The sequence below is a fragment of the Echiichthys vipera genome (genome assembly GCF_963691815.1).
Source record: "Echiichthys vipera genome assembly, chromosome: 17".
Lineage (NCBI taxonomy): Eukaryota > Metazoa > Chordata > Actinopteri > Perciformes > Trachinidae > Echiichthys > Echiichthys vipera.
In genome coordinates this window covers 21,820,008-21,964,186 of record NC_139842.1, presented here as the reverse complement: position 1 = coordinate 21,964,186, position 144,179 = coordinate 21,820,008, and the positions used below count along the sequence as shown (strand labels likewise).

General features: G+C 41.5%; 9 protein-coding genes across 9 annotated transcripts in view; 5 read left to right on the top strand and 4 right to left on the bottom strand.

The window, feature by feature from the left end:
* The window catches only part of prr12b (proline rich 12b), a 35,480-nt gene extending 21,092 nt beyond the window's left edge, over nt 1-14,388 (top strand). Inside the window, exons 7-17 of the mRNA XM_083931703.1 lie at nt 2,251-3,085; nt 4,909-5,513; nt 5,606-5,722; nt 6,546-6,679; nt 7,177-7,789; nt 7,931-8,249; nt 8,338-8,457; nt 10,475-10,572; nt 10,709-10,840; nt 13,352-13,447; nt 13,769-14,388. Coding sequence (XP_083787829.1) covers nt 2,251-3,085; nt 4,909-5,513; nt 5,606-5,722; nt 6,546-6,679; nt 7,177-7,789; nt 7,931-8,249; nt 8,338-8,457; nt 10,475-10,572; nt 10,709-10,840; nt 13,352-13,447; nt 13,769-13,903 — 3,204 coding nt within the window. The 3' untranslated portion in view covers nt 13,904-14,388. The remainder of the gene's footprint in view (nt 1-2,250; nt 3,086-4,908; nt 5,514-5,605; nt 5,723-6,545; nt 6,680-7,176; nt 7,790-7,930; nt 8,250-8,337; nt 8,458-10,474; nt 10,573-10,708; nt 10,841-13,351; nt 13,448-13,768) is intronic.
* Nucleotides 14,389-17,387: 2,999 nt separating this feature from the next.
* Nucleotides 17,388-28,294, top strand: LOC310959833 (chaperone Ric-8A; the record flags this gene model as incomplete). The annotated part of the gene is made up of 13 exons (XM_083931294.1): nt 17,388-17,477; nt 18,752-18,799; nt 20,080-20,097; nt 21,242-21,331; nt 22,661-23,223; nt 23,964-24,099; nt 24,996-25,184; nt 25,617-25,711; nt 25,932-26,088; nt 26,836-26,925; nt 27,225-27,369; nt 27,767-28,049; nt 28,141-28,294. 13 exons carry the CDS (start codon nt 17,388-17,390, stop codon nt 28,292-28,294), a joined length of 2,058 nt encoding a protein of 685 aa, XP_083787420.1.
* A 6,290-nt stretch (nt 28,295-34,584) lies between these two features.
* Nucleotides 34,585-39,162, top strand: mmp25a (matrix metallopeptidase 25a; the record flags this gene model as incomplete). The annotated part of the gene is made up of 5 exons (XM_083931288.1): nt 34,585-34,846; nt 36,218-36,331; nt 36,508-36,598; nt 38,252-38,424; nt 39,005-39,162. The coding sequence occupies 5 exons, from the start codon at nt 34,585-34,587 to the stop codon at nt 39,160-39,162; spliced, it is 798 nt and encodes a 265-aa protein (XP_083787414.1).
* A 2,484-nt stretch (nt 39,163-41,646) lies between these two features.
* tspan4b (tetraspanin 4b) lies at nt 41,647-51,216 on the top strand. Its single transcript, XM_083930628.1, has 8 exons — nt 41,647-41,942; nt 44,829-44,898; nt 44,983-45,174; nt 45,275-45,349; nt 46,884-46,979; nt 47,498-47,611; nt 48,624-48,707; nt 49,245-51,216. The coding sequence occupies exons 2-8, from the start codon at nt 44,830-44,832 to the stop codon at nt 49,311-49,313; spliced, it is 699 nt and encodes a 232-aa protein (XP_083786754.1). The 5' UTR covers nt 41,647-41,942; nt 44,829; the 3' UTR covers nt 49,314-51,216.
* Nucleotides 51,217-52,844: 1,628 nt separating this feature from the next.
* Nucleotides 52,845-62,971, bottom strand: bcl2l12 (BCL2 like 12). Its single transcript, XM_083930937.1, has 8 exons — nt 62,905-62,971; nt 59,450-59,630; nt 58,627-58,831; nt 57,276-57,507; nt 56,895-57,005; nt 56,541-56,617; nt 55,793-56,056; nt 52,845-54,228 (listed from the first exon to the last, which is right to left on the bottom strand). Exons 2-8 carry the CDS (start codon nt 59,626-59,628, stop codon nt 54,187-54,189), a joined length of 1,110 nt encoding a protein of 369 aa, XP_083787063.1. The 5' UTR covers nt 59,629-59,630; nt 62,905-62,971; the 3' UTR covers nt 52,845-54,186.
* A 14,562-nt stretch (nt 62,972-77,533) lies between these two features.
* nosip (nitric oxide synthase interacting protein) lies at nt 77,534-82,293 on the top strand. Its single transcript, XM_083930539.1, has 10 exons — nt 77,534-77,638; nt 77,831-77,925; nt 78,077-78,182; nt 78,299-78,380; nt 78,974-79,109; nt 79,332-79,450; nt 80,109-80,225; nt 81,551-81,621; nt 81,714-81,822; nt 82,005-82,293. The coding sequence occupies exons 2-10, from the start codon at nt 77,856-77,858 to the stop codon at nt 82,074-82,076; spliced, it is 882 nt and encodes a 293-aa protein (XP_083786665.1). The 5' UTR covers nt 77,534-77,638; nt 77,831-77,855; the 3' UTR covers nt 82,077-82,293.
* Nucleotides 82,294-85,660: 3,367 nt separating this feature from the next.
* On the bottom strand, nt 85,661-92,193 carry rcn3 (reticulocalbin 3, EF-hand calcium binding domain). Its single transcript, XM_083931807.1, has 8 exons — nt 92,127-92,193; nt 90,844-91,067; nt 90,414-90,607; nt 89,641-89,813; nt 89,135-89,195; nt 88,949-89,040; nt 88,493-88,600; nt 85,661-87,170 (listed from the first exon to the last, which is right to left on the bottom strand). The coding sequence occupies exons 2-8, from the start codon at nt 91,059-91,061 to the stop codon at nt 87,063-87,065; spliced, it is 954 nt and encodes a 317-aa protein (XP_083787933.1). The 5' UTR covers nt 91,062-91,067; nt 92,127-92,193; the 3' UTR covers nt 85,661-87,062.
* A 731-nt stretch (nt 92,194-92,924) lies between these two features.
* abat (4-aminobutyrate aminotransferase) lies at nt 92,925-127,093 on the bottom strand. The gene is made up of 17 exons (XM_083931858.1): nt 126,990-127,093; nt 124,220-124,287; nt 112,914-113,069; nt 111,477-111,574; nt 111,314-111,343; nt 109,179-109,296; nt 103,828-103,877; nt 102,051-102,131; nt 100,746-100,838; nt 100,248-100,310; nt 100,084-100,147; nt 99,703-99,851; nt 98,981-99,118; nt 98,489-98,656; nt 98,035-98,181; nt 97,563-97,674; nt 92,925-95,961 (listed from the first exon to the last, which is right to left on the bottom strand). The coding sequence occupies exons 3-17, from the start codon at nt 112,981-112,983 to the stop codon at nt 95,840-95,842; spliced, it is 1,503 nt and encodes a 500-aa protein (XP_083787984.1). The 5' UTR covers nt 112,984-113,069; nt 124,220-124,287; nt 126,990-127,093; the 3' UTR covers nt 92,925-95,839.
* Nucleotides 127,094-133,730: 6,637 nt separating this feature from the next.
* The window catches only part of mettl22 (methyltransferase 22, Kin17 lysine), a 17,651-nt gene continuing 7,202 nt past the window's right edge, over nt 133,731-144,179 (bottom strand). The window contains exons 7-12 of the mRNA XM_083931540.1: nt 143,495-143,566; nt 141,216-141,269; nt 140,551-140,631; nt 140,011-140,113; nt 137,118-137,286; nt 133,731-134,212 (exon numbers count right to left, since the gene is read on the bottom strand). Coding sequence (XP_083787666.1) covers nt 134,138-134,212; nt 137,118-137,286; nt 140,011-140,113; nt 140,551-140,631; nt 141,216-141,269; nt 143,495-143,566 — 554 coding nt within the window. The 3' untranslated portion in view covers nt 133,731-134,137. The remainder of the gene's footprint in view (nt 134,213-137,117; nt 137,287-140,010; nt 140,114-140,550; nt 140,632-141,215; nt 141,270-143,494; nt 143,567-144,179) is intronic.

Here is a 144,179-nt window from a genome sequence, read left to right as displayed (position 1 = left end):
ATATTCTGATGACTGAACAAAATAGCATTTCTTTTATGATGAATAATACGTTAGCTGAATCCAAATGCATTCCTCAGTTTTAGCAACATGGATAAAGCCGCCATTGACATTGTTTGCGATCTCTTTTCATGCATCTTCACTGTCTGCACTTGTCACTGTGGTCTGTCCTTATAATGTCACTGATTTACTGATGATGCATGTTCACATCACAAATATACCAGGTTGTTGTTCATTCCACGGGCTAATTGCAACTTTACATATGAGACATTCCACACAAATAAAGTAAACGTTTTTCAAATTCAAAATATTTTTGAATAAAAAAACATGTCCCTGAGTAAAATGTAAGTATTTTCTTAAAGGATGAAAAGGACAATGTAGCAGATGCAGCCTCAGTTTGAGCGTGCATTTGATTAATCATGTGATCTCTTGAGGTATAACAGAAAGTGTGTTAGTGAGTGTTAATATTTGAAAACATCACAAAATCTAGCAGAGCAGCCAGGAATATCACATTAGTTACATGCATTTATCAAAAAATCATACATATATAAAGAGAAAATACTTCAGACCCACATCTATCCAGGTGTAGGATCTGACAATGAGCAATAGACCTTCCTAACCCAACGCATGGATTTCAAAATACCACTGCATGAAATTGGATAGCAATACAACTACAACCAATCAGAGCAATGAACAAGGTGCTGATCTAACCGACTTTGGCGGTAAGTCGCAGTCGCAGTGCTGTCTTCATCCGGTTACGCCCGCCCATACGAGATAATACGATTTGATTGGTGATTCAGGATTTTCTGACATAGTTACTGACCTCCAACATTTTGTGCCCAGAGGCAGCTGCGTACTACGATGTTATCAGTGAATCAATTAGTCAACAGAAAACAGACAACTATTTAGGTAATTGCTTATCATAAATGAATCACTTATCGATTTATTGATCATTTCCTAGTCCCAGCTTTTCTTTTTTCATGTGTTTGTAAACAGAGGGTTCGATTAGACTTTCACTGTTTGACATTTTTAAGATTTTATATACTAATTCATTAGTCAAGAATTGAGAAATTAATCATATTAATTGATGGAGAAAATAGTCTCTAATCAATAATATTTGAAGCCTTAAAACGTCATGTCAGAATATTGTTTTTCTTTATTCTAATAGGGTGATTTTGTTTGACATTAGTTCTAGTACTCATTTCTAGAAGGTTCAGAAACTATGACTATATCACTGCATTGGCATTATTGTTTGTAGTTGCGAGCCACAAAAATCAATGTTTTTTTATTAGAACAATAAGTCAAATGACTGTGTATAGTAAATTATGAAAGGGGATCTCTCATAATGATGAAATCAGTGAGAACAAGAACTCGGGAGTTGAATCTCACTCAGTTGTCCCTCCCAAGTCTGTTAGGGCCAAAATACGCCGTCGCAACACGCCACTGTCCTATTTACAGCCTCGCCCTGGAAAAAAACACATTTTTTTCCCACTCACTTCCTGCTTGTACATACCAGCTCCTGTAGCACCTCCACAGTCAAGATAATGGCGAAGATAACAAAAACGGGGATTCACACAATTTGTGTCGTGCCTTTTCAAATATTGTGAATCACTGCAACCACGAGAGGTCCCTGAGCATACAGCATTAAATGTGCACTGGTCCTGTAGTATGCAAGATTAGCTGCAGACCAAAAGACGCACACACACACACAAACACACACACAAACACACACACACACACACACACACACACACACACACACACACACACACACACACACAGACCAAACGCATGATAACAATCAGCAGTTCCCCACAGATCTATCTTTCAGATCTTCGTTGTGGTTTTACAATCTGCAACTTCACTCCTTTGGTTCACTCTCACCGCTTCAGGCAAACCTCTCTCTCTCTCTTTACAACAGACAAGTATTTTCCCTAGGAGTTGGTGAAGACCAAACCAGAGATAAAGAAGAGGGGATATGGGACGTATTCATCATTCATTCATGCATTTATTCGGGATGTGCTAACTGCTTGCTCCGCTGCCACCTGGTGGTAAAAAATAAATAAATCAATGAATGCTGCTTTAAACTCTTGTTGGGTGAACATGAGACCAAACTACTAGTTTAAACTGTTTTATCAGTGTACAAAGGATAACAGCTAACTGAAAAACCATGCTGGTGCAGTGAACAAGGAGTGGCAACATCATAAAGGACTCATCAGTGATGAGATTCTGCTCTTTTGCCTTTTGCAGGCTGATGAGAAGGCTTTCGACTTCAAACCTGGCTTCATGGCCTCTTTTTTGGATTTCCTGAAGACAGGAAAAAAACAGCCAGGCCTTGAACTGGGACATGATGGAGGTGAGCAGGAATCCCTAAACCCCTGTTCCTCTCTGAAGGGAGGGATCAGGCCCTTATCCCCGCCGCCTCCTTCCCTATCGCCAACTCCTCAGCAGCAGACTCCAGGAACCTTCAGCGACGGAGGGCAGGGCGAGGGGGCAGACCTGGCTCTCAGCAGCTGTCCGAGTCCCTGCAAGCCGCTGGATGAGGAGCTCAAAAGGAACCTGGAGACGCTGCCCTCCTTCTCCTCCGATGAGGAGGACTCAGTGAGCAAAAACCAGGACCTGCAGAAGAGCATCTCATCTGCCATTTCTGCCCTCTATGACACCCCGCACTCGTTAGCTGCGGCAATGGCTTCTGCCATGGTCAAGGCCCCACCCAGCCTGTCCCCGCCTACCCCACAGGAGCCGTCACTCAGTCCTCCTCTCCCTACCATGCCTCCTCTCATCCCTAGTATCGAGAATGGAAAAGACGAGGCGCTCTTGTACACACAGGATCAGGAAGAGCAAAAACCGGTCTCTCCTCAGTCAGATAGAGAAAAAGCAGAGGAGAAGGAGGCTAAGGAAGGACAAGAAGAGGAAGGTGGGGAGACTGCAGACAATGAAGAAATGATAGGAGATCCACAGAATATGCAACAGGGAGACCTGGAAGAGCAGCAGCTGCAGGAGCAGCAGCAGGAGGAGGAGGAAGCAGAGGAGGAGGAAGAGGAAAGCATGTCTGAAATGCAGATTTTGGAAGTTCCTAAAGTTGAAGGTAATGTATGTGTTAATCTGTGTGTTTTTTACTGTCTGTCTGCCAGTTACCCTTCTTTAAATGACATCTGAAACCTCATGACATTTCAATATTCACTGATGAGGGCCTTGAGAGAGAGAGAGCTAAAATGTGGATCTTGATTTAATATTATTTACATGAAATCAGTGTCCATGGGTGGGAGGCAGGTGAAGGACCGTGTTGATGTTGTTACTGGTAGATTTGGACCATAGACTGTATGAATATGGATGTTGTCTTTGTGACGTTAACCAAAGGTTTCTGAAGAGCCGTCATGAAGCTCAACGGCTAATTCCCAATCAACACTCACAGACATTTTGAGCTCTTTCTAATCTGAATACTTTCCACAAGTCCACATGTCTGCAGACCTTGCCTGAGGGAATCACCCAGAATACATAGTGTTCCGAGGTTACTGGAGGAAGTAACAAATTAAAAAAGGGAAACAAATAGGACTGGTTCACAGCTGTTCAGCCTGACATATTCAATTTACATAGAAACATTGGTGTTTTCAAGGTATGTGGATGGCTCCTGCCGTCACCATCTTGGCAGTGCCCGACTCTGCCTGGCCGCTCCCAGCTAGGCCTGTCACAATGACAAATTTTGCTGGGCGATAAATTGTCCCAGAAATGATTGCAGTAAGCGATAATATTGCCGTTTTGACCATTTTCAACTGATATAATGAAAATGGCATAAGTACTCTCTTTCAAAGATCAATAAATGTTTATTTCTAAAGAATATTTAATACTATAACTCGAAGACATTTAAAATAACCAAAATAAATAAACAAAGCAACCAAAAGCAATATATCAAATGGACTCTCACTTTATTTTAATACATTGGCGCGTTTAATAGCTACTGTTTTACAACAAATTCGACGCAGCGGCTCGGTTAGGTGAAGTGGTTTACCGCGGCTATTCGGTTTGTTCCTCAAGTGCTCCCACACGGCAGTTGTGGGTGGTGTTCGTCTTTGAAACCGTTTCCATCTTAACGCCAGGGGTCCACCTCCACACACAGAGACCGTGTGGCTGACAAGTGACTGACACAGCACGAGACGAGGGTTAACTCCTCATTAGGCTGAGGAAGAGAGAGGGGTCAGTGGAAACAGATGCACCGGAGTGAAAACTCTTGTCCTCCAGTCTCTTTGATATACATATATATATACTGTATATCAGCATGGATGGAGCTGATGCAGGCTGAATGAAGCCATCTGTCACTCAAAGTAGCCACACCATTAACTAACCTAAGTTCAATTATAAGACCTGGTATTATTGTATTATATCATGTCCTTGTCATAAAAGGAGAATTTAGCTAAAGACTGTCTTTTTTACCAGGCTGTAAACATGTTTTTTTGTGCTGTAAAGATAGTTTAACATGAGGGTCTATGGGGACTGACTCACTTATGTGGCCACTTGAGGAACTGCAGGCTTGGCACTTCTGTGTTGACTTAATTTTTCAGCACTGGTGATTGCTGCTAGAGTTGGATGCCTGCACAGCAGGTGGGGGTCCTGCACTCAGTGGTGGTGGATGTGATATCATGAGCTTGTTACTGCCTCCCTGTAAAGCTCCTGGCTAACAGGTGAAAGAAAACAGCTGGTGCCTTTATGCCCCCCGCCACCTCCAAAGATTTCCAGTGCAGGGCTATTGGAATTGCAACTTCAAGGGAAAATATATATATATATATATATATATATATATATATATATATATATATATATATATATATATATAATTGAAAATGTGATCATTTCATCTCACCTTAAAAACTTGCCGCTAACTTTCTAATTTCTTGCCCCCACCCTGTCTTTCAGATTCTCCATCAGAGCAAGTGCTTGCTCCTGCACCTCCATCCCCATCACCGTCCATCTCCCCCTCGCCACCCACCTACTCTTCGCCCTCGCCCCTCCCTCCCCCCTGTCTCTCCGTACCCTCCCAACTGCCGATCCAGCAGGATGAGGAAGAGTTGAATCCAACTTATCCTCCCTCTGAACAGCAGCAGTCCTCTTACCAACCTGCTCCAAATGCAGGTACCTCCCCACCCCCCTCCACCTCCCCACCTGCCATTCCGTCTTCACCCCTCTCCAACCTTCCTCTGGCACAGTCCATCCCCCCTCCATCCACCACACCTCCCCCATCATCCTCTGATCAGGACCAAGAACCCGAAGCTGAGCAGCCTTCCCCCTCCTCACCCACCTCTTCCTCACCCTCTTCATCGTCCTCTCCTCCACCATCACCTCCAACCCCGGAAGAGGCTCCAGCATCCCAGCGTCTTACCTCCCTCCACCTGGCAAAGAAGCAGACTGACGCCGCCATAGCTGGGGAGAGTGAAGAGGAGGACAGTGAGAGCGGAGGCGAGGGAATCTTCCGTGAACGGGACGAGTTTGTTGTTCGAACTGAGGACATCGGGACTCTTAAGGTGAGTCCGCCCACAGCTCCCAGGAAGCATGTATGGTGAGAAAAGATACCGTTACAGTAATGGTTTAACACTGAGTTTGTTTGTCTCACCAGCTGGCCCTGCAGACAGGCCGGGAGCCCCCACCCATCTGGAGGGTGCAGAAAGCCTTGCTCCAGAAATTCAGCCCAGAGATTAAAGATGGTCAACGGCAGTTCTGTGCAACCAGTAATGTGAGTTTCCCATCAGATGTGCGTTTGAGTCAGGGCTCCCACAGGTTCAGTCAGTACTAAAATGCATAACAGAAAACATCTGGTGTACAGCTCTATCGACAGAGAGTGTGAGAAAAGCATTACATTTTCAATTTTGAACTTTAAAGCATGTAAACATGTTCTAGTAGAAAGCAAAAATACATGCATGAAACTGAAAATGAGCATGATATGGAGCCTTTAAGGGCACTATCTGTTTTGAGCAGGTGCTAAATTCATTTCCTCGATACAATGTTGTTCATTTTAGTTTTGGACATTATTCCTATGAGTGGGGCATAGTGCAGAACAAATAAATATCAATATAGAAATGCTTGTATCCGATGTTTTTCCTTGCTCTGAATCTGAAACACTGGGAAATGAGAAAAGCAGCGACAGTACAATACACTGCTGTAGACTTTTTTTTTACAGCAAGCTCTCAATTAGGACTGAGGACACATATACTTATTGTTGAAACAAACCACACTGATATTTTTCAACAAATAAATGGATTATATAATTGCATTACTCACTAGGCTGATTGGTCTCAGTACAGTGTGAGTACAACTTTCAGTAGAGAGGAAAACCCGTAATGGGAAAATGGCTTAGCGCGTCTTCAAAGGTCAAATCTAAACGTGATCCTTAACTTATAGACACTAATGTTTGATTTGCACCCTCTATAGACCATTTACAGCATCACAGTATAGTGAGAGTGTCCTGTTTTACTGATGCTCATTTTCATCCTTGTTCTTATATTGAACAATACTGTTTACTAAAGTGTAATTCATATTGTTAATGTCTCTTCCCTCAGTATCTGGGTTACTTCGGCGATGCCAAAATGCGCTACCAGCGCTTGTATGTGAAGTTCTTGGAGAACGTCAACAAGAAAGATTATGTCAGAGTGTGTTCTCGAAAGCCGTGGCATAGAGCCGGCCTCACTCTAAGGTAAGGATATGAGTTTGATTTCTTGTAACATGTTTCTGATTGTCACTCAGAAGAAGGGGCATTAAGGTGAACTCATAAGAAGTAAAAAGAAACAAGAATCGCAGCTAAAGCGACATTAAAACCACAGACCTGAACAAATTCAGTGAGACATTGTCAAAAAGATTTTGATTTTATTTCAAATTTCAACTAACTAGCTTCTTAGGCCTTAAAGGGATAGTACAGATATTTGGGGCTAGAAAGTGCTCACCAAACTGGGGACGCCCTGACTGCTGTCTACAGTAGTTTACACACTGAATGTGGATAAGAACGTCATACAATCACACAATTCCTAAAAAAACGTACATACTTGAACCTGTTGTGTTCAAGTCCCACTTTTAGGCCTCAAGGCAGCATGAGGTGATGGACCATTGTCCTTCTTCTACAATAGTTGATGTGAGGTTGGTGTGTCCTTTCCAGCTCCATTCACTGTCTTTCTTTTTTCACTCACCGGTTGACAGACGGCAGTCACTACCGAAACAGCTGCCCACCATTCACAATCAAACCCCACCTCGGGTGGAGCGAGACGACAAGGAGAGACAGAAAGAGAGAGAGCTGAAGGAGCAGAAGGAAAGAGAAAAAGAACAAAGAGAGAGAGAGCACAGGGAGAAAGTAGAAAGGGAACATAAGGAGAGAGAGAGGAGAGAGAAAGAGGAGAGAGAACAAAAAGAGCGAGAGAAGCAAGAGATGGAGCAGAAAGAGAGGGACAGGAAAGAAATACAGAACATAGAGAGGGAGAGAGAGGACAGAGAGCAAAAGGAGAGGGAGCGTCGGGATAAAGAAATGGAATGGGAGAAGGAGAGGGAGAGTGAAAGAAGGGAGAAGGAGCAGAAGGAGAGGGAGAAAAGAGAGAGAGAGCAAAAAGACAGGGAGAGAAGGGAATATGAGAGAGAGAGAAAAGAGAGAGAGCTCAAAGAGAGGGAAAGAAGGAATAGGGAGCAGAGGGAGAAGGAGAAACAGGATAGGGAGAGGAAAGAAAGGGAGAGACAGGAAAGGGAGAGGAAAGAGAGGGAGAGAAAAGAGAGGGAGAGACAGGAGAGGGAGTGGAAAGAGAGGGAGCAAAAAGAAAAGGAGGTACACGAGAGGGAGCAGAAAGAAAAGGGAAGAAAGGAGAGGGAACAACGGGAAAGGGAGACGCAGGAGGGAGAGCAAAAAGAGAGGGAGAGAATAGATAAAGAGAGAGAAAGAGAGTGGAGAGAGAAGGAGAAACAGGAGAGGGAGAAGAGAGACAGGGAACAGAAGGAGAGGGAGCAGAAAGAAAGGGAGGGAAGAGAGAGGGAAAAAGAGGAGAAACAAAGGGATCAGGAGAAAGGGAAAAGGGAGAGAGAGGAGCGAGAGAGGAGGGATGGCACAGTGGAGTTCGCAAGGTTGAAGGAGGAGAAGAGAGGAGGAGAGAAGAAGATGGAGCGTCGACCCAGAGCCAAGACATCAAAGGACAAGGCAGAGCCTCCGCCCAAGAAGAGGAAGAAGTGGCTGAAGGAGGTGCCGTCCTCCTCCTCTGAGTCCGACTCCTCCCAGCCCAGTGACGACGAAGGTCAGCTGTGTGCGTGTGCGTGTGCGTGCGTGCGTGTCTGTGTGTGTGTGTGTGTTCAGGCCCTCAGCGTGGCTTCTCTGTGTTTCAGGCCCTGTGCGTGGCGGAGTGAACAGCAGAGCCATGAGGGAGATCTTCAGGAGCTATGTGGAGATGCTGGTCAGCACAGCGCTCGACCCCGACATGATCCAAGCCCTGGAGGACACCGACGGTGAGCACCGGGGGTGGAGAACCACAACGAAAGGCTTCAGTGAAAGTGTGAATGAGCCGAGAAAAGGGCTGTCGTTTTAGTCATTGGTTATTCTACCTATTATTCCATTGATTAATCAAGAAATACTTTTGCTTTATTAGAGAGCCAAAGTTGATTTGCAAAAGAAAAATAAGAGAGGTCTCTCAAAATGAACAGGTAATACCTTTCTTTTTTTTTTTTTAAATCAACATTTGTATTGCTTCAATTAAAGCAAATAATTTTATCTGCCAAAAATCTAAACCCAATTATTGCATTTAAAAGGGCTGTAATTGAAATTCTGGCAAAACAAGTGGGCTGGGGTTGACTCTGACTCTTACTTTCACACACTAACACTAACTAGCACGCTCGACTGGACTGGCGATCAAAAGAAATTACTGAGACACTCAGATGACAGCACACACAGAGGGAGAGTCAGTCCGTTCTCTGTTCAGGACGCCATCACTCCACTATGTCTTATATCTGTGCTTTATATTGAAATAAAAAATATTTGCTGCTCCTTTTAATGTTCTTGATGTTGAGTGCAGCTTCTTTAAGTGCCATGTAACATTCTTCTACGCGTAGACTGGAAGCTTTCTGCATCATTGCGTGCTATTGTGTTAAGCTGGTTTTACAGCAGACACACTGTTCAGAGTGCTTTATAAAAGGCTTGTCTAGAGATAGAGTGGCCTTTTAACTGCTGTCAGTATAGATTGGATACAGGTTGGTTGGTTTTTAAGGATCATGAGTGTTTTTGCAAAGCTGACCATTTTCAGAATTGCTGTAAAATTTCAGGTTGTTGGAGGCATCGTCTCTACTTTACAGTAAGGTTGTCATATATAATAATAAATTCCATAGAATCAAAATGACCAAAGCTGTAAAAAACCTGGACGGTAGCATGACTCTAAAGACACAAGTGTCGGAGGAGCAACAGAACTGTTTCCCTGAAGTCATGGTGTGGCAACATTTAGTCTTCCCTGTCAGTTCTGTGAACAATCAACCAACAGCACCCGGTAAACTCATGGTGCATTCAGGTGCCCCTCAACTCAACGGTTAAACTGTTGCTATAAAATATCCATCTGCCATCTTGAAGTGACCTGTTCTGTACCAGCTCTTTGTGCAGGTTGTTAATAGGCTTTGTTTTTGTCAATTTTGCTATGACATGGAAAGAGGTAACTAAGAGTTTAAAAGTCAGGGTGCTCAGTTGTTAGAGCAGGCGCCCATATTCAGTGCCTATAGAAAGTCATGACAGCTTTTTGAAATAGTCACTTTTTTTGTTGTACAGCCTTAAAATGATGATGCATAAAAAAATGAATTATTTGTGTTAGCAGTGGAATCCTCACGGCACAGCTGATTTTATTCTGAAGTCAAATCAAAAACACCACAGTTGGTGTCAGGTGGAGGCCAATTAACTTGGTCTGTGATCTGGAAGGTTATTGGTTCAACCGGAGAATGTCTATAATGGTTATTCTAAAGGGACTCATCACTTTTACAACACTGCTGTTCTAGTTTTTTTTAAATAAGTTTTCGTAATTAAAAAAAAAAAGAAAATTCACTTTAATGTTGTGAGGCAAAAAGTGTAAATCACACTGGAAAAATATAGTTTTGAATGTATTATCATTTCAAGCTGTAGAACAAAAAAGTGACTCTTTCAAAAGTGTATCATGACTTTCTATAGGCTCTGTACAGAGGCCAAAAGTCCTCTCTGCAGCGGCCCTGGTTCGATTCCAACCGCCCTTTGCTTAATGTCGTCTCCTCTCTCCCCCTCATTTCCTATCAAACCTCCAGCTTTACTGTCTGTATGGCACAAAAAGGCCAGAAAAATAATCTCTAAAAACAGAGTTTAAAATCTAGTATCATGACAACCTTACAGTGATGATGTCTTTTCAGTTAATCATTCAAGACTCCCAAACTTTCCACAGCCACAGTGAAAATAACAGCGACAGTGATTCAAATGTAACATTTCATCGTAAATCAATGTTCTACTACTTTAACTCCTCAGATGAGCTGTACCTCCCACCCATGCGGAAGATTGACAGCCTGCTCAGTGAACAGAAGAAGAGGTTGTTCAGGAGAGTCAACATGAGTGTTCAGCACCAGGTAAACCCGGACGTCCTTCTAGTTTGGTTGACAGGCACTTCTCCAATCACAGTCTGTGAGAAGTGACCATCTTTGGATGAGAAAGAAGTTTCTTTGCACCAACGCCTTTGACCGGATTCTGCTTTCCCCTCTCCAGGAGGCTTTACATATATTCCCCAAAATGATGGCAGACCCGCTGGAATCTGGAGCCGTCAAAGTTCACCTCGGTGGGGAGGGTTACAACCGCAAAACCCTCAACCGGCTCAAGAGGAGTATTCCTAAACAACAGGTCAGAAGGAGCCCTTCGCACTGTGCTGCACACTGCTGTCTTTGAGGATTTAGATGGGGAAAATCAGTGTTTGATGAGGGGCAGGAAGCTCCGTCAACAAAGAATGTTGAGCTATTAATGTTTAAATTAAAAATACACCATGAATAAAAGTCAATTATCCAACACACATAACATTTTAATATGATATGAGTTGGTGTTCGTTATATTCAACGAACATGTTTTTGAATTCTAAAATTTTTGAAACTCTACTATAATAATTATAGAAGTCAGAGGAAGCCCCATATGTTAAAAACATCACTTGCATTTAAACCCTTCAAACAGGAGCTATTTGGTGTGTGCATCCATCTCTAAACTATAATACTAACCACTTCAAACTGCCATCCATTCATCACCATTCAGACACCACTACTGCCTGTGGGGCAGCTTGCCAACAGTGGGAGGTACAGAGGGTTGCCAGGTCATCAGGTCAGGTATATCCCAGTCATTCACTCTTCATCGGAATAGCCCACTTTCTGCAGAAAACACACAAACCTGGCAACTCAGCATCTACCTCACCAGTAACTGTGTGTGTGCGACTCTGGGTCTCTGCTGTAGATGTCTCAGTGAGACAAACCTAGAGGCCGACATGGCAAGAAAGTTACAGCAAGCCTCTGCTGTTTCACTACTCCACCCTCTATTCCTCCACTTCAGTGTGTACGCTGTAGGGGGATCTATTGTCAGAAATAGAATATAATATTATTAATCAGTGTTTCTTTAATGTACAAGAACCTGAAAATAAGAATTGTTGTGTTTTGTTTTCGTAAGCTTAGAATGAGCTGTTTACATCTACAGTGGGTCCTCTTCCCCGGAGTGCACCATGTTTCTACAGTGGCGCAGAACAGAACTAACAAACACTGGGAACCCATGGAGGGATTTTCTTCAAATTTGGCACAAATTTCCACACAAACCAATATGATTTTGGAGGTCAAAGTTCAAGGTCACAATGACCTCACGTGTGTCCCATCCTCGTGAGCGCCATATATCAGGAACACCTTGAGGGGAGTCTCTTCAAATGTGGCTCAAATGTCTCTCAAGGATGAACTGATCAAGGTCATTGAGGCCTCACAAAAAGCTTATTTGGCCATGGTGACATTTTATATCCAAAAGGTCAAAGGTCAACTTCAACTTCACTGTGGCATCAAAATGTTTCTGTCCATAATTCAGGAACAGAAGGGGAGACATTTGGTCAGATGCTGAATTGGTGACGCGACTCTTCAAACTGTGCTGCCGGGTTAAAGATCTGTAAAGCATTCACCAAAGCATACACTTAATACCTTTTTATTAAATTCCTTCAAAGTCTTCACTGCATGTATCATGTAAGTCAGGATGGACATGAATGTAAACTGCAAGTTGACTGTTTGGTGGAGTCATTGGTAAACCCGCATGGTGGTAATTCTAGTAACTTAACTTGATTGATTTGTTGAAAAGCAGTAAAACGTATCATATCCAAGACAAATTCCCCAGCACTGGAGTTTGGTCGGGCAATGTGAGACGACCTGTTACCTTTCAGAGCAAGGTTGTAGGTTTACATAAGGAAAGTAGGGACATGTCCCTGCTAATATTTTGGGAGGACATAATTTTCCCTTCCAATATTTGAGCAAACTTGAGTGCATAATCTTCCTGCCAGACATGGAGCAGGTGAGAGCTGCTGAGTGTGCTACAGTTATTTGGCCTTTGGTCTGGTGTGTTGCTTCTCTCCTCTGACTGGTAGCCCTCTGTTTACTCTGTAAATTAGAGAAATAGAGCAGCATGATGTCTGCATGCTTCCTCTGTCAGTGTAGCAGCTTCGGTTGATTATAATGGGCGCTCTCTCACGTCATGTCCAAGCCCCCACCACAGCGACTTCCTGGTTGGTCCAACAAGGAAGTGCCAAAAACTGCAGTTCTCAGAGTGTCCACTAGGAGTAGTTTGCACAATAGAGCAGTTTCTCATTGACCCCCATGTTAAACAGGCCGTTTTCACAGCATAACTAAACCTGTTTAAAACATTCTAGTCTGTATGTTTAGGTCATATCTCCATGACAACACTGAGGGGGTGAATTTTTTTATACCAGGCTAGTTTTTATTTTATTGGAGGTTCAAGTTTATGAATAATTAGGGGCGTGGCCTCTTGAGTGACAGCTAGCCTCTGGCCCTCACTTTTCCTCAGAGGTAAACGTCAGCCAGATGGACGTATCTCCTTCCCCCAACGTCACATACATGCCCTTTTTTGGTAAGAGAAAATGAGGAGGAGTCAAAGTCTGACAAGATGGCGACTCCCATGGGTGAGTACGGTTGAGAGAACATTCGTTCAATGTTCAATATTTGTTTTAATGCAACCTACACCTTTTGTGTTGGAGAACAGTTTTCTTCAGTGTTGCTGTAATTGTCACTCGCTGTTTTTTAAATAGTGGGGGGATAATTCAGGAGGCAAAAAGTCCTAGAAAATGTTGGAAAATCTTCACTCCTTTTTTTCTTTCTCAACCCTTTGCAGGATCTGAAGCTCTCAATTGAATCTTGCCGGATCTACAGTCTGTATCATTCCCTTCACCACTACAAGTATCACACCTTCCTCCATTGCAAGAAGGAGGTAAGGATGGCTGCATTCATGCTTAATGTATTCAAGTTTTTACTTTTACTTTTTACTCCATCGTTCGATATTATAAAATGCTAAAACTTGCATATTTAACATGATTGGACGCACTCTCAATCCTCAATCCTTGATCAGGTTGTGGGGTCAGTTAAGTCAGAGAAGGTTCAGGGTTTAGGCCTAAGGGGGCATTGGGCCGAATATTCCCCTTTTTTTATAAGCCAGTTGTTGCATCTTTCACGGTCCTTGTTTAGTTTTTAGAGTCGTATTATGGCCATTGTACTGTATATAACTGAAGCTGACTTGTTGTTTCCTGACCAGACGGACAGTATTGAGCAGGCAGCGGAGGACCCCGGCCAGGAGGAGGTGGTGCAGCAGTGCATGGCTAACCAGGGCTGGCTGGAGAGCCTCTTTAACTCCTTCACGGAACTGCTTAGCCTTAGTGCCAAGGCCTGAAAGAGGACCACAGCCCACGTCCACCTGCAGTATTAAGTAGATGGAGGCGTCCACATTTTGTGAAACAAAGGAATCACAATCCAGAAACTGTACGGATGCTGGTAGTGAGACGACTCCAGCAAGAGCAGCCACTGTTGGTTGGTTTGTTGGAGGTTTAACTTTTAAAGTGTTTGTTTTATTATTGAGTCCATTTTAAAGTACCTCTTTATTTCAAGAAAAGTATTGAAAGATGGAGGGTAGTGAACTCCGTGAATGTGAACGATTTTCCTCAAAAAAAGGGACCACAAGATAATTTGGTCAGCACTAAGAGATCTTTGTCAAAGACCTACAGTATATTGACAGACACACATGCTGTCTATACGTATGTATGAACAACTCTGGTTTGTATAATTTACACATGGACATTTCCAAAAATGACCATCCTAAGATGGGACTGTTTGCTGTTATTATTTTTGCGAAATGTTTTGAAGGGATATACATAAAATGGCCACCCTGCAATTCTTCGCTTCTATCACACCGACACAGGTAAAACTGGTGTTGAGTGGGACAGAAGTGAGGTTTAAAAGGACTATATGATAGTCTCTTGTTCTACCTGCCTCAGTTGGAAAGCAGTTGAGGGGAAATGTATTTAACTAAGCTGTGTTCTTTCTGTTTGTTCTTCAAAAGACAATGGGAGAGAGGATTTAATGCCTGTAAAGACGATGAATGAAAAAAAATAAAGCACGACTTTCTTGAAGGAAGTTTGAGGTGAAATGATCCAAAACCATAAATGTCAGTGTTTAATGTTAGTCATTTTTATCTGTTTGTTGTTGATTGATATTTGCTATTATTTGACCTCTCAGAGGATATTCTTGCAGAGCAAAATTGTTGTTTTGATGTGTAAATATTGTACAGCTCCTTCATTCTCTAGTTTCCAGTTGCTCTTCTGTACATGAAATTCCTGTATTTGACATAATGAAATAAAACAGTTCAAATGACAAAAGTGATGATAAATAAACCACCTTGTGCTCAAGTCATTTCACTAAAGCGTGAGCAATGCATGAGCAAGTGGACCTGAGAGTTCTGGGGAAATAGTGCAAAAGTTGATTCACGGGGTAGATATTTCCATCTAGGTCCACCCACCATGGTCAGGGGAGTTTGTTCTCTGCTCATGGTTCCCACCCTTTTTGGGCTGATGTACCCCCCACAGCCCTGTCACATGAACACTTCATCAATTCTTAATGTAGGTTCCAAATGTTTAACCCCTTATAGAGGTAGAGTTGTACTGTCAATATTTAGGTTAGTTTGGTCACTACTAAGCCCACATGGAGTGAAGCTGAATGTTTCAGTTTAGCTAACTAACCGTTTATCAATTTTTAGCTATTGAGCTGTGGTCAGCAACTATAAGCTAATTATCATTACTTTCTGCTAACTATTTCAACCGTTTATAAAGTTCAGCTATTTATTCTAACTGCGTTTCAATTAATATTACTTTTAGCTAACTATCTTAACTGTTTATCTGTTAATGTTACTTTTAGCTAACTATCTTAAGTGTTTATTTATTAATGTTACTTTTAGCTAACTATCTTAACTGTTTATTTATTAATGTTACTTTTAGCTAACTATCTTATCGGTTTATCTATTAATGTTACTTTTAGCTAACTATATAAACCGTACTTTGGCTACTTAAGCAGATTATTTTAAGTGTTTAGTCTACTTTTAGCCAACAGCCAATCCATGTATGCATTACTTTTAAGTACTTCAACCATTTATCTATCAATGAAACTATTTCGACCATTATCCTTTTACTTTAAGCTAACCTTTCAAACTGTTAATACAAGCTATTTTCTGTCATTCATCCATAGCTACCTGTTTAATCTTCAGTGCTAGCTTGGTAATAGGCTTTCACATACTCTTACATAACTGCAACATGTAGTGTTCTGGTGTCACTGCTGATAAAGGATATTCTTTTAATCAAATCGCAATTTCTATGTTTTCAAATGAGTTGAGCTGCTCCACATCTTTCCATGTAACGGAATTCCCCCCTGGGGTAAAGTACTGTTTTATTCCTGCAACTACTATGCTATTCTCTCGAAATCTAATTTAATGAAGTAAATACTTTTCTGTTGGCCTAATATTCAATTCAGAGCATTGAAGGCACATTTACTTGCCATTGTTGAATCCTTGATTTGCAATTCATATTATTGGCAAATTCGTCGGCAAAGTTTTTTTTCTGTGGACACTCTTCCAGCATAGCCAATAACAAAAATGGCTTTCAAGATAAGCAATGTTGTTGACTTCAAATTCCTACCCTGCCTTTGTTATGTAATTAAAAAATGGTGACATGAGACACATTTTGCCTCTTTCAAGGTGGCAAAAGTGAAAATGAGTCTTCCTCAACATCTGTTGTGTTCTGGTTTCAGAATAATGAAGATTGTTTTTTTGCCACTATCATGTTTTCCAAAACGATGTTCAGATTTTTTGGCATTCCATTAACAAATGGCTTGAAAAACTTCATATACAGCTACTGTAAATGTGGTGGTGTGGGGTGGGGGGGGGGGGGGGGGGGGGGGATCCCAGACCCCTCTAGGTTTGGTCTGAGCCCCAGATGTTTACAAAGTCTGGCTCCGCCCCTGCTCCATACCAGAGTAAATCCAGGGCTTAGAGGGTGAAGGAGGGAGGGAAGTGTGGAGCAAGATGATAGCTACGATAACACAGTCATTGTTTTATCAGAGCAGAGAAAAGCTGTCAGGGGCTGTGTGCGTCCACTTCAACACCGACAGGTGAGTGCAGGGAGTCATGCTCAATGCATAGTGCTGCTGCATCAGCATCACTACACTAAATGCCAACTGTGTTTTTGTTTTTTTCATCATGTGTATGTTGTAAAAATCAACTGAAATCTATTGGTGTCCATTAAGTTACAAAACAAAGAATTAATGATCACGTAACAGATGTTGACATATTCAAGAAACTTTAAATCTGTTGTGTTGGTCTTTATCCAAAGTGGTATGATGTCATTTAAATTCAGGGTATTTACAGTATTTGTGCTATGGAAGTCCATAGGGAACTTTAAGGAAATGACAATGTTAACTTCAAAACCAAAATATAATTCCAAAATAGCATTATCATTTTCCACATACTGTATGTAGTGTATGTGTTATTTGAGTCAAAATGAAAATGCTATTGTCTTTTATTTTAATAAAGTCCCAAAGGGGGTCTATGTGTTCCAGTACACAAAGGAAGCATTTAGTCTCTCACAGCCAAACTACTACTTGAATGAATGAACCATGCAAGCTTTTTTGTGTTAGATAATTCCTTAATTATGATCATTTGAAATGCATTTTTTTTCTTAATTAGAGCTGTTAATTGAAATTGTATAATATTGATCTTTCATATTACCAGATATGTGGAACTATGTGGACTAATAATTACCAGATTATTTGTTTTTTAAAAATGCTCCTCTTGGGTGACGACGGCACTGGACTGTGTTTTGTTTTTTGCAGGCATGGTGTCAGACGTAGAGAGGATCATCGAGAGCATCATCCAAGGAGACCAGGACTCTGTCCAGCTCCTACTGGACGGCTACAACACCCAGGTCATTGATAGTTGCTATGACTACTGCATCGGTCTATAACTAGAAATATTATTTTGTTACCATGGAAACAGCCAGCAGGAGTACAGTTAAGGTTATAATCAGTTGTAGGCCACGGTTAAACGGTCCTGTTTGCGTTGCTTTCAAAACCGCGTGTCCAAAATGAAGTGGGTTGGAATGACACAAAAGTGATGAGCACACGTTCATGTCTGCAGGATTTCCCTGCTCAAATGTGTCGAGGGATTTCTGTGGCATTGGTGCTTTTCTTCTCTCTCGCTCCCTTGTCTACTCTGTGTTGATACACTGCTGCTCCTCTCTATGGAGGACCACAAGAGTCACGGAAATATGAATAAAGCATCTGGTGAATTAATAACTAACTGTACAAGTTCATTTATTACTCTAATGTATTACTCTTTAATTAAATTAGGTAAATAACAAAGTAATCAATATTTTATATTTTAGTGGGCAGTAAATACTCAAATAAGAAAGGGATTTATAAAAACAACATAAAACACTCAATTAGTTTGTCATTTAAAAATACATTAAAAATTCATAAATACATAATGAAATGTATCATTTTATAAATATGTGAAGATTACTTCAGATACTTTCTGTGATTGGCTATCGCCTGGCCTCACCACGCCAGCTGTTACTATTTCTGTACCATCCGCCACCACCTCTCTCCCAATTCAAATATTCAAGTAAAGTGAGATTTACTGCATTCTTCTGGATGTAAAGGGAAATTTTATATATATATTAATGTCTGGTCTATGTTTATGGTTTATCCTGGACATATGATGCTGAATTGTGAAGAATTATTTCAGAATACATGGATCACCTTACCTTGCACAACTGCTGGATTCCAACGATATCTTGAGATCACACACTTATAAACCTCCTGTCAGGCGAGTCAGGTTATGGTACACTCCCTACTGAGACCCCTTGTGGTACTAGCCAGTCCACCCTTGTCTTGCTGCTGTTCTCCTCCTAGTCCCTCTGTGTTAAAGTTGTTCAATTCAAGAGACAAAAATCAAGAGGCACTAGTACGACCTTACTAGCTCCCTTAACTCTCTTTCCACTTCTTCACTGCCACTAACTGTAAGTAGGTTTTCAATAATGTCCACATTGTAAAAGTGACAAAAGGAAACATTGTCTTTGCATACTACATTTGCATGTTTTGTATGAGTGAGTGCTACTGTCCCATTACTGCTATAGCATGTGCCACCGTATTTGTCCTCCATCTTCCTAACCCTCTGTATTCACTTGTTTCTCCGTAGTACGCAGAGTGCTTCTTTTTCAACACTGAGGTGCAGGAGAGAAAAAAGGTCAGAACACAATAACATTCACTTTCAGGCAGTATGTCTTTAGTTCATGTCCTACTTTGTCTTCCTCTGTTCCTTTTGTTATCTTCCTTATCTGTTGTTAGCTTTTTCACCGCCTTTCGTTTCTTCCACTGACGCTGATGCTCTCAGGACGTTGTCTGTGTACAGCATGTTTTATGTAGCCTTTGCAAATGTTAGTATGCTCACCGGTTCCATTGCCACAGGATCGTAGTGAATGACTGAGGTGAAAAACAACACACAACAGGGTGTGGTATATCCAATCTATGCTATTTCCAATCTGGAAATGGTTAAAGCTGTTCTAAAAATATACTTTTTTTTTTTCATATTTGCTGAAACTGTCACATATCCTGTCAGTATATTGTTAAGCACTGTGGTTGACCTGCTACCACGTGATCATGAATACCTGTTGAATATTTCCTTTTGGACTACAGGGACCAAAATTATCATGGTTATCAGTATTAAGATGTTATGTTTGTTAAAAAGTACTGATATGCACACTGAACAGATTGGACCAAGTTTTATATTAAAAACTACAAATAATATTAGCATGATGTTGCATATTTTGTTTGCATGAATACTGAAATAATAACATTGGCTATCACAGCAATTTTCTTTCTGCATGTTCTGCAGAAGTTTCCTCTGCACTCTTATAAAAAAACAAAACACATTTCAGACTTAGACTCTCCTAGTTTTCTGAAGTGCGTTAATCAAACACAGTTTTAATCAAAATTTGTGCAAATACAAACTCTAGTGCAGGGGTGTCCAACCCTGCTCCTGGAGGGCCACTGTCCTGCATGGTTTAGGTTTCTCCATGCTCTAACACACCCGACACTAATGATTATCAAACCTGTGACGAGCTTCATCTGCTTGATAACAAACACATCATTAGAGTCAAGTGTGTATGAGGAGAGAGAAACCTAAAACATGCAGGGCAGCAACCCTCCAGGAGCAGGGTTGGGCAGACCTGCTCTAGAGGAACAAAAGATGCCCACCTATCACATCCAGATCTGTACAGCTATCATCAAAAACTGATGTTGCTTCAGATGTCACTTGAGAGGGAAAGACGTCTCATTTCTGCTTAGATGGTAAAAAGTTTGAATTGTGTGCATTATAGGGGATTGACCGTGACAGGTGAAGCTGTTACCTGGTCATCCTGGATAAGAATGGCCTCCATATTAAACTTCACCCTTCTCTAATGCTTGGATCTCAATACTGTTTTTTACGCATGCGTCTGTCTCTGCTCATGGACAAACGGACTGCAGCAACAGCAACTGGAAGAGGTAAATACATGGAGAGAGAGAGAGAGAGAGGAGCTGACTATGAGCTCAGTGTGTATTACAATAATCTGCTTAAAAAGCTTCGTCACTCCCCGTGTGCATGTGAGTGTGTTTCAGAAGTGATTGTGTAATCGTGTGTTATTAAGCTGCTTGGATGCTTCATGAATCAGCATGTTAACCCCGTTAACCTTCACCTTGCAGATAGCTCCCTGTGTTCTTGGACAGTATTCGGGAACCTTTCACAGGTCAATGAGAGCATAAATGAGTGGAAATGATAAGATATGGACTAGGTGTGTGTGAAGTCGTGATTGGATTGATAACAGAACTGATTATTGGTTATTGATGATGATTAAATATTCTGTATATTTTTCTTTTTTTTGTAATTCACTTTATTTTATTAGTTTTCAACAAGAAAAAACATACAGTGCATACAAACCGTACCAGGTGTCGAACAGAGCCCAAACAGAGCCTTTACAAAAACAAAAAACACACACAAACAAGCGTACAGAGGGTCCAACAGAGACAGTATAGCTACACCAATACAAATATATACGTACAAATGCAGACTGGTGACAGTAGTTAGCCAAAGGGTGCAACAAACCATTGTATTAAGGTGCTGCAGTATAGGGGCCCCATATTTTCGTATACAAGTTTTCCTTGTCTCGCAACCTATAACTAAGTGGTTCGTAGGAAGTCATCTTGGCTATCTCATCCAACCATTCCTTCACCTGTAAAACTTTTACGCAACACTATCCTTCATCCAGTAATAAGTGCTGTTCTGCACCATACCGTCTGGTGGACAGTTAGACCACTTCTCTTTGGTAACACACCCAGTAGACAACGCAGCGGTTGTTGTATTTTGTATATTTTTCAACAGCAGGACTTGTTCCTTTATCAGAGTATTTTTACACTGTGATATTACAACTTTTACTCAAATATAAAACATCTAGTATATGGTATATAGTCATACAAACACATTATAAGAGGTTAGACATTTGCAAAATCAATACTTTGCGTACTGTCCTGCTCGTTCAGATGTGATGAAGATGGAGCATCAGTGCTCAAGTGATAAAATGTGTCTGTGTGCGTGTGCTGCAGATAACGTGGGTTTCACTCACTGGTGCTAACTCCCCTCTTGGTTGATCAGTTCAGGGAGACAAAAGTGAGGGACTATGATCCTGACTGTGGTTCTGCCGATGACTCCGACGACGATGAACCTGATCTCCTCCTCCGACAGGTAGGTGTGTGTGTGTGTGTGTGTGTGTGTGTGTGTGTGTGTGTGTGTGTGTGCGCAAGCGTGTGTGTGTGTGCGCGCAGTAGATGAACAGATTTATAGCTATTAAAAAGGCATTTTGTACATGCAGGAGTGTACTTTCCTGTGTGTGTGTCCTTGGGGCCGTCAGCTAAGTCTTAAGTGAAGAAAGGAAGAGTCTAAGATTTTTTCACAGTTTGCTATTACAGAAGCAAATCCTAACTATCTTATCTTACTTCCTCCGGTCCCATCTCAGGTTAGGAAATGCTCAATAGGCTACTCAATACCTAGCCACTGCAGCTACTTTACTCATACTGTCGAGTCGTGCACGTGGCCGTGAAAAAACATTGGTGTTTCATATATTGTGAGAGCCTTGTTTAGGCAGCCCCAGCCTACTTTTGTTCCAGTATTTTGAGTACAGCTCCTTTAAGTTTGTATAGGAACATTGACTTAGATAGGAACTGTTCACCCGTGATGCTTTCCCCCCTTTGTAACAGGTCCTTATCCTAATTACCATGGTTACCAAACAGTTAAACAGTTAAACACCACCATCTAGTGTCAAGATCGTAGTCACAACAACAAAAAATAATTCCAGCAGTCGGGTTGCCAGGTCTGTTGCTGAGTTTGTGAAGAGATCAGCCTGCAACTGAAGTCTGTTTGAGCCTGTTTGAACAAATTGCAGCATAAAAACAAGTATAAGAGGAGTATGATTGACAGTTAGCATTAGCCGTTACAGCTAAGTAAAGATGAAAGTTAGCTTACCGATCAAGGAGAACCGTAGCCATTTGGGCGTCAATTTTAATGCCGTTTCTCTCCTTCTCTCAGTCCATGGAGTGAATGTTTGGCCTACATTGACTCTGGTTTTTGCCCGTCTCCGCTCACTCAGCTGCTGGGACAAATAACCAGCTGCAGGATTGGCAAACTCCATTTCAACCAGTGCCAACCTACAGTAGCTGCACCTAACAACAGACAACCCTGGCAACCAGCAACGCCCAACGCTATTGGCTGCTACCATGGAAACACAACGGGACAGAAATTCATTGTCAAATCTGTCAAATAACAAAAAAAATATTAATTCAGACTAAATTTTTTTATGGAAAAGCAATACTTTTATTCTTTCTTTTATTCAACCTTTAAGATAGGATCTGTAATATGGCCCCTATTGTCTACGTGGTTATTTGTTAAACCCGCTAATGCATGTATGTGCGTATTGTATATCGCTCAGTTTTTACATTTTGTTCCTTTTCTCTCCTCGACGATCTCCTCTCAACCTTCATCACTGTGACTCTTTACTCTTCACTAAATGTGTGTCAGCGTCTGGCCGCAGCCCTGCTGTGCTTCATTAGTAGTCGGCTACAGCGAGCAGTGTTACGGGTTTGCCTGCAAACGCTCCGTATCCTGTCCCGGGACCGGCGGGCCCTGGGGCCGATGGTCACTGATAGCGCCCTTTTGACCTTGGCTCACCTGGGAGGCATCAGTTTACTGCGGGCACGCCCAAAACAGGAGGAGGAAACAGCGGAGGACCAGTCAGCCACAACACACAACACACAGATCCACGGGAGAGGAGCGAGGAGCTGTGAGGAGGCTGCAGATAGTGATACTTCACCGCTACCTGTCAGCTCTACGGCCTCGTTTTCTCCTGCTGTGGAGGTAGACGGGGCTGCCGCCACACAGGGCTCAGTCCATCACTGCTATAAGTGGAGAGATGATGGAGGTAATGTGGTGCTCGCCCGTGGGAAGAAGGACGCCAGGGAAGAGAACACTGAGGAGGAAGAGAAGGAGGAGGATGGGGAGGTGTGTAGGAAGGAGGCCATGAAAGTCTTGTGTAACATCATCTACAACAGTCCCAGGGCACAGGAGAGGGCCAGCACACTGAGGTGACACTTCAAGTCATTATTAACACTGAAACACTGCTGAAGTTGTGTAATACAAAGCTAATGTGCAGCACCATGGTAGCAAGAGTTCTGATGGCTGGTTCCATTTCCAAAAGGACATCTCTTATAAAACCTCTTACAATCTCTTTTTTTTATTAGATCAGCGTAGAAAACCTCCAGATAGCTTCACCAGGGGAGCGTACCCATGTTCCCCGCTTTGTATGTGAGTGGGGAGCATTGGACCCTTATTTTGAAAAAAGGACAGATGTTCCCCTCTTGTCACACAAAGGGTCCTGTGTTCCCCAGTCTGTTATTCTTTCCACAAATAGTGCCGAATTCCCCGGCATATAGGCCTATGCAGACCCTAACCCTGACCCTGACCGTAACCCCTGATCCTATGAGAATGCCAAATCAAACCAGTGAAGGCAGAGGCTTATGTGACCGGGGAACATAGGGATGACCCCTTCACCAGCATCAGATTATATCAGCTGCAGTACATTATTGCACACTTTTTGGTAACAGTCATCAGCTAACTGGCTGTGTAATATATTTGGACCCACATATCTCATCAGTTTTTACTTATTTAGGATGAGCAGATGATTATTTACCCAATAAATCACCCAAGCATTTTGCCGTATTCCTTTAATTATGCATAAATAATTACAATATACAGTATTCTTTATAGCGCAAAAAGTGATGTAGATGTAGCCTCTCTTTGCTTTTCATCCCTGTTTCAATGGCAGGCTTCTGCACGGTCTGTGGGAGAGTCTGAAGCAGGCGATCTGGAGCAGGGAGCCATCCAGTGATCAGTTTTACAAGCTGAGGCTGCTCTTCCTACTGACAGCTCTGAGGCCTGAGCTCAGGCTGCAGCTACAGCAGGTACAGCACTTTCACATCTGTGGCCACAGTGGAGGGAATTGTATTCCGCATGGTGTTCTCGCGATAAAAGAATCCTAACTTTGTGATCCTGAACGACAAAACCTCTGATGGGATCTCTCAACATTTCCCAAACTTTGATCATTCAGTCTATCAATGGACAGTAAATGTGTCAGGTTCTGATGTGGTGGGCGTCTGATAGGTCTACATGGTAATCTCTTCACTCATATTTGACAACAAACCAAAGGAAGAGTTCCTTTCATGTCTCTGCTGATTTAATTTGTCTCATCAGAAGTTTATTCACAGGCGCTTAGGATCACCAGCAGACAACAGGTGCAGTGTTATTCCTGTTATAGTACTAAAGAGGCTCCAGTAATTACTATAGGGGTTAGTTTACAATATAGTAACCTTAACATAGATGTAATAACTCTCTGCTGATCATATATTATCATCCCATTACTATTAAAGGGATGTGCTCATAAGTCATTTAGCATGATCAAAGCATAAAAATGACTGAATCCTCAATAGATCTAAGTGGACAAAAACCAAAACGACCGATCAATCAACTTAAAGGGGGCAGCCTTACGCATTACACTCTTTATTTATTATTATTATTATAACCTTTATTTAACCAGGAGAACCAACCTTAAAGAATCCAATAATTATTAGAAGACCTGAAGGTTGGTTTACTAATTATTTCTTTCTCCAACATAAAACAAAACAGCCACAAAAACACAATCACTCAATGAAACAAAACATATTTATTTCTCCATGATACAATATGAATTTTCACAAGTAGATTTTCTCTATTTTCTAAATGAACTAATAACAAAGACAAATACATCGAACGTGGTCTTTTTCTCATTCTGGTGGATGGATGTGTTATTGTCCCCTCTCAGGAGCGCGGGGTGTCCGTGCTGACCAAAGCCCTGGAGCAGTGCCTGGCTGTGAGGTGGGGGGAGGGATATGAGGTGCTCAGTGACGGCACAACTCCTCCCATCTCCAAGGAGATGTCCCAGGACGTCATCGAGATCCTCAAGACTCTCTTCAACATCGCTCACAAGTTCCACAGGCAGGAGCCAGATGAGGTGACTCCTCGAAAACACACAAATCAACTAAGCAAACCCACAAAAGGCACACACACACACACACACACACACACACACACACACACACACACACACACACACACACACACACACACACACACACACACACACACACACACACACACACACACACACCGCCTCTGTTATTTGGTTTAGTGTGAAAAAGAAATACTGCACCCAACACATCCCATAATGTAACTTTAAGATGTAAAATGTGTCTTTTATTAGACCCTCTTTTTTTTGTAAATGCTTATCAAAAAGTATTTCAAATGCCACACCCACAGCTTTTCAAACAATCTTTCTCTAGCTACAGCCACACGAATACATTTTCATTTGAGAACAAGCTCTGTCCTCACAAATGTTGTAGCACATTTTTGAAAGCAGTGAGGTGTGTGTGTGTGTCGTCTTCAGGAGGAAGCTGCTCTGTATCGTCACCTGGCAGCCGTGCTGCGTCACTGCCTGCTGCTGTCATGTGATGGAGGAGACATGTCCGAGGAACTCCAAGGGTCAGACTGCTGTCTTACAACTTTAAACAGAACTACATTAATGTGACAAATTCTTATACGTCATCCACTGTAGTTATAAAAAGTGAATAAATGTAGTCCATGATTAAACGAGCTGACAAAATAGAAAAGGGAGTCAAAGTTGATACTTTATCTACACAAGGTAGAAACATAGATATTATTTTTTTATATTTGTTTTAAACGTTATGACTTCTTTTCATAGACACACAGTAAACATCCTGTCAGCACTGCCACTCAAATGTCTGGACGTCCTGCTGTCTGATCGCGTGGACCAGGCATCACACCAGTGTGAAGGCGTCAACATGGACTGTGTCCACACATTGCTGCTGTTCATGAGCAGACGCCTGAACAGGGCAAGTGTGTGTGTGGAATGACCGAATGAATGATTAAGCAGCAAAAAAAACAAAAGTATAATAATATAATACTAGAAATTCACTCACCAAAAAGACTTGAGCAGCTACTTCTTGTACGGTCTTTTAGTCCAATCTAACACACAGCAACACATGGTATTAGTCCAATATTTGGATTAATAATTCCCCAAAAGGCACCAACACGCTCAATTCAATTCGATTTACATAGACCCAACAATTCCCCCAGCATCCATAGAGTCAGTTTAGTATCTAGGCAACAACACCACAAACACGGCCAAGAGCTGAGGTGTTGTGTGAGGTAGCAGCCAGACAGCTAGCAGCTAATGTAAGTCAACTTAGACATCAGCCACCTGTCACTCAAAGCAGCAATTTACACCTTTATATAATTTAAACTGGTGGGTTATATAAAAATGTACCCTGCACAGTGGTCATGAATAATGAAACAAGCTATAGGGACCAAAAGCATTTTTTGTACCAGGCTGTAAACATCTCTGCTGTGAAGTTGGGCCTTTAGTCATGGGGGTCTGTGAGGATTTGCTCTGTTGTGGAGCCTCAAGTGGCCACTCAATGAACTGCAGTTTTAGGCACTTTCTTATTGGCTTCATGTCTCAGACCCAGAGGTTGCGGCTTGGTTGACACATGTACTGACCTGGTATCTTGCTATTCCAGGTCCAGTTCACTCATACTGACTCATGTGAAACTGCTTGGCTCTATTGTGCTGTTCTTCAGGCTCAGAGGCTGAAGGAGAAACTAACGCCTGTACTGAACCTGCTGACTGAGAGTTCTCGGGTTCACAGGGAGACACGTCACTACTTAAGGCAAAAGGTAGTATTTTGTCAAATGACATCTTGGAAAAGCGTTCCAAATGTTTTGAGCATCACTGTTGCATCCATAGCATCAGGAAATCATTTGCTTCAATTTGCAGATGTATGCTACAGTTCAAAGGGATGTAATACTACTACACTAAACGGTGATGCATTGACACTTTTAAGCACTTTGCTTAAAAACTGGGTAACTCCTTTTCCAAACCCTGGATTTCACTTCATGGAAATGAATGAAACCTTTCCTGTAGCAGTGGAGACAATATGAGTGACCTTTCATCTGACCCCAAACTTCTGTCCCAGATCTTACCTCCACTGAGGGACGTTGCCATCCGCCCTGAGCAGGACAACACTGTGAGAGGCCAGCTGGTCCGCCTGATGACCCACGTTGACACTGATGTGAAACACTGTGCTGCTGAGCTGCTGTTTGTGCTTTGCAAAGAGAACGGTATAGACACAGTTTGCCACAGACTTGTTCACTAATGGAAGTTTTTTTCTAGAATAGAAAAAAAGAATCATAAAATCATTTGTTTAGATGAGTTTGACAAATGAAAAGAGTTTAAAGGCATTATTAATTAATAATTTTTTTTATTTATTACAGTATTTATTAATACTGAGGGATAATTTGCAGATGTTATACCAGCTCTCATGGCAGTGTGAGTTTGCTTTTCTGCGGAGGAAAGCATTGCAACATTGTTCATGTGTACACACTGCACACTGCCATGACAGAGAGCTAGATCTGAATATCTCTTTAATTTGACCGCTGTAGTATCAAACTATTACCCCACTATTAGCCCCTTATTACCAGGCTGTGTGTAAAGTTTGCCTCTTGTGTCCCTCCACAGTCAGGCGCTTTGTTAAATACACGGGTTATGGCAACGCTGCGGGGCTGCTGGCAGCTCGGGGACTGCTGCATGGCAGAAGGAATTCAGGAGACAGACAGTATACTTCTCAGTACTCCAGTGACTCAGACTCAGACACAGAGGAGTACCGGGAGGCCAAAGCTAGGATTAACCTGGTGACAGGCCGGGTGGAGGCGGAGCAGCCTGACCCAATGGAGGGCCTGACGGAGGAAGAGAAGGAGGAGGAGGCCCGTCGCCTCGTCAGTATGATCAACAGACTATCACGGTGAGTGTGCAAATGATATTACCCACGGTACAGGACTTGGAGGACAGAGGAGAAACGTACTAAACACTCTCTCTTCCTGTCTCTAACACAGAGACCAGATCATTCAGCCAATGGGTGTGACAGCAGAGGGGAGACTGGCTCCTATGTGGGGCCAAATGAGGGGCAGCACACTGGAAGAGGAGGAGGAATCAGAGGAGGACTCAGATGTGATCCCAGAGGGGAGGAAAGACAAACAGATAGACTAGAAGTAGACGAGCAGGCAGAGCGTGATCAGCAGTCGTCTTCCACCACCTGATTGTAGTGCAGTGTTCCTGCTATATTCATACAGTAATAGAGAGACACAGATGCTATGATATAATCATCATTCACAAAGTTCACATTGTTTTAAATAGACATGTTACGACAGTATGACTCTAAGTGCTGCACTGTGTAACGTGTTCGACACCAACATATTACATGGTATTAATCATTTAAAATACTTGAATCTTTGAATGCTACTATTCACTGATTTTTTTTTTTTTTGAGGTATCTACAGCCTAGGATAAAAGACAGAAAAAATGTTAGTAATGAATGTGTTTGTGAATAATAATGTCAAAGAAAGAGGCAAACCTGCGAGTGGGGCAGTGGCTGAGCCAGTGAAGACCAAAGAGAAATGGAGGAAACAGAGGAGCAGCATTTGTGTTATTGTGTGTGTTATTGTGTATCTGAGCACATTTGCAGTCATTTGTAGTTGTAGAATTTGTATATGAACTGATTTGGATTCATGGAAGAATAGATGTTTAAAGATTTTGGATTTTTTCTCATGCATAAACAAATAAAAAAAGTTTTTCAAATTCAGCATTTCTCCAATCCCATTCAAAAACAGTTCAATCAATTGTTAAGCCATCTATGTACACTATAAATGTCCACAATAATCATGTACTGAACACAAGTTAAACAGCATATCGACCCTGATAATGATTCTTCAACAACATAAACAATATTTGCTGTAATTTTACAGATTCAATTCGATTTTATTTACAGTGCCAAATCATAACCAAAGTTATCTCAAGTCACTTTACATATGGGTAAAGTGGGTGAAGACCACACTCTGTGACAATATATGACTTACGCAGCTATTCCACCATGAGCAGCAACAAGTCGCCCTATCTTTAATAAAAGTAGTAATAATAATAATATACCTTTGTACAGTATTTAACCATCACTCTTGTGCACACAGTGGTGATGAAAACCTTCCCTTTAACAGGAACATCAAACAGACCCAGCTCTGTGGAGGACGGACATCTGTCTGCCCCGGTTGGGGAGAGAGAGAGAGACAGATGACAGACAGAGACATAGACAGGCAGACAGACAGCCACGGAGATGCAAGCAACAACAAAAGTAACAGTAACTCTATAGATAAAGAGTTAAACATGAAGGTTTAGTCAGATCGATGAAAGTCAATATTTCCTTCGGCAGCAGGAGTTTATATGCACATTTCAAAAACATCAAGGAACATTAAAGGCAATCCAAGAATAAATGTTATAGCGGTGTGTGAAACCTGGCTCACCTCTGAGGAGGATGTGGATTTCAAGTTGAATGGATATGAATTAAATTACATACACAGATAACAGAAGGGGGGGGTGGGGGGGGGGTCTCTGTGTGTAGATCAAAGCTCAGTTATTATAAGGTAGATGAGATAGTTGTTTTTTTTCTTCTTCAATGATTAGCTACGGGCAGTACTGTGAAGGCATTCAAACGTCTTTTTTAACCACTAATACGGCTCAAAATAACACCACTCTGCAGTAGCATGAGAAGAGTCCCTACACATAAAAGAAAGCACCACCAACGTAGTTAGTGAACCCAGAGTTTATTAAAAGAGTGTTTTTAAAGACTTACCTACTGGCCCCTGTACCAGCTCCTCTCATAGTAAAGTCCCGAGCTAATTCCAGCTGTTAGTGAATCTCTGGGATTTCTCTGTTAACAGTTCATACACAAAAAAAAAACAGTCTGGCTTATTTGATTTATACAAGTGCAGAAAAAGACCATGGGGTGATTTAACACCAGAATTACACTTTAAGAAGATGAAAAAAAGTTTTGCATGTGATTTTTTTGTTGTCAGGATCACTTTGTGTTTTATTGTAATACTCATTTTGGCCACAAGAGTGCACTGCCACCCCCTGCTCTAAATAGACACTTTCACTGTAATTGCATTGCTAGGCAACAGCTCCAGCTCCAGTGGCTTAGAAAAATGAGCCTGAATAAAAACTGGTCACCTGACTTTTTTTTTCCAGCTGTTTGTACCGTAAGTCATAAACACAGGAGGGAAAACAATCAAGTGCAAACATTCAGGAAATAGATCACCAGGAAAAAATCTGTATCCAACATTAAACATACAAGTACAGGGTGGAAGAAATGTTGGCCAAACCAAAATCAGAGAGTTTTGTTCATTTGAGGATATTTTACAGACACAAAGGGACTCATGAGTTTACTGGTACAATCAATCAATGTGCAAGAAACCAAGAATACAGTAGTTATATTTGTATTTGTTCACTGCACTGTGACAGATACAACAGTGTATACTACAATGTTTCACTGTAAGTGTGTTACTACATCATACCGGTTTGTGTGAAAACCTTTTTTTCCATATGCACATTTAAATTTGACTGAATAAAAAATGTGCTTCTCGTGAAACAGTTTTTCATAACAACAGTTTTTCATAACAAGCTGCCATTCATGCTGTTTAATATATTATTTCAGTTCAAGTATCTAATATTTGCATCCATAATAATAACGTCTTTTCTGTTTTTCCACAAATGTTATGTGAATATTCCCAATTTAGAAGTACATTATAATCCACAGCTGATTAATGAAGCATCTGTTAAGCACAACCACATCATGACTGTCACATGGGGGGGACGGGGAATTCACAGAGGATTGGACCCAAAATGCAGACACAGAACTCAAGAGTCAGTTTTAATAGATTTAATAAACTTACTTTAACAAAAAAGGTGCACAGACAACAAAGGCAAACACGAAGAGAACTGATGCAAACTTGACACGAGGCATGAACACAAGAGGCCAGTTACACAGGGAGACATCTGGGTAGATAGAGTGTGTGGAATAATGATCCGGCACCGAGTGAGGCTCAGGACCGGCTTAATATACAGAGTGGCAGGTGATCAATGCCAACGAGAACCACCTGCCAGGAAAAACTAACTGAACCAGGGAAACAGAACGGGAGCACATACAGAAAAACACCGACAGAGGGAGACGAACACAACGACTAAAAAGGAGAGTAGGACTGTCCTGATCCAATCATGACATTGACATGGTAAATAGTAAATGGACTTGTACTTCTATAGCGGCTTTCTAGTCTTCTGACTACTCAAGGTGCTTTCACAGTGTTTTGTCACATTCACCCATTCACACAGACATTATGTATGTAGTTGTCCACTGCCATCAGTGTGATGGCAGTGGACAACTACATACCATCTAATCTAACCATTCACACCACATTTACACACCGCAGCACAGGGAGCAACTCAGGGTTCAACCTTCAACCGCCAATCTCTCAAATGGAGGACGACCCACTCCTCCACTGAGACACAGTCACCTAGTATTGGTTATACTGGTAATATTACAGTGAATGAAAATATAATATTTCCATGTGTAAAGATTGCATTTCTCTGATTTCTTTAGGTCCTGTTACATTAATATAGTTTTTGCGTTTGCTTAATTATTAATTACAGGCCTATATTTCAGGTTATATCATTAACTAAGGTGTAGAAATGACACCAGCTTGGATGTCGGGGTAGATCAGCTGCTCAGTCAAGGAAAGTGCCGACAGATTTGCCTGATTGTCTCTCAGCAGCGAGGGGCTGGGCCCTGTTAAGAAGAAGGAAGGTAATTATTATTATCGTTCAACAACATTATATGTTGGTGTGCAAACTGGGGTCTGTTTCACAAAGCAGGTTTAGTGAAAACTCTGAGTCTGTTAACCCTGAAATGAGGGAAACTCTGAGTTTTCCGTTTCACAAAGGGAGGTAACTCAAACCAGAGACAGAGGGGTAACTCTAGCCTGTTTCACAAAGAGAGGTAACTTGACCTCTCGGTCAGTCACCATGGTAACATGCTCTCTGAAACTAACCTGGTCCGGACCAGGTTTTTCTCAGAAAACCTTGAGTTTCTCTCTGTCTCCGCCCTCTTTCAGCCACACACGGTGTTTCATTTCCTCATTCATTCAGTCAGCGGGCGAGTTTTGGCGAAGTATAGTTCTGCTATAGTTCCGTCTGTTTTTTCAGAAAATCATGGCAAAAATCAGTCATTAGAAGTTATATTAGGTGGCGACTATTTCACTACCATGGCGTGTCCTTTTGATAACATCCCGTGGATGAAGCTGCAGCATTAGTGCGCAGAGAATTAAATATTTGTCAGGAGATGATTATCAAACTATTGATTATAGATGTTCTTGCATTTCCAGGCAATTCTCTGTTTGAGCGGTACCGTTTCATGTCACAGCAGATATTGTGTGTTGCGCTGCGTTTTTTTTGCAAACGGGAGTTTTTGTATACAACGTATAAAAATAATTCAGTAGGCCTACATTAGAAGTTATATTAGGTGGTGAATATTTACACTACCATGGCATGTCCTTTTGATAACGACCCCGTGGATGAAGGTGACGCATTAGTGCGCAGAGAATTAAATATTCGTCGGGAGATGATCATCAGACCGCGCTTTGACGTCCTTAATATACTGCAGCCATAATTACAAAATGAATGAAATGGATCTTTTGAGCAAGTTGAATGTATTTGACTTAGCGTTTCTAAATATAATCCCAGCTTTTCTTGCAATTCATAGGTTCAAAAGTGTGTGCTTTTAATGTGGTTACCGTTATATTAACTACTCCTATACAGCCTTCTGATCCAGAATATCACCTATAATGCGAGGGGGCTGAATACGGCACAACACCGTTTCATGTCACAGTCCATCTCACCCCTCCTTACATTTCCAACATTAAAAACCAGTAATGCTCTTATATCACAGCAGATATTGTGTGTTGCGCTGCGTTTTTTGGAAATGGGAGTTTTTTATACAACATTTATATGTTGAATAAAAAACAGCCACTTACGGTAATATTTACTTTACGATGTAAAACATGCTCAAAATGAGGCGTCACCATGAAACAGTGCTGAGGTTTTACCTGTTTGAATACCTGTATGTTTTTATGTTTCATCTTAAGCTGCGCTTCTCCCCCGTGGGAATGCACCTAAATGAAATAAATTAATAGGCTCCCACTCAAGCAGTTCCCCCTGTGATATTACTGTGATTGCAACTGGACTACATTTAAACTTATGCACTGACCCGAGCAGCAATGTTCTCCCGCACCGTCTCCCTCTCTTTTGCCGCTGCAGCGGTGTAAACCTGCACAAACTCCCGTATGAGCGCATTCATATTTACAGTTGCAGTTGTAGCGTAGCCCTCCTCTTCCCCGTTGCCATGGTGACTCGTCGAATCAGGGCTCCATTGATGCTGTCTTTTTTTACTTGTGGTGCACGCGCTTAACTCCAGGTCAAACTACTCCGAGTTGATCAAACTAACTCAAATCTGCTGTTCTGGAACCGAAAACTCAGGGTTTCCTATCTCAGAGTAGATCAACTCAGAGTTCAGGGTTAGACTCAGAGTTTTTTGAACCTGCTTTGTGAAACGGACCCCTGGTATGGATATGTGTCAATAGATTGTTATGTCAGCAGTGAGTGAGAAATATGTATTAAAGGTATGTCCATTGTTCTGTCATCTGGATGTTTGCTTGGTTTCACTCACGTGTCCAGTGTTGTGAGGCTGAGAAGATAAAATGCTGTTCACTGGAGTAAGACCCCTTTGCTTCAGTTTCATTTTAGTTTTATTGAAATTCCCGGGCTTTATTGTCACCATTTGTTTCAGTAAACTTTTTGTTAATTAATGCCACTTCTTTTTTTTTTTGCACTACTCCTGTTTATCCACCTGGTTCTTCATCATCCCTATTGAACTTTTCTGGTTCCAAACCACCTCATCTGCCCTTTGTATGGGCAGCACTACAATCCACAGTATAGAATCTAGACATCAAGTGGTTGCACCTGAAGACTGAACTATTGCCTTAGTGGAGGTCTACGCTGTCCGTGCCACTTTCTAGTTTCTGATTCTTTTTATTTAGCTGAAGAAAGTTCTAGGACACCCAATGTTTGATTTCAGAAAGACAAGAGCATCAACACATCAACACTGATGACATCTCTCTCTCTCTCTCGCTCTCGCTCTCGCTCTCTCTGTCATCAGTCTACAAAAGTGTACATTGACAAATAAATGTTTCTTTTTCTGTATTGTCCACAGTCTTCTGACCATATAGCCTTTGTCCAGATTGAATTATGGAGTGACTCAGATTACCAAATCCAGACTGACATAATCAGTTTAGACACCACCTCCCTGAGCGTAAGAGCTGATTACACTTTGTGGATTGCGACCTCTGCAGCTGATATTTTCCACACTTTGCAAACACTTTTATAAATTGCCTATACGAAACATGGAGAGCCAGAAGGAAACCACAACTGAAAATAGCGAGCAGGAGTGTCAAACACAGAATGGTGAAAGCAACGGGGAGCATGAAGAGGGAGGGTGGGCAGATGAAGAGATGGTGATCGATGGAGGTGTGGAGGATTGGAATGGGTTTATTTCAGGGGGAGCAGTGTTGGGCAGAGCAGAGGAAGGGGAAGTGGTTGCTGAATGGAGACCTGGTGAACCAGTGACCCCACAGCATGTCTTATGGCTGAACAGATACACTGAGGGTGAGTCTGATTTTTACACGCTGCTAATGTAATTATCATAATCTGAAACAAGAGCAGAGAGGAAGAAAACAATGGTGTTTGTTTGTACATACTTAAAGAGACCATATGATGCTAATTTTCAAGTTCATACTTGTATTTTGGAATCATACTAGAACATGTTTGCATGCTCTAATTTTCGAAAAACATTATTTTTCTCATGCTGTCTGTCTGAACAAACCTGTATGAAATGCTTCGTTTAAAGTGCCTTTAGACCCCCTCCTGAAATGCCCAGTCTTCTCTGATTGGTCAGTCTTTCCTGGTATTCCACATGTGTGCTAAAAGTCTAACCACGCATTCACACCGGGAGCGATGGAAGCGGTCAAATCGCCAGAAATGCGAGTATTGTGTCGCTTGTTCACATTTTGATCACCGCTTCATTGCTTCAATTGCAGGTAGCAACTGAGGCAGCTAGCAACCGAGGCAGCTAGCTAACTGAAGCTAGCCCCCGGCTCAGCCTACCCTGCAGTTAGGCCGCTAAATTAATGTTATGCTAGTGCTAACCAGGGATCTGGATGCCTCTAAAGGAACATAAATGAGCTCTCAGAGGAAGTGTGTGGCTCTTAAAAGAGCCGTTGTGTTGTAGTGAGATCAGGCCGTCAGTGATTTAACCTCTGTAGCCGTACAGGGTGCTCCGGTAGATCAACTTCACTCTGCAGTTACAGCTTTCTTCTTCTTCTTCTTTTGGATTTCCGGCAGACGTCGCTGCCATCCACAGTTTATAGTTCTATCCATTATGGGAAGACCCAGGACTAGGTGGAGAGATTATATCTCCACACTGGCCTGGGAACGCCTCGGGATCCCCCAGTTAGAGCTGGTTAATGCGGCCCGGGAAAGGGAAGTTTGGGGTCCCCTGCTAAAGCTGCTACCCGACCCCGGATAAGAGGTTGAACATGAGATGAGATGAGATAATTAACTCTGGTTTCCCCCAAGGACTGCAACAATGGCGGCTTTGGCGATCCCCTGGATGTTTCACGGACAACTTCCATGTTGCTTCCCGCAACCTCAGCGCTAAATAGTTGTCGCATGACATGTTCAGATTTTTCAACTTCAAGCCTTACACGCAATGAGGCGATGGACGCGATCAATGGTTTGTCATAACATGACAGCTGGGTGTACATGCTTATTTTCACCCCTCTAATGATGGCATATGTAATGCTATTGAGTCTGAATACTAAGTCAATCTGTTAAAAATGACGGTATATTTGCACAAAAGCAGTAGGACGCTCCCGCCCATTTCACTCTGTCCAGTTTCTCCCTTTAATTCAACACCATGGGAAGCATAAAACACTGAGCAGGTGATTTTTCAGCTGTTGTTGGCTGGATGTGTGGCAGATTTCCTGTGTTCACCAGAGGACAACATCTACAACGTAAACTTCTCTCGCTTCAAGATCAGGGACCTGGGCAGTGGAGCGGTCATCCTCGATATAAAAAAACACGTTCCAACAGGTACTTTTTCACCTGTTCTTACATTTGTAGAGATACTGAATGATCTCAGGAGAGTGGCTCAGAGTCTGAAGCCTTGATCTTAATCCCCCTCTTTACACATCGAAACATATTGTGAGGTATGAACAAATGTGCTCCGAAAGACAGTGGTGCATCTTTCTTTTTGTCTTTTTCTCCAGAAATCCAAGACGTCATTGATCTTGATACAAGCAGATTCATCCAGTATCACTTCTCCCCTGTCTTCCTGACCCTCAGAGAGATAGGAGCTACGTAAGGCACAGAAAGTTTGTTCTGCTGGATTAACTGCTGCGTATCGAGGACAGGATTAATGCTAACCAAAAAAAGAATATAATGTTTGTTAGATTAATGCATCAAAAAGTAATTATTTTGCTATTCACATTACCTCAAAGATAGTTATGAAACTATCACGTCTTTACATCCCCAGATGTTGTTGTTAATGAAAAGTCACAAGAAGATATCACTCATTTGTTTTCAGTCAAACATACTTTAAGGAAACTGCGAGAAACAACTGCTTTCAAGTAGTGACGTCTAAATGAAGCTTCATTAACCCATAGTTGTATGTGTTGAGCCCACTAGATGGAGCTCTTGGTTTGAAGAAAAAGGTTCAAGAAATGGTTTTCAGTGTTTTCAACCCTTTGTTGAACAGAGAGCGCCACTAATGGACTCAGAAAATAAAGAAAATGCTTCATGAAGCTTCGTTTGGACATCTCTACTTTCAAGAACATCTGTTGGTCAAACGTATCATCTAGTGTAACTACCACATTGTGATCACAGACAGTAGAAAAAATAGACGTAACCTCTCCATCGGGGTCCGTTCTCTCAACTTGATCCAATCGTACTCGCCATTGGGAGTCACCATCTTGTCTTTTACTTTGACCTGCCTCATTTCCTCTTACCAAAAAAGGGCATGTATGTGACGTTAGGGGGAGGGACATACGTCCATCTGGCTGACGTTTACCTCCGAGGAGAAGTGAGGGCCAGAGGCTAGCTGTCACTCAAGAGGCCACGCCCCTAATTATTCATAAACTTTAACCTCCAATAAAATAAAAAGTAGACCGGTAAAAAGAAATCCTCCATGTTGTCATGGAGATATGACTAGACAAACAGAATGGTTTTTGTACCGGACCTTAAACAGGTTTAATGATGCTGTGAAAACAGCCTGTTTAACATGGGGGTCAATGAGAAACTGCTCTATTGCACTGGTTCTCAAACTGTTGTACCACTTGTGGTACTCCAAAGAATCTCCAAAATTAAAAAAGGACACATCAATTACTAAATAATTATAATACCATCAAAATATTACAACGTTTCCAAAGATAATACTCAAACTTTTAAGATTTGTGGAATGCAACTTAAAATAAGTTGAGCATTTCCTGTAATATTTCTGTTTCAATATGTGATGGAAGAGAGTAAGCAGAGATAAAAGGATTAGTTTGAAAACACTGAAAATGGGGACTATGAGGAAAAGAAGTGTAGATCAGGAGGAGACTATTCAGAGCGGTCCTTCTAAAACTGAAGTCATGGCTTAAGACAGTCAACTATAAATAATCTTCTGATTAGCAATAAGCCTGTCAGCTGAATAGTGTCGGCCTACATTACTGTATTTTAACATCGGTCTTAGAGGTGGTGCTTGAGAGAGCCTCATATACAAAGGTTGAGAACTACTGCTCTATTGTGCAAACTGCTCCTAGTGGACACTCACACTGCAGTTTTTTTTTGACACTTCCTTACTGGATCAACCAGGAAGTCGTAGGGGCTTTATTGTGATGTACAAAGTCCCTGCCCATTTTTAAATGGGTGTAGTTCAATATTGTTACCAAGATGATGGAGTAGTCATTTAACCAAAAAACACAGTGTTTCCCTAAACCTCATTAAACAATAACCAGTGTTGTCGTCTCTCAGGCTGGAGTTCACGGTGGGCAGCAAGGCACTGAACCGCTTCCGTCTGATCGAGAGACATTTTTTCAGAGACCTCCTGCTCAAAACCTTTGACTTTGAGATTGGCTTCTGCATCCCACACAGTAGAAACACCTGTGAGCACATCTACTGCTTACCTGACCTGGAACCAGAGACAGGTAGGATGAAACCACACACACACACACACACACACACACACACACACACACACACACACACACACACACACACACACACACACACACACACACACACACACACACACACACACACTCACACTCACACACATACACACACTATGAACTCCACAAGGATGCATGAGCACAACACACATGATGTTAGATAAAAAATATCTTCTTGTATCTACAGCAAAAAAAATGTTTTAAACCAAAACATGATCCACTTACAAAATATGATGCATTCTTGTAGATCAACAGTATATAAAGTATAGCTCTTAACCACTTGACCAGCAGGAAATGTATACATATTATTGGGGTATTAATAACCAATGTTATTAATATTTTTCTGTATCTGCCACTTCACATGGAAAAACACTGATAATAATCACAGACACACACATTAGAAGTGGAATGAATCATTTCCATAATGATGGCTTTATGATGTTTTCATGCTAGGAAGAGAACAAATGTGCGTTTTTGTTTATCTGCACTAGTGTGTAAATGTTACACCTTTTATATTACAACGTCTAACTCCTGAACTTGTTTCTCTTTTGCTCAGTTGAAGAAATGATTTCCAACCCATTTGAGACGCGCTCGGACAGTTTTTACTTTGTCAACAACAAGCTGATCATGCATCACAAAGCGGAGTACTCCTTCAGCCCACAAAGAGCAAGTCACACATCCAGGGAATATAGCTGTACTGAACAGGGTCAGTAATGATGATGATGATGATGATCTATAAATGATGCTTCAGGTACAACTATCATTTTATATGAGGTTTCCTTTGGTGAGAGCAAATCTTAACTGAAACCTGAAACTTTGAGCCATTGGTTCATGTTTGATGAAAATATCAACACACTGGCAGCTCACTGTTGAATATGCCAAGGGAGCATATTCAGGCTAGCCTACATAAAAGCAAATGAAAACATGTAAACACAATCTTGTTTCTCTATGTATGTACTGTACTGCCCTGTATGCAGATGTTTGACAATAAAGTCTCATCCTAAGGTACTGTTGCTACACAATGACAATAAACAGCCCAATCTCTGAAACTGAAGCTTATTATTAGTGCATATAGAGTGCTGCAGGGAGGACATCTTAGCCTCGCCCTGATTCCCTCAACAAAAAGCGAATGGGATTTTTCTAATTGGATTTTGGATTATTGCGGAAAATAAACTGTCGCCCATTTTGTTCAGCAAAATCATTTTCACAAATGCACTCCACTTTAATGATGGCACTCGCCAGAAGTGAAAAGCTAATGTTAGGTTATAAACGAACCACACCACGGGCGCATCACTATAACGTCACCACCAGCAGGATGACATTTCATGACAGCTGACAACCACTGTAGCTCATTTAGCCACTTGTTAGCAACAGCCTTTAATAAATGTAAAAGTGGGCTATGTAATGACGTATTTTATGTCATAGAACAAAACGTGAAAATCTCTTAAACTTGTGTTAACCATGGACCTTATTTCAGGTATCTAACCACAAAGTGACATCCAGATGAATCTTCATGAACAATTAGTTGTAGTTGTTATATTCTAGAGGGCAACTCAGTGTGCTTTCAACCCTTTGTTGAACAGATAGGGCCATCTAGTGGACTCAGAAAATAAAGAAAATACTTCATGAAGCTTCATTTGAACATCACTACCAAGAATCCATTCAAAAACACACAGCTCAAAATCAGCAAACCAGAATTTAAAAAAATGCTTACTCATTTCTGGCTTTTATAAGACTCATTCCTGCAGAACTCTATTTTACATTTACAGTGGCGCGGAAATCTACTGTAGTAATTACAGCAGGAGCAAGGGAGGAAGTCCGGTGACGTATTGTGGAGGCTGCATAGGGAGGAGATGGAGGGGATTGAGGGGATGGACAGGTCAAACAAACACAGAAAAGAAGTTATGTAACATATGTACTTATTTTAACTCAAACCATGATCTCTTCCTGTGATAGGTAGGGGTGCTAATTGACAAAACACTCCTGTGGATGGTAATAGATCTGAGGGCTTTATGGGTTTGAAGGGATTTTTAAACATGCTGTTTATTTTTGTCATAACATGGTTGAAGTTTTTTTTATAAGTCACTGTGCAGGTATAGAAGTTAAATGAAAATGATTTAGCATGCTTTCACATTATTATCGATTTAACACAGATAGCATAATTAGATGATGCTGCAGAGAAGCGCCAAGTTAAAACTAGGTGCAGTAAGATAAAAAGGGGTCTGCCCAAAGAAGGAGTAGGGAGTGTTCTTTCTACGGGAACTGGCTGTTCATTGCAGGAACCGCGTGACCAGGGAGCGGAGAATTCAACTTGTGAACGAATGAGAGCCTGTCTGGGAGTGATGGACATTCTAAAGCCTGAACCAGGGACTGCCTCAGCAACATTCTGAACCAATCACTACAACCCAATGAACTTTATTGCCGTATAAAGTCTTTGTGAAGGGAGAGCTTTCAGCGCTCTTTCTGGCTTACTGGTTTTAGCAACAGCTTGGCTGAGAGACCCCTTAGCCAAGCAGAAAATTCTTTGCTGTTTTTATAATAAACGTTTTAAACTTTAGTATAGTATAACTTAAGTATAGTCTGGTTTTCCTTGAGTAAAGAACACGACTGTGAGGTACAGTAAATGTGTGAGTATGTGCATGTTCAGCAACCTAAGAGAACATCACTGAGACAGAGGAAACCGGAGAGTGACCCACAATTTCTGGAAACAGGCTGTGGGCTGGAGGAGGAACAAGCAGCAGGAAAAAAATGCAAGGGGAGGAACACAGGGGAGGACGGGCAACAACACACACATCTGGAAACAATCGAGAGAGAGAGAGAGAGAGAGAGAGAGAGAGAGAGAGAGAGAGAGAGAGAGAGAAGAGGAGGAGAGAGAGAGGAGAGAGAGAGAGAGAGGAGAGAGAGAGAGGAGAGAGAGAGAGAGAGGAGAGAGAGAGAGGAGAGAGGAGAGAGGAGAGGATGAGGAGCAGAGAGAGAAGAGAGAGAGAGATGCGAGAGAGAGAGAGAGAGAGAGGAGAGAGAGAGTCGAGAGAGAGAGAGAGAGAGAGAGAGAGAGAGGAGAGGAGTGAGGAGAGAAGAGAGAGAGAGAGAGAGAGAGAGAGAGAGAGAGAGAGAGAGAGAGAGAGAGAGAGAGAGAGAGAGAGAGGAGAGAGAGAGAGACAGAGAGAGAGAGAGAGAGAGAGAGAGGCAGTTCTGTTAACGAAAGGAAACAAAAAGAAGGGAAAAACCTTCCAGTTTGAAAATAACGTCAATTCAATCTGAAGTCCTGAATTGTGGTAGAGGACAAGTTCATTGGGGAAAGTGGGCGGATACAATCTACCAGTGGAGAACAATACAGAGGAAGAGAAGAAAGGAGAGCTGGTTGTTGAGAAGCCTGGAGGGTTCAGAGATTAATGCAAAAGAGGTCTGAGAAGGAAAACTGCGTAAGATCCAAACCAGGAGGTACGAAGAGCAGTGTGAGCGTGACAAAGACCAGATTTGAAACTCATCGTCAGGTAAAATCTATTTGAATGCAGTTGTAAATACACAGATACTCTGAGTAAATCTGGACTCCAGAAACTAACCATGTTTGAAACTCAGCATGCTGGAATGAATACTATGTTATTATGTGATGTATTTAGCTTACATGCATTCAAATGGAACTATATTTTCACCGTGCACATCTGTAGATCTCATTAGATACACTAGGCTGTGAAACACACAATGATAAAACAATAATAATGCATTAAATATAGGTTTTAAGGAACAGAGAGAGAGATTATAGAAAATAGACTTTAAAAAAAATGTTTCCCTCACGCAACCGGGGTACATGCAACTTAACCTTTTGTGCCTAAAACGACCCAAGCATTTGTCATAGCGATGGCTGATGAAATACTGGTTTGTGTGTGTGTGTGTGTGTGTATGTGTGTGTGTGTGTGTGTGTGTGTGTGTGTGTGTGTGTGTGTGTGTGTGTGTGTGTGTGTGTGTGTGTGTGTGTGTGTGTGTGTGTGTGTGTGTGTGTGTGTGTGTGTGTGTGTGTGTGTGTGTGAGAGGGCTACTGGTGTTCAATTAATGACTGCTGATAATCTTGTCATGTCCTCACATTCACGTAAGAAACAAAAAACAAAGCTTTCCCCCCTTTAGATTGACTTTGATACAGTCAACACAACATGTGTGCAGTAACTCTGTGTCACCCTTGACCACAGCACCTACTCGTCACTATGTTTGAAGCATGGTTCGTATCGGATCTGTGAGTCACAGGTTTGCTGTGGTCATGGGAAATGCCTTGGGCAGTATAATTAGGTCTACTGAGGAGAGGAGGGAGCTTCCTTCCTGTCAGCAGTTTGACTTCCTGTGCGGGGTCACTAGTGAGTGTGAGGACTACTACTTCCAGTGTGAACATGCTCACAAACACATGAACACACACATATGCATTCATAAAGTTTATTGAACATAATGTTACTGTGGAGTTCTGTTTCACAACTAGGGGCCCTGCATCAAAACTATGAATTAGCCATTTACATGCGCTCCACCCTCGTCACATGGACACACAGTGACAGAATTAGTCGCTGTTATAATTGTACCTTTTGGCTGGGAAGTGACCACTTCCCAACGTAATTCCAGTGAAAGAACAGAACAGGAAGTACAACATGTGACTACCAGAACACAACACTCCACCTGCATTGACCCAGGTCGAGAAGGGGGTCGCACACAAAAGCTCCACTACCGGTGTCACTAAATACCGGGTAACTGGTATGCATTGCTCCCTGGTTTTGACCCACGTTGTATCTGAATCTAGCCTTGTGAGACCATCCTAATTACCCGAGCTCCATTGTATTTTACTCTCTGATCAGTCTGGTAATGTGCAGTGGAGAAAATTTGAAAACCGGTTGCCAAGCAACCACCTAATCATCCACGGATGAGATGAGTGCAGCTATGGAGCAAGCCACTCGCTAACGCTTTTTTCTCTGTGATCGTTCTGTTGAAATATGAACCCGGCACCTGAAATTGTGCCTTTTATCCGTAAATTCATGTTACACAAACGGAAAAAATCCTTTACCAACATGTTGTTTACTTTCTGAGCTTTGCCCTGGTGCTGTTAGCATGTCATACGCTTCTTTGATCTGATTGGTTGATTTGGCCCAATAGACAGATGGTTTAATCAGCGACCAGTAATTCCGCCTCTTCCCAAAAGATCTCCAAACGAGAGTTCCCATCGATCCATCTGGCGGAGTCAGGTTAATCCGAATCGTCATGACTAGGGATTAACCTGTGCTGACTGGCTTGGTTTGAAATGTGTTTGTGTCTGAACCACCAGGAGTTTGGACCAGTCAGCATCCTGTGAGGAGCTACTGGAAGTTGAGGGGGGGGGGGGGGGGGGGGCAATAGTGGTTCCTACAGAGGTTAGGGTGCAGCAATAGCATCAGTTAAATCAGAACTGGAGAGCTTTTCTTCGTTGTAAAAAGCCCAAAAAACTACACTGAAGGTCTTTCTCGATGGAAAAGGGTTTACAAACTAAAACAGGGGCAGTCGTGTCTCCAGAAGTCTGTTTTAAGGGCTCAGAAACGCCGGAGTAGTGTAGACGCCAGGTGTCAACATAGCAAAAGATGTACACTATATTATTTAGCCAGGTTTGTCCTGTTGAGATCTCTTTTACATGGAAGACTCAGGAACAATAAAATTAAATAATTAAACATAAAAATGTGGATGTTGCCTGAGTTATAAAAGAATAGCATGAAGTATGTGAACACACACACACACACACACACACACATATACTCATGCACACGTCGGAATAGTATTAATATACGTCTGCACTACTCATATCTACTTGACTTACTAACGTCACAGTATTTTCCAGTCCTGTGTTTAGCATTTCGCATTTTTAAAAATACAAAGACCTACAGCACAAATGTAAAATAAAGCTTCCATACTTAATTCTTCCACTCTTTCAGAAACTGTCTTTCCAAAAGTAGGCCACACACTAAAGGAAACATTCATATATAACAAGCAAACAAAATATTGTATAGACAAAATTGTGCAAAACAAATCTCTCGCAGAAATGTGCGACAGTGAAATGTCACAAAAGCTACAAGCTGCCTCTCACAACCCAGCCCACGATATATTTGGTAATTACAACCATCCTTGACAGAATCAAACATGCAGTCACAGTGTAAAGTCCTCACAAAAGTATAAAAATAATATGAACTAAAGTCCCAATATCCAACCATAAATTAGGAGAACGGGGCGCCCACTCCCTGGACACGCTCACAAAGAACAAGTAAAGCTGTAAAGAGACAAATATGTTCTTTTTGGGGCGTACAAATGAAATGAAAAGTGTTTTATCAGTTATTCACAGTATGAAGCATTTAAACATAGTTCTCTCGCTCTTTCTCCCTCAGGATGTCGGTGTCTCGGGGGTGTCTGTGCTGTGTCAAATACTTGATGTTTGTCTTTAACCTCATCTTTTGGGTTAGTATTTACTCCAGTGCTCAGAACCATGCGTTGTGATAAATGCTGCATTTTGACACTGGCCTGACATTATTTCCTGAAAAGCTAGGGGGATGCGGCCTGTTTGGCATTGGAGTCTGGTTGTCCTTCACGCAGGCAGAGTTCTCCTCTCTTCCCCTGTCCTTTCCATCCCTCTCAGCTGCCAATCTGCTGCTTGTCGCTGGCGGCATTACCATGGTGACGGGCTTCCTGGGCTGTCTTGGAGCCCTTAAAGAGCAGCGCTGCCTTTTGTTCATGGTGAGAGGTCCACATGACGGAGTAGTTGCTGATATTCCCTCCTTTTTTCTCTTGTATACGCTACAATGTCAGTCTCCCCCTGCTCTTTTCTGTTCTGCAGTTTTTTGTGATCCTTTTGCTCCTGGTCCTGACAGAGGTGACTCTAACGGTGGTAATACACATCTTCCATGACAAGGTGAGCTCATGTACACACAATGAGACTGCACTTCTTAAGCTTCCCACACGCTCCAACTCTTAACAGTCAGATAAAACAGATAATAAAAAGAATGAGAATAAAATAAGCAAAAGATGAAAAGAAAGTGTGGGAAAACTAGTCCGATACTCTAGACATCTAGAGGCAATGTTGAGTAGGTTTAAGCCAGTGAAAGACCGAGTTTCCGTGTTCTCTAACCACAAAACTAGTTAATCACTATTTCATCTGAAAACTCATTTATAGATTAATTGACAATAATATTATTTATTGTTATTTGCAGCCCTGATGCTTTTGTACAAAGCCATTTTGTTACATGTGGCTCGTTATGAAGCTTCAGGAAGCATTTTCTTCGTTTTCTGAGTGTGGACCTCTGTTCAACAAAGGGTTCGAAACCCACTTCATTACTGTTCCTTGAGCCTTTTCCCTTCAAACCAAGAGCTCCATCTAGTGGGCTCAACAAATACAACTAATGGTGCATGAAGCTTCTTTTGGACATCACTACATGTTGCTGTATGTACACAAAGATATAAAATGTAGAAAGGACATTCCCATTCAAATCAACTTAGCAGGATGTTCAGAGCAGCAGCCGTTTTTTATCAATGGGGTTAAAAAGTGTGATCTTACATAATATGATGTGAAATGGAGACACGTGAACATACCAGTTTAGACCCCAAAATGATTTGAATAAGATTAACTTTGTGGTTTGGTTAAAGTCCTGTTTATCTTTTGAGGGCCGATGCACCACCCCAACCCTATACAGATTTAGTGCTCTTATACTACGTCACCTGAGTTCCTTCTACGTGGATTACAAACACAAATTACAGTGCATTACTTTGGTAGTTATATGTACGAACAGTGGATGGGGACAGCCTGACTGCTACCACTGCAATGGACTTACTTCTGAATAAACTTCCATATAAACTGACTTGCGGAAAGTCACAGAGGTTTTTCATTTACAACCAAATAAGCAGTAGAACATTATGAGGCACAGTGGACCATCCACTAAATCAGTCAAACTGAACAAAGTAATGCTTCATCTGCACACTCTTGTCACAGCGTAGGGAAGAATCACCAGATGAGTGACAACTTCAGAGTTAGCAAGCTAGCTGGCCATCCACTGGTTCAACTTCAGAGTTAGCAAGCTAGCTGGCCGTCCACTGGTTGGCTGACTGGCGAGTCGGTTTGCCATTTCTGCTGTGCTGAACAGAGTCTACCCCTCTCACTCCAACTCACTCCTCGCCACTTTCAGAGAGCATCTCCCAAACTGTGTCTCCTCTCTTTCCTACGAGCTAAAACACACTTTACAGACTGATGCGTGTTGTCACCATGACAACTAACAACAACCACCATTTTATTGTGGCCATTTAGTCAAATGCGCTGTGTCCTTTCTATCCCATTCTATTTCTATGATGTGCACACTACCAGAGGCCTTAGCAAGGCCTCACAGTGGGTACATCTGATGGATGGATGATTATTTGAATGAATTACCAAGTGTTTCTTTTTCTCTTTTTGTTAGCTGGATTCCAAAGCACAAGGTGAACTAAAGGAAGGTATGAAGATTTATGAGTCAGAACCTGGACTGAAAAAATCTTGGGACAATGTCCAGAAAATGGTGAGCACTCAACAAACGATGCACAACTTCTTATGTAGCAGAATAAATGATGTCACTGTAGATGGAAGTTGTCATAGTCACTCAAACAAAATGTCAGACTCTCTCTCTCACACATGCAGCACACAACAGGAGGTCCGTATCAGATGCGTTCTCACTTGCTGGATATGCGAGAATTTCTTGACGTTCATTGACTTTGTCTGATGATGTCAGCGTTGACCATTACCAACAGACGTAATGTCGAGATCATTTTAGGGTTGCAGATCATGTGTGAAAGGAGTTTAAGATGTTTGTTAATCACATATCTAAGCTTTTGTAGAATCTACCTGCTGGACTGTGGCAGCACTCAGTGGTAGGGAAAGTATTGGGACAGTGAAAAGGGATGTCAGTGTGTACCCTCCTTTCCTGATCCCAGGTTCCAACAGTGACGAGTCAATAGTGTGGGCTAAGTGTGAGTTGTGTAGTTGAGTCGGTCTAACTCTAATCTCTGTATGTTACTGTGTTCCTGTCTCTTGTCTCAGTTCAAGTGCTGTGGAGTAACTAACAAAACAGACTGGTACGATGTGCTGAATGGAACGCTGCCCTCATCCTGCTGCTCTGTCGGGCTGGACCAGTGTGTTGACGGATGGAGCGAGGTTGGTTTCTGCTTTTGGGGGCTTGTGGCTAAGTTGTTTTTACAGTATACAGTATATTGCTGATATAATTATTTACAGTTATTTGAGGTTAAGATCAAACTGAAATATGGCACTAATGGCTGCTGGTCTGGGAAAGTTTGTTGTTCCTGCCCTGTACTGAGAGCAGCAGCCCTTTCTTTTGTACTTCTGAATGTTCAACTTTTTCTGTTTTGTCCCCAGCCACCGTGTTGCTGTTGGTTTTGCAGAGCTGCAGATTGATTTTTTTTTTAAAGTTACACACAATGATTGCTAACTCAAACACGGTACAAGTCTCTGCAAGTTGATTTGCATACAGCACTGACGTGTGTTTGGATCAAAAGCTGCCTGAAAGAGTAAAAAAAACCTCCACAGAACAGCATGCAGGAAAATGGCCAGCAGCTAATGTAAACCATGTGGCTTATAGTGAATGTGCTGAAATATGCAGAAGCACTAGGGCACCAGAGAGGGAAAACTTTGGAAAGTGTTATTGAAAAATGAAGGTACAGTTGTTAAAGCTGTTAAAATGGAATTAAAACATTCCTCACATTCTTCATGTGTGGAAGAATCAGATCCTCTAACCCATCTGGAACAAATTCAGATGTACTGTGAGAGAATTAGGCAGTTTCAAATATCTTTACGCAGCGTTTAGGAACTGTTTAAGTCAACTGGCAGCAGTGAGTTCTTTTTATTACTTCCCATTCATACACTGCATCACAGTTTAAAGGATGATGCAAGTTTTTTAGGACTTTTCATTTTGATAGTATTGCTCTCATCAACACATTGCTATTGAAACTCTATAAAATCACTACAATGAACATGCAAGAAACACGAGCAGTCAGACGATCAGACCGGTTGGAAACAAGCCACAGGTTCACCCAGAAGCTAAAAACTCCACTTTATCTTTACGTTTGTTATTCTTCTACTTCTTCTCCCCCTGAGCTTCCTCGCTCGTGCCTCTCCTCCCTTACACTCTCTCTTTGTGTGTCCTCTGCAGCCGTGCTATCAGAAGGCCAGGCAGTGGCTGCTGGACAACATCCCGTCAGTCCTGGTGTTTGGAGCGTGTATTGGTGTTGTGCAGGTAGCATCTCTCACATACCATCATCGTAAATGTGTCATACTGACGTTCAAATCTTTCTTTCTATCTATCTGTCTATGAAGACCACATCTATACACATACATACAGTGACTTATAATAAATAATCATTTCTATGTTCAAGTGTCTTATGAAGGACTCACAGTGTGTAATAATACTCCATACTTTTAATAAGATGCTCCTGAAGATGCATGCTTTATCATAAGGTTTCAGTGTCGGTGTGATGCATTTTCATGCACTTAAAATAATCTGAGCTGAATTAATATGTAACAAAATGTTAAGCAGAGAATTAGTAGTGTTAGCTTTGTTGTTAAAGTAGTTTAAGTGTGTCTGTCAGATGTCTCAGACGAAGCACTATGAGGGTTTCAAAAATTACATTACATTTAACTTGAGAAGTCAAGATTCAGCAAAAAGACAAAGTGGGAAATAAAAGGATCGACATTAAAGTAATTCCAGCTGTTGTTATCGTGACTTTTTATTCCCTTGCAGGTTATAATTTCATTTGACCTCTTGTCTTGTCAGATCCTGGCCCTGGTGTTCTCCATGCTGATGTACTGTCAAATTCTGTGCGCTGAGAAGCACTTGGACTGACTTATGACAGACTCCTCTGGGATCTCAACACCCCTGCCAAACCTGAAGTGAACTGTCAAAGCCTCCAGTCCAGACTGTGGTTTCAGCCCTGAAAAAAATGCCTTTCAAAGCCCTGAAGAGGCACTGGGTTACAAATGCCCCTTAAGATCCCCCAAAACTACTGTAACACTATCTAACTGCACCTCATCACAGTGTAACATTGCATTATGTTTAATTTTCATTTCGAGTTTCATTTTACCACTAGAAGCCATCAGCCTCCAGACAAAACAAATTACATGACATAATGCATTGCTCCTGGGGAGTAACCTGCGGGAAACACTGGGTCACATGTCACACACATATCTCTCCATATTTTTCTTATTTTTGAATCTTTATCGTGTATAGCAAATAATAATGCACATTTTGTTATCTCTGTGTCATGAAACAACAAGGGATGCTTTTGGAAAAGTGCAACTTCACTCACCATTCAAAATTTCATTATTTGGATTTCATTATCTATCCCAGATGTTAAGAGGAGAAGACTTTATAGCCTGCTGCTCTGTTTGTGTGTTAAAGTGTAATTCTGGTGTCAAATCATCCCATGGTCTTTTTTTGCACCTACATACATCAAATAAGGCATCAAGTTCTTTTTCGTGTATAACCTATTAACAGAGAAATCCAGAGAGTCGCAGCTGGACGTGGCTAACACTGATCAGCTCGGGCAGTACGGTGAAGGCATTCAAAGGTCTTTTTTAACTACTAATACTGCTGAAAATAATAGCAAACCTCTGCAGCAGCATGAGAAGAGTCCCTACACAGAAAACAAAGCACCAATGGGCTCCTTCCTTTTGTGTTGACTTTACTAATTGACTTGAATGGTCTTTACTATGAGAGGAGCTGGTACCTAAGCTAGTAGGTAAGTCTCTAAAACACTCTTTTCATAAACTCTGGGTTCATTAACTACGTTGTTGGTGCTTTGTTTTATGTGTAGAGACTCTTCTCATGCTACAGCAGAGGTTTGGTGTTATTTTGAGCAGTATTAGTGGTTAAAAAAGACGTTTTAATGCCTTCACCGTACTGCATCGAGCTAATCACTGTTAGCCACCTCCGACTGTTAGCAACTCTCCCGGATTTCTCTGTTAATAGTTTTTACACAAAAAGACTGTCTTGGGGGCTTATTTGATGTATGTAAGTGCTGAAAAAGACCATGGGAGGATTTTACCATGGAATTACACTTTAAGCCTAGCCCTATAATGGCAAAAGAAAAGAAAAACATACTTTTTTACATAGCACTTAGATCACTTTATTAATATTCTCAAGTCCTGAACTTATGTTATATGAGCACTTTGAACGTGCAGTCAAGTTCATCTTCACAGTGCTCTCATTTTTAATCATATTTTATCTAGTCATCACAGCCATATGTTTAAAATATCCCTATGGCAACTCTCTGTTGTTCTCTACTGTCCTTGCTTATCCAACTGTGTCCTCTTTAATTGGAGCATATACTGGAACATTTTGTGTTATAGCAAAAACAGTAAGAGCGTATGTAATTATTGAGACATAATGGTCACTACAGTGGACAGCATTGGTTTTGATGGTAAAGTTGCACATCAGTTAGTGGACCTTTGTGAGTCATGCAAGAAAACACTGCCACCCATTGGCCAGCTGTCACAAGTGCAACGCAAATCTCTCAAAACCAAGATGGCCGACAGAAGGCTGAGCAGCCCAAGAATTAATTGCCAATCCTTCTAAAGTAGGAGACTCCTGCAGGTAAACAAACATTGGTAACATCAAGTAACAAGGTAAAAGGTGTAATATAATTGAAAACATTTCCAAGTATTGAGTTTATATTGGGAGGAAATTATGATTTATCTATCATACTTTTGATGCAACTTTGTTGTTCTTGATACTTCTTCCTCTGGTTGGCTGTAAATCGATTGATGTATGTTATTAGTAGAATGTAACTTGCAGTTTTGTAATAAAAACAGTATTTTTAAAGATGTCTCTATAACATTTTTCCTTTCCTATTCAGATTTAATCTGATACTGATGTGTTATAAAAATGTATTTATATTATTATTATTTGTACAGCTGTATACTACTAACCAGGGCGGCACGATCCGGGCTGGGGCCCTTCTGTGTGGAGTTTGCATGTTCTCCCCGTGTCTGTGTGGGTTTTCTCCGGGTTCTCCGGTTTCCTCCCACAGTCCAAAGAGATGTTCGTGTTAGGTGCATTGATGACTCTAAAATTGCCCGTAGGTGTGAATGGTTGTCTGTCTCTGTTGGTCTCTATGTGCCCTGTGATAGACTGGCGTCCTGTCCAGGGTGTACCCCGCCTGGATCGGCTCCAGCCCCTCTGCGACCCTGATAGGGACAAGCGGTTTAAGATGGATGGATGAATGGATATTACTAACCCTGTATGGATGTGAAAGGATTGCTGTCACTGTGTATGGCCTGGCTCAGGTTATAAATATAGAGAATGAATGTCCTATAACTGTATTTTATTATCTAGTTGGAAAGTCAATCATAACAGGAAAATAACCTAAATAAACCACTTTAAAGTATATTTTAACTTGCGAACTTGCTAATCCTGATACTGGCAATCAAAACAGTATCAGCGGCATTTATGATAGTAGTATCAGTATCAGTACAACTTGATTAGTTCCAATATGTGTCTTTATATGCTGTGATAGAAAGGTCTAATGAGTAAATACTGTGGTACGGTGATGTGGTGGTTTGCCTCACAGCGACAGGGTTCCTGGTTCAAATCCCAGCTGCTGCCCTTCTGTGTGGAGTTCGCATTTTCTCCCCGTGTCCGCATGGATGTTCTCCGGTTCCCTCCCAAAGTCCAATGACATGCAGGTGTCTGTGAGTATGAATGGTTGTCTGTCTCTCTTTGTCTCTATGTGCCCTGTGATACACAGGCATCCTGTCCAAGTTGTACCCCACTGCCCGATGTCAGCTGGGATTGGGGACAAGCGGTTGAAGATGGATGGATGGATGGATAATATGGCATGACGCACAGTCTGTATTTTTTATTTTATTTTGTACCAGAGAAAATGTTTCCCATCCGTTCACATTCTTTGACTTTAATCATGTTCCAACATCAGTACTGTAAACAGTATAAAACAATAACACCTTAGATTCGGTTATTGTTCATCTGTGTACCAAAAGACCCGCCAATGAATCTGACTGAGACAGTAGTTTTGTTTTTCTTCATTGTATACAAAATTATCTACACACAATTCTGAAAACTTGGGCTGCATCCAAAATCACATACTGTGCAGTTCATACTCAGTAGGTATACTACTGTTTAACATGCTATTGTGTAAATAAACAGCAGTGTGTATTTTATCAGGTGCACTGAGCTGTAATTACTGGTGCACGTACCAACCAAGGCTCCACCAAAATTAGCAGATAATGCTTAAAATACTGCAAAGGCAAGCGAGTAGTCCAACAGGCACAAGTGACAAAACCACTCTTTTTCATTCTATATATGTTAATCGAAGCATTATTGACATTACAAGGCTTCCTTAGGTTTTGGACATAGGCCTATTAAAAAGTCTCACGTACTGTTTCAGCCTACTCAATGCCATGGTAGTATGGTATGGTGTTTTGGATGCAACCTTGAAGCACATGTATCAAAAACAAGCCTCCAGACTGCTAAACCTGAGCACAATTCCATGGTTTTCTATTTCACTTTTTGCAAACTTTAAGCACAAATCACATCACTAAGAACTTTGTTCGACTGGAAAGAAAACCTCATGGATTCAGATCCTGGAGGGGAAGCAGGGCCCCCCTTAATATTAAGAGCATGTACATTTGTCACCCTCCTGTGTGCAAGATGCGACTTCAAATGCCAAGCAATGCCAACATACTAAAGAAGAAGTGATGTTGAGGTCAAAGCAGCAAAAGGAGTCAATAAGGGAATGGATAAAGAATGGCAACTATAAGGAGAAGCTTAGCTATTTCAATGTAATGTGGTCTCATGAAGACGAAACATACAGTATATAAACAGTATTTTGATGGTAGTGTTTTAAATGCATCACACCGGTGTTTCATTGACTGGAAGAGATGTTTGAATCATAGCTGTATCTTTTTTGTGTGTGCAAAGAATCCGTTTTGAGAAAGAGATTGAACGTGGTGTTTCATTTTGCAAGAGATTTGTGAAGTTTGGACAAAAGGGTTAAACAGATATTACTGATTTAAATCCAGCTCTGTGTCATGGCAGCCCACACTGTCACCACACAGAGATGGTTTCCCTTTAAGCTCTTGAGTTCTGAGCTTTAGTTTCTGGAAACATGTTTAAATTATTGGGAAAAACAAATGGATGCTGTTGAACCTCTGTGAGAAGATGCTAGCTGGTCTAAAATGGCCTTTTAGGGACCGGTGTTGCAAACAAGCCTCCTCGATAAACAGTATGATCCTTGCATCGGATAGCTGGTTTCAGTTTGTACATGTTTACTGTATCTGTCTCTATCAAATAAAATAACAATAATAAACAAATACATAAATATGGGAAACTGTAACAAGTGGAAGAAAATGCATCTTTGACAGGCCTCAATCGTGATCCCTATGTAAACAGAACACACAACACCGTTACAACCTGCTATCACTCTCAAACGGACTGACCGGCCTTTTAAAAAAACAACAATAACAAATAGCTTCTTATTGTGACGCTGTAAAAACAGCAGCCCCTTAGTTCTCTCTGAAGTCTGGATCCCCGGTGAAAATAGATCAAAGAGGCTTCTGAGGTCTTGTCACAGTTCAGATGATACTCTGTGGGAAAACAGAGTCACGTCCAGCCGCCTCTCTTCCCTTTGACGCCATCATCCAGAGCTCAGTGTGGACCAGTGGTTAGCTGGAACAAGAAGCCCCCTGGGAGCTCTGAGAAGTCAGTCGTACTCTGCAGGCTCCTCCAAATGTACCACGTTCTCCTAAAGATGACATAACAAAGAAACACACAATGAGAAAAAAAGCAAGGGGAAAAAGGCCAATACAACCTCAAACTAAGGACACAGCTCCACTTTTACGTCATCGCCTACTTACAGGTCTTGAAACTGTACGGGGGTGTTTTGTATGATATTTCATGTTATTTTATTCTTATAATCCTGTGAATGTTGTCCAGGTCATCGTTATCCTCAAAGCAATTTCAGTCAAAAGCAACTGGACTTGGTTATTTGTCTAGATGTTAAACCTCTCATCCAAGAGGCTTCATCAGTTCATGTACGCATCTGACCAGGCTGGGACTGGTCCAACTAACTGGTGTGGAGATCCAGATATTTTACCTCTCACAAGGCCGATGATGTCACTGGGACCCTTTGTTCTCGACTTCGTTAGTGCTCTATTGAGTCTGAACGACAGTCGTTGGAGTCACAGGAGGCCGTTTGTGAAATGTTGTTGTTTGAGGTTAGATTGTTGAATCTCCTGGGAAGGGATGAAAGGGCCGCATTGTAAACTGGAGATAAGTGGTGTCTCAGACCTCCTCCTCTGTTTAGCGATGGTTTCTCTAATTTTACATAGATGGCTTCTTTCACTCCTCTTTCAAACCATCTGTCCTCTCTGTCCAGGATTTGGACATTGTTGTCATCAAAGGAGTGGGCTTTCTCCTTGAGATGTTAAGTGGACAGCGGAGTCCAGGCCTGGGGAGTTCCCCCTGTGTATTCTTATAATCATTTAATTTAAACTTTTAGATCTTTTATATGCTTTGTCACTAGAAGCAGGTCTCCTCTAATGTACAGTACAGCTGGAGTGAGGCCAGAAAGGGGCCGCATGGCTCCTCTGCATTAGTGGAGAAAGGGAACTAAAGCATATATGGTATCAGTCCAAACTTTTTTAACTGTGAGCAAAGACATTCCATCATTACGTGTGCACTCCCACTGTATACATCTGACTGTCTATAGCTGGGCCTGCATCATCTCATTTTGTCCATCTTGTTGAAGCCTAAAATAAAAACTGACCCAGTGACCTGAATGAGCAAAATTGAATTGCAATGATTCAAGATCAGTGAATCTCCCCTTTCATAAGAGGTCCCATATTTAAATCAAGCTGTTTTGCAGTATGCATTTACTTTTATCTAATGCCAAATTCATAGATGAATTTTGTTTCACATTGCTTCCGCCTTGACTCCACCTAGCTCCACTCAACCATCTGGGATGGATCAATAGGAAAGTGATTTCAGGTGGTCGAGCCAATCGGCTGTTCTGTTTGGCTTTTCCCTGCGTCGCTCTCATCAGCGCCACAGGTTGGTTTCCATGTGAGTGGTTGAAGTAGCACGTCAATAAAGACGATGGACAAGTGGTTTATCCAATCATATGCAAGGATTTTTGATAAGGCCCAGCCTCCTGAAATCACTTTGCTATGGAGCGATCCCAGATGGATGAATGAAGCGAGGTGGAACTAAATTCATCTGGAGAGAGTCAGGTTAATAAATATGTTATATTATAATAATAATACAAAAGAAATATGCACTTGAAAAATAGCTGAATTTTGCCCACTCACCCATCCTCCTTGGCTCTTGACCCAGGGGGCAAAGGTCTCCATGTAGCACTCTGCATAGCCCTGCATGCGTTGGGTTCCTGTGGCAGTCACTATCCGCCGGGATACCTCCATGGTGACAGCCATGCGTTGCAGCGTTGGACTAGCCGTCGGCGGCAGGGTCGGTAACTCAGAGACCAGACTGCTGCTGAAAGTGTCTAGAAGCTTGGCAAATGATGGATAGGACAGACGAGACAAGCTGGAGCGTAGGAAGGGGTCCGACTGGATCTGAAAAAAGATTTGTGTTTACTGTAGCATCCCCCTGAGACCCACAGGAAAAAAGGTTTTAATATTTAGATTTTTAGTAAAACGTAATTAAAGTAATAAGAATGTAAGGAACATATCACAACGATGTTTTCCCTCAAAAATCAGGACATTCTTTCCCACTAAAAGTACAGTACAGAACTTACACATTATATTATTATTCAATTTATTTCAATTTACATTTGAGAAATGTTATATTTAAGGTGAACCCTTTTAACTGGTTAAAAATAGGAGGTGTTAATGTGTGTGTGTCTGTGTCTGTACAAGAAAAATAATCCGTCTGACCCTTCAGTCATTTTCAATGCTGTGCTATGAATTATGGAATATGGCTGAAAATGAGATGAAGCAAGTCTCCCTGTCCCCAACAAAGGACTACAAAAAAAACTTGCTATGTGGACACAGGCCCTATTGCAGCTTTACACACCATCTGATGGTGATCCACACCTACCTTAGTGTTGATCGAATCTCCCTCCGAAGACAGCACCTGAACCAGCTGCCGCACCACTATCTCTTTCTCACACACTGCTAAAAGAAAAGAAGAAACTTCACAGTCAAGGAGAGTCAAATGAAAACTCTTAGTTTGTGTCCATACTTTAGTTTCAGACTAAAGCTAGAATTACGTAGGCGGGAAACGGGAAAATATGATGATAACATAACAAAGTCCACTCATTGGCGTTAGGTACTAGTGAAAGATGAAACCAGGCAGTACAGTCTGATAACAGATTTATGAGTTTATTCTCGACCCAGAGTGTGTGGGTGTGTGTGTGTGTGTGTGTGTGTGTGTGTGTGTGTGTGTGTTTACCTGGTGAAGGCTGGTCTTTTGGACTCAGCTTCTTTTTCCGTATACTGGTGGACTTGTGGGCGATCTGTTCCAGCCTCTCTGCTACTTCGTTATAAAACTCAGGAGAGTGAGCTACATCAGCAGGAACCACAACATCAAACCACATATTAGATTAAACACTCAACTTTTACCACATACTTTTAGTCATGTCAGTAAGCATGCTGTGTGTATGTCCGCACACACACTAAAACATAGGTCACCAGCAGGTGCAGTCAGTTACACTTTAGCTGTTTGTCAGTGAGCTTTAACGTACACCCTACACTGACAGACAGACTGGTTCCGAGGCACAGATTATTAAAGTGTGCAGATTCAAAGCAATAGCCCATAGACAGAGGAGCTTACTGGGAGAGGTGGCGGCCGAGGGAGGTGTTGGTTCTTTGTTGATTGACAATGTGTTAGGCCTCTGAGGAAAAACTCCGGGCCCCTCTTTGTCATCTTTTTCCTTCTCTTTCTCTAACTTTATCCTGAAGAACTTTGAGAGCTTTCTTTTAATCTTCTTTCGGCTCAGCTTCTTCTGCTGTTTCCTCTCGCTGTCATCTTCGTCTGATGTCGAGGAGGGGGACATGACATCGTCCTGTGGGAACAGGTCGTGGCTCAATACTGAGGGTGTGCAGGTGTGATGAGTGTTTCACCTGCAGTGATATGCTCTGACTACTGCGTTACCACAACATTCAGCAAACTAATCTTTTCCCAGTTATCTGGAAAGACTGTCAGACCCCAGACACAACACAACACTTTTTCTTTTTCAATGTTCATTTTAACAAAGGGGACCATTTCTTTGGAACAACCCTTTGCCATCACTGCAATCTGCATTATTATTATTATTATTATTATTATTATTATTATTATTATTATTATTATTATTATTCAAAAAACATCTGAAAAGGACTTTTATTAGGAAACATTTATAACACTCCAAAAAACAGTCTTGCCTTCTAACCTGTCCTGCACACTGTTTCATTTATAGTTATTGCAAATAACTAAACTGTTATCAAATCAGACATATAAAGTATACCATAAGTAGAAACCAAGGACACCTGGTCAGTTGAAAAACATATTGCTCTAGACCACAGACTGTATTAAAGAGATGAACGTAGCTTACACAGAAGTGCCTAAAAGTGTGAAGAAGAAGTGCCTAAAACCTGCGTTCTTTCTAACGTCCAGCAGGGGGCGACTTCACTGGCAGGATACCTGACTTGACAGGTCGCCGTGCTAGCAACAGGACAAGGGTTTGGTTAATGTGTATCCACAGCACTGTGTACACTAAAATAGCTGAGAACTTGTTTTTTTAGTGTTTGTTGGAGTTAAAGTCTCGGGACCTTGAACCTCTCACAGTATGATTTTACTTGATTTAAGTAAATTGGGACGTTTGGGTTGCTGGGAAAATGTAAATTTTTAACCAGCTCTGTGTCACTGCAGCATGGGCAGTAAATCCGCAGTTTCCCTCTTGAGCTTTTAGCTTAGCAAAGACATCTAAGGCACTTGACGCTCAGTCCCGCCCTCTCCACCAAACGTGATCACGTCAGGTTTCAAAAAACCAAGATGACGACGGCCAAAATGCCAAACTCCAGGCTTCAGAACAGTAGCTCACAAACCGATAGGGGATGTCAAGGTAGCTACGTCTTTTATACAGTCTACGGTCTGGACCTAAGTTATAATAATAGATAATATTAATAAAAGAACACTTCCTTACTTCCAGCTGCTCTCTTAGGTATGACGCTTTTGCCTTACTTTCCCTGTCCAGTGAGCCTTTAGGGTCTTTGGCAGGGCGGCGTACAGTGTTATGGATAGGCAGCTGCTTTATGAAGTCTTTGAATCCGGACTTCTTCTCATCTGCTGAATTCACATCTTCCCCCTGAGAGTCTGACCCTTCCTTTGCCTTCGGTGGTGGCTTGCAGCTAGGAGAGATCAAAGTATGGTGAACAGCAGGCCTGGTATAATGCAGGTATTCACGATTTAAAACAAATTCCACTCAGGGTGCGAAAAGATTATTCTTGATGCATCCTGATGAAGTTTTGATTTACGTTTCTTACTGTTAAAGCACAACCAAATTAACAAGCGTAAAAAATAATCCATCACAAAAAAAGAAAACATGAATTTACTTCGATGTTGTCTTAAAATATATGTCCATAGTGCACGAGTGTATTCAAAATGCCTAGCTCAACTAGAATTAAACTTTTATCCCAAAGTGTTATCAGCACTCCTTAAATGAATCAATTCCCTCTGAAGTATTTTGTTTTATTGATCACAAAATCTTGAAACAATGAGCTGTAGTCACGTGAAGTTATATTGCACCAGAAACAGGAGTATTACATCTAACGTACTAAACATCCTGCTCTCTGTGATCACCGATACTAGGTTTTGATGCAGCCAAATTCCCCATGGAGTGAGAAATGCACATTAGACCATGACACATTAATCCAATAAAAGGAGATGAGTGTGTTGATAAGACTAGTGACGCAGAAAGAACAAACACAAACCCAACCGCAGAAGCACAGAATGGGAGGTAATATTACCTGTACTTGTTGTGATCTCTGTAGCGCCCCCCGATGGTGCCGGGCCTATCTTTCGGGGCGGTGGAAACGGTGCGATGGAGGAAAGCTTTGAGGACTAGACCAGTCTCAGCCTTGATCTCCACCAGAGAGATGGAAGAGATGGAGGAGAAAGAGGAAGAGCGGCCTACAGACGCTGACATCACTAACACAAAGAGAAACAGAAGGGCAGTTTACAAAATGATAGTTTCTTATTGTTATTTAAGAGAGAACCATTCTCAAAACAGTCCTCAGCCCTTGACTTTGGACTCCGGCACCACCATGAGGTGCAAATTTTCCAGACTCCTCAGGATTTTTCAGTCAATATTAAACACGTGAATACCAATTGTTATATGCTTACTATGTAAAAGAAAAACAAAAAAGGTTTTAAAATCCAACTTTAAACACGTATGAATGGATGCTTTTGCCCCTGCATAAGGCCCATGATGACACTCTGCCGACAATAGGTGGCTTACTCAACAACACGTAATATAAATGAGAATTGCAGTCGCCAGGCGAACGGTAGCCATGGTCACCCAATACCATCCTACAGCCAGCTTGATGTCATTCGACATCATCTACAGGCTATGATGCAGTCGTGAGCTTGTTTTGATTTGTGTTTATTCATATATTTAATTTTAGAAAGTGAGATCAGTTTTCCAGACTCTTTTCCCCTTTTCCAAACTTATTCAGTTAGAGTCTGTATCAAGTCGAGTCGAGTTGAATTACACGAAAATAAACACAAATCACTGACTTGAAATGAAAACAATCAACTGCAAAACCACCGGGAGACAAGTATGAAAAACTGGATGATTTGACACTACTTGTATGGACCTTTATACAGAACGTATATGTCTTAACAATTAAACCATTAAGGAAACTAAGACGTAGTTAAGTAATAATCTTCATGAAGTATAGTCCAAGTTTAAGTGAAAGCAAAAAAGAACAAACACACACATCTGGATGATCCAGTCTGTTAACATTCCCTCTCTACGTAGACCTTGGTAGTGTCAGCAGGGGCGCCGTCAGATTCCTACGGCCGTGACTGACAGAGTCAAAACAATAACTTCAAACGATTCACCTGCATCCATACTGGAATATCAAAGATTCGTTTTTTCCTCCATTCTTTCTCCCCCTAAATAAATATATGTATAAATGTATTAATAGACTGGGTCTGTATTACAGGAAAGTCCATTTAGTGTTGATACACAACTGCAGTTAATTTGGGTCAGTATTCTGCAAGCTTAACCGCTGTTTGTGCAGTTTGAAGTTTTTAATTGTAGTCAAATGAAAGTAAGTGAAGATACACTCGGTGTCTGACTACAAGAGAGTTGCAAACCTCAAAGTTTCCAAAGGGTGGAGATCATTGTTGGAAGGCCTGTGGTGGCAGGAGATGCAGATGCAGCACGCCTGAGTGTGAGTGATGGCACACATACATAAAATCACCACCAACACACAAGTCGGAGAAGTGAAATATGAGATGGAAATCTTCTAATTAGGTGTTATAATGAAGAATGAATACTGGGAAGACAAATCAGCAGAAGTAGGGGAGCAGGGGTTGAACAGCTGCATAAGAGAGATTTCTGGAGCACCTCTCAGTGTTAAATAGGGGTAGAAATCACAGAGTAACTCACAATAATACTATCATGATATGCTCTCCACAATAACCATCTAACCGCAACCGAGTCCACGAGACTTCTTGGGAGGAAAGGCTGATAAAGCAGACTCTGTGGGAGTTCACTAACTCCAGAGGATGGCAGTGATGCAACAGTGAGGATGCCAGCTGCTGTTAAACCCCAGAGAAGAAGAGGGAGAAGGAGAGGAGCAAGGCTAATGGAAGGAGGCTGGGACACCCCAAAAAAATGTCTGAACTTTGGGGTTTGACACACGCGCAATGGAACTGGATGCCTCCCTAATTGATCATAAACTTTAATCTCCAATAAAATAAAAACACTAGCCTGCTACAAAAAATTCACCCCCTCAGTGTTGTCATGGAGATATGACGTAAACATATGAATAGTATGTTTTTTTTGTCCCAGGCCTTAACGAGGTTCAGGGCGCACTCACACTGTCCATCCCTACCGTGCCCCGGGCTTTAGGTTACTTGTCCCCCCCTTCCTCTCCCCCGAGGCCCAGGCCTGTTTGTACTCACACTTCCTGGGCCTCGGCCAGTGCTTCTTGCCTGCCTATACGTCATCACGTCGTAACGAGATGCGTCTCTTTGTTTACAAATCTTTCCATAGACCTCCGAGTTTTTGTGCGTCTTGTCGACTGTTTTTGAATATTTTCATCGACCAAATCTGCAGTAAACACTCCACCTCCGCACCACACCAACGTGAACTTCTCGCTGCCATTGTTGTTGTTGTTAAATGACCGCGCATGGTCCCTCCTTCTATTTTCTATATCCGAACAGGCGCACATAAATTACGTCAGAGCCGCCGTAGGCCTCATGCTCGTGCTCGTACACGTGCGCACGCTCGTGCTCCTACATGTGCAAACGTGCTTTACAAAATCCCACCTCTCCCAAAGGGGCCGTGGACGGCCCGCTGTCCGCAGCTAGGTGCGGAGCGGTTGCACTCACACTGGTCAAACGAACTAGGCTTTACCCGTAAAACCTGTTTTGGCCCGGCACAGAAGGACAGTGTGAGTGCGTCCTTAGTGCGTCCTTAATGATGCTGTGAAAACGGCCTGTTTAACATGGGGGGTCAATGAGAAACTGCTCTATTATGAAACCAGCTCCTAGTGGACACAGATAGGACATTTTGGGTCATTCCTTATTGGATCAACCAGGAAGTTCTTGTGGTGGGGGCTTGGAATGATGGCCGCCATTTTTCGGTACACAATCCATAATTGTATATGTCCATGGTTACAGCAAACACAAATAAAGTCAAGTACACCGGACAACAGTGACCTTACATTCCAGAACAAGCTCAACAACTCTTAAACATAATACTTTTAATTGTTCTATGATGTGCAATATCGATTGCAGACCAGATGTTACTGCGCATGCGTCATACCGCAAAGCGCAGACATTTTTCTTTTGGTGTCCCAGCCTCCTCCCCTTAGCCTTGGAGAGGCGGAGGACGACGCTAATGGGACCCGACTGGAACGTCGCTGTGCCGGACAGGACGGGAGGAAAACCCCGCTCTCTGCCTCCACAAGCACCAGGAAATACTAACATGACGGCGGTGTGTTCTTCAAAACACACCGCCGCTGTTACAGCACAACACATTTGCCACAAAACTGTAGCCAACACAAGACAAACTACCACAGAGTTTCACTTCATGTACACGGAGAGTATAGTGAGTCTCCAGACAGACGAAACGTTTCAACCTTCACGGAATGAGTTTATGTCGAGTTCACAAAAACATTTCACCAACTTTAATGAGATGTAAACGAAGGGAAGGCGAAGGTGAATCACAAGAGAACTGTCTTCGTACCTGTGTTTAAGGGCTCCGGCTCCGAGATTCAGCCAGATTTACGCAGTCTGTCTTCTGTCCTGTGTGTGTGTGTGTGTGTGTGTGTGTGTGTGTGTGTGTGCAGCTACACACCGGGTATCACCATCAGCAGGGGAGGAGCCACCGCAGCTCTGGGGTTACCATCAGCACACAGTACATGTTGAGTTTCAGTGGAGCCATGCAGGGAAATAACCTCAGCATCTTGTACCAGGAGAATGAACACAAGAAAATCACATTATATAGGCATACATCCCCTCTAATTCAATTCAATTTTATTTATAGTGTCGAATCATAACAAAAGTTATCTCAGGACACTTTACAGAGTAGGTAAAGACCACACTCTATGACTTATTTATGATTTACATAGACCCAACAATTCCCCCGTAGAGTACGGTGGCAACCGGTGGCAACCGGTGGCAAGAACCTTCACTATAACAGACAGGAACGTCAGACAGACCCAGCTCTGTGGAGGACGGACATCTGTCTGCACCGGAGAGAGGAAGAAAAGGAGAGAGGAAGAGAGAAAAGACAAAGATGGACAGAGAGACACAAACAGATTGATTTTACAGGAACCTTTATTTGGTTTACTCCTGACCTCAATATGAAAGTTATTGAAATGTGAGCCCAGTAACAACCGCCTAGAGTGTGTCCTAAAACATTCATATTGACAGTACACTCTGCTATGTGTTTGCCATTTTGTAAAACTGCCTAATATTGAGGATTACACTGTGGACAGTTTGAGACATTAACAATTTCTTTATCCAAAATATTAGATCCCCCCCTCTCTCTCTCTCACAAAATAGCCTGTTCTGTTCTGTTAATTCAATAAATAAATAGTCTATATGAAATAATCACAGGGTAAAGCCTGTTTCTGTATACCCCCGTGTGAATTAAATACTTGAGTATCTTCTAATTTTATGAAGAACTTGAGTGCAAATAACAGACATTTTGCAGTTCAGCCGCTGTTTTTTTCCCCCCACATCAGGATATCAGAATCAGAATCAGCTTTATTCGCAATGTTTGTGCAAACATACAAGGAATTTATTCTCTCCTCTGTGTACACAATACAGAACAATACAAAAAACACAGAAAATACAAAATAAAAATGAAGTATTTGCCAAAGAAGACAAGATGAAAGATAAAAATACAGTATATGTACATGTTTAGTGCAAATGGGCATGCAATGGCAGGGGGATTATGGGGAGATCAGGGAGACGGCCTGGGGGAAGAAACTGTTTTTGTGTCAGGTGGTCTTGGCATACAGAGCTCTGTCACGCCCACCAGAGGGAAGAAGTTCAAACTGTTTGTGTGCAGGGTGTGAGGGGTCTGCAGTGATCCTTCCTGCCCGTTTCTTCACTCTGGCCTGGTATAGGTCCTGAATGGAGGGCAGGTCGGCGCGAGGATTTTTTCTGCAGACCTGATTGTCCGTTGCAGTCTGTTCATGTCCTGTTTGGTGGCCGATTCAGGTGATTCAGCACCAGCCTCTCGAAGGACCTCATGACCACAGACGTCAGGGCTGCGGGCCTGTAGTCATTCAGCTTGTGATGATAGGTTTTTTGGGGACCGGGATGATGGTGGAGCGTTTGAAGCAGGAAGGGACTTCACACAGCTCCAGAGATCTGTTGAAGGTCTGAGTGAAGATGGGTGCCAGCTGGTCAGCGCACATTCTCAGGCAGGATGGGGACACTCCATCAGGTCCTGGAGCCTTCCTGGTCTTCTGCCTCTGGAAGAACCCTGGAACCTCCTCCACTTGGACCTTCAGAGCCGGGGGGAGATCTGAGTTGAGGGGGGAGGGAGTGGTGTCCGGTATGTCACAGAGGTTGAGTGTTGTGGATGGGTTGGGTGATGGGTGTGAAAACCGACAGCAGAAGCTGTTCAGCTCCTCTGCCCCAGTACCTTGTTACCCATGGGGTGGGGGGATGGGCTCACTCCTGTAGTTGGTGATGTCTCTCAGGCCTGTCCACACTGAAGCAGGGTCATTGGCTGTAAACCTGTTTTTCAGCTTCTCAGACTAGCACCTCTAAGCCACTCTGACCCCCCTCTTCAGTGCCCTGTCCCCACTCCTATAGACCTCCTCTTTGGCCTGGCGCAGCTTCCTGAGTTTGGAGGTGAACCAAGGTTTATTGTTGTTGTATGTGCAGAAGGTTTTGGTCTGCACACGAGTCCTCACAAAAACTGATGTAGGATGCCACAGTGACGGTCAGTTCGTCCAGGTCTGTGGCTGCAGCTTCAAATACACTCCAGTCGGTGCAGTCAAAGCAGGCCTGTAACTCCAGCTTTGACCTAGTTGTCCATCTCTTAACTCTCCTCACTACAGGCTTTGCAGATTTTTACTTCTGCCTGTAGGTTGGTACAAGATGGACCATGCAGGGGTCAGAGCGTCACAAAGCAGCATGGAAAACAGAGCGATAAGCGTCCTTTAAAACAGTGTAACAGTGGTCCAATGTGTTAGCATCCCTGGTGGGACACTTTATCTGTTTTCTGTATTTTGGGAGTTCTTGGCTGTGGTTTGCTCTGTTAAAATCCCCAGGAATGATGAGTAGGGAGTCTGGATGTTTTTGCTCCACGTCTGATACCTGGTCAGCAAAGTGTTGTAACGCCTCAGTTACACAGGCCCGAGGTGGAATGTTAACGCTGACCAGGATGAAGGATGAGAACTCCCACGGTGAATAAAATGGTTTGCAGTTTATGAAAAGACATATATATATATATATATATATAGATTATAAAGAAAAATATATATGACATTTCTATATAACTTTGACCATGGATGGATTACTGACAGAGCCAGGACCAGGGGCCCAATGTGTTAAGGCCTTTACCTGTAAAACGTAAAACGTAAGATCAAAATAACACATCAAGACCATCAAGAGACGCAAAAGGACCCCAAAGAAACAAAAAACGACTATAGGACATATAAATACAAAAAATAGGCAAAGCAACAACAAAGAGACACAAAAAAACACAAAGAAATTCAAAACTAATACTAAGAGTTGAAAAAAAAACACAAAATATGCTTAACAACTAAAAAGATGTCAAACAACATTAAAGGGGAAAAAGAAGGCAGAGCCTCCTATTTCAGCGAGGTGATGGGGCCTCTGCATGTCTGTGCCCGGGGGCCCAATCTCCCTTAGTCCGCCAATGGTTTTTGACAATATGTAACAATATGTATGTTCCTTCTTCTGCCACCTTCTTCCATCTGATCACGTGGGTTAATCAGAATCAGAAATACTTTAATAATAATTATAAACAATCAATACAATCAATGTTAATCACTGAACTGTGGGGTGATGTAAAGTTTGACTGTACAGATGTTAAATTATAGTCCCTCTGGTGTTTCATATAACATTCTCTGAGATGTTTGAGTTCATTTGCCTGTTACTGTCAACAGCGTAATGGTGTATCACAAAATCTCAATATCAATTCCATTCAAAGACGATAAATGATCATATTCAACTATAACCCAGCCCTAATGTAGGCTTTTTAATTATTTTTATTAATCATTATTATTGTGTCATGCATAAATAAAAAACAGGCTTTCAAGACATCATTATTTAGAAAAATTACAAATATTCTACTTAACAATAAACAGATTTTTCTTTCTGTAGTAACAAAGGTATAAAGTAAAAGCATACCCATCATTTATAGGGATAGTTTGGTGTTGATTCGATATGTATTACCATTATTAATATTTTGATTCTACAAGTACTGCAATTCGATATTACAGTTTATCATGCTTTTTTGATAACTTTCTAAACACCAGACTATGGGAAAAAAAGGATGTTTGTAGTCAGACTGAGTTATCCTGAAGTCACATATACATCAGTCATTGTTAGTAATTATGGAGCAATGGGTATCCGGAGCTCCTCAAGTGTTCAGAAATGTAGCTACTGTATATGGAGGCACAAGGTACACCTCTGGTTACAGTGTAGAATTACAAAATGGCTGGCGTAGTTTGTATGCTCCACTAGGTGTCCCTCAAGGCTCATCTGCCTATTCTGCCGGCCTGCCTAAAGTACACTGTCAAGTCAGAAATACGCAAGTACATCCAGGCTTAGTGCACTGTCTTTCTATGATGCTCTTCTCATTCACCCGGGACACAGTGTTCCCTTTCCTAGGGGCGGCAGTAGCTTAGTCCATAGGTGACTCGGCTGGTAACCGGAGGGTCGCCAGTTGGAGTCCCTGTGTGGACCATGCATGAGTCCACACCTATGTGCTGGAGAGGTGCCTGGGCACTTGCCTTGTTGAGCAAGGCACCAAACCCCCAACTGCTCAGGGCGCTGAGCCATTGGCTGCCCCCCTCGCTCTGACATCTCTCCATTCATTGCATGTATATGTGTGTATTTCAGGCCTGTGTGTGTGTAACCTGTATAATAATAATATAATAACAGAGTGAAAAAATTGAATTTCCCTTGTGGGATAAATAAACGGAATTCTTCTTCTTCTTCTTCTTCTTCTTCTTCTTCTTCTTCTTCTTCATTTTTTATGAGCTATTCAGTTTGTGCTCTCTTAAAATGGTCAGAGGAGAATGTGATTACTGACATTTTTTCCCTGGAAAGATCTTAGATATTTTTTTCTAAAGGTCAATATCGCTTTGATGTTAACCATTTGGATGTTTCTGAGGATGGTTGATTACAGTTGATTACAGTTTTCTGCATTTGCTTGAACACTTTGTTCAAGCTTTGACCTAAAGTTTGACAAAAATGACACATTTTGTATGGATCAACACTTTATTTGAGCACAGTTTGTTGATACTTTATTTGTGCTGAAGAAGGTAAGAAAGTATATAACAGCATAAACTGTTATTGCTATTTTCCATAAAAGAATAAAAAAACCTGTTGCACTCTGCACTTACACTTTTTGTTTCCATGTAAGACCTACAGGAAGCACCTGGGCTGGGCAAATTCACACATTCATTATGGCACAGCTTTTGTACTGCATCCTTTATTCAGCAAAGAACCAATAAAACAATTCACCCACATTAAAAAAGGCTGCCCACTTTGTTTGTTTTTTTCAGATTTCTTCACGTCATTCTTTTTGTCTGGAGTCTGAAACCACAACGCTCACATACTCGGTTTCAACCCAGAGCCTTGTTTCCATACCGTAAATAAAATAAACATTAGAGTAACCAAAGAAAACACAAGGGTAGAATTATCTACAAAACAAAATAAAGAGGGGAAATCCTCAGAACTTCACATTAATGCATTTGTTCTTGACCAATTGCTGACTGAAGAATTGTGCAAAAGAGTTTAACACATGGTGATTAAGATATTCATAATTATGAAAATGATTACCATCTGTGAACAGATGTTTCCTTTTTGTTTAGCACAATTAATCTAATAGAGTTTTGTGTCTTTCTGTGAGATCTCCATCAATGAAAAAGTGGTTTCACACATTTGCAAGTGAAGACTCCTGTAGTGCTGAGAAAGTGAAGATTACCACTCATCATTGATCATATTTACCACCATAATTATTATTATCATTGTTAAATTCTGTCACCTTGGCTGTACTTGTTTCTTACTATTCTGCTGTATTAACTGCCACGACATACAGTATAAGTCTATATGTATATTGACATTACTATAGATATTATTATAGTTACTGTTACTTTTGTGTGTACTTTTGGGCGCAGCTGTGGCTTAGTGGTAGAGTGGGTTGTCCTCCAATCGAGAGATAGCTCCCCCAGTCCACATGTCGAAGTGTCCTTGGGCAAGTCCTTGAATGTGACAAGTACGGTAGTGTGAACGCGCCTTGAGCAGTCAGAAGTCCACAAGTCCATTTTGTGGTTGCTTTCATCTCTGGGACTGTCTCTCTGTCTATCTTTGTGTGTGTCTTTGTCTCTCTTTGTCAGTCTTTTCTCTCTTTCTCTCTCCTTTTCTTTCTCCCTAACCGGTGCAGACAGATGTCCGTCCTCCACAGAGCTGGGTCTGTCTGACGTTCCTGTCTGTTATAGGGAAGGTTTTCAACGCCACCGTACTCTACGGGGGAATTGTTGGGTCTATGAAGGGATAGTTCAGATATTTTGAAGTGGGGTTGTTGTAAAGTTATCTATAATCAGTACATTATCCAGAGTAGACAGGAGCACAGGGACTGAAAGCAATGTAGTTCTGTGGATGGGGGCAGCAGCTAAATTTATTTCAGATAGCTTAAATTAGTTTAAATGTTTTCTATTTAGGCTATTTTCGCTACTTTACCCAGCCATCAGACAGCCCTGTTGGAGATTACGCTGGGGGAACTGAAGCCAATCTATATTCTCCTGAAAGCCCCCAGACTGCATTTACAAAAACATTAGTTTGATCTGCAGAACACTGGAGTTGATGGTCTACTGCAACTCAGTCCGTTTGCTCGCTTGTCTTATTGTGTGACTTTGGTGTTTTAAAGGGTTAGGAATTAACAAAACACTACAGGTTTGTCAATGGAGTCTGGTGGCTTTGAGGAGCGTAAAGAGATGCTATCTGACGACAAGGGAAAGCACCGAAAATATTCTCTATTTACACTTAAACTGATACTGATTTTTTTGGTGTCCACATCAGTACATTTCCCCTGTGGGTACTCCTGTCTTACTCTCTGGAGACGTGTGGGCTGTCATCTACTGTAGGTAACACACTGAATATGGATAAGTTCCTCATACAACCACACTTCAAAATATCTGAACTATCCCTTTGAACTCTCTGATGAATAACTAATTTCCCCCAACTGTAAATATGACTGATGTTTATTTCAGGTGAATGTCATTTTAATTTGCCAGTTTTCTGATAGCTACATGTGACTTTTTAAATGAAGTTTATTTAAGGTTTTAATGAAGTGACTGAAATATGGTTTGTAAGAGAGAATAATTAAGTTTTCGCTACAGACTACATATTCTATCCTAAAAATGATTTTATTTTAAATGTTAAATGAATTCATTTTTCACACCGTACAATCGTAAGAGAGAAGGAGAGAGACACAGACCGTTTTCTCTGAACACCACGCCATCCTTTGGTTTCAACTTTATTTGTATGGTAGGTTAATGTTTGTACAGAATACAAAAATTTCAAAAAGCATAAAAAGTAAATATGTCTCTAGATTTTATCATAAAAACCAGAAGAAAATAGATACGAAAACAGATTCCACGGGGCATAAATGAGCACGCAACACCAGCAGTCCTTAGCACAGCCCCCCCCAAACCTGTCCAGCGTCACTGTTGTATCAAGACACTGGTACAAGGATTGGGAGTGACCAGACCAAGAAAGGCAGGAAGGACTGGCAGAACACTATAAGTATGAGATTACACTGCAAAAAAACCTCCACTCTAGTCTTATTTTGTTTAAATTAGTTTAAAAAAAAAGAATGCATCACCATCTCAAATAAAGCAGAATAAGACCGATGCACACATGCACTGAAATCAAAACAAACGACACTTAAACATAAGATCAACGGAAAAACAAAACCTTGAAAGTCTCCTCCAGTATAAAGTGAGTTCAGTTCTCTTTGCAGAGTCGTGTGCATGCTTACCTCCTCCAGTATAAAGTGAGTTCAGTTCTCTTTGCTGAGTCGTGTGCATGCTTACCTCCTCCAGTATAAAGTTAGTTTAGTTCTCTTTGCTGAGTCGTGTGCATGCTTACCTCCTCCAGTATAAAGTTAGTTTAGTTCTCTTTGCTGAGTCGTGTGCATGCTTACCTCCTCCAGTATAAAGTGAGTTTAGTTCTCTTTGCAGAGTCGTGTGCATGCTTACCTCCTCCAGTATAAAGTGAGTTCAGTTCTCTTTGCAGAGTCGTGTGCATGCTTACCTCCTCCAGTATAAAGTGAGTTCAGTTCTCTTTGCAGAGTCGTGTGCATGCTTACCTCCTCCAGTATAAAGTGAGTTCAGTTCTCTTTGCAGAGTCGTGTGCATGCTTACCTCCTCCAGTATAAAGTGAGTTCAGTTCTCTTTGCAGAGTCGTGTGCATGCTTACCTCCTCCAGTATAAAGTGAGTTCAGTTCTCTTTGCTGAGTCGTGCCCATGCTTACCTCCTCCAGTATAAAGTGAGTTTAGTTCTCTTTGCAGAGTCGTGTGCATGCTTACCTCCTCCAGTATAAAGTGAGTTCAGTTCTCTTTGCAGAGTCGTGTGCATGCTTACCTCCTCCAGTATAAAGTGAGTTCAGTTCTCTTTGCAGAGTCGTGTGCATGCTTACCTCCTCCAGTATAAAGTGAGTTCAGTTCTCTTTGCAGAGTCGTGTGCATGCTTACCTCCTCCAGTATAAAGTGAGTTTAGTTCTCTTTGCAGAGTCGTGTGCATGCTTACCTCCTCCAGTATAAAGTGAGTTCAGTTCTCTTTGCAGAGTTGTGTGCATGCTTACCTCCTCCGGTATAAAGTGAGTTCAGTTCTCTTTGCTGAGTCGTGTGCATGCTTACCTCCTCCGGCGCAAAGCTGTTTCCTCCTCTGTGCTCTCCCCAGCTCTCACTCGTCTGACTGTATTTCTCTGCTGCCTTCTGCCCTCGGTGCCATCCCGAGCCCTTGTCTCCCTGTCCATATTCCGATCCCTCTATCTATCCTCCTGTGCCGCCCCCGTCCCCTCGTCACTCTCTCACCCCCCCCAAAAATCACTGTTCGTCTGGGGCCAATAGGGAGCCAGGCGGTAGGGTGAGGCACTTCCTCTGTGACAGGAAACTAACAACAAACACCCAGAAACCACGAGCAGGGGGGGGGGGGGGGGGGGGGGGTTAATGAGAAAGGGAGAGATAAAGAGATGCAGATGTTTGATGGCTCTTTATAGAGGTCAGGAGGAGGTCTGTACCAAATATCTACTGTGCTCTTTCATTTCTGAAATAAAACTTACTTTACTTCTTGTCAAATCTCTCTCTATCATTTAGTTTCCAGTCGGTATGCCCTGTATGTTTATGTGTTACTGAGGGTAACGAGGACAATCTTTGAGTTCGTTCAATAAGCTTTTCTCCTTCTGTACTCAGGCACCTGTTAACCTTATAGGTGAACGGCTCACTTAACCTACAGACACACAGGGTGACATGCACGCAAATCTTTACAGTCACAGTCACAAGTCTTCTCAGGTGTGTAGTTGAGATCAAAATGAAGGCTGAGTTCAAAGATGTGCAGTGTGTAGGAGCACAACCCAGTGCGTTTCTGCATAACCACAGTTCAGATGAACGTCAACGTTCCTGAACTGCTGCAACCCTCTTCTCATTCACCACTCGTCACGTACAGACACTCTACGACGCTCCACGGTCGGACACATGATTAAAGCTGTGAATTCAAACAAAAACTGTGAACCTTTCTTAGGTTTAGGCATAAAAAGGACTTGGATTTTTTAGGTAAAGATCGTAGTTTGGGTTAAAAAACGTACACCTGTTATGTAAATAAGTGTCTCCGGGGTCAAAGTTCAGCGTGTGTTTGACCTCCTCCTCCTTAAGCAGAGTCCGAGGCCTGTTTCTCTACGTCACCTGACTTCCGGAGCACTTGCTCTGAATCTGCCCAGTACGTTGTAAATTATACACGTAAAGGGTGACTAAAACATTAAATATTAGCATTTCTGTGGTTTGCAGAAACGTACAATGCCAACATCTTTGCTGGCGACCAGGCTGCAGAGCAAGGCTGCTCAAAGTAGGGGGGAAGAAACCACTTTGCGCCCCTGGCCCCATTTTGCCGTCATGGCTGGTGTGATCCCGTTGCAAGATGACCTCTAGTTTAAAAAAAACGGGAAAAAGTTTGGGCTGGGATTGTCTCCACGTGGCTCTCATCCCAATACGTGAAATAGCCGGACAGTCCATCACAAGAAAAAACAGAGAAACTTGGATTAGTCCCCTATGTATTTAACTAGAAATAATATTGATGTTCTGAATAATGAGTACAGTGCCTTTAATAATATTTGATCTAAAAGGGACCATACAGTTTAAAACATAGTTGTCATCATTCGATGCACTGTACGCTATAATCTGCATCGGTAGTCCCTTGGCAGGTAAAACAAGAAACAGCACAATAACAAAGTACAGAGTAAAAGTTCTACCAAAGGAACACACAAGACACACGATACAAAGCCAAACACAATAGCACATCACAAATGTATGCTTTCCAAATCACAGCAAGTCATGAAGACCAGTCTCATATAAAGGACTTTGAGGGTCTAACAGAATTAACTGAGCGAGGACAGACAAGGTCATGTAGTGGAGGGAGGGGCCAGACAAATTCATATTTCATGCAGGCACAAATTTAAAAATAAAGCCCAGTTACAGTATTTCCCCTACAGCAACAAAACTGAAATAGCTTTTTGTCCAGAGTTTGAAGAGTTTGTTTGTATAAGGCAGGGGTGTCAAACTCAGGCAGCCCAAGGTTCTCTGAGAGCTGGCCCGCGAATATAAAGCAAATGCACGTCTACTTTTCTGTCTACAATCATGAGCATCCATGCTACCAGTCTCTCCAGACAAACTTAATCCATCCCTCCCCAAAAACGACCAAAAGAAAGATGGAAAACGGGAGCTTTCAGCAGCGGTGGGAGGCAGATGATCTGTGTCTGAAGGTAAAGAGCTGTTGGTCTCGTCTGCAGAGCCACCGTGGCTGTGACCAAAGAATAAAACATAAAAAACACCACGACAAGAACAAGGACCTGCACTGAAAAGGTTCAGTTTTTTTTTTTTTTTTGTAGATATTGAGTTTGGCCCGCAACTTTGTCCCAGTTTTTAAATTTGTCCAGAGAGAGACAGTTTCTGATGCGTCTAAAACAGAGGTGGCAAACATACGGCCCGTGGGCCAGAACCGGCCCGCCAAGGGGTCCAATCCAGCCCAAGGGATGACCTTGCAAAATTTTAAAATTAGCAACTGAACTGCAATTTTTCAATAAAAGTGCTGGAGCAGCCGGTGTTCTTTTGCTGTCAGGTGGACTCCATGCCTAACCCTAACCATCACCCAGCGTAGGCTAACATCAGCCATGTGACGGTGTTCTTGGTGCAGACACCAATAATAACCATGCAAGATCTATGATCAGGCCTAAAATCAGGCCTGACCCTGCAGGAACCTGCTCTCCAAACCCATCTACAGCAAAACAAATTTTAATTTTAATTTTATCATATTAAATACAGATTTTAGAATATTTAGGAGGCTTCACAATGTTTTGTATAAAGACAGTGGTTGTTCAGAATGTACTTTTTTGCACAAAAAGAAAAATTCTAGGTTGTCTTAATTTGTGGTTGTGCTGTGATCTTACTGGTCGAGCCCACTTGAGATCCAATTGGGCTGTTGTGGCCCCTGAACTAACCATGAGCAAATTCAAACAGCGGTACAAACAGATGGTGTTTACAAGGTACAGGGAAGAAGAGGGGTGTGACAAACACTAGGGTTCCCACACTTTGCCATACTTGTCATTTATTTATCTTTACAAAAACGATTATTGTGTTGTTTGTTGGTTACTGTTTGTTTTGTTGAGCGTATTAAAAAAACAAACAAAAACAACAGGATACACAGGAAGTAAGAAAACCTATAGGACTAGGTACCAATTGGAGAAGGGGTAGGAATTAATGAGCTGATGCTTCTTCCTACTTCTTTTCAAACATACAAAGGGTTTTTAACGACTCGTAATTCAAGTGTAATTTATTTTTCACATGCTTGAAATAAAGCATTCCTTCATTCACCCCTGGTCTAAAATGTTCCAAGTCTTAATTTACCTTAAGTTCAAATTTGGATCCAGTATAACGACAAGATATTTCAAAATCAGTGTTAGGAATGTGTACGATGTTTTTATGGAAAAACCAAACATACTTTTAGTCTTGTGAATCTTTAGACTCAGACATGATTGATCTTTATATGAAGTCCTAATATGAGCATAACAGTAGTGGAAGGAAACGTATAAATTCACATCTTCTTTTGCTGATTTTCTGTTATCCCTCATACGTTCTTTACTCGTTGCTGCCAATGAATCAGATTTTTGTCTGCGTCGTGATGGGAAATGATGTCGAGCTGGAGGGCAGGGTGCTGATGGAGTGATAGTGACGGGCTCGTGTTCAAAGGGGGCAGATAAAGAGAATTGCTCCTGATAAGCGCTGGGCGGGCTGTCTGTGGGGGATAGTTGTTTATGAAGGAGGTCCAGTCCCACTTATTATCTGCTATAGCATCCTCTACTACTCTCACCACATCGTTAACCCCAGACTTAAGAGTCGCCATGGCAACCCAGCAACCTGAACGTGTCTGACCTTATATGGTCTGGTCTGGACCTGCTGGTATGAACTGACATGATATACCAGGGTTCATAGAACATGTGACTCTTCCCTGATTGTGCTTATCATGATTCATTTTTTCTGGGTTTTTATTTGTTCTTATTCACGTCATTGACAAAACACACCCTGGAAGAAAATCATGCCACAGAAATATATTCATCTTCACCAGCTGGATTAATCCAGGCAGTGCATAAGAAAGTCTGGCGGTTTCTCCTACAGTATTTTGAACCCATTCAGTCTTTACTTGTGTTAAAAATATATAAAGTATAGATACAATTGCCAATTCCATATGTTCTTATCTCCCTACAGCAGCAGAAATGCGTCACCCTGCTAGTGATTGTTGTTTATTTTAGGCAGGCAACATTTCATTCAGCGCATCTGTTAGTTGGAGCTTTATTTGTCATGGGTGTAGGGATCTGCTGACAGGAAATCCACAGTCACATAGGCAGGAAATGCTGCTGTTCAGACACAGAAATAAACAACCCTTGTAAGGGAAACACAGGCTGTGCCAACATCACTACTGGTTCAGGACCGTTTTCTCACCAGCAAACCTGAGAATCAGGGGTGCTCTCTGAACAGTAGTGATCCTTTACTGATGACTGAAGATGGGCCCTGCTTCACTATGCCTGAACCTGCTGCGGAGGCCGTTTCCAAACATACTAAATGTCATGCTCAACTTTGGAAAGTGCAGGCCAAATCAGACACGACAGCTTAGATTTTTCTTTTGATTTAATAAAAATGAAAAGCAGCTAAATGTTAAAAACATGCTATCTTAAATCTGAATCTTTTCCTCAGTGTAAGCACCACAGAGGCCTTTACAGAACCTACTGTGTGTTACCTTAAAGGAGCCATTTTATGAATGAGTAAAGTCATGACCCAATTTATGGATATGTACTATAAAATGATACTTAATAGGCTTCTTTTTAGACAAGTTCAGTGTTTAATTCTCCCTGATACTTGGTTATTGTTCTGTTTGCTTGTTTTAACGGCATACTTTTCTAAAGCAGGACGAGGCTGTTGGACAGAGAGGGACGACTCCGTAAATATAGCTTGTGTTGAGGTCTTCACCGTGCCCTGTTTATAGCTTAGATAAGAATCCAAACTTTAAAAAGAAATGCTGAGATATAAGCCAATTGTATATACAGTATGTTTTTGTAAAGTTGTCTTCCACCTCTTTGGCTACCCCTAGTGGGGTTGGGAACCAGTGTTGTAATGAAAATTTACATTCAAGTGGAGACTCAAGAGGCTGATGGTATAAATTGTATAATCATTTCATTTTCAAAGCTCAAATAAGTTATATGACTGTTGCCCCTGCAATTTACCATTAACTATTACTATTACTACTCAAAGGGAATGATAATGCTTTGAACTCTTTATTTAAACTGAACCGTAAAGCAATGGTTCACTTCTTTTATTGTAGCTCTAAAAAATCCTTCAAATTTGTTGCTGACAGTGACATGTTTCCTGATTACAGTGAGGTTAACACTTATTTTGAACATTACCGCAATACCAAGTATTTGTTGTGAACACTGCAGTGAGAGGTACAAAAAAATGAATGGATTATACTGTATCTTGTTATATCATTGTAAATGATTGTTATATTTCTAAGTCCCTGTCTGTTAAATAGAAGGTTTTCGTCACCACTGTTGCTGTTACTGTTGCTGTTTGCTCATGGAGGAATTGTTGGGTCTCTCACTTTTGTTATGATTTGGCAGTTTTTGGCACAGGGATGTGACTCAGTGGTAGAACGGGTCGTCCTCCATTCGAGAGATCGGTGGCTTGATCCCCGGCTCATGTTCCGCATGTCGAAGTGTCCTTGGGAAAGACACTGAACCCTGAATTGCTTCCTGTGCTGTGCATGTGTGTGTGAATGTGGTGTGAATGGTTAGATTAGATGGTCTGTAGATGTCCACTGCCATCAGTGTGAATCTCTGTGTGAATGGGTGAATGTGACAAGTAGTGTGAAAGCGCCTTGAGTAGTCAGAAGATTAGATATAATAATATATAATAATTATATATATATATATATATATGGCTCTGAAAGGCCCAGGCCTCTCAGATGGGCTGGGACAGGCCTGCTTACTGCCCCCAGAGAACAAACTAAACACTCACTCTTACTCTCAGCACCTTTAAATCAGACAACATATGAAGACATACAGTAGCTTTGGACACACTGGACTGAACAGTACACTATCCAACACAGGTAAGCAGAAACGGTAAAGCGTGTGAAACTATTCTGTCAGAAATATGAGGAAGACATTCAAATCCTCACAAAGTTAAAAGTCCAGTGTGATAGTCTACAAAACAACTAAAGAAGTGAGTGTATTGTAAATAAAAGGAAGTCTGGTCCACATTCAATGCCAGTTGGTGGCGGTAATGCGCCAAATCCTTGTTAGTCAGCCGCCAATAAACCCCAAAAAAGAAGAAGAAGAAGGAGGAAGCGAATGCAGCCGTAGAAGAAGACGAAGAAGAAGGGTGCTGTGTCGGTGTTTTGGTGTTGGATAAGCTCCCATTTCTCCCTGAAACAGCACTCTGGTAATGACCACTTCAAAGAGCTGCTCTTTAGCAAAAGTTTGTTTTTGTCTCTTTCTACCGTATCTATTTCTGAACACATTAGTGTGCGTGTGTTTTGTACGCCGTGTTTACAATTAGCAGCTAACGTTAGCATCTTAGCATCAGAGCTCCCAGCAACATTGACAACACGCTTTCTCTCTGAACCACTTGCAGTTGAGCAAACTGAAGCGGAGGTGCCATGACTCGCCACGGGAAGAACTGCACGGCCGGAGCTGTGTACACATACCACGAGAAAAAGAAAGATACAGGTGAGATAAGTGTCTTCAGACCGTGTCCCAATCAAGTGCAACTGCTCTTCGAGAGGGTAAAGTTATCCATTACAGATGTCCACGGTTTTAAGAACAGAGGGCAATAATCAGTAACGGTATACAATTCGTGTGTGCCTCTCCTCCTGCTCAGCGGCGTCTGGTTACGGGACACAGAGCATTCGACTGGGCAAAGATGCGATCAAGGACTTTGACTGCTGCTGCCTGTCCCTGCAGCCCTGTCAGAATCCTGTGATGACGTATGTGTCTTTCTCACACACACACACACACACACACACACTTGAACATACTGTATAACCCTAATGTGTGATCACATCTATAAACCGTTTTTGTTTGTTTCTGTTGCTGTCCTCAGTCCAGATGGATTCTTGTATGAAAAACAGGCCATTCTTGAATACATTTTGCACCAGAAGACAGAAACTGCCAAAAAAATGAAGGTAAGCCCTGCACTTCTGTCTCAGCCTACGTCCACACGACACCATCTAACAACTTGCATGCACAGTATTGTTCCGTGTTGTTTTGAAGAGACCTGTGTTCACACCAAACCTCAGAAACAGAAACATCTCTTCTTGCATGATCACAGACAAAATCAGAGGCAATTTAAAGTAGTCTTCTTAACTCTAACTGCCACACAGTCGACTGCGACTGGACAGCAACACACACAGATGGTTACGCTGCATAACTACACCTCCATTCTGTCTCCTGGTATTCGTGATCATCCTCACGCTTCCATATTTTCTTCAGTTTCTGCTGTAAAGTAACACAGTTCTGTTCTTGTAAAATGTCCGGTGTAATCTGTAACACCGGTGTTGTCACAAGTTTATGAACTGGTGGAAAAATGTCCACACCGTGGCATCCATAATGCTTATCTTGTTTATGTTTGAGCAAAATGTGTTTTGGTGGACCATAAGAAATGTTTTTTTGGTTTACGTTATTTCATACAGATTCATCTTCTTGAGTTTGTGCTTCTTCTCTCTGTAAAAATATAGAACAAATGCATTTCAGCTGTGTTTTTTTCCTCATTCTTTAGGCTTATGAGAAGCAGAAGCAAACGCAGAAGAGCAACAGCCAGCATGAGTCCAAGTCAGGGGAAAGAGAGACGGTGGAGAGGTTTAAAACCAGGGAGAACAGCATTGTGTCCAAACCCATCAACCCATTCACATCTGGTACGTGTCTGTCTTCTGTAGGCTGCGTGCCCTCATGTCCAGACTAAGCTGTTTGAAAAATTAGTCTGCCTGTAAAAAGATATATATATCAGAACTTAAGGACATTATGGCAAAAATATGTGAAACACCTGAACATCATACTCAACATGTGGTGGGGAGAAGGACACACTGTCCCTCTGCTTAGTTCAGGCATCAAACCTCTGCTTCCCCCTGTCCGGACAGACAGCAGCTCAGCAGAATCTTCCACCGCTGCTTCGGCTTCCACCTCCAGCCAGAGCCTGCCCAGTTTCTGGATCCCCTCTCTGACTCCAGAGTCCAAGCCCACCCTGCTCAAGAAACCAGTGAGTGTCTTCTACTGCTACGTCAGGTCAGGGCAGTGGTTTGACAAAGACTGTAGTCAGCGAATTACATCTATTTCATAGAAAATACAGTAACGGAGTGCCTTTATGTCTCTTTATGATTTCTGCAACATGCTGCTGAAGTTTGGCCTCTTTCAGACGTACACTCCTTTACGTTAATAGAATTACAATTTAACTTGTTGGTCTCATGTCTAAATAAGTACCCTGGTCACTTTTATGTCAAAGTTACGCTGGTAAAAGTACAAAGTCAGACCGGTAATACCCAACACTTCACATAAATACAGTGTTAATCGTGTGGATGGCCCTTAACACTGTGAAAAGAGTGACGTTCAGCAGATGTAATGCACCTTTCAGCCTCTAGTGGGGCTTTAAACGTGCGTGTGTGCGTGCGTGTGTATGTGAGTGCGTGCGTGTGTGTTTTTTCCCAGGTTCACCCGTCGGCTGTAAATGTCACGATATCCTCTGTGTGTGTATTTAGTGTATCTGTCCTAATGTTGACACTACTTTAAAGCCATGTTGACCCTAGATACACACTGATGAATCACAGGTTTCCGCTGCCACACTGAAGTCATGTTCTGTGAAATGCAGACGTCACTGTTTTAATCACTCCTCTTTTCTCTCCTTCCATAACGTCTGTCAGAGTAAGACAGTGCTGTGTCCCATGTCAGGACGACCCATCAAGATGAACGAGCTTATCACCGTGCGCTTCACCCCGCTGGACCCGAGCCTGGATCGTGTGGCCCTGCTCACCCGCCAGGTCGGTCCACGCCAGCACCTCATAGTCAAGCATCACACAAAGTGGTCACTGTCAACAGCTAAGATCTGAAGATCTGAACTCCTAAACACAAATCACTGTTAATGACTTGTTACAATAACCTGACCAAACATTACTACTAAGGTACATTTCACAACACTAACTATGAAGCCCATTTGATGATTCATGGAAAACTTCTATCAAGGGATTTACCCTGAAACCTGAAATGAATAGCAAAGGTGGTCAAAGTTCAGATTATTTGTACTCTTATCCAGTTTGATACTGACCTCTCAAAGCTCGTCCAATCACATTGCAGTTCAACGACAGAAAAGTTACAAGAGATGTCACAATTTCATCACATTATAGTAACATCTGATTCAACGTGTCTTTAGAGCAGCAGCAGCCACCAAAATCCAAACCACCAAAACAAACAGCGGAGCTCTGGATGAAGTGGTTTATCACAGGCTTTGGATACAGGCATCAATTTATTATGGATTAGTGCTATATTACCACCAATGATTATTCCAATTATCAATTATTATTAGGGATGTTAATAATAACCGTTAACTAAAAATGAGAATTTTGACTTAATATATAATAAATCAGTTAAACATTTAAAAATATATATTTCTTTTTTTAAATTAAAGGTTTATAGGATTATAGGTCTATATGTGCACTGGAAAGTAGCATTTTAAGCTCTTCTTATCTGCTCAGTTTGTGGCTCTCACAACCAGCTGCTGGACGGCGCTCACAGCGGGGAGCTACGTGACACATGCCGAAATATCGATGAGGACTGGCAGGTTAAATCGGTCGTCCCACATACGGAATAACCAGGCAGACACACAGTTGATAACCTTGCACGAGGATGTGGTGGAGATGGGGCTCGAGAGTATGTTCAAGCTGCAGACTTGTACCGGTTGCATGGATGCACAGCGGCTGCATGTGTCCACAGACATGCATGCAACACTGTGGCTGCACGACCGGGACAAGTCTGCATCCGTCCACAGAGACAGAATGTGAAAGTAGGTCCGAGTCTCCCTGACCGTGTAGTCAGTTGCCTGCATGTTAGTTAACGCGTCTCCGCTATCAGTGAGCAAAAGACAATCTAAAGTAGCGTCCCTATTCAGATTTACTAACGACCAATTTATTCTGCAACATGTCCGAAAATAGTGAAATGAACCATCAGTTTCCCAAAAAATCTCTTGTCTGACCAATACACACCCAACATGTTTAGAACACAGTGATCAACTCTCCCTGTCTGTGAGGTGAACAGATGTATTTCCTCTACTCTGTTGGTAGTGTTGTATAACCCTGTTGTGTCTCTCCAGGACAGGTACGTATGCGCAGTAACCAGAGACGTCCTAGGCAACAGCGTTCCCTGCGCTGTGCTGCGACCCTCGTGAGTGTCTACATGTCCGCCTCCACTCTGACACCCAGATGTTGAGTGTTCTCTGAGAGCACAACTGATTCACTCTCTCTGTCTCTGTTCAGCGGCACCGTGGTGACTCAGGAGTGTGTGGAGAGGTTGATCAAGAAGGACATGATCGATCCCATCAATGGAGAAAAGCTGAAAGACAAAGACATCATACCAGTGCAGAGGGTATGTCTGGACTTCTGTTCACAAGTTCATGCATTGTTGAATAACAAAAATCCTTCCTTGTACATTAGATGTAATAATTTCCAGGGATAAGGAGAGTGACATGGTTCTTAAAGGGACCTTTTTTATGCTTTTATATATATTTATATATATATTAATTGATGGTCCGTCATGTGTTCTGACAGGGTGGAACCGGCTTCGCTGCCTCTGGGGTTGACCTCAAAGCCAAAGAGGCTCGTCCAGTGATGCAAGTGTGACACAGAGGACTGAGGACTTCAGTATTGTCACAATGTTTATGCTTATTGTAGCTCATTAAGTGTAAAAGGGGGGTAGTTTTTTGTAACGGGCTTCTTCTCCCAGCGTGTCCACAACTTTCCTGTTTTGATGACCTTTGTTATCTGACATTGTTTTCTTGTTCTTTTACGTAACTGGCGTTTTTTTTCCATTGTGGTCTGTAACAGTGAAATAAAATTTCCTCCTGAATTACATTTTATCTAAAAATGGTTTATTTTGCCTTCATTAACTGTCTGTATAAGACAAAATTATTATGACCAGTCCGCAGAGCTGATCTTTGGCTTTCATGGACTTTTCTTCACTATTCAACCTCTGTCAGGTTGCAAATGGAGCCGCAACGATAACTTGATTTATTGATGGTCAATGGTGTGAAAAATAGTCAGTAACTTTTTAGATATTAAATTTTATAAGCGATTTTTCATGCAAAAAAAGGTAGAAAAGGCTTTTTTTTAACCTCTTAAATGTGAAGCTGTCCTGCTTTTCTGTTTTAAAGCATATTAAACTCAGGATTTTGGGACAAAACAAGATATTTAAAGACATTTTTCACTATTTTCTGACATTTTATAGACCAGGTGATTAATGGAGAAAAACAGCATTAGTTGCAGCCCCAGTTTCAATGTCAGTTCATTATAAGGCTCTACAGGAGAGTAGAATTCAATGGATTGATCTGTCAACCATGGATTTGTTTCTGTAAAGTCTGCAAATGCCCCATCCTGATGACGAGATAAAAGTTTCATTACTGTTTAAGTTTGAAGTTTAAGCTGCTTAGCTTTTGTGTGTGTCAGCCAATGACACACCAGTGATCCCTTCATGTTACATACAGGCACTGGCTCCCTTTAAACTGGCTATTAGTTTGAATCTTTGTTTGTCTTCTTGATATTTTGAAACGTTTCGAACGTTCTTTACATTTTACTGCATGTGAAAATGATATATTATTTTGACACAGGTAGAGTAGACATGTCTGCTTTTAAGGATCACTGTTTTCATGAAACCTTATCAAACAGATGGAAATCAACGGCTGGCTGTTTGTGTTGGATGTGGTTTCAGAGATGAAAGTATCCCAATGCAGCTTCAGACTGCACACTTTACTGCTCTGTAAGAGTGGATGTACCCGCGTTCATTTGTAAGCTACATATATTTGCAAAACACCATGAAAAACATTATTCCTTCTGTGCTGTAGTACACTTTTCAGAGTTCATCGTGCTCATCCACCCTCATGCCTCCGTAGTCTGTGATGGTGCTGGTTATGACGAAGTCCATCTTGTCAAGCAGCTCAGAAAGTGTGAGACGGCCGTCCTGACGAGCAGAGGACAGGGAAGCGTAGAAATATGCAAATAAATACATATGCTTTTATTCTACATGTCACTGTCCTTAACTTCACAAAACCTGTACAATAGGCCTTTCTCATGGAGGACATGACCTGTCACAGTAGGGAAATCACAGGTGTGAATAATGATGGCCAAACTCCATTTAGCTGCTTTGGGGCAGGGTCCTGGTGTTGGGCATGCTGGCTCACTTGAAAGAACAGAGCTATCCTTAATGTTATTAGTAACACCTGTGCTTTACTTCTAGACAAGTTAATGTCTGCAGTGAGAAAGGCCTATTGTGGGTTTGTGACTTTTAGCTGACATTTCTTTTACTTCAATCACAACCAAGGCTTGCCTTATTTGAACGTCTTCCACACTCTTGCCTTATAGAGCGGACGAGAGGTCATTGTTAAACGTCCGTTTCGTAACCGTTTTCTTTGGGGTTTTTTTCGTCAAAACAACACTGTTAATAACACAAATTTTTTTTTAAATGGTTGATGAATAAATTAGGTGAGTAACAAAGCATATGAGCCAGATTTTGTCAACACAATAGTGTCCCAGCTGTGCAAGATACAGTCCAAAGCTTACAGATATATAGCTTAGTTGAGATCTAAATAAAGGACACATTCAACAATGGGTGTGGTCTGTACAAGGGCGCAGGAAGTAACAAGTAACCAAATGTATTAAAAAACTAATAACCAAATGCCCTTTCACACTCATCAATTATTGGTGTATTTAAGACATTCAACTTTAAAAACAGTTTCCATGTCCTAACATACTATTTACATGCTTGCACTCTGCTGATTGGCAGTAATGCTCTATTGTGTCTCCAGGCTGTATTCAGCTCATCTTACTGCTGTCATGAACACACCTGGATCTTTCCTTCGTCCTCTTCAGACGCCTATTCACAATTTAACTCAAATGTTTTTTGTTATAATATGATCATCTTTACTGTGTAATTTGTCACAACCTAAGATAGATAGACTGATGACCCTTATTGTAATTAACGGTCACCGGTGCAGTGCCCGTTTAAGCGTGTCGATTGCTTGTCCCATGGAAATGCTGCTTGCAATGGTCTCGAGAACAGCTCATCCAATCGAATTTATGTTTAGCACTGTACCCCTTTGGGTAGTGATGTCCAAATGGAGCTTCATGAAACATTTTCTTTCCACTAGATGGAGCTCTATGTTCAACAAAAGGTTGAAAACAATGGCTTACCATTCCTTGAACCTTTACCTTTAAACCAAGAGCACCATCTAGTGGGCTCAACACATACAACTAATGGTTCATGAAGCTTCATTTGGACATCAATACCATTGGGTCCTCAGCAAAACACCAACCAAGTACAAAGTCCATTCGATGACTGGTTCTTGAGATATGCAGATGACAGTCATTCATGCGTACACACACAGACTGAGATCAGTTCCTTTATAGTTAGATGATGCTGCTACAGCGCCACCTGTGGGCCAAATGGCACCAAATGTGCCATGTCCACTCAGACATCATATCTACACATGCCCACCAAATGTGGCTCCAATAGCACAAAGTGATCACAACAAATGGCCTTCTTTGTAATACAAGCCATTGCATTTGAGCAAACTTTGAGGGCCAGCTATAGAAAAACTACAGGGAACATGAAAAAAGTAACTTCTTCCAGCTTGGGCCAGATATGGTCTGTAACAAATGTGTGGATGATTCCTCAAAATACGTAGGAGTAGTAGTTTAAAAAAATGATTTGCACACAATTCAAATTGGCAGAAAATCGTTTTACACGCAAATGGGCGTGGCTTATATGGAAAGATTTATCTGGAGCCAATGATTGAGGTTGTTTCTGAGACTTACAGTTAAAAATTACCAGCCAAAATGCAAGTTTTTAGTTATACTGCCACCATCTGGCCAAATTGCGCTAAATTAGCCAAAGCACTTTCTTGGATCCCCAGGAAGTGTGTAGATCAGATGAACGGTTCTCGAGATATGTGAAGGACAAAAGGAAAGACACAGAGATTCCTTGTCTCATAGTTAGACTACTATACTATACTAAAGCAGAGTGATAGTTGTATATTAAAAAAAGTCCTAGTAATAGTACTGTATATCTGCACTCATGGAAGGCCTCTTGTCCAGTCGATCGGAGCTAACTTTTGCACAGTAATGTAACTTAAGTATCAAGAGTAGTTAGTGCAAAAAAATAAATAAATGCATTTGTAGAAAAAACAAGACTTTAATAGTCAAACCCAGAAAAGTCAGTAACACAGCTCTTCAGTCACAAACTCACCTTTTCTTCCAAATGTGCATTTCATACACTTTTTGACAGCAAATGTTTGTAAATGTTCACAAGCCTGCTGGAAAATGTAAACACTTCTGTCTCAGGTGAAACCTGTGTATCCCATGGATCCTGGTCTTTATTATAGAATCCCCTGGTGGTGTTGAGACCACCTTCAAACTTCTTAGGCTCACAGATAGGTAAGTTTCAGATGGATGCCAGTGCATGTCAGACAGGAGTGTGTTATCTCTGAGGATATATCAGTTTTTTTTTTTTTTTAAATGGATGTGTAAATATAGCAAAAAGAGAAGTGTGTGTAGGATCATCAGTATTCACATACACAGTATGTGAGTGCATGCTGAATTGGAATAGTTTGTCTGTGTGCTTGTGCATGTGCTAACAAGGGTACTTTATACCCCTTTAACCCAGATTCAAAACCATGGAAATAGAATGAATAGAAAGGACATTTCCGTTAAAATCACCGTAGCAGGAGGGTCAGAGCAGCAGCCATTTTTATACGTATCGTGGCCATTGCAACGGGCTCATTTTTTATAAATTCTGTATAAACCGTCACTCACTGAGTTGAGGTTTTGCAGTTATGATCAAATTTGCAGTGTTAGCATTACTAATGTTACAAAGCAGTAAATGAGTCAAATTTAACAACTAAATGTTTCATTTGTAAACTCTAGTCACCGTGTAGGAAAGCATCATCAAATGAACGACCACGTTACAATCATTTTCTGAAACCAGCGTAGCGTAAAAGCATGGTGAAAGAGGTTAGCTAGTGGATGGTTGGCTCATTAGCTACCTTGCTATTTCCACCATGCTTTCATGCTACACTGGTTACAGAAAATTAGCCCAGCAACAGCGGTGGGTCTGATGTTGTGCTAGACCGGCAGCATTTTACCAGAATTGGACGGTGTGACCACATAAAGACACAAATCGATGTGGATTGCTGGCAGGCAATGCAAAATTTGCTTAATTTACCTATCTTTGTTGAAATATTTCAACTTAAAAGGGTTGAACTGCATGCAGCCAATTTCTTTAACCGCCCTGCACAGCCAGTTGCCCGTTGCACCGCCAGCTTGATACCCCATTATCCCAGAGCCCTCTCTGGACCATATGTCTGCTCTCCTCCCGTCCAGCTGTGACACACTTAACGGCCCCGGTGACGTGTCGTCACCATGACGAATAACACAACCGCTGCTTTCCTTTATATAAGTCAAATGTCCACTGAAAACAGTTCAGTGTCCTTTCTAGTTCATTCTATTTCCTTCCTTTACTCTACTGACTTTACTGAGTCCCAGCCCCACCCCAAAACCATGGTAACAGCATTCTCCATAGTAGTGAAATATAAACCCAAATGAGCGTCAGATGGCCCATCAAAGTTCATCGTGTCTCTTCGTTAAGTCTTCCCCGTAATTGGTGGCCTGGCTGCCCACAAACATGTTCCAGTTGGCCAGAATCTCCTTCTTGGTTATTTTCTGGTCCTGTTGTTTGATCCCCAGATTCCATCCAACATTGGTTTATTGGTTTATGATTGACAGGAAGAAAAGGAGGGGACACACAAGGTGATGACAGAGGAGGAATGAGAGAAAGTGAGACACAGACAGAAGCTTGTTAATAATTAACCCACAATTACCCGATTATTAACTTATAATCTTGACAGCACAGACAGGTGAGGTCTGGAGTCTCTGACCTCTCTACACCTTGTACCTGACCAACTTTGATTATTTATTACATCAATTATACTGCAGGGCAGCGCTATGTGTAATGCACAGTATATTATACTGTATGTGTACAGTATATTTAAGGTCTACTTATATCAGGAATTAATAGACGACAGAGAGAATCTGAGAAAATGTGTTTGCTCGTTTTAGTTTAGCTTTAGTCTTTTTATATTTATTTTAACAGAAGTTTGACTTTGTTTGTGTTAGGGCTAGGCATAACGCCTGATTAGTATTTAGCGACATATAAAGAGCAAACACATGGTTGGAGAATGGCCTTAATGTTTAATCTTCTACTGCTTTTGTGTCCCATTAGTAATTACAGACGGAATGTCACGCCCTCTCCTATTTCCAGAAATGAAATATTACAGCTAAATAACTGAAGCTGACATTAATTCATGGTCATTTTCATTCGTTTTTGAATCAGCCAATATTATTTCAGTTTAGTTTTAAGTTTAGTTTTAGTTTACTAAAATATTTTCCGCTGCTTATTTTCGTTTAAGTTCAAGTTTACTGTAATAACTCTGATCCGCTCATTGTTGGTCTTGCTCAGCATATGGGATTTGTTGAAAATGAGAAAATATTTCCTTGAAGTTCACATATTTAGAAGCTTCTAGGAAGCTGCTTTATTAATCTCTTTCCCTATGAAACCCATTTTGCAAACTCTTGAGCGTTGTCCATTACAAGAACAGTGCACAGTGTTGCAGTTCAGAGGGGCGACTGTTTTAACAAGTCCCCTGTTGCATTTAAAGACATCTTAATGTTTAACTTTTCAAACTTGGCTGCAAACTTTTTAATGACCTTTTAACACTTTTGTTTGCCATTTTATCTGGGCTTCCTTTCTCCCATGGCAGCGCTTAAATTTAATATTTTCAACTGGCAAACGTATTAGATGTTGGAGCATCTTTGAACGCACCATCAAGGAGAGTTTCACAATATCACCATAACATCCTTAATAAATAAAGCGGACTGAATGTACTGGCACTTTCATTCCTCTGATATGTAAAAAATTAACTTAAAACGTTTTGGTATTGTACGGAAGTGTGGTTCAGTTTCTGCGGGGGTTTAAGCAGCGGCAGGTCTACCTTGTCAGTGTCTGTCTCATGGATCAAGTGTTTTGCTTCGTTGTCAGCATGGTCGACCTCTCCTGGCAAAACCCAGTTGGCCACCTCCACACCGTCCATGAAGCCATCCTGTACAACACACAACTGCTTTAGAAGGAAAACGAGCAACTGAAGAGTGCCATTGTTCACAGTAAAGAACAGTGTGTGTGTGTGTGTGTGTGTGTGTGTGTGAGTGTGTGTGTATGTGTGTGTGTGTGTGTGTGTGCGTAGATGCTATGTGGATAGATTTTGAAATTTCATCATAAACTCTGAAAATCATATTGATTGAGTGATTGATCATTGATATGATATTCAGATCACTTATATCATGTATTCTATCAGTGTGTTTTCTGGCCAGAGTCACTTGCGCTAAAATCAGGTTGGTGGACATGATGATATCTATTGTCCCAGTGATATAAAAATGTCCTTTTCTCTCACCTTGTTGGCATCTCTGAACTCGGAGAAATGTTTCCTCTCTGTATGGACCCAGTCCGGCTCGCTCTCCCCGTTCTCTGCCGTGTACATGTCACCTGTGGAGCAGCAGCAGCACACACACACACACATTTAGGGCAGGGAGCTTCCAGGTAGGGAGAGGAGGGGGCAGCTGGTCTGAAAGTCACCTACCAATGTATTCATCCAAGTTGACCTTGCCATCGCCGTCCTTATCGATGTCTTCCACCGTTTCCTAAATGAGAAAAGGACTTAGTTGTCAATATACTACAAAATACTGATCGAGTCATTTTTTTCAAGGTTTGTGAACATTAAGAGCTCTGTGCAAGGGAGGAGGAAGAGGAGGTAACCTGATTGTACTATTTCACTGTATCATAGCTGTTAGACTCAAAGCATATAAAACTTAATATTGTGTGATAATTACTGTAATAAAATGGCCTGGTTTGATTTTAAGACAAAAGTAGAGACAAGTAATGGCTCCTTCCCAGGTGTCACAGTGTAGGAAACAAATACTGACGTGGGGATCCATGCAAACTGTGGCTGCAGACGTGCATTTATGCTTTTAAAAGATGAAATACATTTCCCCTGGAGCTGCCATCCGTGGAGCCACATGGCTTAGCATAGCATATACTTCCTCATCTTATCATCCCACTTCCTGGTGCTTAGAGAGGAGATTGTACCTGCACCACCACGTCTCTCATGTAGTCATACTCCTCGGGGTGAAGGAAGGCGGTGAACTCCTCGCGTGTGGCAATGCCATCACCGTCTCTGTCAGCTGTCTTGAAGCGTCGCTCGTCCCGTTTGAGCATGGTACTATAGGTGGCCTTGTCTTCGACATCATCAAACTCCTCACCTGAAAAAACAATTAGTCTATTCCTTAAACAGAATGCATCCGTGTAGAGGTCATCATTAAAGGGGCGGTTCAGAGTATTACAAAGTGTGTTTGTATGAGGTTCTTATCCCTAGTCAGTGTGCTACCTACAGTAGATGGAGGCCAGCACACCCCCAGTTAACAGAAACAGATCACTGACACAGAAGTTTATCATTGTACTGCTGTGGACGGGGCAGCAACTCAAATTATTTAAGCCACCTACTTTAATCTATATCAGTTTAAGTGTTTGCTATATTTAGAATATTTCCACAGCTTTACCTTGCCGTCGGAGAACCCTGTTCACGTTTACGCGGGGAAAACTGAAACTGTTACCTAAAAGCTTTAAAATGTGGCCTGATAGGAGATCCTTGTGGTTCTTCAGTCACTTTAGAGACCTTAATCTCCGAACTAAATACAATTTGTTTGTTGTGTTAGCCGATGTAGTGCTAAAATCTGTTTCGAGGTCACAAAGAAGAAGGTAGAAAAGAAAAGGAGGTGGTAAAAGAAGAAATAAGGAAGAAGGGGAAAAAAGGGAGGAGAAAGAGACAAGAATGCAGGTTTATGTCTCACACACATAATTACCCAGATAAAAGCCATAGGTGGTGTTTTTGTACTCCTCCCAGGATATCTTTTCGTCTTGATTTTTGTCGTACTCGTGCCAGTGTTTGTTCACATTCTCCTCGATGTACCTCCTCTGTCGGTGTTTGATCCAGTAGTGCAGCTCTGAATGGTTGATGTAGCCGTCCTTGTCAATGTCAATGCGTTCCACAATCTTCCTACGGGGAGAGATGGGATACGATCACGTTTAATGAAATCACCTGCTCCCTCCAGAACCCCAAATTCTGATCTACATACAAACCAATAGCAGTAATGTCTACAGTACTAAATAAACACAAAAGACGTTCTCTTGTGTAGCATAAAGGGACAGCTGCATTTTATTGTGTTGTTCTATGACAAGAAATGAACCTTAGGGCTGTTTAGAAAGAGCACGCTGAAGGGAAGTAAAACATACGCCAACTTGTCTTTGCTCTCCTCAGGGGTCAGCTGGTCGAAGGTCTTGGCCTCCTCCTTGCCCAGGAAGGCCTCATGGTCGTACTGGAAGCCTTGAGCGTCGTCGTGGGCGCGGTCGCTCAGATCGGCATGGTGGTGGACGCGCTTCTCCTGAGCGGGTACGGCAAAGGCAGCCGCAGCCAGGATACACAGGGATGCCAGTGACTTCAGCAGCATCATGATTGACTGGTGGGGGGTGGAGACAAAAATTCAGATGTGTGTGTGACAGACAGGGGGGGAAGGGCTGGACAGAATAGAACTTAGTTTGCCTTTTGCTCACAGAAACATACAAGCAGCGGAAAACATAGACTACAAACCAGTGCACGGGTATAGTGCACTCAGAATGGCAGCTCCCTCGTCCATGGGCAGTGCTGATGGAAATGCTTGGAATAAAAGACTACAGGCTACAGCACCACCCAAAGGACAGCGGCTCAAACTGAGGGAGTACAGGCCCAGATGTTTCTTCTGGCTTCCCTCCTCCTGACAGTATACAGATCACTCAGATCCATCTTGGGTTTACCAACTTTCTCCTGGAGAAACTGTTCACACTTGCTTATTCCTGAGCTGGCAGGTTACTGAGAGATCTGTTCTGAGGCTGCTGAGGCCAGTGCATTTGTTTAGACACGTTATTTTCATTTACACAGACAGCAGTCAGTCACAACTGTACAAAGATGTTACTTTCTACAACTCTTGCACCGATTCATATATCTATTTTGACAGTCAATTGATCATTACAGTAATTTTTCATGCAAAAAGGCTGTTTTCAGCCTCTCCAATATGGATATTTCCTGCGTCCCTCTGTATTATATCAGATTAAAGACCAGAACAGAAACAAGGACGCATCTGCGGATTTACAGGGAGAAAATCATTATTACTAATGCACCGAAAGTGACTCTTTAAACTCTTTTCACACAGAATCAAGTCACCATCCACCCAGAGATGACTGTATGAAGAGGTCTCCACACAGAGTTCAAAACCGAGTTCAAACCCGAGCTCAAACCCGTAAACATGTCCTCATTAAGGTTCAAATGTATAACAAGTCATAGAATGACAGGTAAATAAAACCACATTAATGTGAATAAGCATGTACTGTACATGTACACGCATCTCTCCATTAAACACACACTGACATGTTTTCCTCACTGGAAGTTCATAGGGCAGCGGAGCTACTAAAAGTGACAATAATAAGCTTTAAATGTGTTTCTTCTGACGGAACTTTGAAATGCAAGAACCAAACGGACTCACCAGCTTCTTGGCAGCGTCTCGCGGAACCTCCCTCAGCAGTTAGTGGATCAGTCCGCGTTGGCACTCTGTCCCTTTAAATAACGGCGTCGAGGGGGCGGGCCTTACTGTTCAGCTGACCAATGAACAGCGTCCTAAAGTGGATTCTAACCAATTAAAAGTAGGACACGGTAGTAAAACGTTTTCCTCTTCTCATTGGCTGTTTACCGCCACGTTGTCACGCAAAAGCGGACCTTTACATGATTCTTTTTTTAAAACTTCCTTTATTCGGTGAGGAGGAGGAGGATATCAGATACCAAGAGGGATACGAGTAGTTAGACAAAAGGGCTGCATACACTTTCAAATGAAAAAGTGTTTTTAGGGCATTGTAGATAATAAAGTTATGATGGTGTTCTGATTTGTCAGTTCCTCCAGTGTGTCTAAGTACAGATTTATTTCATTGTTGAACTGGGGGATATTGGGTTTCCTTTCAGACTGTTTGCTTTTATGGATATAAAACTTATATAACATGAGAAGATAAAACTAAAAACAAAAATAAAATAAAATATGAGGTAATATAAAAACACAGCTTGGGTCCAGACCATGTTCCCCATAATAAAGAATTACATCAGGTTTCATCACTTTTATGTAAATGATGTCAGTCCCAAAGAACAGATTGCACATTGTGTGTCTATGTTATGTCTAACCGTACAAAGCTCTTCATGGACCCACTGCTCAACCCCAAATGTCCAAAATGAGCTTCCATGCTCAAGAAATAAGAACTCTGCAAAGTTACTCAAAACATCATTTATTTATCACAGTCAATTGACAGAATGCTTTATAGACAACAACAGTTAGGGCCATCTAAGTAATTACATCAATAATAATCTATCTCAGATCACAAGGTGATGTCAAAAATGTTTAAAGAAGGTCATCATGGATACTCGGTGGAACACTGACTGACAACAAGGAGGCACTGTTGTCATCATCACCATCGTGTCTCTGAACCTTGACGCCCTACAGCCCGGTCCTATATTTACTTCAATTACAACTCACCCTGTGTAACAAGTTTACATTAGGCCTACTGGACATCATTTCTGCAACATGAATGTAAAACGATATACATATATTCATCTATATATATATGATTGTAGTAAGTTAATGATCAGAAAGAAATTAAAGTGGCAACACTTTTTTCTGAACTGCTACACATTTGTAAGGACACAGTCACACATGCGCCAAATTAACACTGGCGATCATCTTTCTCCTGTTAACTTCTGTGGGAGCAAAGGGGCCAATAAAATATTTGTTCCCAGTGGCAAAGCAGTGTGTGGTTGACCCCACTCCCATGGTCACTCGCCAGAAATCGCGCATGTGTGATCGTGTACTTGCATTAAGCTCCATGGAGCATTCACAGACACCGGCGAAGGTCTCAAGCTTTCTACAGAATCAGCAGCTTGAGCACATTTATGAGCTAAAAATGGTTAATTCCACAAGTAATTATAAAACGTGTGCTGTAAAGTTATTTAAGACTTTATGTTCTACACATTACCTACAGTATGTGGATGTGTTTTTGCACCTCCCTGTTCAATAGACCTGTGCTTAAAGTTCAGCAGCTTAGCTACAGTTTGGCACCAAGCTAGCCTTATTTGGGTCCGACTCATCCACTGTGCGCTGTGCTCTTCTCTTGTAACATCGTCTGAAAACACTTCCTATACAGCATAAATCTCACCTTTGCGTAGCTTGGTTTTCAAATGTGAGATGAGCTCATTATTGGAGGAAAACGGACGACAACTGCAGTTGTGCCAAGTACCAGTGAGCCCATCATGGCTTGGCTCACCACAATAAGAGAAAAACGTACATGGACAAGCGTCACAGGGGTGAGGTTTATGCTCTACTACCTCTGCTGAGGTGGCCATGTTTTCAGCTTTGTTTGTCTGTTTGTCAGCAGGATTGCAGAAAAACTACTGGCGCGGTTTTCATGAAACTTGGTGGAAGGATCACACATGTGCCAAGGAAGATCCCAGTCAATTATGTAGCGGATCCGAATCACGAGGCAGATACAAATAATTTTTATCTTTCCTTAACATTGCGAGAAAGGCCATTTGTGCTGCATTCACGTGGTGGCGGAATAATAGGAAAAATAAGTTCCTGACTGGGAAAATTCCCACTGCATTAGCACTGGTAGAGGTCTGCGCTCTCCACGTGCCCTGCTAGCTGGAAATGTTTTCAATATGTAGAGTGAAGTTCTCAGTGGATGAGACGGTTTCAAACATGGGCTAGTAACGAGCCTGATTGGCTACCTGTTATTAACAACTACTGACTATGGCTGTGGGGATTCTCCTCCAGGTCATGTTATACCACATCTGTGTGAACGCCACCTTCAGAGGTGAAGTCCCCAATCAGTGTAAATCAAAGAAGCCTTTTGAAGTGCTGTCACCTTTGACTTAGCTCTTTTACATATACTATTGTCTCCAAACCAAGCTTGTAATAGTCCCCAAATACCAATTAATGTTTGGGTTATCACTTTAAATACAATTTGTAGCTATATTGAAAAGCATACTCTTACTGTTTGTGCTTTTTTATTATGTGTATGTGTGTGTGTTTTGTCCTTAGGGGCCACTGTAGTCTGTATGACAAACAGCATTCACCATCTCAGCAACGGCTTAATGCAAACTAAAAAAAGATCAGTATCACTACGCCTAATTAACCCACCCGAACTGTCTGTTGAGTGTTAAATATGAAAAACCATGTGAGACGTGAAATTTGTTTTCAGAAATAAACGTGGCAGCATATGACGCAAGAGTAAAGTGTTTCGGATTTTAGTTCAATTAAGGTTAACGATGGCTGCTCTCATTTGAGACAGTATATAAAAAAAGAAAAGAAAGAATATTAGCACATTTAAGTGACATGCAGGCACTAAACAATCTATGACATTTTTATGGTCCATTTAAGATTCACATTTCAAGCTGAAAAGTCATTCCTATTAAGAGCAACACAGAGTCATAACAAGGACGTTTCTAATGGATGGCATCAAATGACATGCAGGCTGGCATCTTAGCTTCTTAGTGTGTTCCTACACAGTCATCACTGACAGAAATGTCTTCTTAAATCAAACATAAGGGCCAGCTATAGGGTCGGGCGGCGGGGTAATGCCAGCATATGAGCACTAAAACACGCTGTACGTACGTTTTTCTGAGCCATTAAATGAGGTTAATTAGGAGTTGGGATCTTTGACATTTTATTTACATGTTTCTATTGCTGTGCAACCTGTTAAAGGAACAGACCCACATGTTGAGTCTGGCTCCAGACCTCTGAACCTCAGGCGTTAAGCTCAGTGTGAAACAGAAGCTTCTAGATTTGCTGACTTGATGTACAATCTGGCATCCAGAGTCAAGTCAGTCTACGTATAAGAACATGAATCCAGATGAGAAGGATGCATTTACAGAAACATGAACAATCTGTGAAAATCTCTGTTACTGCAACAGCACCCGCTAGTACCTGTTCTCTGTGGTGTTCTGGGTACGTCTTTATGGCAGCGCAAGTAAGAGGATATCATCATTATTATACTGGCTAAGGAGATGACAAATGGCCAATTGGATCCTGAAACAGATTATATGGGAAATCTGGGTGAGCTATTGTGTGGATTGTGCTTATCATGACATGGACTGTCCTCCCTCCGTTCTGGATTAACTCGGGCTCATGCAGTGTCAGTCGGGTTCCTTCAGGGTCGCGATTTATTTGTGCTGGGCCAACACGTCATTGAAGATGTTGAGGAAGAGGTGAACGTGGTACTCCTTGAAAACCAGTGATGGACGGAAACGGATCGATCGCTCCCCACACCCTCCCAAGAGGACACCTGTCGATGACAAACACTGTTACAACATATCCACACAGTCCACTCAAGTATCTGTTACCCACCGGCATGTCAACATGGGTGGTTTAATAGTCTGGTTGTGTCGGGTGGTTAGACCACAAATTTGTGTAACTGTATTTTTTAATATTTTGGTGGTTTCATGGTATATCACTGTATTTATTATAGGTTTATAGTGGTTTATTCTACTGTCAGAGTTATATTTAGTTTATAGAATAAAGAACCATCATTTTGTAAACATAATTATTAGTGTTACAGCAACTGTTTCAGCTATACACAGGTGTATGAAAAATTCCCATCATACGGTTCATTTATTATACTTCCAAGCACTATTGAGGGGAAGTTGTTTCTCTTCCGGTGGACACAATGACACCTTATTTTGGGAAAAGATATGCACAGTAGTGAACAAGGCAGAGACTAATCATTTTTTGATCCCCTTGGAACTGTGCCATGAATTATATGCTGTCCGTCAATTTAAAATCTAATTTTGTAAGTCAAAAAAGGCACACAACGTCGCAGGTTTGTTCATACTACGTAGTATTAATTAGTTTTGCGTGAAACCCCTCATTGAACTACATCAAGTCTCACACAATATACGTCACCTAGCTTAGCTAGCTAGCTAACTAACTAGCTATGCTCCACAACACATGAGAACAGTGCGAAACTAGATGTGCATCACTGTAAATATACGTTATACATACATACTTTATTCACATTACATTAGGGATGACAGGGGAACAAGTGTGTTCAGCCGGGCTAATATAGTGAGAGCCGTTTTCTGAACTGAAAACTGCAATTGCAGCGTTCAGCGTTCTCCCGTTCTCCCGTTCTCAGGAGTTTGGATTCCCAAGTTTGAAATGCCAAGGTTGAACTCTTCATGTTACATTTATTCACGTTTATTCCTGTTTATGCACGTTTATTCATGTTTATCATGTTTTGTCATTCTAATGAAAGAGCCACAAGAAATAGTAATTACCAGTTAGATGAGTCGACTACCCATGAAATACTTTAGCTAACATATTGTAGCTAACGTATATCAGGCCAATTCAATCAAGTAAGTCAAAAAAGCACACTACATCGTAGGTTTGTTGTACAACCTAGTATTAATTAGTTTAGCATGAAACCCCTCAGTGAACTACATCACGTCTCACAAAATACACGTCACCTAGTTTGCTAGCTAGCTAACTAACTAGCTAACTTAGCTTTGCTCCACAACACATGTGAACAGTGTGAAATAAGATGTGCTTCACTGCAAATATACATATATTCACGTTTATTCACGTTAATTCATGTTTTGTTATTCTAATGAATTCTAATAAAAGAGCCACAAAAAATAGTAGATCGTAGTTAGATGAGTGGACTACCCACGACATACTGTAGCTAACATATTGTAGCTAACGTGTATCAGGCCAATCCAATCAAGGGATTGCGCCATGCTGTTATCTGTGGTTCAATCAATCATACTAGAAATAACTGGATGAGCGTGTTGAATGTTGTTGTAACGCTATATTGTTACCAAAGGAGGGAGAAGAGTACTAAATAATAATAAAGAAGAAACAAACAGTGAATGGTGGAGCGCTCCATACCTTTGTCCCTGGCCTTGAGCAGGATGCTGTTGCGTGTTGCATCATCACAGATATCAATGGCACAGAAGGTCCCCTGTCCTCGAGCTCGGCTCAATATGCCGGGGTACTGAGCCTGGGGACCAGACGCATGTAGGTCATGTTCACACACATTTAGGTCAGATTCACTCCAAGCATGATCTAAATACACTACAGTAAGTGTGTTTACGACTGAGAACATACAAAATCAATATTGTCATACATCTACTCTCATCAGTGATTTGAAATAAAATAAAGCTTTACAAACACGCACATGCACATGCGCACACGCACACACACACACACACACACACACACACACACACACACACACACACACACACACACACACACACACACACACACACACACACACACACACACACACACACACACACACACACACACACACACACACACACACACACACACACACACACACACACACACACACTACCTGTAGCTCATAGAGGCCGTTAAGCAAGGCTTTTCCAGAGCGGGACACCTCCTCCAGAAGGTTTTCTCTGCGAATCACGTTGAGAACCTCAGCCAGCAAAATGTTCTTTGACGGGTCACCCATCCATGTGTTAAAGATACGGTACGCCTGAAAAAGACAACGAACACACGCAAACACACTTGTAAACAAAATATAACACTAATCCAATAAACATCTTTGAATATCTAAAAGTGACAGCTGGAGGACATTGACACAACACTCAATAATGAGGTCAACTGAACATGTGTAATATCAGGGTAAGCCAATCAGAGGTGAAGTAGGCCGGATCATGACTTCACCCGTCCCTCCAGACCATCCATTCTAGCATTAACATTTTGTACATATACATGTGTATACACTTCATTAATCAGTGGTCTGAATTTCCTTGTCGAACAAATCCTAAAAAATGGCAAACCTTATCAGCCTGAAATTCGTCCCTGTGATAGTAACCACCAGTCAGGAGCTTCTTGCTGAAGGAGACAATGTCCGCAGGGTCGTCCATGCCCCAGTGCTCATGAGCCCACAGCTTTCCTGTGCTCCCTCCTCCAGTCTGGACTTCATCAACGTGGAAAGCACAGCCATGCTAGGGAGATAAAAGGTTAACAGAGTGAGCTAAGGGAAAGAGACTAAGGAAGACAGATCATGAGTACAGGACGCCTGAGTAGGGAAGTCTTCGTCAGCACCAGACTGTCAATTATCAGGTCCACAACGATGTACGACCTCCACCAGAACATTTAGGAATCCCAGCAGCTGGACCAGTGTTGACACACAGATTTAAACATTTGTATGTTCTGGGCAATTGGTACTTGGCAGGTGATTGAATGAACCATCCAAGTTGATGACCTTAGAATAAGCCCAGAAAGCGAAGCTCTTTTAAAGGATCTGTTGCCATGGTAATCACTGTTACCTTGCGTGCAATGTTGCGGAGGCTTCTGAAGAAGTCCGGGGAGGCATGGTTATCTCCGCCTTCAGCCTGGATTGGTTCAATCACAATTCCAGCCACAGGTCTTCCCTTCTGCCTCCATTTCACGATCAGATCCTCCACCTGGACATTCACAGGAGAACACACACACACATCTTGTTTTATTAGAGGTGTCATTCTTTATCGCTTCATATTTTTGTTTGTAAAATTCTTACATAATAATATATCGAGATGAACTTTATTCCTGATGAGCATTTTTGTTTTTGAACTGTTAAATGAACTGAACCTGCTGGATGCTTTGGGTTTAAGTCTAAACAGTCTAAACATTTTTTTGGAGTATTTTGTGTATCCCATGGATTGAGATACAAAGTCTATTCTTTTTTTGACGTTATGATAAATGTCTGCCGTATTAAGGTTGTACAAATGATTTGACATATTTAAGGCATACATCTTTTGTGTTGGCTGTCTGTGTGTGACTAGATGACTTTATGTCAGGAAATCTCCTGGCTGGGACGCCAGAAAACTAAAACTAAATAATAGTTACACTAAAACATTGTCACAACTGTGCGCACACACACACACACACACACACACACACACACACACACACACAAACACACACACACACACACACACACACACACACACACACACACACACACACACACACACACACACACACACACACACACACACACACACCGTACCTCCTCCAGACAGCGAGCCTCTTCCTGTGCGTTCTCTCTGGTAAATTCCTCCAGCGGGTACTGCAGTATAGGAAACGGAGCGATGGGCCAATCAAACGATGGCACATCCAGCTTGTGGATTGCTTTAGAGTGTGTCGTTGCCAAGCAACCTTAACAAAGCAGAAGCAATGCCTTAACCACAAATCTATGATGTTGCAACAATGACTCAGCCTTTTTTTTTGCATGGTTGCAGCATTTCAGGTGTGCTTCAGATATATTCATAGCAGCAGAGAGGTGAGTATGACAGGACTCTGTTGTTGGACTTATGGCCATATTATACACAGTACTGCCATTTTCATCTATGCCTCAATGCTGTGTAAGTGTGAATAACTACATACATACCCATTGTTCTTCCATGGAAACCCCCCATGAAAGATAAAATACTGAGGTCTGGACAACCTGGGGTCTGAGGCAGACAAACAGAGAGAGGAAGATGCATATATTTAGTTCAATATAGCTGGAAATGTCAAAACGCCATGTGTTATAGTGACATTTCTATCACCCACCTGGTTTATCATGCAGCTGCTGAGGTCTTCACCAGATGGTATGTTATGGCCTCGCTCCTTGTTCTGTAGCAAAAGCAAACAATGTTGGGACCTCACGCAGAGATGAAGCTTCGATTCCATTTTGTTGTTGGGATTATATTTAAGTTCTTATTTCAACAAATCATCATCTTGAGAACTGATCAACAAAAACATTTACAAAATAAAATGGTGCAAAAAATAGAAGGTTAATGGATGGATGTGCAGTAGAATCCCTGCAATAATTACAGGTAATCCTCCGCTTGAAATTCATCCAAACGGTTCATTTTACGCAATCTTCCTGTCTACAGTTTAACAGTTGTTCTGCACTGTTATTGTTATGCATTGAATGTAATGATGTATCCATAACATGTGTCGCTTAGTCAGGGGTCATCAGTTTACTCACTGACAGAAAAGGGATCCCCCGAAGAACCAGTAGTTTACCATGTTTACCAGGTAACATACGTATGTGTGCTCACTCACCCTGTACCAGATAAACATCGCTTTGTAAGCGTTCTCATTGGAGCAAGAGCCGCAGGCCATCGTCTGGACACGAGTCATTCCACTGGGAGCCACCTGACGGGAGGGAAGAGAAGTTGTTTTGGCTATCCTAATAAATAAAAGATGCAAACAATATATACAATTGCATTGCGATCATAATAAACGGAATAATAGCACCATAATCCTGAATGATCAGTGGTTTGTATTCTGACTGCTGAATAGAGATGCACCGATTTATCAGCCGGACATCAGTACTGACTAGAGATGTCCAAACGAAGCTTCATGAAGCATTTTCTTTATTTTCTGAGTCCACTAGAGGGAGCTCTCTGTTCAACAAAGGGTTGAAAACACTAAAAAAAACATTCCTTGAGTCTTTCCCTTGTTGTGGGAATTTGGGATATTTGTAATTCATAATCATGGTTTTGTCAGGTCAGACACAGTTCAGTGTCTCCTCTGTCTCACCTTCTTAATGGATAACACAAATAACTAACTCATGATGATATATTGGCATATTTGTGCATCTGTACCCTGTGTTAGAGACCTTGTGATGAGAGAGGTTCAGAATGTTCAGGATTGTAATGTCTAAGGCATGTTTTTGTTTGGTCTAAAGACGTCACCCAACCAAGGCTATTCGGGTCCTGTCCCTCTCCCTATAAGACTGTGCAAGATTGTCGTCATTTCTACTAGACTCTAACTTGTGAGGATGCAGGGGTTAACATATTTTTGTCTGCAGAGGAAAATGCTTTGGCAAAATAAACCACGGAGAAAAAGCTGATCCTATTTGTTGATCTTTACTAAAGAATCTATTTCCACAACACCCTTTAAACCAGGAGCTCCATCTAGTGGGCTCAACACATACAACTAATGGTTCATGAAGCTTCATTTGGACATCAATAGTACTGACCTTGTTACCGATGTTTATCTTTTGTGCATCAATCATTGCAATGGCTGTAAGTTGTGTTAAAACAAAGAAGCAGTTATTTTTCAAAATATATATATTTTTCATGTAAAAGAGGTTGTACTAAAGGCTGTTTCTGCTACTTGTATGATTGGATTTGATTTGATTCATAGGTAGTGTAATAAAGGGCTAAATGACTTTTATGACTTAACACCAGTCATTTTTAAATAATGAAGATATCTTAGTTTCCCTGTTGCAAAAGAGGGGAATCATCATCATCATCATCATCATCATCATCAACAACAACAACACTTAAACATCAGCCCAACTGTTATTTGAAACATCAGTGCATCCCTACTGGTAAATGTGTATGTGTGTGTGTTACTCACTGAGAGAAGACTTTCAGTGAGTTTGTCTGGAAAGTTCTCAGGCGGCAGGATTCCCAGGGCAGGTCGGTTCACAAGAGTGCTCTGAAAGAATGACAGCAAACAGACATTTATTCATACAATTTGGTTGAAAAGAAACGTAAACTTTTGTAAAACTAATTCAGCAAACTCTATTCAATTGAGTCTCATCCACCTTTAACACTGCTTTGCTACTACGACAGGAGCGGATGCTGTAGCATGCAAGTCAAACACCAAACCTGGGGGCCTGTTAGCTCTTTAAGAAGAAATACTGTGATTTGAGGCTTCAGCTTTCTACAAGTTAATGAATAAAACACGTGTCAATATCAGGAAAGCGTTTCAGAGATGGATAAAATGTTGCTTATAGTTTAGCCTCCTGCTAACGGCTGCGGCGTGTGCTTACAACTGCGTCCAAGACTTTGACAAAGGTTAGCAGAAGGCTAACTATTAGAGAGATGGAGATAAAATAAGCAGGCTTCTACCTAGCTTTGTTAGGTAGAAGGCTAATAGTTTAGCCTTCAACCTAACAAAGCTGCTAGCTCTTGCCACCTCCAAGAGCTAACCACAGCCGTGAGCCTTTGACTACGGTTAGCAGAAGGCTAAACTATTAGCATCATTTTCTTTCCATCTCTGAAACACTTTGAAACACTACTATTGGTACACATGTTTTATAGCATTTATTTTCAGTCTGTTAAGTCTGTCTTCCTTTTTTTGGTTGATTTGCAGCGTTGGCAGTTGAATCAGGCTTTCACCATCTGAAGGGACGTGCATCTGCATCTGCATTTGTAAAACAGCCAATAGGAACTCTCTCTCTCTGAAAGGACCTGCGATCGACCAAAGTCTCTTGTTATTGGCCAGATTTTCTAAAGCCTGAAAACAGAGCCAAGACAACGCTTGGATAGTGGTGAAGTCCCGCCTTTGTATTTCCGGTTCATGGGACCTGAATATGAATTTCTCATGCATGTTATCCTATGGCCAATGAGAATTATTTTCAAGATCATTTTTCATACAAAAAACTACAATTTATGGTGAAGAAGTGTGATAATATTAGATTATTGTGAGGCCGCTTTGTGAAATACAACCTTTCACAGCTCTACGTCACCACCACTTGGTACTCAGGTACAGACATGGTGATAGCTCTGCTCCACTTCACCGCTTTTTTCCAAGGGGAGGATAATAGCATGAAAGGGGTGGAAACCATTACAGGTCGGCCACGTGGAGAGTTTTACTGACGCTGTGAGAAAGGGTGATGACGTGACGTCAAACACGCGACATGACATGTAGTCTTTCTCATTCTGTTTTCTCTGCAGCCTTAAACTGAACAATAAATGTCAACTCTTGACATGAAAAAGCATAATTTATATCCACAAACAACACATTTCCAATTTGGGGCATATAACCACTGGGAAAAATTAATAAATAAAAATGATCTGCATTGAGACCGGTTCATTTTTTTATGATCTCAAAGGTCTAGCGGCAGGGACGGGACTTGGCCACCTTATTATGGAAATTTTGCCCAACAAAACAGAAGTGAGTACCACAGCTTTAACAGTGGAAACCAAAATCATTTCAATAACAAACAAATATGAGGATGGAATGTCACAACTGTGGTTGTCTTAATATAACAGAATCCACTGCTTTCTGGGAAAATGGTCTAATTTCCTTTCCTGGACAAGTGAACTCTACTCTAATTCAATACCACACAATACTATTCCATAGTGTATTTGATGACACAATGATCTTAGATGTTAAGAGGACCTACCAGATTGTTGGGATTGGACATCAGCTTGAGGAGCGCGGGGTGGTTGTAGCCTGAGGGAGGACAGAATGAGAGCGTGGATGGATGGAAGAAAAACTGTGGATCGATGGATCATGTGTAGCAGTCGACGGGCTGTGGTTTCACACTGTGAGCCACATCATATGCACCATTTCCTATTACATAACCTATTCGAACTAACAAGGTTTTTATAATCTCAACATATTATATATTTATTATAACGGCAAAATTAGGTTTTAAATATCATGCTCTATGTGACACGGTCAGGTCCAAAAATAATATCTATATATAAATAAACAAAACAGAGCAGTCAACCATCCTCTTCCAGACACATTATTATAGATAATATTCAATAACAATAACAATAGCATAACATTTTTTAGCACAAATACAAGAAATTAATAATTCACAATAAAACAGTACATGAAGGTAAATACAATCAAATATGCTACATTTAAAAAAGATGAAATAAATAAAGTCAATAATTTTTAGGTAAAGACATTTCAGGAGGCAATGTGTTTTAAGATTTTTTGTAAAGAGTTCTTTAGGCACAACCATATCCACAGATACGATGGGGTAAATCCATTCAATGAAAACAATAAAAGAATCTGCAAATGTCTTCTGTGAGTAACCAATGCAAAGATTTAAAAACTGGAGTAATGTGGATTCTCTATCTGGTCTACGTCAGAACAGACTATGAGATTATTTTTTCCTCTTTCCCAAAGTAATGATGCAGACAAAGTACTTGGAGAATCCTTCATCTCTTGAAAGGTCGCCCTCTCTCCTCTTTAAAAGGGTCCAAACCTGTGCCTTTGAGGAGAGATGTGTTTAAACACCATCTGGTAATGGCTTTATAGAGATTTCTTCTATTCCAGATAAGGGAGACAGGAGAGAACAATAATCACTGATAATAACGGGTGGATTTGTGAATCTGACGTATGGCATTATAAAACCAATGTGTGGTGAACCACTGAGAAAAACGCTTACCTTTAGCAGTTGGATGTTCTAGGACCAGAATCCCTAATGAACTATTCTGATGTGTCACTGGATCACTGTGTATGAATACTGCCTGAGTTGGTGGTTTGATCTATTTATGGATCCATGACTGTGTTAAAATCACAGGAAAGTGAGAGAAGAGAGATGAAAGTGTGTGGGCCGTAGATATTTCAGATTGTTACAGTTATACTGAATGTCATGAAACCTCCTTAGTGATCTCTACTGGTATTAAAAGTAAATGAAACATTTATACTGATAAACCCCTCTTTGTTCAGTTTTGTGAGCTGAGAGGACTTGACTGAATTGTGGGGATTTAAATCTTTGATGGTTTTATTTTGAAAGATGAGCTCCTTGTAGTAAGCATATATCTGCATGTCAATATTTGCAGGTTTTATTTCGATTTACTTTCGCCTGAGCACCGATTCCACACAGACACATACATGTAGATATCTACTGTATTTGAGCTACGACAGGTTCAGTTACAGATGTAAGATGATTCTCTTCTACTTAATGATGCTGCTATAGGCCTGGTGTGCAGGGGGATAATCCTGCTCCTGATACTCTGAGCTTCTCTCCTCTCTGTCTGTATCATTCATGTCTCATCAATGCATGCTACTAAATCCATGTTGGCCGCCATAATTATTATCATTGCCATGTTCTGTCATTTTAGCTGTGCCTGTTTCTTGCTGTTCTGCTGTATTAACTGCCATAACATGTAAGTCATATTCACATTGCTTTAGCTAGCACTATAGTCACTGTTACTTTTGTGGTTGCTTGCATCTCTGGAAGTGTGTCTTTGTGTCTGTCTTTGTCTCTCTCTGTCCATCTGTCCATCTTTTCTCTCTTTCTCTCTCCTTTTCTTCCTCTCTCTGGTGCAGACAGATGTCCGTCCTCCACAGAGCTGGGTCTGTCTGACCTTCCTGTCTGTAATAGGGAAGGTTTTCAACGCCACCGTACTCTACGGGGGAATTGTTGGGTCTGTGTAAATCATAAATAAGTCATAGAGTGTGGTCTTTACCTAGTCTGTAAAGTGTCCTGAGATAACTTTTGTTATGAATTGAATTGATGTTAGTATGAGGCACAAAATGTTAATGTCTGCCTTTTGTTTTCTGTGTGTATGACAATAAAGCTTTGAATCTTGAATCTTACCTAAGCTGATGGGGCTGCCTTACATAAACCGTAGTATTGTTCCATTTTCCACCAGCAGAGTGCAGCGAGGTACATTGAAGAGCTCCACTTGTTTGATTTACCCACATACTGACAGTGTCAAACCTGAATTCCCTCATTTAAATTTCTCACCTGGGGTTGAATGAAGTGGTTGGTATTTAGAGTGTATGCAAATAAATATTAAAATGACATAACAGAGTTGACAAACAGTATCTTCCTACTTTTCCAGACTTGTTATGCAATTCCAAAACCTTTCCATCCACAGACATCCAGCTCAACTCCACACAAAGAAATGTCATAATAAATGTATCATTCCTTAACGACTAGAAAACCCAGCCGAGTGAAAAACAGAAATACTGTTTATGAATCTCTTCATGAAACAGCCTATCATCCACATGTGACATGTGACATGTCAAGCAAACAGTGTCTGACATGTGTGAACCTTTGTAAGGACGACTTCTGTTCCTACAGCTCGTCTCTGTCATTAGTTTACTGAGCTGCAGATGGAAAATCAGGAAACAAGTTTCTTATTTGAACGCTTGAGGGTAAGTCTCCAGTACTTCCATCACAATGACATCCTTTCTTTCTGAATTTCTCCACTTTCATGTCAATTTATTCATGTAACATTGATGATATTATCAGTGCATCTGTAGAAACGTTACGGCTCTGAGATAACATCCTCGTCCCAGCGGTTTAATTGGGCTTTCAGGGATTTATGAAACCTCACACTAATAGCTAGAAGGGGTTGTGACAAGAATGATTAAGAGGACTTTCAGATTGACTAAAATGTATTCAGTTGATGGAGGTCAGTTTTGTGTGGGGAGCTAAAGGAAGGCTGGGGTTAAGAAATCGTCTTGTTATACTATTTTATTTTGATGTCATATTTTTAGACATCCTAGTCACAGTGGAGAGTGGAGTAGAAACTGTGAGCATAAACAAGAAATCATTAAAAAAAGAAAACATGAAATGAAATACTGGTTTAGTATGGTCTAAAATAAAACTGTATTTTTATGCATCCTGAGGGAGTGAACAATTGTTACAGACTTCTCTTGTCAGGCCCTTTCAACTGCTGAATTAATTAAGTGTGTGAGAGCTTGGCTACAACAAAAACCCTTCTGTCAGTGAGGCCCTGAGGCCTGGAGCTGAAACCAAACATAATGTTAATCAGGCTAGAATAATGCAGCCCAACTGGAGTAGTGGTTAGTCTGGGGACTGCTGTTCATTGACAGAGAGTAAAAGAGCTTGACATTTATCTTTGAATTATTTGAACATGAATATAGGGTCTTCTTCTGGCTGTATAGGTAAAGGATGCTGGAGGAGTTCTCTCCTAAGTTCACTTAAAGCCATTCTTACCGTTCTTGCATGTCTCACAGCGACTACCTCCCAAGTCCCACCCTCCTCCCCCTGCCTGACCCCTGACGCTCCCCTGACACGTGCGCTGAGAGAAATGCTGCATTCATGTGCAGTGGAAAGTCCGAAGTTTCGGACCTCCAACCAGGCAAAGTGCACTGGAATGATTGTCAAAGTGGAACCTCCTACAAGTGAATTCGGGGTAGGTCGATCTCCCCAGAATTCACTAGTAGGAGATTCCACATTGACAGGTAGATGAGATATCGTGTTCACAGGAACGGGATGGACGGACAGGGATAAGCTGCACAAATCAAGCGCAGTTCAGTGTGACGCCAGTTCTGAAGGTCCTTTCCTGGTGTGGAGTACTTCAACCTGTATCAGACTGATGAGGGTCACTACATGTCCGTATAAGGTTATTCTTCACAGAGATATAGATATGTACGCAGTCTATTGGATAATGAAACCTAAACAATAAACTAGTCTTAATCTAAAGCACGTTCTATGTCACCCGAGTCTCCTCCACTTCACTATGAAGGGAGCCAGTCTTTGAGGAGGAGGGAATCCTAGAACCCTTTTTTTCTATGACCTTTGTCTCCTAGGAGAACCCTATTTTTCTATGGGCTTTGACTCCTAGGAGAACCCTATTTTTCTATGGGCTTTGACTCCTAGGAGAACCCTATTTTTCTATGGGCTTTGACTCCTAGGAGAACCCTATTTTTCTATGGGCTTTGACTCCTAGGAGAACCCTATTTTTCTATGACCTTTGTCTCCTAGGAGATGAGGACAGCATCGTGAAGCCATTGCATAGCCTGAAGAAGGAAGATTCCCTCACATGTGATCTCCATCTGGATATCTGAAGTGAAGAGCATGTTCTAATGCAGGTGTAAATGCATGCAGCATGTATGCATTTACACCTGCACCAGCACCAGCACCTCCACACCAGGAGGTTTGTGATATGATCGGAAATGTACGTTTGGCAGTTTGGCGTCAATTTTAAGAAAAACGCTTTAAAATAAAAACACGACCCCTCCCTGAAGGCTGTGTGTCGACTCCAGTGCTTTTCACTCTGATGAGCCGTGACTGCTCTGCTAAACACGGCTCAGATCACATCATCGTCACATCATCACATTGTCAAGCCCAACTAAGATAACCATGCATCAATCTAAATTGATATGTAGATTTACGACACATTATCACCGATGCAAAGTGAGAATATCAATACATACTGTCATCTTTAAGACGCGCTTTAAGAATAGCTTGTTTTTTCATTTAAATGTCTGGAAGAGCTCAGTAATAACGTTGTCATGTGTGTCAGTGATCATATTATAATTGCCTTATGTGAGTCGATATAAACGTAGCTGATTGTGTTAAATGTGCAGATGATATTGTGTCATATTAACTGCAGGCCCAGAATTTAATCAAAATAAAATCGTCCCGCAACAGACTTTGTGATATGAGCAAAAATCTTTTTGTTATCCAAACACTAGATATGCTATATTTCGGTCTTTTTATGAACCAAGCCTGATGCAGTTAATGTAAGATGAAGCACTGAGTTTGTGGATATTCACCTGTTGTCACACAGGCTAAATAGTAAACCCCAGCATTGAACGTGCTGAAGAGTGGACGTGAGAGTGAGCTAAGATCTCTCTGAGGAGATCCACTCCTCTTTTTATTCCCTCATTCACAGACTTCATTGCTCAAAGACTAAACTACAAAGGATATTTTGTTCAGTCTGTGATAGATGAAGACTAGTGATTGTGGATTGTATCCATATTGCTCTCTCCTACAATCCAATTGGCTGTGTTTGGATCTTTGCCACTAACCGATTGGGATGGAGGAGATCTGGGTGTAGATATCTAGCATGCGGTTGCCGTCTACATCCACCAGGTAGTTCCCCCTGCTCTCCTCGTAGTTACAGAAGAAGTTGATGGCACCAACGTTCTGGGGAGAGACAGGTTCTGTATTAAGAACATCATGATGGAAATCACAAAATGATTCAATCCAGACACACAGGCACCATACGGAGGGTATAAAAAGTCCAACATTTTGGTGAATGTTATCTATTTTATTAGGTAAAATTATCACATGATATATTACCATTTAATCTCTGTGTTTCAGGTCTTCATCATTGTTCGTTCTATAACTCAATTTCATATCTAACTATGTTTATATTACGCCCTATTTATCATTATACTGACACTATTATGTCTTAGATTCTCATTTTCCTTTAATTAGTGTGGTTTTCTTTTTTATACATATTTCATGAGCAGTCTTGGAGGCGGCCCAAAATCATACCCTTTTCATGCCAACCACAGCTTCTTGTTTTTGTTGTGCACATGACAATAAATAACCTGAACTTGCTTTAAATTTGAGAAGCAGAAAAAAAATCACATCACGAATATCACAAAACAAAATTTAGATGATTATATACTGTATTATAGATCATTATATTTATATATTAGGCTATAATAAGATTTATTTATATATGTTTTTTTGATTTTTCTGTAACACTGTAACACAACTTTTTCTGTAAGTTTATTTAACAGTGCGTTGTTTTCACACGGCCCAACACCTGCCCTTATATAGTGTTTCAAATTTAACAGATTCATATATACACTGGAGATCAAATTAGAGAACAAATTATTAATACTTGATGTAATCAGAAATATTGTTATTTTTTATTGTTCATAATTTGATAGAATATCCACTCTGGGTATACCACTGCTGTACAAACATGTTTTTATTAAATAACCAAGGCAAAAAAAACAACGTGAAATCTAAACCCCAAAGAGAATCTCTGGAAAATCCTTGGTGACACAGTAATATCTAATAAACCCACTCCAGTTAGTGAAGTGTGGAAGAGACTGAGTCAGAATGGACCAAGATCGAACCAGAGCAGTGTGAGAAACTAGTGATGTAGTGTGGGCGCAGATGTGCTGAAGCCATTCAAAGCTGTGGCCTCTACACTTCCTGTTCATTTTTAATAATACAGCCTTAAGAAAACATTGTTTCATTATTCTCTTCAGACGCAATGGTTACTGTTCTCTAATGTTGATCACTGTTTTAAAAAAAAATAAAGGTTTAACCAAGTGCCTTGGTTATTTAAAAAAAAAAAAAGGTGGTACAGTGGTAGAGTGGTACAGCCATTGTTATATCAAATTATGGACGATAAAAAAATAACACCATTTTGGAACAAATAAAGAATTAATACTTTACTTTTTTTTGTCTTATTTTGATGTCTTATGGTGATATACAGGTGCATATATATATATATATATATATATATATATATATATATATATATATATATATATATATATATGTTTTAATTTTAATTCTAATGTAAGCTTTGCATTTAAGTCCATTTAAATGTAATTTTACTTCCTCATCCCTGTAGTTTTCTATTCATCTGTAGCATAAGGTAATATCCCGGGGTATATGGGGGCGGGGCATTCAGGGTAGGCCGTTTGCTGAATGAATGTGCAAATTTACTTTTTGCATGTGCAAAACCATTGGTGCAACACGATACTGCAAACATCTCTGCAAGACAGAACTACACCTTCAGATGTCTACAATGAGCACTGCGTACACTGTAAGAGTGGGCAGGACCACTGTATGTTCCATTAATGCTCCAGGGTTTATTTAACTAGTTCACTGAGTTATCATAGTAGGAGATCCCAGCCGCACGCATGCACGCACACACACACACACACACACAAACACACACACACACGCACAGTTATAACAGTCTTTATTATGCTTAATACAATCCCATCTGTGGAAAGCGAAAATTGATTCTGACTTCTTTCTGATTCAGTACACAATAGTAATGATGTCACAAATTGCACTGGAGCAGCATTTTCAAAGTCTTGGTGTTTAACTAGGCACACCTTCATCTACACCTCACAGAGAACACACACACACAACCACACACCCCCACACACACAGCTCAGCTCACCTGGATTTCTCCCAGTTGTTTCGTCAGCTCCTACAGAAAAAAAAAGAAAGTTATACTCAGAATACCCGAAGAGATATATACAGTAGATACTGGTGTGTGTGTGTTGGTGTGTGTGTGTGTGTGTGTGTGTGTGTGTGTGTGTGTGTGTGTGTGTGTGTGTTACTTGTGATCGTGGTCCAGGAACTGAAGTTTTCATGGAGGGTCCATCGTAGTCAAACTCCACCTGGGTCTGTGGTGCCGCCTTACTGACATATCTACATGCTGGTGGAGAAAACATAGAAAACAATATGTTTGCACCTGTGAACAACATATTCTCATTTCCGCTAGAGTATCTGTAGTATTCCAGTTGAAACCTGGATACTTTGACATGTTAACACGTAATTTTCAGCTTCCAGCCCAGGCAGTGTCAGCTAAACTGCTAGCATGGGGAGGGGATGTAACGCACATTCTGCGCTATCGACAACAGCTTCCTGTTTTTACAGGAAACAGGTAAATATGCAGAATCAAATAGCCCTCTGCGGGCCTCCCAGTGGACACGTCTGGACACCAGGGCCGAACACGACCTCTTAGACTGATGGAGGCCATGTTATGTTTTTTTTATTTTTTATTTGACGGCACAGAGGTCCGGAGCTATTCCCAAGGGATCAGGGGCTATAGCCCCGAATGCCCAGGTCTAATGACTCTGCCCTCTTGTCCAGATACTTTCCCTTTTGGCTCCAAAACACCAAGATGGCAACTGCCAACTGCCAATCTTGAGGCTTCAAAACGGTGCTCCACACACCAATGAGTGACAGTGGCTACATCCACTAATTTTTACAGTCTATGTTTCTAACCGATAAATGTGCATTGGCATTAAGCTAACCGTATATGTTTCTGGTTGTTGCATGTACAGTATGCTCCTCACATGTTTTCCTGCATTGACCTAAGGGGACGATAAAGATTTATTGAACTGGATTGAGGTGAATTGAACGGAGTTGAATCGAATAATTATGGTCTACAGATATGGTAACAGTGTTAACGAAATGCTTAGAAAAGTAATTCTGACCCACACATGTTGGCTTATAGATGATTGACAGGGGAGAGGACCTTTGAGACATCACTCAGTCGCCGGCCTCTGAGAAGCATGCACATGCAACGATAACCACATCCTGCTTAAGGTCAGTCAAACATTTACTGTGATAACATAATGCTGCTCTCACTTCTCTAAACGCAGTTTCATAGTGTGTGTGTGAGAACATCAGAAGTGTTATGACTTGATATTTGGTGGTAATATTCCGTTGAAAATCTATAAACAATAACAAATACTCAGGTTCACTTAAAGATAAAGTTTGAACTGAGCTGCTGGTGATATGCCCTCTCAGACTCCACCGCAAAACCAATTCAGGAAGTTAAAAGAGGAAACAAAGGCGGTCTTAACAGCCTCACTCTAAGTAAACAATTTTAGTAAAAGTTGACTAAAGGCAATAAATTACTTTGGAAAACAAAGTTGGCAAAGGAATTAGATGCACACTGTCCCTCTACCACATCAAGGTGAAGACATTTGTAACAAAGTTGCATGTCATTACAACAGATTGATTTAAAGTAAAATTGTTGGATTTACCTGGGGCACCCAGCCAGAAGTTTTTCTGCAGGGAGAGAGCAAACTGACGGCTGATCAAGGAGGACGCCATGACAGAAACTGGCCGGCTCAACACACGGGATGAAGTGCAACAGAGAGGCAGCAGTTGCCCTCAGGGGTCTAACTTTACCGAGTCACCTATAGAAAGAGAGAAAGAGAGAGGAGGGAGGATTATTGATGTTTATAGGGTGACCAGACGTCCCGTAAAACTTGCTGCAATCCCAAATTACAAGCAGTCGTCATTGTGAAACATTATTTTGGTGTTGCCCCCAGACAGACACTGATATGTCCAGGGTGATCAGACAAGGTTAACATCATTGTACAGTAGCACATGTGTGCTTTCCCCCCCTTTTTCTTTCCATGTGTAGATGAAGATAGTAGAAGTTGCAGTCGCAAGGACAGGGAAAGTGTAGCTGCAGGCAGTCTTGGAGAAGGAGTGATCTGCACGTCGCACAGACAGATGTGACAGACATTTTATGTACAATTGATGTCGTTGTGTTTCTTTTCTCAGAACAGGTGACCTTATGTGCACAAATAAAAACAATACATTGTAGAGTTTGAGTTTTGGCTTCATGTGTTTTGCTGTTACTGTTGAGGCTGAATGTAATATACTGGAGACCCTCCCCATGAGAAATTTGTGACCAAATCAAGTCAAAACTAAGCTCCGCCCACCAGCTGACAAACCATCTCATTTTACAGCTGAACAACACACTGAAATGTGCTTCTGAAAACATTTTATGCAAGCATTATGAAATACAGCTACAGAATCTTGACCAGCGCTGCCTAGTTTCACAGATTGATCAGAGTTCATGAGCGGTCGTTGATGCTGCATCAGAGAATCCTCGGCTCCGATTGGTTGGCGGTCGGGCACAGTGGATCTAGCAGATGCCATTAGGAGCAGACAGAGAGGTAGAGATACATTTTCACAGATTATCTGTATCATTGTGCTGTCAGAATATAGTGGCAGTTTCTGCAAATATGAAAAAAACATATTTTCACATTAAGTTACCAACTTTATGCGATTAGATTATTTAATTTATCATCAACTGTTTAGATAATCGGTTTGAGACATTTTTTTAAGGAATCAAAAAGCCAAAATTCTCTGATTTTAGCTTCTTAAATGTGAATATTTTCTGGTTTCTTTCCTCCTCTATGACAGTAAACTGAATATTTTTGAGTTGTGGACAAAAGAAGACATTTGGGGATGTTATCGTGGGCTTTGGGAAAACACTGCATGACAAGAAATCTATTAATCAACAAAATACTGAAAGATTATTTGACATTACAATAAGGCAAAGGCTATTTTCACCGCGGTGTAAGTAGACACTGTTCAAATAATAGTTAGTTAAGGCCATAGTGTTACTTAAAAGACTTAAATGTCTTTATCAGCTCAGTCTTTTCTTTTCATCACTGTGACAACTGAAAAATCACAAAACAAGGACTGGAAATGTATAATGTTTCAAACTAGGACGGTCTTCTGACTTTCAACTGGTCTTATATTTCATTTTCAGGCTCTCCAACTGGCTCAACTGAAGTCCTGCATAACAGCCAGTCAGCACTGACTACTCATTTATGATCATTTTATAAATAGGGACTACGGCGATATCATTTCTCGATAAGAGAAATGGGAGAGAAAAATGGGGCAGAGTGAGTCAAAGCATGTCTGCTCTCCCTCCTCTCTCATCTTCCAAGTTCTTATGTAACACTGGCAGCAGAAACAGGATCGTTCCAGCTATCTGCTTTCACATAGCGGAGGAAACCCTGACCCTTCGTACACACACAGACGCACGCGCGCACACAAACACACGCGCACAAACATGCACACACGCACATGCAGGCATGCACACAAACACACTCACACCAAACACATGCATGCACGCACATAGGCATAGAGCTTGTTTCCTGGCAACACCTCATGAACTGGATGAAACTGGTTTGCAGAGTGAGAGTTACACAAGACTGCATCTTCATATGCCCGGGAGGGGTGGAGTGTGTATAAAGTGATTGAGGACGGCAACAGCAATAATGCCTAATGGACTACTCGAGCTGGGGGTCTTCTGATTTCTGATGCTGCGTTGAAGGTTTAAGCGGTCTACACCATGAAGAACTGGAATTTAGTCATCGATTATCAAAGTGCCATTTAAATTCATCATTCGAGTTCTGGACGGGGAGGTTTGCCTGGGTATTGAGACTTAGGACTAACTAGTTCATCATCAACACAAAAGTATTTATACACTGTAGCTGTTCCAAAGGTGAAAAGCCTGCCATCTTAGAGAGAGGCGAGGCATCACAATCATTTTGACGCGGGGATAATGGGGCTCTTTTTCAGACGGTCTCTGCAGGAAGGTTCTAATAGTTTTCACTTAGTTGTTCACATCCTACGTGAACGACAGAAATCCAGTATTGCGTAAAGAGTGAACAAAAGAGAGATAGACAAAAGGTGACATGATACAACCAAAATCAATTTGGGAGATCTGAAAGTTTTAGTGATTTTAGTATGCAAATGAGGCCGTTTGGAGCGTTTTGATTTTACAATACCACTAAAAGACAACATCTTGTTTTGATAAACAAATACTTTTTACTGAATTCAGTTTTTTTTAACCACAGGGCAGGCTGCATTCACCCAGTGAAAATACTGTTGAAACAATCAAGCCCCTTCTCTGAAGATTTATTTTCCTAAAGCGTATTGTTTTTAATAACTCACTGTGCAATTAATAATATACTCTTACACACCTGGATACTTTTCTTCTTCTTTTCTTTGTGCAATAACTTTAACCGCCACTTAAGAGCAATAATTGAATCTTGCTGCTCATTTCTGTCATATACAGTCAAACGTATTTGATCTAATAAATTTCCTCTACATTTAACTCATCTGATTTTACTTTGTGTGAATTTAATTTCACCTGTATTCTTACATCTACCTCATATATATTTGACTAAGAGTTTATTGTTTACTGTTTATTGTTTTTTATATACTTTCTGTATTTATTTAGCTAAGAGTTTATTGGTTTTCCTATACTGTATTTTTTATACCTCTCTTGTGTTTTTGTAAGCTGCTGGAAATTCAATTTCCTTGCGGGAGTTCATCCCAAAGGATCAATAAAGAGAAGTCTAAGTCTAAGTCTATTTTGTTTGTTGTTGCCATGTTTTGTAGTGAAATGTGCGGTGTTTATAATAAATGGGGCAAAGTGTCGCACATTTCAGAGGCATTTCAAATACAAGCTGGTTATTGAAAAATATCATTAACGAGCTGGTGTATGCAGAGAGTTGAATAGGTGAGTTGGTGGCGTTTATATCATGCGACGACAAAGAGCAGAGCAAAAGGAGGATGATTTACACAAAGACAGCAACAAAGATCACAAAAGAAAAGTCTCAGTGGAGAACTTCTGTCAGTAAGGAGCGACACCAAAATCATCAGACAAATCCAAAGAACAGCAAGAGACTGTTGTCTATGACCATATTAAAAATGGGATCTGTCGGCGCACTTTATCCAAGTCATGTCCTCCCCCTTCCCTCTCCACAGTGTTGGGAGCCATCTTCCCCAGACAGCAGGTCTGTAGATGGACCTCCAGTTAGCTGCTGCAGTAAATTGAATTCAGCCTGCGTAGACCCCTGTGCCAGGGATCACTGGCTGGTGGCCAGTGGCAGCCAGGTCTAAGTTTGCTGATCCTGCAGTGAGTCGGGGAGGTTCGGGATCAGAAAGCTTTCTGTTAACCCTAACCCATTCCTGCTTCTGATGAAAAAAGTCTGAGAGGAAACACTGAGAATTAGAACAAAAATCAAAACAAAAACCTTAGGCGTCACACACACACACACACACACACACACACACACACACACACACACACACACACACACACACACACACACACACACACACACACACACACACACACACACACACACACACACACACACACACACACACACACACACACACACACACACACACACACACACACACACACACACACACACACACACACACACAGGCAGGCAGGCTGCCAGTGATCGAGCAGCCTCTCTCCCTGATCTGTCAGCTGGCAGGCTTGGCACCTCCCCTCTCTTCTATAAGTGTAAAAAATCTATTCATTCCTCTCACAAGGAGCCTGCCGAACTAAGGGGAACTGTGAGGCTCCACAGGATGTGATGACAGACTACCATTCTGCCTTTCTGCTTTCTTATTCTCTTGCTATTCTCTTTCCCACTGCCCCTCTCTCTCCGTCTGAGCCGTTGGTTATCTAAGATGAGGGCTTTTACTCCAGTCCACCTTCAGCTGCAGTCAGCTCTCCCCATCTCAAATATCTGTCGGTGCAGAGGCATTTGCGCCGCTCACCGTTTTATGGCGGACTGCAACCATTGCTTTTGAGGTTGTTATGCCACAATCTTCTTTATTGGAGAAGTTGTTATGTCTATGAGTCGCATTCTAGCAGTTTGTCAAATTAAAAGTCCTAGTGCAGTGAGATAACCCCACTTAACACTGTTTGCTGTCAACACTGTTGCGGTTGTTAGCAGTGTTATCCCCATTATTGCAGCCAGCACCGGTAGCCAGCACCGTTTTCGGCTCAGCCACCTCCATGTTTGATTGTGATGTCAGCGATGACACGTGTCCTATCAATAAAAATATTAGTTTCTCATTTAAATGTAAGTTTAAGTGATTGCAGTGTGGTTTGGTGCTGTTCAAGTGTATTTAGATTTTGATCTGAATAACAAACTGCCAGGCGTGTCTGCAGGGACGCTTGGATGTGATCCAATTGCAAGTCTACATTGCGATGCTCTCCGGCCACCATGTCTCTGAAGACATTTCATGTTTTCTGCTGTGACATTAGGCTTTGGGACAAACTCACAGCAGTACGGGGTGTGTGGGGGTGCAGCAGTCATTACAATTTCTGTACAAACCAGTTGACTGTAAATTAATGTCTGGTTCCATTTATAGTGTTGAGTGCTGTTCCTTCAACAACACATACCAGACAAGCAAGTTAGGGTAAACAAGTTACCAAAATATGTGAGCCGCATGTGAGTCATGATCCCAGAGCTGGGCGGGTTGATATGCTCACTGCAGAAGATGCAAAGCGCCCAACAAATTATGCAAGCTCCAATGGAATCTAAAATGTTGATTAGCTGGGCATACTGGGCAAAATAGACACACCTCTGCCAGTAAGAAATAACCATCAGGTATTCAGCCAAGCCATAGTACAAATAGTATTTTAGATTTTAAAATGTATAAAACACGACTGTTTAGCTTTAATATTTTGAAAAATAAAGCTGCAGCCATATCCAACAGGCATACAGCTGCAAGTCTGGAAGATCGAGTTGACTTAGTCAAATTTTGAATGTTTACAATCTCATGCCCCTTCCCCTCTACCACCGAGCTCCTCCGCTCCCTCCCATCGAGGGCTCGTCAGTGCGCGCGCACCAGATTCCTGTGAACGTGTCCGTCTCTTCTCTCATCGATAAACGGCATGGACTACAGGCTACACGGAGGTAGGCTGGCATACTTTCTTTTTCGTAAAATATTATATTCAATATTGTTGGTTTATACCTCATTCTGTTCTGTGTAGGTCTACCTCTTGGACAGGTGGAGCAAACTGTTCTAAAGGAGGGAGTGTTGAGGTGGAGCACTGCGGTGTCAGCTGTGACTACATCTGTTAAACAGTTTACATGGCTCAAGCTCTTTGAATTACCTTGTTGTTGAAATGTGCTATACAAATAAACTTGCCTTGCCTCTGCCTGAAATTTGCAGGTGCACACTGGGAAAGCCACGTAAACTGCTGTCATGTTTTCTGAATTCTCTTTCAGTTTTGCACTTCAGGGCCTCTTTAGCTAAATACTACAAAACTACAAAAGGAGGAGCTGACAGTTACTAATGACACGTCTAAGAGCTGATGGCAAGACTACCCATTCATCTACACATTCACTGTTTTATTTCCTGCCTGTAACAAGGCTCAGGTTTCTCATGTGACAGTCACAATATATGATGTCACAGATTATCACTTGAATTTCCAGTCATTTCTATTCTGCAGTGAGAAGTGAGTTCAGAACCGTGTTAAAATGCAGCTGACGTCTCCAACCTGTCACCATGGCAACAGTGCAGGCACAAAGGCAAAGAAAGAGGTTTGTGTGTGCCCTTGATTAAAAAAGAAAAAAAAATGTCCCACATGAGTAGTCCTCCCGATTGATTAAACCATTAGCTGTACAGTATCGAATATGACTAATATATACATAATATGAAAACAGGATGAAACAAGTTTGTGGCAAACACAGTGACTGAGATTCATAATAAAGCTCGCTCCCCTACTGACCACCCTGCATGACGGAAGAGGCTGCCCTGAGTTTGGCCTCATGATCCCTGCATGGCCGTGTACTACAAAGCCAGTTCACACAGGACCTCTTTTGTTTTTTTGGCTTCAGTAACTCTTATAACTGCAGTCACGCTAAGAGGTCACAAGACAGTGATTATCAACTCCATACAACCAGAGTTTACCAATACAGATAAATAATAGACGATAATAATAATAGTCAACCAAAAAATCATTAGCAGACCAAAATTTCAGAAAGAAAATCCTTGGACGGAGGCAAAAGGCAACACAGTTAAAGCTGCTAAATGCAGGAAAGAAAGTCAATGAAGTAGCATATAATAATGGAAAGTAGCAGCATACACTGCTATAAATGGAACAGCATATGTGACAAACCATGCGATTATACAACTGATGCCGTTCTATTTAGTGCACAATAAATAAGAAAACTATTCATTACCTATCTATTTCTCTGTTTTTTAGGATGATATGCATGTCTGTATATGAAAGCTCAATGTGGCACAAAGCCACAGTCCACTGCACAGTGTGCACTGCTACTGTACCTAATCTGTCTGATGACCATTTAGCCTCTGTGAGCAATGGCTAATACGGCATTTAGGGCTTTCTGGTGTAGCCAGCGGATATCCAGGCCAAGACGTCCTCCTAAGAGTGGCACTTATTGTTTACGGTTCAGTTACTAACTTCACACACAAAGAGTGTTTCCACGCGCATGGACTGTTTACATGCAACATGATTGGTAAACATTTCTCAGACTACAAACAGTATCCAGATCACTTCTGTTACTCAAATCGTGTCCCGTTGCAGATTCTACTACGGCTGTCCTGAATACAAACTTCAAGCTTCGGAGCTTCGGTACCAATCAGTGCGAATATTCAGGTATTTGTTGGTGTCGTGGGGGGTGGTGAGGTGGGTGCAGGGGGGGGGGGGGGGGGGGGGGGGCTGTAGGGGAGTTCAGTGAGCAGCAAGAATTGGGAAGGAGCGAGACAGCCAGCAAACTATATTTATCTTCATTAAATCGCCTAAATAGGACACCAGGCTGCTTTGGTATAACCGTACAGACATCTGCATCAGATTGCTCAGTTATAGTGTGAATCGACCGAACATTTCTCTGTTCCCAGCTGAGATAGACGGAACGGCGCTAAAGTGTTTAAGCAGATTTCATAAATTAGCAGCTACCAGACTTCCTCTGCTCAGAACAACAGGGAATATCAGCCTGCGTGCACGTTTCTTTTAAGTTCATGCAAAACACAGTAAAGACTCTCACACCGAAATGGAAACACTGTGCCCTGACGACACCTCACTGACCACAAATCCTGCTCCGTAGTACAGCCCTTGAATTTAGCCCTGTAGGTAATGCTTGTTCACAGACACAGGCACAGAAAACACACCTGTGTAAGGAAAAGCGGCTCACTCCGGTACCGTGTGTTAATGTCTATGGCGGCTTTAATTAGCAATGCAAGAATGACTGATAATGCCGCTCCATGAAGAGTCTCAGTGTGGGAACTGCAGCTGTCAGTTATTAAAGACTGACATCATCCTGAATAAATATGATTGTGTTCACTGATTCAGTCCTGTTCTGACACATGCAGGTGCTTACGTATAAGCAGGGGTTAAATTGGGATTGGTTTGTGGGGGGCACTGCCGTTTAAGGGTAGCTATATATACATACTGTATATATATATATATATGTGTGTGTGTGTGTGTGCGTGTGTGTGTGTGTGTATGTGTGTGTGTTCCCTGAAAGGAAAAGTGCTCTGTAAATAAAATGTTGCTTGCTTGCTCACTGCTTCAAACTGGTCTGGGACAGTCAAATCATCTGCCCTGTCCTCTAGCGACCTGAAATTGCATCGGCAAAAAGACTGTTGTGTAACCTCAGCTGCAGTATGTGTGTGTGTGTGTGTGTGTGCATGCGTGTGTGTGTGTGTGTGTGTGTGTGCGTGTTATCGAACACTGGGGCTGGTAGACTCCCGCCTACTTAGTCTGCAGCTGTTTGATTGACATAACAATCCTTCTGACAGAGACAGAGAGGTTAATGTTTTGGAGAACAAAGTGTTCTGAGAGACGGCTTCACATTGCCTCATTAACACTATGGGAAGTGAAAAGGGACAACATTAAACATGAAACGGTCAGGGTTTCTCAAGCTTGTGGTCGACCCCATGTCAGGTTGCCTGGTTTGTTGGAGCTTTCTGAAAAGCTTTCTGATATTTGGAATTCTATTGTATTAAAAATGAAAAAAAAAAGCCAATATAATCAGTTTGGAGCTACTCGCATGCCCTTTCTTTATTTTATTAAACGGTCTTTGATTCTCTCCTTGCTAGGTTGGTGAGCTTCTTTGGAACCCAAGGTGGAGCCAGAAATGGTTTCTGAAATAATCCAGGGCTGCTGCAATCATCAGGTCATGTCTCTAACCTGACAGCTGCAGTTTAAGCCTTTTGTTGCTAGAAATACCTGTTGGGCCACTCGTCAATTAGAGTGCAGCTGAATGTTCCAAAGGCTTGGCAGCAATAATTAATTACTTAATAATATTCAATGACAAGCTGGAGGTGGAAGAAGGGCTTACAAGTTCATTTTAGGAGAACAAATGGGGTGGTAACTTTATTAGACTACAGCAGTGCGTCTACATTGCTCCACCGTTGTATGAGATGTTAATCCAAACACATCCAACATGCTAACGTAAATTTGAAATCATCACCCGATGTGTCTATCACCTTGACCGACATTCAAGAGTCAGCTTCAATCCCATCTCTTCAGGATCACACAACAACTAAAATCCAACCTCCGTTTTTCTATTAATGTGATGTTCTTGTGTTCTAGTGTTGTTTAACGTGCTTCCTGTTTGATTGTCTATTTTATTTTTTTATGTGTAAAGCGTCTTTGAGTACTGAGAAAAGCAGTATATAAAATTGTTATAATAATTATCATTATTATTATTATTATTGATGAGGAAAAAACAACCAGGGGCCTACCCCTTTATCCCTGCTGCTCTCATGAAGTCTTTAAAAAGCTGTCGGACTTGCAGGTTATGCACACCACCTCCCTCTGCATAGTTACCGTTGCTAACGTAGGACTGGACTGTGGCCGTAGAGGGGCTTAGCAAAGGGTAAATTTGGGTGAAAAGTTAGCTCCATTAAGACAGACAGGATGCTGCAGCACTGTATACAATATTCAGAGCCTTGATAAAGCAGCAAACAACTGTTTTCCATGGAAAGATACAGTGGAGTGATGGCGTCCTGAGCAGAGAATGACATCACTCTCCCTCTGTGTGTGTTGGAACCTCAGTTTCTCTGTTGTCTGTTGTGATAAACACTCACCGGCCACTTTATTAGGTGCACCTGTCCAACTGCTCCTTAACACACATTTCTAATCAGCCAATCACATGGCAGCAACCACATGCATTTAGGCATGTAGACATGGTGAAGAGGATGTGCTGCAGTTCAAAGCAGCATCAGAACGGGGAAGAAAGGTGATTGAAGTGACTTTGAACGTGGCGTGGTTGTTGGTGCCAGACGGGCTGCTCTGAGGATTTCACAAACTGCCGATCTATGGGATTTTCACACACAACCATCTCTAGGGTTTGCAGAGAATGGTCCCAACAAGAGGAAAGATCCAGTGAGCGGCAGTTCTGTGGGTGCAAACGCCTTGTTTTAGCCAGAGGTCAGAGGAGAATGGCCAGACTGGTTTTATCTGATAGAAAGGCAACAGTAACTCAAATATCCACTGGTTCCAACAGAAGAATGCAGGAGAGCATCTGTGAACACACAACACCACTGACTTTCTACAGAGAGGGAGCAGCAGCAGAAGACCACACTGACACTTACACTTACACACTAGGTAAGCACCTAATAAAGTGGCCGGTGAGTGTACAGCCGTGTGCACGTAGCCCTGAAACACCCTGGGGTGGGAGCCTTGTGGAGGCGATCCCAAAATGCCTTTAAAGCTACTTTAGTTTGGTCACAATAACCTGGAGCTCAACACACCGAACTGTGAAGATGAGAGCAGACTTCAGGAGGAGAAACATATACTGAGGGGGACACACTGCTCTCAGCGGGTCGACCCTGTCACCGGGTCAAATGAAGCTAAAGTTAGCTCACTCTGGACACGGTGATGGTAATGTAACCCAGCTAAACAGCAACATTTAAAGTTACAGCGGCGGACAAAAAGGGCTGGCCTCTTTGAGCATCACAAACACACGGTCAGATGTGCCTGGGATTGTTCAAGGCTGAATGCATAAAGCGACGTATTACATTACCCATACATTATTTATCCAAGCACTCTTTGCACTCCCACTCCCCCGTGTACTATATACAGGAGCAGTTTAACCTGTGCATGGACAATTGAACGATTCACTTGAATCAGTGCTCACGTGATTGGCTGAAACGGGAGGAGCCATCCGATTGGCTGCAGACAATTCCATGTGAAAACGATGCACTTTGTAAACACGCCTTCAACAGTTTGTTTGTAAATAAATATAACATCCAAATGTGTTTCTGATGGAAATTTCAGATACGTGTAAATACATACATTTGTGAACCTTATTTTACTATATGTGGATTTGATTTATATTTATATACAGAATTCACTTTTTTTGTGTGTAGTGAAAAATATGTATGCGGAGAGTCATTTATACACGTATATAAATAATTAGTATTGAGACTCATCTGACTCCATAGAAAGAGGATGGATTTTGGTAGTTCAAGTATTTTAAATTGTGGTTGTATGAGGCACTTATCCATCATCAGTGTATTACCTACTCTATATGTGGGAACTGAATGCTCTCCTCAAAGCCACCAGACTGCATGACAAAAACTGTCCCTTAAAGTCAGTTAGTTTGTGTTATTGTGTGACTTTGGGGTTTTAAAGGTTAAGGAGCTAACAAAATGTAATGAAGGAATATTTAAGGTATATACAATTGTGGTGAATGTGTAAAAGAACCTTGACTTGTAGGTGAAATTGCATTTTTCTATTCCTTACTTGCTGATGTGTGTTTCCCAACGTGTGTCCAGGGACCTCCAGAAGTCCTTAACAGAGCTGCACGGGCCCTAGAACACAATGAACAACAGCTGTCATTTACTGATAAACAGACATTTACTGTGGTTATTACTCAACTTCTGATAAATATTGAGTTACAACTACGCTGAAGCTTTAACCACCTCAAACGTCTTTTATGAAGGAGAAGGTCACTGAGGAGTCATTTTACTGTTCTGAAAAGGCAACGGCAACACAATCCCTCTATCTACTCTTGCAACACTGATAAGAGAGACCTGTCCTTTACACTCATATTAACACTTTCAGGCTTTAAAGAGGGGTGTGCAAATAAATGCGTACTGGGGCTGGGGGGTTCTGAAAAAAAGAAAGTGTCCCCCCCAATAAAAATAATCCTAAATTATTCAAAATTGAACAAATGTATTTTCAGACTTCACATTCTTTACATTTTAGAATCACATCTAAAAAAAGAAATTGATTGAAATACATTGAGTCCACATCCATCTCTGCTCTCCTGCACTACAACACAAATGAACAGCAGTTTCTTACACAGACGCTTATGATAAGCAGGCTTTAAAAAAAAGGGGGGCTTCATACTTTCATATTTATCCATATCAGTTAATCATGCATAAAGTAGTCCCATACACTGGGAGACAAGGGAGAAGGTGAGAAGAACTGGGGGTGAGTAGACTTTACATGCCCAAAAAGAAATATGATTAACTAATATAACAGTGAAGTAAGAAGTGATACGCTGTTGGCTGTTTACAAATGAACAGGAAAGGTACAAATGATTCCATGTGCAGTACTTTTTGAATGATACGGTGCCTCTACCAAGTCCGGATTTATGGTGGCATGGTATGAGTTGCCTACGGGCAAAAAAAAACCCAACAAACTTTTGTGTGTCCCCCCCGATCCTGTCATTGGAGCTGCACCCCAAAATTGTGGCATTTCAATCTTGTAGATACTAGCAAGCAACAAGCAAGAATCCCCTCATAACGGGTGTCTATACTGAGGATTGAACCACAGATCTCTTTAGAATACATGAACATCCTATCTGAGAAAAGTAATTCATGTTTCACCGAGCAGGGAGAGTGCATTTTAAAGGGTTCACACAACTGGATTCTGGAGAAAAAACACCTACTATCACACAACATCATGCCCTATGTGACCTAAGACATGAACCTAACTGACTTAAATCCTTTCATGAAGCTGAAAAAACTGTAAGAACACAAAGAACAGCATGTGAGACTGTGGGGTTTTATTATATAACCATTTCTGACCTTTACAACCATCATCCAAATGTGTTCCTGCTGGGTTAGAGTTAACACACATCACTGTCTGACGCTCATCTTGGAAGACCAGATCAATGACCCCTTGGGCAGAAAGTCTAGCTGCTCAGGGTTCTTTATACCCAGTGTCAAGGAACCCTATGACCTCTGCTCCTCATGCTCACCACATACGATCATGCCTGTGCAGTTTTCTCTCTTTCACTGTTCTCGTCCCCCTGAACTCTGAGTCCCTACTGTCACTACTAAACACCATTTTCCTTCATTTGATCCACACTAGCGGCTCTAAAATAAACTTAAATACATAAAAAGGGTCCCGAGTCAGATTCAGGATCAGTTGGAATGGCCAAGTGTGCTTATGCGTACAAGGAATTTGGGTCAACAGCTTCTACAAATATATCACTCAAAACAGAAAAAAGAGGGAGATTCAATACAAATAATAGATGTATTAGTGGAGGTAAGAGTGCGAAGGGCTGCAAGTAGAAAGTTTGTCTATTTAATGTCAGAAAACTGAAACAGCTGTTTCCCAAAGCCCCACATGAAGTCCTCAAGTGTCATGTTTTGTCCGCAACTGAAAGATTGTCAGTTTACTGTCACAGAGGAGGAAAGAAACCAGAACATATTCACATTGGAGAAGCTGAAATCAGAGAATTTGGAATCAAATCGAAGAATCGATTATAAAGACAGTTGACAATGTATTTAATAGTTGATCGTTAAAGGATTAACTGTCGCAGCTCTGCTCTTTGCACAACAAGGTGTGTTGCAGCATGTGTGTGTGTTATTGTGGCTGAATACGTGACAACCAGACAACAGATGGAGTGGTGTGTTTACATGTGTAGTGAAGTGCACATGACGGATAAGTGGGTCCAGACGAGAGAAGGTCGTCTCTGTACTGCCCGGGCTACAGCTCCGTCTCTGGGTCCGTGGTAGTGTTCACTCCGGTCTCTGGACTGGGACTCGACAGGAGCCATTCCCAAAGTGAAGTCAGTGTACAAACATGTGTAGCACTTCTAACACATTCTGTTATATCTGGATGCATTTTGTGTCACTTGAGGAAATGCTACTTAGTGTGTGTTTTAGTGCCGTTTAATGAGAGAAGGGCTCGGACCGGACCGGACAGCATGTAAGGGTTAAAGGGACGTTATTTGTTCAAGTGTTTCTCGCTCTGGTCTTCTGAAAAATCTGGTTCCGACCAGATCTGCCGGGCTCTCACACCCTCCAGGTTATGGACCGTTGTGTGGTTACGGGCTGTCGCTAACAGCAGGCTGCTTCTCCTGTGAGGGGAGGACCGACGCTTTGGCAGCTGCCTCCCCGACATGGACGCTGAGCGCTGCGCATCCCGGTGCTGAGACGAGACGGCACCACCGACACACCACGGACGCGCCACCGACACACCACGGACACGCAAACCCTCGCGAGCGTCGATGCGACCGTGCGTGTCGGTGGTAAAGTGTTTGAGTGAGGACACTTACCGAGGATCCAGAGACGGCTGCAGGAGCTGCTCCCCGCACCAAAAGACGACTGATGGACGGCTGCACAGTCTGTGTGTCTGCGGGCTCTGTCGGCTGCAGCGGGGCCTGCTCTCTACAGGGGGAGGGGCTATTCTGGGGAGAGGGGAGAGAGAGAGAGAGAGAGAGAGAGAGAGAGAGAGAGAGAGAGAGAGAGAGAGAGAGAGAGAGAGAGAGAGAGAGAGAGAGAGAGAGAGAGAGAGGGGGGGAGAGAGAGAGAGAGATAGTAACGGCAATAACTCCCGTGGCATCTGTGTCAGCAGCTGTAAAGTCTTTTATAGTAGTCTGAACACTAGAATCTTAGATTTCCTTGAGTTAAAGTCAGATTGGCTTCCTCCGACCATTTATGTACACTTCACACTTTAATCAGCACACATGTACAACAAACCAAAAAACGGTCAAATATTCACTTGCTTTATTGGTTTTAAGAAAGCTTTCGACTCTATCCGGCATGAAGGGCTCTATTACAGACTATTAAACTGTGGTATAGGGGGCACAATGTATGATCTGCTCATATCAGTGTATTTGGAAAACGTGTGCTGTTAAACTGGGAGACAAACAAACGGATTTCTTACCCAAGAGAAGAGGCAGGGTTGTAATTTAAGACTTTATTTAATGTGTATATAGATGAACTTGCTGTTGAGTTAGATCAGTGTGCTGCTCCTGGCCTCTGCCTCCTAACAGAGAGGTGCAGCCTTTGTTGTACGCTGACGACCTTCTTCTACATTCTCCTACAACACAGTCTCACTCCTACTGAACAAGGACTACAGCAACGACTGGACTGGTATGAAGTACTGTCAGAACGGGGCCCTGGCAGTAAACATGAAGAAAACCAATGTCATCATTTTCCCAAAACGCCCCAGGTGTCACAAATGTACCATAAATAATCAGGTCATTGAACGCAGCATGAGTTATACCTACCTTGGTGTAACCCTAACAGCGCCTGGGAGCTTCAACATGGCAGTGAATGCACTAAAAGAACAAGCTTGAAGAGCTCTGTATGCAATCAAGAAAAAGTTATCTCATTTCCAAACTCAAATAAAAATTAAAATATTCAGTAGAGTCATCCAGCTCATTGTTCTGTATAGTAATGAAGCATGGGGTCCACTCAGTCATCAGAGCTTTACCCGTTGGGACAAACATCCAACAGAATCTTTCACGCAGAATTATGCAGATATATTTCACACGTACACAGAAACACCCCAGCAAATGCACGTGGAGCAGAATTAGACAGATACACACTGATAATTTAGATTCAGAAGAGAACACTCAGCTTTTTAACCACCTGGAAGCCAGCCCCAGAGAAACCCTAATGTGAAACCAAACATGTGGTCACTGTCGGACAGGTGAGGTTGAGACGGAGATGCACTTTCTCATACAATTTAATATTGTTTTTTCTAAAACTTTCATGCCAATAAAGGACGTTTTAAATTTGAAATTGAAATTGAATTTGAATTTGAATTTGAATTTGAATTTGAGAGAGAGAGAGAGAGAGAGAGAGAGAGAGAGAGAGAGAGAGAGAGAGAGAGAGAGAGAGAGAGAGAGAGAGAGAGAGAGAGAGAGAGAGAGAGAGAGAGAGAGAGAGAGAGCATCGATTCAGCAGCTAAGGGAAACTTATTCTCATTCTCATGCTCTATTATGCCTCTTCTGTTGTTGCAGAAATGTTTGGGTTGATACATTTCTTACACAGTTTTGGTGCTTAATGTAACCTTTTTTTGGGTTATTTATTTTTAGGGGTCCTAAATCCCTCCAGAGTACCACATTAAGGGCGCACTCACACTGTCCATCCGTACCGTGCCCCTAAGACACCCAGACTTTGAGGAACCCCACAGAATAATCCGTGCTGTGATTTGATATTACAAACTTTTGGCATTTGGAGATTTCTGTAAGAAATGCATTTTTCCATGACTGGATGGCAAGAACTGCTGTTGTCGACTGCCCTATCGTCAGTGTGCGTGTCCACTGTCTGAATGCTTCAGTTTGGGGTTGTAAAGTTTCATGAGGCTGGGATTATTCTAGAGGTCACAACAGATCATTTTATACAGTGAGCTCAAGTTGTTGTTTTTTTAAAATGTTCTCAGTACAATGAAATGGTTACTATGGAGACTAACGCCAACACACATGAATACAGTTGGGCTCATTGAATCCACAAGAGTCTCAGCTTTACAGTCAGTTATGCAACTCAAGACTGTTTATGCAGTATGCAGAAATATTCCAAGAGTCAAAAGTACATAATCCATCTATCCATTATCTTAGACCGCTTGTCACGGGGACAGGAGCCGATCCCAGGTGACATCAGGCGTGGTGAGGGGTACACCCAGTTTATCCCAGGGCACATACAGACAAAGACAGACGACTATTCACACTCACACCTACACCTGCATGTCTTTGGACTGTGGGAGGAAGCCGGAGAACCCGGAGAAAACCCACGCAGACACAGGGAGAACATGCAAACTCCACACAGAAGGGCCCCAGCCTCTTGCTGTAAGGCGACAGTGCTAACCACCACACCACCGTGTTGCCAGATTGTGAATAATGTAGTAAAAGCTCATAGTAATAATCGGAACATGTAAGACAATGCAATGTGCAAAACATTGTTGAATAATGTAATAAATTCAGAGCATAGTGTAATCATTTAAATAAATCATCCATTGCTGTCTGAGATATAGCAGGATAGTTCCTCTGCATCCTGATCTACTCTCAAGTTTTGATTCCCAAAATGCTTCTGAACTGATAAAGTGTCACATTTCAGCCTGACTTTGAACTTGAAGCGCTGGAACTGGCACTGCTCGCTACAATGCCCCGTGCTGTGTGGAAACTTGTCCATTCTTTCATGATCGGACAAAGTACAATTACAACTTTCCCCGACCTTTGCCAAGAAGAAAGAATGAGGAGGTGCATGTCGAGCACCTGGGTCATGTTTGACTGTAGATGGCTGTTTCCTAACTGTTGTCTAAAAACACAAGTTCATGACCTGCTAACCGACACAGTGGCATATAAAACTCATAAAACTCTAAACTGTGAGTCATTAACTCTTACACACAACCCTTTGCATGATAAAAGTGTGCATTGAATGTCAAAATGTGGATCTTTACACTTCATGATGTGAAATGCTGAACGCTGATAGGAGCCATCTGGTGGCCAGCGTCAAAGACACAGTTTTGTAGATTGTTATCTAATATGGATTGCTGCTTGGATCAGCTGACTGGAATAATTATGTAGGAAACAATCATACCACACGCTAAGAATCACACAGAATATTAAGGTTCTCATGTGTTGTTGTTTGCTTCAGCTGTTTGGAACTGATTGATACAAATCCTCTAGACTAGCGGAGTCAAACTCAAATCCACAGTGGGCCAGAGGGGTGGATTTTGGGGAGGGGTGGATTAAGTTTGTCTGCAGAGACTGGCAGCATGGATGCTCATGTTTGTTAACAGAAAAGTAGACGTGTATGTTCTTTATACTCGCAGACCAGCTCTCATAAAACCTTGATATGATCTTGCGGGCCAAATATAATTACACCGCGGGCCAGATTTGGCCCACGGGCCTGAGTTTGACCCCCCTGCTCTAGACCCCACAGAGCTGCAGTAAGGTTAATGTGGCGATGATGCTGCAGTCTGCTGGGGTTATGTTCTATCCAGGCTTTGTCTCTTCGGCAGCACTCCGTCATGCTCACACCATACAAGAACAACAACAACAGAGGAGTGTACCAGCCCAGCTTTGGTACTGAAGTACTCTTTAATTAAGTGTGAGTCATAACCTCATTGGCATTATTCCCCAAACTTTCCACAGCAAGCCGCAACCTTTTTAATTAAGTTACAATAATAAGTGCTACTGCAAAGAGCAAGCCTTGTTTGGGTGCACGCTGTGATTTGGTGTGAAAAAATGTTTCACATTTGGAGATGTTTGCTTTGGCGATTGGATGGAAACGCCCATTTTGTGAGTGCACCTAGGGAATCCACCCATCCTCTGAATGCTCCAAGTGTTTAGTTTGTGGTTGTGAAGTTTCATGATGCTGTGATTATCCTACAGGTCACAACAGATACTTTTACACAGTGAGCTCACATTTTAAAAAATGCTCTCACTACAATGAAAAGGTTTCTATGCATTTAACCTTTTTATTGTAGTGAGAGCATAGTGCACCAGAATGCAGAGATATGCAAATATTTGCAATCCATTTCGAAATAGGCAAAAATAACTGTATGGATTATTAGTAACTGGATCATCATAATGAGTGGGCATCAGTGGTCTGTAAAGGGGAAACTCGAGGGTGCTCAGGACCTGCTTTTATTCAGATATCTTGAGGTCGGAGGTCGAGGGACCCCCAAGCTTTTCCCTCCACAAAATGAACCCTAACCTGGGAGCGTTATTTATCCCCTCATGACATCATTGGTACCAATGTATTTTTCAAATTCAGAAAATAAAGAAAATGCTTCATAAAGTTTCATTTGGACATCACTACTAAATACATACTTTTTGGGAAAGTTTAGAGTGTGAAAAAAAACACCCAAACCCATATTTTTGTTCCACCCTTTCAAAGTCCCTGTGGTGACTCTCTTGGATTTTTAAAAAAGAGTTATGAGTACCCATAGCTTGCTGTTTGCTGGGACTCTTATGAAAAACAAAATTGGCTTCTGAGTTCAGTGGCTAATTGCACATTTTACAATCTAGAGTACATCACTTGTATGTATGAAATAGTTTTTTGTACATGGTCCCTAACAAATAAATGTAATAAACTAAACTCATAAAAAATTTGACAGCTCAAATGCAAATGAGGTCCTCATGTTGCAGCACTTAGAGCACCTTTGGGGTGTAAAGTCATTATGTGTCACGCTGCAAACATAACACAGCTCAATTGAGCATGAAAGTGTTGAGCTCCCAGCCAGGGCCTCACACGCGCAATAGGATATGCAAGTCCGAATGACGGAGCAGCCTCGTAAAACCCTGAGCTAACCCTCAGTACGAATGACCTGTCGTGACCTAAAATGGTGCCTCATGCTTCGTCACCACGCTGAAGGCACCGTGGTGACGAGGCTGAACCATGATGTGTTTGTGTACTGTGTGAAGCACCAGCATCACAGATCTGAATCAACTGCTATATGATGCAGGGGGCTTTTACTAGATCACTTAGTTAGTCATATACGGGAAGCTAACTTCACATGTCACCGCTCATCATTTCCCATGTATCTCTTGGCTGTGATGTCCTGGAACAAGTGTCTCCTTCCTAAAACTGCTATGAAAACACTCAATTAATACTATTTTAACTTACACTGAGATCAAGTTTCAACCAACTTCTGTCCTGATCATCCTGACCAAATATTCATTCTTTTTTTTTTAGAATTTTAACCCTTTAAATGACAGTTTGATCACATATTGTTACTGTTTTTCTGAAAAAGAAGAATTATTTTGTGTATACCAGATGCTAACTTCTTTAAAAAGATTCTGCATTTGTAACCAAACCTGTAGGCAACGTGACAAGATTTTGGGAGTGGAAGCGTAGCCTGAGTAGTACTGACAATCCTGTTTGAGCGTGCATTGGTTGCATGCAGGTAAACAGTCCATGGTGAGAAAAGGGGCACAACACATGTCATGGCTCAAGTCTCTAACAACGAATTAAGCTTATCATTAGCTTTATGTTATTATTTATATACATATTTATATTTGGACCATCAACAATGAGGAAGTGTTGGATCAGTTATCCTCTGGCTACACCTGAAAGATGAAAATATTAGCCTTTGCCCCCAGAGGCTAAAATGGCGGCAGACTCAAAGCTGATGGGCTCAAGATTGACTCAATGCTAGGGGGAACTTTTATTTTTCCACAGTCTGGGAAATTTCAATCATTAGAAAGAACATTGATTTTGATGTATGGCATCAAACACTGCAGTGCTCCACAATACAGCAGCAATACCAACTATGGTGGAAACCAGCAAAGGATCATGTAATTGCCCCATCGGTCTGCAGAAAAATAATAAAAAGTATCGTTTTGAAGCCAGGGCTCTATACGGAAAACCTGATCTAACAGAACGCATGAGTTTATGCTGTCATGTCCTGTTATATTTGGATACACACTTTATTACAGACTTATTATAGGAGCTGAGGTTGAACTTTCAAAAGTCTAAGGTCTTGCCAAAATGTTTGCATATACATTCAAAGTTTATTATTAATTTTTCTTTTTTTGTTGTTGCCACCACGATCTTGAGACACTGGGTGGCGGTGTTCTGCTCATTCCCCATGTTCAACCATTAACACAGGCAAAATTATTTATTTTTTTTAAAGAAAAGAATTGAAAAAAATTGAAACAATAAAAAAAAAAGAATCCACAAATGTCCCTAGTGATGCACAAGGGTTATGAAGTAAAACAGATATCACTCTGTTTCATATATCAAACAGTTTCAGTTCTTTGAAACTACAAGCTGTGATACTAATGGGCTTTTGTTAGTTTTCTTCAATTCTTTGATAAATTCAATTACTAAACTTATTGCAAACAAGGTTGCGTTGAACGCACACACCTGCGTCTAAATTCCCGAACATCTGTTTTAATGTTCACTGTGATGAAGTTTCTTTTAAAGCGTGTTCGATGTCCCTTTTAATAATAACTTGTACTTCTTATGCAGCATTCTGTGCTGCCACAAAATTCAAACAATAGATGTGAAGGCTTTAAACAGCTGCCAGAATAAACAATTTCAGACACACTGACGTATTGTAAAACTTTATTTGACCTAGTTTCTGATCAGACATACTGTACAACCATCGAGGGGCCCGTGCAGCTGTATACGACTTCCCATTCAAAGATTAAGAACGTCAGCTACAGTCGGTCATGTACAGTGAGACTGCATGAATCAAGTGCAAACATGAGTTCAATTAATTATAATAAAGCAAAATAAAAGGTATTCTTCATTCATCAAACAAATCAGTGACCTGTGTTCTAAACTGCCTGATGACCTGTATATGTCAGCCTGCCTTTTCCTTCTAATAAACTATCTTCACTCAATCTTTCATTTACTAAAATATATCATTTTACTCACAGTATGTAGGAACAGGCGAGATTTTCACATTTTCAAACTGTTAACTAAAGCTTTGTACTGTCTGTTCCTCGGGTCAGAGTCCAGGTCAAGATGAAACCCGCTCAGGATCAGACCGGGCTCGGTCGCATGGAAGTGGAGATGCGGTCACCTTCCACAGCTCCTGAAAGAAAGAAATTGAAAAATGTGTGCATAGTGCATATTAATAACAATGCTACTGAACCCCTCTGCATGTATCCTCTTCACCGGATCCATCCGTACTGTAGGATTGCGCAGTTCATAAAACCTAACTTTGTACAGTCAGAATAGTGTTGGACCCATAATACTGCACAACTGTTAAAGTAAACGTACAGTGGCAGCACAAAGTAACGTCCCAACTAGAACCGGGAAGTTCCAGTGTTACGTTGCCTTGAGTCGTATACAGTCAGTATATAGTATATAGTATATATATAAAGTTACACTTTATTCTTGTTGTTAGGTTAAAATGTTTTTGTATAGTTGCACTGTCGTTATTTGCTGCTCTGTGTGCCCTGAATTGCCCCCCGGGGACAAATAAAGTTGTTTTTTTTAATTGATATAATGCTCAGTACCTCCACATTTATCAGACTTTAGGGGTTTTGGGAGTATTAGGTGTCATAAAACTTCCAGACCACAATAATGCAGGGCGAGCTAACAGGTAGTGATTGGTTTTATTTGTTGACCCCATTAGATGGGGCTCTTGGTTTCAAGAAAAAGACTCAAACAATGTAAATGCGGTGTGTTTTCAAGCCTTTGTTGAACGGAGAGCTCCATCTAGTGCAGCGGTGTCAAACTCCAATTCACAGTGGGCCACATTTAAAAACTGGGACAGAGTTGCGGGCCAAACTCAATATCTACAAAAAGAAAGAAAATAAGACTGCAAATTTGCATGTTTTCCTTCTCTCCAGATGGTGTCATAGTGCCTTCTTACGTTTTATTCTTTCTTTACCTTCATAAACAGATAATCTGCCTCCCACCGGTGTGTAAAGCTCCTGTTTTCCATCTTTCTTTTGGTCCTTTTTGGGGAGGGATGGATTAAGTTTGTCTGCAGAGACTGGTAGCATGGATGCTCATGTTTGTCAACAGAAAAGTAGACGTGTATTTTATCTCAATCCAATGTCCAATTATTAAGACCCACAGTTCCAATGACCAAAACAAAACAAGTCTTTCTTATCAAACCAGAAATAGTCTGGTCTCCACTGAAAGGAGAGGGTCATATTCACAAAACATCTGAAGGCTAAGAGTAGCTCCTAACTTGCTGATTTAGGAGTAACTCTTATAAACATGGGGCATTTCACTGCTAATTTTAGGACTCCTAACTTTATAAGATAAGCGTAATTCACAATGCATTTTAGCACTAAAAGCAGCTCCTGAACCTATAAAAACATAGCACTCCTTCGTCACTCCGAGTAAATGAGGAAGGAGCTAACACGGCTGCTGCAGTCAACATTTTGGAGAGATTAAATGTTAGTGAGCCTTTAAAAAGGTATCACCTTAATGGAGATGGCGTTATGAACGTGGTAGAGTTGGTCAGGGACTGCATCACATCTCCAACCAATAAAAACCACCAGTATCACCGCAGATTAAATTGTTATAAATCTCAGCTATTTGGCCACCGGAAAAAAATGCAGCTGTGCGGCTCAGACGATCTTGGCATCTGTCAGCTGTCGGTCAGGAGGATTCTGCCCCAAACGATAAATGTCCTATCCTGACCACATATAGTGCAGCAGTTCATTCTCTTCCCCACTGAAATGTTTCTATCATGAATTCACTCTAGGGACTCACTAATAAATCACTCAGCCAATCTTAGTCTTATTTTAGGAGTCCCCCCCACTCCTCAGTAAAAGTTGGCCTCAGAGGCTTTCTGCATACGGCCCCAGGGCTCACATTCCCCAAACACCTTTAGGCTAAAAGTAGCTCCTTACTTGTTGATTTAGGAGTAACTCTTAAAACATGAGTGTGTCAGTCCTAATTTGAGGACTCCCAAGGTGTTTAAGTGCTTAAAGCAGTGAAGAGGACTCTTGAGCCACTAAGAGCCAATCACAACCAATCCTAAAACGGCTGCTGTCGACAATCTGCCTCGTAATTGCATCAACATTTTAGAAACCTTTAATGACAGTGGGAAAAATTCTTTCCAGGCATATATTTTTTCCCTGCTTCAATTTGTCTTTTGCAGTTATCCTGATTCTGAATTGTCCTTTAATAATGCCCTTCCTTTCATGCAGTTCTGCTAATTTAACGGTTAACGAGCTGTCAGACATGTCAGCGGCTGAACATTAGCTGCACATGCACTTGACTCGGTAGCCTACGGTATAGTACCCTTTCTTTAATTTTAATCACTAACATTTGGCCTATATTTGATTGAATTTGTTATATGGAGATGGCGACATACCTCCTACAGTGTTTCTATCAATAACGCGACAAAAAAGATAATGCAATTAATCGCAATTTATTTTTGCAGTGCAGAACGTTGCTCATTGCACGAGTTCCCGCCTTGCCCTTAATAATGACGCACAGGACGCAACACGAGAGAAATTAAACCGATGAGAAGCTGCGTTCAGTGGGCCAACATTTAAGTTCTAAAAAACAACCAAGTGGAAACATGGACAAGAGCACGGCTATGTAAAAATTCACCTCCCAACCGGAACTCTTCATACCGTACTGAGCACTATAATATTTTTTATAAACCAAAACAAATGTGTTTGAGACCTAAAAGTTGTTGTTTTAACTATTTTTTGTGTCTATTCATTGATTAAGTCATATACAAAAATCCATTTCTATTGAAAATCTTGCTTCTTGTGTCAAATATTGATATGCGATTAATCGCGATGAATTAATTACAAAGCCTCTAATTAATTCGATTAATTATTTTTAATCGTGTCCCACCACTAAATTTAACACAATGTCTACACAGCCTTCAGAGTGAACAAAGCACTTCAGCAGAACAGCAGCTTTAAACCTACATCTGTGTCTTCACAGAGTGTGGTTAAGGTGTGTTCAATTATAAGCAGTACCGTCCCCATTATGGTGCAAGTGAGTGTTTCCCTTACCAGCTGCTCTACGCGTTCATACAGAAGATACTGTGCAAAGTCAGAAGGGACCTGTTCCACTCTGAAGCTGCAACGTCCGTCCACCAGGTCCTGGAGCTGTAACAGACAGTGGCTGAAGTGGTTGTAGGCATCACAGGAAACGTCCATGTGTCGCAGAGTGAAGTTCATCCTTAGGCACAACAGGAACCAGGATTAATGCTTCAGCATGTTACTTGTTTGTGTGTCGGGGCCCATGTTTCTATATTTTTGACCTAAGATTATTTCACAAAGCAACAGGGTCAACCTCGCCTTTCTCTCAGCTTAAGACTTCTCCCAATTCCTTAGTAAAAGTCTCAGCAGCTTTTTGAAGAGGTTTTAAGAGTGTTTTGGGAATATGGGCCATGAGGAATAGAGTGCAACAAACCCAAATATGTCAAAAACAAAAAAAAAGCCACCCGTTTCCAAATTCCAACAGAGCTGTGGCATCGAATCTTGCACTAAATAGTTATAACAGCTCAGATTATCGAGAGAGAGAGAGAGAGAGAGAGAGAGAGAGAGAGAGAGAGAGAGAGAGAGAGAGAGAGAGTGTGAGACAGACAGACAGACAGACAGACAGACCGACAGAAAGCATGCAGTCATGGTTGTGCGAGCAGCAGTCTGATTGGAGAGAGGAAGCTCCGTTCAGTGAGGACAAAGCAGTGAATCAGAGAACAAAACTGTTTTTATGATTGTTCCATGGTGTTTATGGTGTTTTAAGCACAAACACACACATGCCTCCACAGAGTCCTGCTAGAAGGTGCTGCACTGTCGGACAATGATTCAATGCAGTTTTTCATTGTCTCTGTTTGTGTGCTTCAGTATCTGTCGCCGAGGGGGAGGGGCGACACAAAGTGGCGGTTGGGAATCAGAGAGCTGCTCACCTTGCATGGTGCGTAGGCCGACTACACCCAGAAACATCTCTGTCCCTCTTTGAACAACAAGTAAATGGAGAATCCAGACAGAGGGCACAGACACCAGCACACTGTAGGTGCTACCGGCATCCAAAGATGATTGTTCATTTTCTGGATTAACTCGAACTGTCAGTTTGATTAAAAGTAGGCCTGAAGCCTGCTGGAACAAAGACCCCAAAAGTTTGGCCTCCATGCCTTCTCCCCAACAACAGGTCACACCCAGGTGTGAATTTTCCAAGGCACCCAAACTGTTCATTGGCTGAATTGACCCCCAGGTGATGACATCATCCGGGCCTATATAAAGTGAAGCACACAACTTGCACGCTCTCTTTCTACTGAATCTTTCTACTGGATCTTCCTCCTGCTCTTCTCCAACTCTACGCGATCCCGATCCAGGAGACCAGCTTCCCGCTGTCCCCTCGGCCCTGGACCTGGCCTATGGCGTGGGATCACCACGAAGGTTAACCAACCGGTTATCCTCAACTGACAGCACAGAGCGATCTGTTTCCTCTTTTGCCTAAGAGCCACAATCAGACAAGAACTACCACGGAGCTTCCTTTCTTCACCCAGCCACTGGCATCAAGCAACGCAACATCTCCCATCTCATGGACTGGTAACTAATCACCAACTGGGCATTACTACATGTTATAGGACTTTATGAACGGCTAGATACCATTGTTACTTTGTCATAAGAACTGAGAGATCAGGCTTCTTCTCTTTGTGTAACAAAGAGAATGTTCACACCTTCTCTGCAGGGGTCCGAGCCCCACCTCTTCTTTGTCTCACACACACACACACACACACACACACGTTTGCTGTTAGCTTTAGTTAGTTTATTGTGTTTTGTTTCTTGCATTTATTAATCTGTTAATAAATGTTTGTGTTTACCATATGTCTGATTATTTAATATTACACAAAGATGAATGAGCCAGCTTCTACTAAGAAAAGAACTTTGAAATCCTTCAACTAATTACACTATTATATTTATCGGTGTTTAACCCTTAATTAGTAGTTTAATATATTTAATGAGACTTTAATATTAGTTATCACTCCGTCTATGACGGTGGTGCCCCGAGGAACTCTGGTTTAACTAGAGTCATTTTTATTATTATCTTTGATAATTATTGGTGATAACTAATATTTCCTTGATTAACGATAAGTTTATTGAGAATACTCAATCTCGTAATCTGAACATGAGTCAAGGCACTATATTTCATTGGTTCTCAGTGTGACGTTTTTAATAAATTGAAGTTATTAATTTTTAGTAATTTTTCTTTATTAATTTTCCTTATCAAATATTTCATTTGATAGTCACACTATTGATCCAATTAAACCCAAAGTACCTACAACACACTTCTAGTGGGTCTTCAGAAGTGAAGAGTTGTATTAGTTCATACATTGTTTTGTTTTTGTTTTTTAAATAAAATGTACATATTTTCACATTAGGTGTAATTTTTTGGTGAAACATCTTAAACCAGACAGCACATTGGATCCAATCAATCACCACAGTTGCAAGTTAAGGAGTTGAATAATGGACAGAAACATTATGATGTCACCTTGACCTTTGACCTTTTGGACGTAAAATGTCATCGCTTCATAATTTTATCCTATTAGATATTTCTGTGAAATGTTGTCATAATCATTGCAGGAATTCTTGAGTTATGACAAAAAAAAAAATAGTGACCTTGACCTTTGACCTCCAAAGTCAGATCAGTTCATCCTTGAGTCCAAGTGGACCCCTGTTAATTTTCTTTCCAGTTACACAGATACCGCGATGTAGCATAGATGACTGATTTGCACTCGCACAGCCTCGTCTCACTGTATTGTGACACCATCGTCGTGGGTAACATCGTATTGGAACAGTATCATATTGTGAGCTACTCTGTGACTCCTTACCATACAGATAATCAGTACTGATGTTTCCGAAACAAGCTTAAAGATATGTGGACGGCATTTCTCTGTACCTTTTCTCTATGGCGATGAAGATCATGCAGGTGTGAGTAAAGGTACTGCAGAGTCGGTACACTGTTCGGAAAAATCCCTCAGTCAGATCATCATCATAGGCAACTGGTGACACAAAAACAAATCTACGTGTTTATTCGGCTTAGTTTTTGGGCGTATTATATGGTTCTGTGACTCATAGCGAAGGTCTAAAGTTAGTGCATTACTGTTAACAGGAAATTATTCTATTTTTCCACGTGTCAGAGAGATAGTCTAGTTAACAACAATGCTCCAAAGCTGAATTGATGTTGGCCTGTGTTTGTTGAAAAGCTGTTTTGCTGCCCTCTCTGGTTGAGAGTTTTAAGTCGGTTTGACAACTCCTGACATTTGTTTCCTCACATTAATAATCTTGGTAACACTTCATAATACAGTTCACAATCGTGTCATTTCCAAACAGTCCTACTTTTTGCACCCTTCAATCCCAAGGTTCTGTTTCAGCTCGATACCTTTTGGGATGAAGACTTGCGCTGCATATTTTCATTTTGATCAGCTCGATAACCTACCATCAGCAGCTATGATGAACTTGGTGTTGTTGTATAGATCTGCTACGTCCTCCTCTGCCCAACTAAATCCCACATCAGCATCTGCAAAGATTAGACAAAGGGAGAGAGAGAGAGAGAGAGAGAGAGAGAGAGAGAGAGAGAGAGAGAGAGAGAGAGAGAGAGAGAAAGGGACATTTTTCATGGTCCGATTGTGATTGTTCTTTTTTTTAAAAAGAGGTGTAAATGTCAGAAGGCTCCTTGTGCCAATGTGCCAGATACATACTTACACAACAGTGCGTATCTTCTGCAGTTACAGTATGTACATGTACAGTCACAGTATAGACTCAGTATTAAAGAGGGTAATATGGATTATAATTTTAAGGATAAAAAACATGAATATTAAAAAGGAAAATAAATAGTAATAGTCTCCCTTCAGAAATATCTCAATTTGGTTCCAAGATATTATTAAGTTTTATAATTATTATTATTATAAACATGTTTGTATGATAGTTTTTAAGATGTGATAGTTTTTATGTGGCCAACACACTCGAATCCAGAGTGTGGCTGCAAATTCATTAAAAACTGAAACGCTCATTTGGACTGCACTTCATTAGTTAATGTGTGTGTGTGTGTGTGTGTGTGTGTGTGTGTGTGTGTGTGTGTGTGTGTGTGTGTGTGTGTGTTACCTGTGCAAAGGTCATGCTGGAGCCAGTTCAACTGTCTCACTCTCACATCACCACCTGATGGTCACAAAAGACGGGAGTCACAATGTAACACCTATAAACAATTCGCTTTTAATGGGAAGATTAAAAAATACATAAATAAAACACATAAATAGGCAGTTAATTATTGGCCATTTATATGCACACGTCACTGCTGTGAGGACCCCACGTCCATCATGGTAGCAACACCATGGTGAAGCCTTTTGTAAACTCCTTACTCCAGATGAGATGACTTTTACGTAAATGTTCCTCATGGCTTTATTCAAACATGACAGATGTTTTCTTTTTTTACTGAAAGCACCACATGCACGAGCAATATTTGGTACCTGGGGCCTCATTTATCAATCTTGCGTGAAAACGGGTGCAGATCTGAATGTAGAATTGGTCGTAGGAAAGGACCCACGTGTGATTGATGAAACATTCGTATGTGACCAATCTCAGCGTACGAATGAGCGGGCCTTGATAAACGCGGCGGCATAATTCTAACGTCATTAACATGTTACGCCCTTAAATATTCCTGCTTCGAAGGCCTCGCCCACTGAGGTCAAACATGCAGAGGAGAAACGCTGGGTAGAAAAGAGACTTCTCCGACACAGAGATCGGCATCCTGACATCCGATATGGAGCAAAATAAAGATGGGCTTTTTGTCAGTCTTAAGAGTGGAATAAAAGGGGCCCATAAAAACGCTGTATGGAAAAGAATAATGGCAGTGCTACACTGTGACCCGAGTGCGCCTGTGCGGACAGGTGTAACCCAATTAAAAGCAAACACGTTGAACCTATGAATTGCAAGAAAAGCTGGGATTATATTTAAGAAACGCTGAGTCAAAACATTCAACTTGCTCAAAAGATCCATTTCATTCATTTTATAATTTTGGCTGCAGTATATTTCCACAGAACATACAAAAAGGTTTTGTTTTGTGTTCGCTATTATCCAAGTTTGTGACTTTAAACGCTTTAAAAATAGTTTAAAGACTGTAAGTAACCAATGTTCTGACCGTTGTGGGTTACCTGTATATAAGCTACTCCTATAGGTGGAAACAACAGCCTTCTGATCCAGAATATCACCTATAATGCCAGGGGGTGCATTTCACGGCAGGGGTGCTGAATACGGCGCTCTTGCTCTGTAGCAGGGTTTGCCAGCGGGGTTATTAGGTATTCCGTAAGAGAATACCTTTGTCACCTAGAAGAACCATACCAAGATGTTAATCATCTGATACCTTGTTTGATTTAATGCAATTTATCGAGAGTAGCCACAAACCGAGGAGATGACTTTGGCTCTGCAGTGCGTCTTGCTGCAGCCACGCACCAACACATTCATACATTCATTCAATGTCGGGGTCACGGGGGGCTGGAGCCGAGCTGTTTTGATATTTAAAAGATGGTGTGTGCCCCCCCTGGTCACCTGGCCACCACGTTTAAAAGCGATAGCTTGGCATCACACATCACCTGTACATTTATCGAGTGGTAGTTTTTGCGATTGATGAATGCGTAATCATTCATGGATGGTTGCCTTCAGACGCACATGAGTACAATCAATTGCTCCAACCACAATTTTTATTTCTTTTAATCGTTTTAAGAATCCGTTTTGATCTGTTTTTAATATGTGACTGCTCACGCTTAATGACAGCTGAGATTTGTTAATTATTTTCAGCCAGATTTGGCTGTGCTGCACCGCAAAAACACAGGCTGAAATTTGCGTACACGATCTCAGACCTGACGTGAGATTTGATCGTAGCTCCCGTTCACGTCCAAATTGATAAATGCCGACGTTTGCCAGGAAATGGTAGCACGCACGTTTTTCTGCCGTACGTTCGTTTGATAAATGAGGGCCCTGGTGTATGAGAACATGTGGTATTAATGCAGGAAATCATCAGTTAGTTAAAAAACCTCCCTAACAGGAAGGAGGAGGAGGAGGAGTGTTTCCTGTTCACCCACAGGCTACAATAGTTTATGGATTAATGGATTTGGGTGAGACAGTGTTAATTCATCCGTACATTTCGCTCTCTGAGTAAAACTCTTTACTGCTGGATGAAAACAATGAGATATCATTTCACAGGAACAGTGCCCATGGTATTAGAGGGAACTGGCTTAAGGTCCTCGAGGCAGCGGCCGCGGGTTCGACTCCGACCTGCGGCCCTTTGCTGCATGTCTCCCCCTCTCTCTCTCTCACTCCATTTCCTGTCAGTCCTATCCAATAAAAAGCTTGTAAAACTGCTAAAAAAGAAAGAGTTGTTATCTCACCTGAAGGCTCCATCATGTGTTTATTTAATGTGACATTTTTCTTGCACATGCTCAGAAGGTCTTCTCCCACATCTGTAAAACAGAATGAGGTATTTCAGTACTGAAACACCGACAGTTGACCGTCCTCTACTGTAGGCGATTCACTGACTATGGATAAGAAGCTCATACAGGTCCACTTAGAAAAGAAATTCAGAACTACCCCTTAAAGCAGGGAGGGTCATTCTTGACCTTGGCATCAATATGGACAACAAAACAATCTCAGCACATAGAATTTATTCACAAGCGTTTTCCTGAACTTTCCAACTAGATGTCAGGGCCTTCATCAACAATCACTTGGTGATTAAAAGTTGATTCAGATGTATTCATAGAATTCTCAGTTATTACACTTATATTAAGAAATTCAAAGAAACTTAAAACATACAGAAGCCAGTTAATGTTTTAAAGTTATAATCCATAAGATTTGAGATACGTTGTTTCTTGCGGCGGTAAGGTGTAACTGCAGGTGAGCCTGTTCTTTCAGAGCCTCCATCTTGTTGTGTTCACGGTCGCTGTGTGTGTTGATTTTTGCTTTTTGCTCTTTTGTAAACTTTATTGAACCACATTCACCTCTACTTACGGTCCGTCCCCTATACGTTACCCTCTTAAATCCATACACACACACATGTTCCTATTACACTTCTGCCCT

Coding starts and splice junctions, on each gene's coding strand:
- bcl2l12 (XM_083930937.1), bottom strand. CDS start 59,628: ATGTCAGCGTCTGTAGGCCGCTCTTCCTCTTTCTCCTCCATCTCTTCC. Junction 57,006..57,275: donor CTCGGCCGCCACCTCTCCCA/GTAAGCTCCTCT, acceptor CTGCTGATGTAG/CTCACTCTCCTGAGTTTTAT. Junction 56,618..56,894: donor AAAAGACCAGCCTTCACCAG/GTAAACACACAC, acceptor CTTTTCTTTTAG/CAGTGTGTGAGAAAGAGATA.
- rcn3 (XM_083931807.1), bottom strand. CDS start 91,061: ATGATGCTGCTGAAGTCACTGGCATCCCTGTGTATCCTGGCTGCGGCT. Junction 90,608..90,843: donor GAGAGCAAAGACAAGTTGGC/GTATGTTTTACT, acceptor CTCTCCCCGTAG/GAAGATTGTGGAACGCATTG. Junction 87,171..88,492: donor ATGAGACAGACACTGACAAG/GTAGACCTGCCG, acceptor ATCAAACAACAG/GACCAGAAAATAACCAAGAA.
- nosip (XM_083930539.1), top strand. CDS start 77,856: ATGACTCGCCACGGGAAGAACTGCACGGCCGGAGCTGTGTACACATAC. Junction 77,926..78,076: donor CGAGAAAAAGAAAGATACAG/GTGAGATAAGTG, acceptor CCTCCTGCTCAG/CGGCGTCTGGTTACGGGACA. Junction 79,451..80,108: donor CCACCCTGCTCAAGAAACCA/GTGAGTGTCTTC, acceptor AACGTCTGTCAG/AGTAAGACAGTGCTGTGTCC.
- abat (XM_083931858.1), bottom strand. CDS start 112,983: ATGGCGTCCTCCTTGATCAGCCGTCAGTTTGCTCTCTCCCTGCAGAAA. Junction 111,344..111,476: donor TTCCTGGACCACGATCACAA/GTAACACACACA, acceptor TTTTTTCTGTAG/GAGCTGACGAAACAACTGGG. Junction 98,657..98,980: donor TCCGCAACATTGCACGCAAG/GTAACAGTGATT, acceptor TTATCTCCCTAG/CATGGCTGTGCTTTCCACGT.
- tspan4b (XM_083930628.1), top strand. CDS start 44,830: ATGTCGGTGTCTCGGGGGTGTCTGTGCTGTGTCAAATACTTGATGTTT. Junction 45,350..46,883: donor TACACATCTTCCATGACAAG/GTGAGCTCATGT, acceptor TCTTTTTGTTAG/CTGGATTCCAAAGCACAAGG. Junction 47,612..48,623: donor GTGTTGACGGATGGAGCGAG/GTTGGTTTCTGC, acceptor TGTCCTCTGCAG/CCGTGCTATCAGAAGGCCAG.